Below are 139,614 nucleotides of genomic sequence, written 5' to 3'. Positions count from 1 at the left end.
GTGGGGTTTTTTTTTGTTTTTTTTTTTTATATTGACTGAAAAATGTATGTGTGCTGAGAGGTTAGCAAATACTGATGAAACCATGGGCCCTCTGTAATTCCACTAAACGTTCTCTCTGACCAGGATACTTGATGGCTTCTGCTGTCAGTCTAAAATTTACATAAGGGAGTTCATGTCTCCTTGAAATATGCGCACACGCACAATCCTTTTAAAAATAATAATAGAGCAGATCCCACAATTAAAGGTCTCTAAGAAATGTTTGCAGATTATAATCTTTCATTTAAAAAATGCTGCACCTGTCGTGGATAAATAGACTTTGGGCTTCAGCGGTCTGTAGCATTGCATCCATAGAAGCTTCAGTGGAGAAGAGAATTAAATAGTCACCAAATTCATCCACGTGTTGAAAAAGAAAAGAAAGAATAGACTGAACACTGCATGTTTAGATCAATTTGAAGTCTGGGATCTCAAAGCTCTTTATGGTCACTCTGCCGCTGTGTTTATGTTCATTTGATTCCAGGTTAGAATGCAATTGTCATGCTGCATTGACAACAAGCGTTGTCAGTCCTTTGCATGCCATGTCCTTATAGGCAGTTACTTTCAATTACTTTTCCTTGGTGTGCTCCAGAATATTTGTCAGGTCTACCCCGGTGCGTCCAGAGGGGAACTACAGGAACTGAATCATCAGTGTATGGGGTTATTCTGGCATTTGAGAAGGACCTTGCTGCAAAGTGCCTCAGCGAATCTGCATGAACATTATAGCAAAGAGAGAAGCAACGAAAGCACAGTTAGAGTTTCTCCCTACCCCCAAATAAAGTCTCATAACTGGGGCCTTACCAAATTCATGGTCCATTCTAGTCAATTTCACAGCCATAGGATTTGAAAATTAGTTAATTGCATGTTTCCAGATGTTTACATCTGAAATTTCAGGGTATTATAACTGTGGGGGTCCTGACCCAAGAGAGGGTTGGGGGGAGCGGGGGGAGGATGTCCAAAAGCTGTTGTAGAGGGGACGTGGGATCTGAAGGCAGCACCCTGGAGCATCCTGCAGCCACAGGAGGTTGCCAAAGGTGTAGGCGGGTCTGATCTCCCCCATGCTGGGAGTGCCCCAGCCAGGGTGGGTTGGGACAGGACTTGCTCTTCCCCTGCATGGCTGCTCTCTGGGGGAGATCAGACCTACCTACACCTCTGGCAGCCTCTTGGGCTGCTGCCCAGTCCCAGAGCTTCCTGTAGCTGCAGGAGGTACCTGGAGATGGGTCTGATCTCCCTCCAAGTGTGGCCATGCTGGGGAAGAGCAAGTCCTGTCCCTCCCCAGCCCAGCTGGGACTAGGAGCCCCTGTCTGGGGTGCTCCCAGCAGCATGGAGGGAAATCAGTCCCACTTCTGGCAACTTTCTGCAGTTGGGTAGGTATCCAGAGGTGGGTCTGATCTCCTCCCCAGAGTGGCTGTGCAGGGGAAGAGTAAGGCCCAGCCCAGAGGGGACTAGCAGCTGGAGCAGGGGGCACGGTAGGAGCCCTCGGTTGGCAAGCTCTCCCACTCCCCCCCCCCCGCCCCCGCAGCCCTGTCCCTCCCCTACAATAACGATTTCATGGTCCGTGACACTTTTTCCACAGATGTGAATTTGGTAGGGCCCTACTCCTAACACAGAGATTAAGAATTGCTTCATAGCGACTTTGAAACAACAGGACTGGGGCTTTTGTAGAGGGAAATCCAACTACTTCCCGTGCTGAGACTCAGCAAAACTATTCTTATGTGTACCTCTGTAAGGAAACTACCACAGAGGAAGATTGTCCTTGTATTTAAAGTACAGGACTGAAACTCAGAAGAACTGGGTTCATGTCTTTGCTGTGCCACGGGCTTCTTGTGTGACCTTGGGTGAGTTGTTTAGACCTAACATTTAAAAAAAGTGACACGTGAATTTTTGGTATCTCTTGTTTTGGGTATCCAAACCTTAAAGGAACCTAATTTTCAAAAAGGATTGACTGAGCAACCACCAAAAACTTGGACATCTGCAATCACTGATTACTTTTGAAAAATTAAGTCTTAGCCTCTCTGTGTCTCCGTTCCCATCTGTAAAACAGGGATAATGATCCTCTTGGACATGGGGGTGTTGTCTCTGTGGTAGTGCAATTACAACCTCAGTGTCAGCAAGTATTTGGTTTTCACACATGCCCACCAACAATGTCACTGTCATAGGAAGTTTACGATGTAGTTTCCTTGTTTCCTTGCTTTTTAGGATTTGAGTTGGGGGGAAATATTGCAGTTATCCCTAATAACCTTTTTTATACAAGGATTTTGTCTATGGAATCTTATATAAATGATAGAGCACTCTTCGTTTGTGTGGTTCTTTAGAGATTAAAAAGACCCCAAAAGTTTTAAAGTAACCTAGGACATGAAGATAGACAATTAACTTTCTCTCTTAGGCTGTAAGATGGGAATATTGATATTTACTTGTATTGCAGAAGTGTTGTGCAGATGAATTAATGACTACAGAACACTGAAAATATAATGTTGTCTATCAATGTTAAGTATTATGATTTAGTTTCTGTTGCTTGCTGTAACCCATTACTCTTCCTTAGTCTTCCCTAGTATTTGGTCTAAAAATAAAGTTTTGCGGTATTTTTTTTTTTTTTTCTGGGTTGCATGCCCCCAAAGAGGTTTTCAGAAGTTTGCTATCTCCTCTTAATTTGTTGCTCTTGATGGTAGAGGGATGAACCTGAAAGCATTAATGTCATGAACCAAGAGACAGTTGTCTTATGTTAAATGGGCAGGTGACTCTCTTGTTTTGAGAGAAGCTCATGTTCAAGCATTCCGAAGTCCTTAACTGCTGAGTTCAAGAGAGCTATCATAACATGCTAGCTTTTGAAAGCTGCTTCTTGTGAAGAATCATTTATCCAATGTCTACATTGTCACTTTGTGTTCAGGTGTCACTTGATGCTTGTCACTTGTCTTAAAACATACCTGCCTGACCTGCTTGTGTTCCAGACAAGGCTGGTGCATAGGGCTACCATATGTCCTGATTTCCCCAGACATGTCCGGCTTTTCGATCTATAAATAGCCGTCCGGGGGGGATTTCTAAAAATGTCCGGGATTTCCCCTCGGTCGGCTATTTATAGATCGAAAAGCGGCGCTGCTCGGCAGCCAAAGCCCCTTCTTGGTTCCCCCCATCCCCTGCAGCCTTAGTACGCCTCCGGCCCCACAGCTGTCTTCCCCCTCCTCTCGTCCCCTGAACACTCCACCCACCTGCTCCTCCCCCTCCCCTGCTTCCTGCGAATCAGATCTTCGCGGGAAGTCTGAAAAGAAGCAGGGGCAGGCGGGCAGCAGCAGGTAAGCTGGGGCCGGGGGGGACGCGAAGAGGAGGGCTCCGGGGAGGCGCAACGTAGCCCAGTCCAGCCCCAGCCGGCCCAAGCGGCTCTGGCCTGGCCCGGTTCGGGCCCTGGGGCACCGGCCCCAGTTCTGGCCGAGCGCACTGGCCCGGCCCTGGCGGCTCCGGTTCTGGCCGAGCGCACCGGCCTGGCCCTGGCGGCTCTGGTTCTGGCCGAGCGCGCCGGCCCTGGCTCCAGCCCGGCTCGGGCCCCAGGGCAGCCGGCCCGGCCCCGGCCAAGCACCTCCGGCCCGGCCGGCCCTAGCAGCTCCAGCCTGGCCCGGCTCGGCTCGGGCCCCGGGGCACCGGCCCTAGTTCTGGCCGAGCGGCGCCGGCCGAGCACCCCCGGCCCCAGCGGCTCTGGTTCCGGCCGAGCGCGCCGGCCCTGACCCCAGCGAAGCCGGCCCAGCTCGGGCCCCAGGGCGACCGGCCCGGCCCCGGCCGAGCCCCTCCGGCCTGGCCCCAAACCCCGCGACTCCGGCCGGAGCACAGTCCGATTCCTGGGCTCTTATTAAAGGTGGCCCTGGTCGGGGAACAGGGGGCGGGGGGGGTTGGATGGGGCGGGAGTTCGGGGCGGGGGCTGTCGGGGGGCAGGGGTTGGGACAGGGAGCGGGGGGGGTTAGATGGGTCGGGAGTTCTAGGGGGGCTGTCGGGGGCAGGGGTGTGGAGAGAGGTCGAGGCAGGCAGGGAGCAGAGGGGGTGGGATGAGTCAGGAGTTCTGGGGGCCCTGTCAGTGGGCAGGGAGCAGTTGGAGTCCCAGGGGTCTGTCTGGGGGTGGGGGTGTGAATATGGGGTGGGGGTGTGGATAAGGGTTGGGGCAGTCAGGGGACAGGTAGGGTCCTCGGGGGGCAGTTAGTGGCAGGGGTCCCAGGAAGGGGCAGTCAGGGGACAAGGAGCAGGGGGGAGTTGGGAGTTCTAAGGGGGGCAGTCGGGGTGGGAGGGAGTGATTGGGGGCAGGGCAGGGGTGGGGCTAGAGCGGGGCTCTCCCCCCCCCCCCGTGTCCTCTTTTTTGACTGTGCAAATATGGTAACCCTACTGGTGCATTCTCCCTGATCAAACTGGGCCTACTTAATTGTACCTCTCTCTCTCTCTCTCTTTGCCCTGTCCTACGGATACAGATGGAGGCAGCTATGACATTGTTAACGATGTGTCTAGCCCAGCAACAGGGGATTACCATTCTCAGCAAAGATCTGCTAGACACAACTGGGAAATGAACTACCAAGAGGCAGCAATCTACCTCCAGGTGAGGCCTGCTATTCAGTGTTGTGGTAGAAATATCCACCCTGTGTTTGAAATTGCTCATCAAGGGCTTGTGAACAGGGGAGTAACCCTTTGATGTGTAAATTGGTAATGTGGACTTTTAAATCATGATCATTATTAAATATAGAAAGCTGTATTTGTGAAGTTTCAAGGTTGCCGGGTTGGTTCTCTAAATGGGAGTGTCTCCTTACAGTTAGAACAAAAGATGAGGACTTGGGAGATTTAGGTTCTATTCCTAACTCTGCCAGACTCACTGTGTGATCCTGAGCAAATCATTCAATCTCATTTCAGTCTAATGTGAACTCATGTTTATATTGGAAGTTCGCTGAGTTAATACATTGTCTGTCTGATTATGGCACATACAGTAGGCTAAGCCCTTCAGATCCAAGAATTATTCTTGTTGCTGTCTTGACCAGTTGCCATATGGATGATGTCCTTGAAATGAAGTAGACATAACTTAAATAGCACTCGATTGTTTATCCAAAATAGCAGCTTCAGGCTAGAGTTTGCTATCTGAATAAGAGGGCGTAGCAGCCCAAGAATGTTCTGAATTGGTTAGTTACCAAAAGACAAAATTTGGCTCTTTTTCATTCTGCAAGTTTGTTTTGGGTCAGGCCTGGATAAGAATGCCCTGCTGATGTAAAGCTAGCTCTGTCTCTGAGTGGGAGCTTGTGTTTCAGCTGGTTTAGGGTTTTTTTGTCCTGTTTGCAATCTGGATCACCGAACTGACTGTTAACATATAAACAGTTAAACACAACATGAGCTTAAACTTAACTATTGAGAATTGGCTCTTTCCTTGTGAGATGATTTAAATAGGATGAAGCCGTTACATAAGAACGGTCATACTGGGTCAGACCAAAGGTCCATCTAGCCCAGTATCCTGTCTTCCAACATTGGCCAATGCCAAGTGCCCCAGAGGGAATGAACAGAGCAGGTAATCATCAAGTGATCCATCCCATCGCCCATTCCCAGCGTCTGGCAAACAGAGGCTAGGGACACCATCCCTGCCCATCCTGGATGCTGGACCTATCCTCCATGAGTTTATCTATTTCTGTTTTGAACCCTGTTATAGTCTTGGCCTTCACAACCTCCTCTGGCAAAGAGTTCCACAGGTTGACTGTGCATTGTGTGAAGAAATACTTCCTTTTGTTAGTTTTAAACTTGCTGCCTATTCATTTCATTTGGTGACCCCTAGTTCTTGTGTTATGAGGAGTAAATAATACTTCCTAATTTACTTCCTCCATACCAGTCATGATTGTATAGACCTCAATCATATCCCCCCTTAGTTGTCTGTTTTCAAAGCTGAAAAGTCCCAGTCTTGTTAATCTCTCCTCATATGGCAGCCGTTCCATACCCTTAATAATTTTTGTTGCCCTTTTCTGAACCTTTTCCAATTCCAATATCTTTTTTTGAGATGAGGCAACCACATCTGCACACAGTATTCAGGATGTGGGCATACCATGGATTTATATAGAGGCAATATGATATTTTCTGTCTTATTCACTATCCCTTTCTTAATGATGCCCAACATTTTGTTCGCTTTTTTGACTGCCGTTGCACATTGAGTGGATGTTTTCGTGAACTATCCACAATGACTCCAAGATCTTTCTTGAGTGGTAACAGCTAATTTAGACCCCATCATTTTATATGTATAGTTGGGATTGTTAGCTCACATTTATAGTGTGGATCACCTCTTAATGGAAAAACTGTCCTGTGGACCTGACCTCCCCTCCCACTCCGGACCACAAGTACCAACCTCCCATCCATAATTGCTTAACATCCTCATAGTAACTGCAGCAATTGCTTGCCTTACCTAGAAATGTAATTTTAGGGACGTATATAACATATATTTAACTGTCCCAGTTGGAAAAAACTAGCCAGCACCAGGTGATGACTTCAGACAAACCAGCAAGTACTCTGCAGGTCACCACTGGTCCACAGTGTGAGAAACTCTAGCTTAAACAATAGAAGTGGCTGCTTGATGGTCCTATATTGGAAGACTGAGAACTATTTAAACGTAAGCTCATTGGAACCGGAGCAGTCTTTTTCTTACGGGCTAAAGTAGTAGTAAAGCTACTGCTATAAATCGGTTGCAAGCAAACTGTTGGAGTGGCGTAACTGAACTTTGAATGTTGTTAAGATGCTGAAGCAAGAGGGAATGACACATCAACATATAGACCACTTTAATTTTTCATGGTCTCCAGCTTCCCACATTACTTTCCAGAATGTACTGGACAGTATTTGTGTTCTACGAAAGGATGTTCCTTGCACAGTCATTTTGCAAGGTCAGGATAAGAAACCATGATTGTTAACCAGCTGGCCCTGAGCTTATCTGAGTTCTCTAGAGTTCTGTCCTGGATACATTGATCAGTTTGATGTGGAAGTCACAAAGGTGGAAATAATGAAAAATAAACAAAACCCCAGAGTTTATTTGAAGTGTTAGCTAAGTTTCTTTGGCTACCCTGCAAAATGACCTGGACACTTCCTTTTCCTAAGAAACTAATAGCTTTCTAAGTGGGAAGCTCACCGCTCTTAATGTATTTTGTACTACTGAAATATACCTACAGAAAAAGTGGGGTGTGCCTCATGTATAATATATGCAATGTCACCTAATGGTTAGAGCATGGCCTTGGGACCCAAAGCTTCTGAGTTCTAGTCTTATCTCTGCCAGTTGAAGAAGACACTTAACCACTCAATGAATCAGCTTACCACTCTGTAAAATGGGAATAACACTACTTCCCTCACAGGGCAATTGTGAAACTAACTTGATGTATGTAAGATTTGTGTTCCTTGGACGGAAGGTGCTCTAGTAGTGTAAAACATTACTAATGTTGCTGCTATTATTTTCTATAGGAAGGCGAAAACAATGATAAATTCTTCACCCACCCCAAGAATGCCAAAGCACTGGCTGCCTACCTCTTTGTACACAATCACCTTTTCTACCTAATGGAGCTGATCACGGCACTGCTGCTCCTGCTGCTGTCCCTCTGCGAGGCCCCTGCTGTCCCCATTCTTCGCCTTGGCATCTATGTACGTAGTTCAGTCACAGAATGATGACGTGAGTGGATGGGCACAGAGAGAAGGCAGCAGCACCAGAAATACCATCTGGTTTGTTTAAGGGCATGGGGGGAGCAGAAGCAGTGTTGTTTTGCACTGGATATGGATAGAGCAGAACTCCTTTTCCATGAGATCAGGCTCATTCAGGTCAACGAGCAAGACAGGACATATGTATGATGTTTTTAAAGGTCACCATCATCCCAGACCATACTACCCATGATGTATTCAAACAGAATCATTAGCAGCTCTTAGAATGCAAACATTTCAGATCTTTGTCCCCTGGGATGTTTGAGAAGAGCGTCCTAATCCCAGCTCTTGCTCAGATTCCTCCTGTAATGTGGACAAGTTGTTGAAGCTCTGTGCCTCAGTTTCCCAAGGTTTATAATGGATATAAAGATATTTACTTTGCTTCTCCGTGTTTGTGAGAATTCATTTTAAAGTGCTTTGAAGCTTTATGGTTAGGTTTTTTTCAGAGGCCCAGCCTCCCTTTCGGTGGGTGTAGCGTGTCTGCAAAAATGAATTATGAGTGCAAATCAGATGACTTTGTGGCTACAGATCAGATAGTGAGAAGTGCAAGCACTCTGATTTCTGAGTGCAGCCTGCACCTGCAAACAGAGAAGCTGACCCTAACAATTAAGTGCTAAGGGTTATTACCATGGTTGTTCAGAGTGCTATTTGTGATCATAACTTTTTCATATATGCAAGCTCTTATTCCCGAACTGCATTGGGAGCTATATGCCAGACTTGGATCTTTCAAAAAAAAGCCATTTCTTAGTTACAGATGTGCAAAAAGTGTACTGAGGTAATTACATGGAAATAAATACTTATCACACATCAGTAGCTCATCAAAAATGTCAAAATAGTTTTCATTCCCTTTTTTTTTTTTTTCCCCACACATTATTTCTGGGATTACACCAAACAGAAAACATTTCAATCAAAGGTAACCCTTGTTAGAGAAAATGCTAAGTGATAGGAGGCTGGATTTTTCCAAAGTGCTCAGCAGCTGTTGTCAATGAATGCTGAACATTAATCTAACCCTTAGAAGATTAGTGCCAGGCTAACTTTAAGAATGTTTAAAAGACAGAGGACTGTTTATTCTGATGGTGCAGATGTTTTCAATATATATTCAGGTCTTCTATCTGTAGAAAAAGCCTGACTGCTACAAAGCAGAGGTTTGTTACAGAAGTCACGAGCCTCTTAAGAAGGGAGGGTAAAACTGGTTTCTGGAACCAGTGGAAATGAGAGGTAAAATTTATGGGTGGTCTGATTGCAGATCCATGCCACCCTGGAGCTCTTTGCGTTAGTGGTTGTGGTCTTTGAACTTTCTATGAAGATGAGATGGATGGGCTTCTACACCTATATCAGACACAAAAGAACCATGGTTAAGGTAAGCTGCCTGCCCCACTGCCTGTCTGCCTTCAGTATTATTTCTCCTTCAATGTCTTCTGTAACCAAAGAACCAGAAGAAATATAGGGCATTTATTGAGTTGTCTCCCAACTTCCATCTGATATTACGTGACTATTGTCCATGTCTGAATTTTGGGGTTCTTTTCACCTCCTTAAAATCTCTTTCCCTGGTTATCACGGTCACAAAACTCTGCAACACAGCTGGTATCCCTGTGTACTATCTATGAACTTTCACAACTTTTGTTTCCTCCGCTCCGCGAACGCTATTCCGTTGTCTGGCTGTTGGGAAATGGCATAAGAGTAATGCAGGCCATGCTTTCTGTGTCTGTGCCTGAACACTACAACTCTGCTCTTTTGCTTTTCTCTAGACGGGCTGTCAAACTTACAGTTCAGCCAACTTTAAGAAGATTTTTGTCTCACTAATCGGGAATGGGGAGGGAAGAAGAGGAAGTTACCTTTGTAATGCTGATCACTTCCCCTTTTTTCCCCTCCTTGCAGACCTGTGTGCTGTTAGTGCAGTTTGTAGAAGCAATAGTGGTTTTGGTACGTCAGACCTCGCACGTCCGGATAACAAGAGCTTTGCGGTGTATCTTCTTGGTGGACTGTCGCTACTGTGGAGCGGTCCGAAGGTGACTGGCTACCTGGCCGACTGGCTGATTCCTGCAGTCATGGCTGAGAAGGAGATCAAACTAAAGCTTTGTGGTTGTCCAGGCCTTTTTCATAGAGACTTCATATTTACCCTGGAGATGTGTGAGAAAGCAGAATAGTAGCAAGGCAGTCTCAGAAATGTTACTGTACCTTTGAATTCTTGTGTTTTGGCCCTATTGGGAGGCCGTATGTCTTAACCCTGCAGAAAGAAATTGACACGGTGAAACTTGTATCACATGCATTACCTAAATACTGACTGCAAAGAAACTAAATATGCCTTGGAAAATGACTAGATGTTCTGGGGACAGTGTAGCATTGTACTGCTGCATGGGAGACCTGGGTCTAGGGAATGAGTTTGAGATTGTTATTTCTCAGAGCTAACAGAACTTAACAATGTGCTAGAAATCCTGAGCATTCCATTCCCAATCATTGAAGTGAGAGATGGAAAAAGACTGACTAGATTCTCCAGTTTAACGGCTTGCCAATGTAGAATTGATCCATCCTCACTTTCTGGTGCACATGCACAGGTTGCAGTTTTAAAATATGGAGTAAATGTTTCCTCCTTTTCAGAAACCTGCGACAGATCTTCCAGTCTCTCCCTCCTTTCATTGACATCCTCCTCCTCCTCCTTTTCTTCATGGTGATTTTTGCCATCCTAGGTAAGTTGCCTTTGTGAAGAGTTAAGCTATCTGCTTTCTTGTATGGTATCTTGCAATAATTATTGTCTATGTGGCACAAAAGAGCAGGGAGGAATGTAAAGCTGAATGGACATAAGATGTCTTGACGAGCGCTTCACTTCCTTTCTGTCTGATTCATTTCATAATTAGCTGGGAGGTGAGGGCAGGTGAAGAGTTGGAAAACATAGGAATCAGGGATTTCAGCCCCGTAAGTTAACATCACAAGTGACAAGGGAAATAGGGAACTTTGCCAAAAGGAGTTCTTGTATGCTTTGTGTGCGACTTCCAAGTTCTGCTTAATCAACTTCAGTCTGCAAGTTCAATTTAAACTTCTGAAAATTACTGTCTGTACTGTGCCTTGTACAATGCCACCCTCCGAGAGTCTCAGAGAATTTGCTTTCCAGAGGGGTCATTTGAATGCATGTTGATAAGTACAAGGAGTCTACAGTATCGGAACTGGGACTGTGTAGCGTATACAATACCTTTTCACCTTCATGGTATTGGAGAGCTAAACAGTTGCGTGACTAAGTATGCCAAGGATGGTGAGCTTTTGGCACACAGTGCCTCTTCTGCAAAACAGTCACTGCCCAGCCTAAGGGTCAGCCAGTGTGACCAAGCTTTCAGTATGCCAGGTCTTCAGTCAAATCATGGGACTTTGTTAAATGAAAGAATGCTCTCTGGGTCTCTTGACCCTTTGTAGCACTAGCTGGGAAAGGATATGAGGGGATCTTCAACTATGGGGGCAGGTGCCAAATCTTTGGACTGAAGAACCTCTTGCTGTTTTGGAGAAGGAGAGAGAGTAGGGGAGAAAAGGGAATAAGAAGAGCGGGAAGGAGAGAGGAAGCAGAAGTTTGAGAAAGGGAAGAGAGAATAAAACCAATCAAGATGGAATAAAATCAGTAATGAAAGAGGAAAAAAGAGGAAAGGAATGGCAGATCAGGAAAAAAGGATTCACAAACCCAAATCCTGCTGTCTTCTGCAGAAGCATGTTAGTGCTGGTGACAAGGGCATGGGACACCTTTTTCTGTCCCTCAGCCACCTTCTCTCCTGATATCCTCGGTCTCTCATCTTCCATGCTGCTCCTTATGTTTAGAACAATGTTCCAGATTAATCTGGGATGGGGACTGTGGGCCTGATTCTCACATCTTCTTGTCCTTTACAATTATATAAAAATGTGTGTACAGTGCTACCAAATTAGGATTCCCCACTCACTTGCACCCATTTAGCATAGGTATAAATGCTGACACAAGGTGCAGTGGAGAATGAGGTCCTATATCTTCATCCTCTCTAAAGCACTGTGCACATGCATTATGCTGCATACAGATATTAAATAACAGAGTATTTAGCTGATGTTCTGGAGTTTTATAGCCACGATTTGAGGATAAGGGACTCTTTTTGTTATTTTGTTGCTTGAAATTAAATGTCCCTTTTTTTTTCTTCCCCTTCCCATTTCCTTCTTCCATTTCTCTAGGTTTTTATCTGTTTTCCTCTAACCACTCAGATCCTGTAAGTAAACAACAAATTCTTCAGACTTAGCTTTTTAAGACCCATTTGGTCATCTTGAAAACCAAATTCAAATAGTCTATATATGGGATAGATATTGTTTTTCTCCTGAATGGATTGTCTCTGGGGGTGCAGTTTTAATTGGACTTAGCAATAAGAAGGGCAGAGGGCCATGACTGACCATTTATTTTTTTTAACGTAGTTAACCAAGGATCAGACCCCAATGGGAAACAGTAAATGATGTCCCCTCAATGTCAGGAAATCCAAAAGGGGACACTACATTTGTCACCCCCTCTTCTTGATGTCTCAATCCAATCAGGGCAAGCCACATCTTCCCCTACCCGCACTGCATGACACTGTGGGCTGGCGCATGATGTGCCTTGCTGCCCTGCTATTAGTGTTTCTGCCTGGATAGGTATGTGAATATCCCCAATAAAGAGTTGTGATCCCAGCACAGCTGCTGGCAATCTCTTGTGATACACCAAAACTGGGACACTTGATCACAGGCCTAAGGAAAATAGTACCTTTCCATCCCAAGTGGGAGGCAGTTGGGTCTGCAGTGAAAGAGTGGTATAAGAAACCCTATTCTCGTCCTCCCAACCTATGGGGGCCTTACTGCTCAAAGCCACAGGTTCCAGCTGCCAAGTCTGACCACAGGGTGATGAAAGTATTGGGAGTCACCTACAGGAATGTGCAGACAAGCTTTCATTTTTTAACTCTTCACATGCCACACCTTTCTGTTTGCCTACAGAAGGGGCATGCAAGAACACGTCAAGAGCTACTAAGAGAAGTCAGGAAATTAGTTAAGGAATTATAACCTTGACCGTGTCAATGTGGGGCTGGTTTGTATTTGTTTTCTCTTTCAGTATTTCAATACCTTAGAGAACAGCCTTGTGAATCTCTTTGTTCTTCTGACCACTTCAAAGTAAGTCCATGCTTCCTTTTACTGGGACTCCCTCCCTTCCCCTCACCCCTGGAAAAAGTCTCTCACGGCAAATCTTTTATTTGTGAAACCTCTGGGTCTGCAGATGTGACCTCTTCTTCATCGCATGAGAGCAGTGTTTCCCCAGGGGGAACCTGTACTTCACTGCAGCCTAGTGTTCAATGACCTGCGTCGAAGGAACTGCTGTAGTTCACCCTTAAGTATTATGAAGCCACTAAAGGGGAAGGATGGACTCATTAAGGCACAAGTCTAAGAATACAGAGGTCTGAGTTATGCTCCTTTGTCTGCCGCTAACACACTATACAGGCATGGGGAAGTCACTTCACCTCTCTGCCTCTTTTTCCCATCTGTAAAATGGGCATAATGATGCTTGTGCATTTTCTAGGATGATTGTGAGGATTAATTAACTTGAAATCCTTGGAATAAGATCTCTGTGAAACTGCAAAATATTACTGTTGATTAAAACATAAATAAACCATAGATATTTTGTAAGTCCCTATTGCCCATCAAACTTTGGGGATGTTTAGGGATACATAATTTTCACTGCATTTCAAACTCTTGCAGCGAATGTATAGGTTCATAATGTGTATATTGTGTATAGCTACATAGTCTGCATAACCATATGAGGGTGTTGATTTCTGTATGCATATGCACAGTTCCTGTACATAATATGATCATCTAGTCAGTGTGAAACGTTGCATGAATGAGACTATTGTGGCTGCTAATAAGTTGGCTTGTATCTTTTGGGGGGCAGTTTCCCTGATGTGATGATGCCATCTTACTCCCGGAACCCCTGGTCCTGTGTCTTCTTCATAGTGTACCTCTCCATTGAGCTCTACTTCATTATGAACTTGGTACGTTTCTTACTGCAGCTGGAACTCCCCTTCCTCTCATTTGGTTATTGCAGTAGAGTTCTTCACCTGTCACAATGGTTTGGTAATAGTGCCTGTTATCTTTTGTGTTGTAATGACAGGGTCTATCTGATTAAAACCAATTAGCCCTCTTCCCCCTGTTCTCCTGAGCTTACTGTCCGGTATGAACAGGCACTATACAAACTTCTTTATGTGCCTCTCATTAATGGTAATAGGAGCTGTGTAGCCAAATACGTTTTTAAAATGGTGCATAGGTAACTGTGGGTGTGTGCTCTTGTTAATCCTTTGGTGTCCAGGTTGCTTAGAGATTCTTATTAACTCTACTATACTTTGCATTAGCACAGCACTTAGCAAAATCCATACTGCTGGCATCTATTGTGCCTCTCTGTGGTGCTTATTCATAAGTGTCCAGACGCCATGTGGCAAAAGAGGCCATATGCTGTAACCATCAAAGCCTGACTTCCGCTTTGTCTCATCTGTTTCTTTTCAGCTTCTTGCTGTGGTGTTTGACACGTTCAGTGATATTGAAAAGAGGAAGTTCAAGTCCCTGCTGCTGCACAAACGCACAGCCATACAACACGCCTACCGCCTGCTTGTCAGCAAGCAGGTAGGGGAGATTCGTATATGTGCAAGAAATACTCTTCCTGTGTCACTGGAAGCTGTCACTGACCCCCACCAGTAGCACGTCAGAAGAAATTGAGTGTTTAAAGAGGTGGTGTTCCACCAGCAGTAATTGATGACAAAGTTCAGTGTGACAAAAACCTGAAGGATTCAGTAGATACAGGACGGCTAAGTGACAGCTAAAGGGAATGTTAAGCCTAGAAATATATTTTGCAGGTTGTACACATGCAGGGAGAAGAGGGATGATTTAGCATGGTGAATTAAGGGTATAACGAAGAGTAATGGAATGAAATTGAAACAGGAAAGCGTAGGTTAAAGTATCCGGGCAGTAAGCTCGGTTAGGCTGTGGAGCAGTTTCCCAAGGGAAGTGGTGGAAGCCCTGTTGCTTGGCACTTAAACTGGACGGAACTTCAGTGCAAGATTGTTCTCTGTTCTTCCACTAACCAGGAGACCAAGCAGAGGAGCTAATCCCAGGAGACTTTTCCTCTTTCTAGGTTCTAGAGCAGTGGTTCCCAAACTGGGGTTCACGAACCCCTGGGGGTTCGCAGAACGTTATAGGGGGTTCCCCAGAAAAATTTCACTAATGGCGGACAGAGGACCCCAGGCATTGGAGACATCGGGTGGGACCCGGTTGCAGGGCAGACACCGCGAGCCCCATGGAGAGCGGGGGCCAGGCAGTTGGGGCTGGCAGCCCGAGTCCCATCGGTCAGCGGGGGAGCTGGCAGCCCAAACCCCAGCACTCCCCACGCAGGGCTGGCAGCCCGAGCCCCAGGGAGAGCCGGGCCGGGCAGTTGGGGCATCCATCACACTGAGGAAATTTAAAACTTAAATCCCTGAAAATATTCATTTTTAGGAGGGGGTTCACGAGATTTCACAATTTAGTGAAAGAGGTTCGTGAGCTGTTAAAGTTTGGGAAACACTTTTCTAGAGTAATAAGTAAGTGTGTGCCTTCTAGAGGTGGTAGTAACGGCATCTTATCCTGACATTTAAATCTTGCTTAGAAGCAGTCCTAAGAGAGAATTATATGTTCCTATATGGCCTATATGTTCCTGTGCTTCCTCCTACAGCATCATTTATGACAACTCCTTTCTGTGTTTCTAGAGACCATCTGGTATCTCCTTCAAGCAGTTTGAAGGGCTGATGCGGTTTTATAAGCCTCGGATGTGCGCCAGAGAACGTTATCTAACTTTCAAAGCACTGAATCAAAGCAATACAGCTTTAGTCAGGTAGGATGCTGCTGCTGTAACCTAGAAAAGGGGCAGCATTTTACAGGATTCATGACACTCTGGGTCCATACCATATGTCCGAGGGAATGGTGTGGCTTATCAAGGAAAATCAATCCCAGAATGCAGGCTTAGATGCAGTCTGGGGTTGGGGAACACTTCTGGGATCCTTGCCTCCTTGGGCTATTGGAGGTGAACCTGGGCTTGAAAGGGGTGTCGAAGTGATAATCCCCTGCTGCTTTATGATCTGCCGGTCAATGAGTGGCTTTCCCTTCTGCCCCGTTGGAGAGACAGTGCTGCGATGACAGCCATTAAGCAGAGGGAGATAGGTGAAAGACAGAGCTCCTTGGAAACAGAGGACCCTATTTTGGACATGAGACCCAAAGAAAGGAGAACTTCTGCACATGCAGTGCAACTTTAGCTTAACACGTTCCCAGTTAACCGGCAATTGGTTATGTCCCCTGGCATTTCACGAAAGCATCACTCTCCTGGAGTTCCAAAAACTCCGCAGAACCCTGCATTAAGAGTCGGAGTACCGTATTTTCCGGCGTATAAGACGACTGGGCGTATAAGACGACCCCCAACTTTTCCAGTTAAAATATAGAGTTTGGGATATACTCGCCGTATAAGACTACCCCTCTTCCAACGCACACCAAAAAAAAAATTAAAAAAACATCAGATTTGGTTTCAATATGGTAATTTTAATTCAAATGCTTATGACATGCAGGTACTTAGCAGGAAAACTGTCACTTATAAACATAAGGCTGTTTGTCATCAAACATGTAAACATAAAACAGTGCAAGTGGATTAAACTTTTCCTAATTCACTCTAAAGCTGAAAGGAAGGATAAGACAATAAACCCATGGGAGCTGCCATGCTGTTTGTTTTCTAAGCTGTCAACCAAACTGGAACTGATGATGATAGGAGGAAGATAACAAACAAGAGAGAGAGAGCAAGTGCCGGGCAAGTCCCTGGCGAGTTAGCAACGCCCATCATAACTGCAAGCTACGGTATTTTTACAGGTTTTGCTGGCGTGACAGTTTCCCTTTAAAAGCCTTCAAAATCCTCCTGTTCGTCATCTGATATCATAAGTACATCAATGACATCTTGTGATACATTTGTAAGGCAGTCATCGTATGGATCGAATTCCGTATCAGATGGTGTGGTCTCAGCTTCGGCTTCCTCTTCATCTTGCCACAAGTAGTCGTCCTCCATACCATCTAATGAATTTGATATGCCACACTTCTTGAAAGACTTGATTACTGTTTCTGCATCAATATCATTCCAGGCTTTTATGACAAACTTGCACAAAACATCCAACTGTGGAGCACGCATGTTTCCTCCTTTTGTGAATGACTTTTCGCCGCTAACCATCCATTCATTCCACTGTTCTTGAATGCGATCTTTAAATGGCTTGTTTAGGCACACATCCAGTGGCTGTACCAACGATGTCAATCCTGCAGGAATAACTGCCGCATCTGTGTTTAGTCTTGCACATATCCCACACCAGTAGACTACATTTTTGAATAAGTCCACCTGGTCGCCTGCTCCATACATTATCAAGCCATAGCTTTACCCCTTCTTCATCCAGCCAGCCTTTTTCATTCACATGTACAAAACAACCAACAGGGAACTTGAATTTCGGCATTGTTTTTCTTTTAAAAATAATCATTGGTCTCAGTTTGGCACCATCAGCTGTGCATCCTAGTACCACTGTAAAACTGGACTTCTCATGTCCTGTTGTTTTAATTAAAATTGTTTTTTCACCTTTTTGATGGACAGTTTTATTTCCAACCATATCAAAATTCATTGGAGTTTCATCCATATTTCCAATACTACTTAACGCATAGCCATGTTTAGTGCGCTGTTGTATTACGTATCGATGGAAACTATTTACTTTGCTATCAAGATCTGCAGGTAATTTTGGGGCGATTTTCATCTTTTGCCTCAGTACCATATTATGCCTTCCCATGAATCTAGTACACCAGGATACAGTGGCCTTAAATCTGTTGCTGTGATCTGGGTTAGATTTGGCCCACTGAAGTGCAAACAAATGTATTTTATTTCGTGTCACTACATAACCGTTTTGGCGATGCTCATTCACCATGTCTGCTACATGTTTTTCGAGTTCTGGCCAATGTGGAGTGCCTCTTCTTAATACACACTTACCCCTTGGCATACTCTTTAATGCTTTTTCATTTGCTTTCCAGTCCCGAACCATCTTTTCTGTTACTCCATATTGTCTTGCAGCAGCGCAGTTATTATGTTCCATGGCAAAGTTTACAACTTTAAGTTTGAAACTGGCTTCATATTTCTTTCTTCTTGCCGGTGGAGCCATGATGGGGTTTTGACTGTTGGACATTTGTATACTGTACTGTATGTACTGGTGCTATACTGTATGAACAGGTACAGATACTGGTGCTGTACTGTATGCGGTACCCAGTATACAACAACCACCCAATCACGGCAAGCGATGTACCTTACCGGCGATTGGCTGGTTGTTGTATACAAAGCCTGCTTGGATTGGTCAGCTCTCCCTGCCTGCCCAGCCCTCCCTGTCTCCAAGACTATCAGAGCGGTAGCGCAAACACACCTCTTTCACCCGTCTGGCCCGCCCTTGTATCCTATTACCTCCTTCTCTGCCTCTCAGATCTCGCACATGCGCGCCTGCGCCGCTTCACTGCAGTCCTCTGGAGCGAGATCTGAGAGGCAGAGAAGGAGGTACAGTAATAGGATACAAGGGCGGGCCAGACGGGTGAAAGAGGCGTGTTTTTCTGGGCACAGTGCCGCTCTATCTCTTTTTTCCATACCCCGGGCGTCCCGGACGCTTGCAGCTTGCTCCGCCCTTCACTTACACCTTCCCGGTGAGGCGCCCCCTCACCTCGTCATCGGGCGGGGATGCGGCCGCGGCCGTTTTTGAGCTCCCCCCACCATATGCAGCGACCGCAGATTCTCCAGTCCGGCTCGGAAGTTTCAGCACCCGCCCTATAAGACGACACCCGGCGTATAAGACGACCCCCGACTTCTGAGAAGATTTTCCTGGGTTAAAAAGTAGTCTTATACGCCAGAAAATACAGTAATTATTGCTGAATCATGCTGTTGGGTGGGTCCAGTTAACTCCAACCTGGATATAAAGAGATGAGTGCGTCTGTGGGCGAGAGAGACCTAGAATGATAGGACAAGGAAACCCCAAAGGGAAACTCGGGGCATAGCTAAGCTTGGAGTGGAATATTAGGGTGATGCTAATGTGGTTGTAGATAATGGTTTTCATTTCCCAATAAAACTAAACCCCCAGGAAGGGAGTGAATCTGGATGCTAGTTCAGCATCTGTGTGCTCTGTTGAGGATGGGATAGGGACCAAGAGTCAGATTGTTAAAGATGTTTAGGTGCCTAAAGGTGCAACTAGGCACCAAGTAAGATTGGTTTTTTTTTTTTTTTTTTTTTCAAATCTGCATCTTTAGGTATCTAAACACCTTTAAAAAATCTAGCCCAGGCTGATTGTCAGTCATTTTTACTTCATGTGCTTACAGGGTTCTCTCATCTCATATCTTTGCACCAGTTTTATTGTTGCTCAAAAGTTTAAAACTACCTTTTTAAAACAACCAACCAAAACCTAGCAGGAAAGGAATAGTTAATAGTAAATGAGGAATTAAGATGTGCTTCCAGGGTGGTTCAGGTCCAATTATTTGTAAATGGCATTTTACAAACCACACAATTGATCACCCAGTTATCAGCCAGGAGGCTTATGCAAACCTTAATATTGATGACATCTTACCTTATTTATTTATTTACTTGCATGCACTACATGCATATAAACACAGCCCCTAAGAGCTTACAATATAAGTGAAATCCTGGTTCCATTGAAGTCCATAGCAAAACTCTCTGAGTTCAGTGGAGCCAAGATTTCACCCTAAGACTGTATCAGTCTTTGTCAGGCTTTGCTGCAGAAATGTGGTAACCTTTACTATCTCCGAAGGCCCACTTGCGTTTAGGAAAACCTGTGACACAAACAATGGATGAGCTGAATGTTGATTTTTCATACAGTTTGAACAAAGAGTTAACGAGAAATTAAGGGAACTTCTCCTGAAAAGAAGGTCTGGCATGGAAAACATTCCCCCTCTCCCACAATCAGGTGACACAATTAGGCACTTGATACACTTAAATAGTGAAACATTTGGTACCCATGATGGCAAAATTCAAATACCACTGGGATTTGATCTGATTCACCCTTTTATCTTTCTCTCTTACAGCCTAAAGGATTTCTACCATTTCTATGAAGTTGTTGGCTTAAAATGGAAGGCAAGTGTTAAATGGAGGAGAGTGTGAGGAGAGAAGGGGATGAGGACTGGAGGGAAGTTTATGGAGAGAAGGTGGAGGAGAAATAAAGACTATGTGGAACAAGACCGAAATGACCTGGGGAGAAGATGGGTCTTGCTTCATTTTCTTATGGATGTAATTTTGACCTACTTTGATAAATCTCTGCTCATACTTCCTGCTGATCAGGTCTGTTCCACTTCCAGGCAAAACGAAACCGCGAGCACTGGTTTGATGACCTTCCACGGACAGCGTTTCTTATATTTAAAGGTAACTTGCTGTATGGCTCACTTGATGATTACCCTGTTCTGTTCATTCCCTTTGAAACATCTGGCATTGGCCACTGTCTGAAGACGGGATGCTGAGCTAGATGGACCATTGGTCTGACCCAGTCTGGCCGTTCTTACGGTCTTATGTTTTAAATTCAACATGTTTTAAATTCAAGCATGTACCTGTTCGAAAACCATCTCTTTTCAAAAAAAGAGGCCTTCTGAAAGAACACATTCTCTGTACATTACCCCAAGCATAAATACAGTAACAGTCTAAATACTCCAGATAACCTGCTGAGACGGGCACAGTTGCTAACTGCCGAGCCACTCAAAAGGCACGGTATTCTGGCCTGTTGGACGAGGGCATCTGTCACATAAATATATATTCTGTGCACTGACCTGGAAACCAACTTTATAAAATAAGCAAAGCTTCTTAGCAAATACCTTGAGCCCACCCATTGCTGGATGCGTCTTCTGGTACAGCATGCAGGGGAGTCTGATGCAGTGGTCCAGCTTGCTAGGACTGGCCGAGTGGAGGAGATCGGTTTCTCAGTATCTGAGGCTGCAGCTCTCCTCCAACAGCAGCGGGCTGTGGAGTGGATTTGCAGTCTCCGAGGGGTTGCTGGTCTTTGTAGTCTCTGGTGGATGCAGCATTTGCACAGAGCATGTGCAGCTGCTGTAAAGGAGAAAATAGAGGTTATAATGTGGCCTAGATACAGCTTTAAACGTAATATATCCTCTACATGCCACTGTTGCAAATGTCCCAGTTTTTCCTTACCCATTTGTATCCCTGGATAAGTGGGTTTTTTTTTTTTTTTTAAATATATATGTAGGTTAGTGAGGGACAACTAGCCTGAACCAAGGATAGCGCAGGCAGCTACTGGTGCAAGGTCCCTATGCAGTTGTGCTAATGCACTTTAGCCCGGAGTTAGAACGCTTCCACTGTTCCAGGACTGGGCGGTGACTGACATCTCCATTTGAACTGTGCACTAGTTTCAAGATGTGGGCAAATTTGGAACTGCAGTAGGGTGAGAACTGTCACATCACTATCACTTGAGTTCTAGGTCAGGATTTGAACTCCAGGCATAAGAGGTGAAAGACATGTAAGTGCACTATTGCCCACTGTGCTACCTAGACCCTGTGCTGAGAATGGATATGAAAAATGAGCCCAGTTAATGTCAGGGTGGTCATTAAATAGATACGGAGGAAGAAGAGGGAGTATTTGGTACACGTGTGAGTTTATTTTTAAATATTTTTTGTAACGAACATCTATTTGTTTGTAATATTTCCCTTCTTCATACAGGCATTAACATCCTGGTGAAGTCCCGAGCATTCCAGTATGCCATGTGTAAGTGTGAAAAACAAAATTGTATGATTTTACCTACTCAGCTCTCTGTTCTTCAGGGCGGGGATTCTCTCTGTGTTTGTACACTGCCTAGTGCAATGGAACCTGAGCTGTGATTGGAGCCACAATAATTCCTGTGCTTCTCTGCCATCAGAAGGAGTTCATGTGCGGGTGGGATTCTCATAAGGACTAGTTTGTACATTATTTTGAAGTGTGTTTTATGGGACTGGGTTCTTCAGAAGCTGGCTCTTCCATCCTGGTGCGTTTCAGAGGGTGCCTGGTTACACTTCACATGCTTTCAGTTTTGACACTGCAGCTGAGGATGCTGATGAAAGGACCTGACTTGACACACAATGCTCCCGTGGTTTGTTGCACTTCAGAAAGTGCAAACAGCTTAATTCCAAGGGGTATTGCTTGGAGTTTGTACTAAGCAGAGCAGCCGAATTGCTGTCCAGCTTCTCTAGAGAGGAGGGCATGTTTGACTCCTGGTCCCTCTTGTTATGCTAATCTCTCATTTTGATTGATTTTTATTCTGTAAGAGAAGTGCCCTTTTTGCTGATTATGATGGTAGGATGAAGGAAGGAGTGAAGGGGAGAGTTCCTACATCTTGGATCCTCTGTGTCCCAGTGGCTTAATGGTGGGCGCTACAAGCGGGCCTGTAGGAGCTTTGTGATGGTTCTGTATCCTTCCCGCATTGTAACTGGCCTAGGAGCTATGTACGGTCCTGGAACAATTCTGCAGAGATGGAAAGAAACTGGAATATAGAAGTAATTCTAGGGCAATGTAGGGAATAATGTACCAGGAAAAATAACTGTATGTTAGACTGAGATTCAACAATACACTTTTTTCTTCTGAGGATCTCAAAGCATTGTACATAGGTGGATAAATTATTATACTCATTTAATATACTGGGAAACTGAAGCACAGAATGTAGGGGGCTTTACCAGTGAATGGGATGTGTAACTTTGGGAGAGTTGGAAACAGACCTTGGATCTTCTGATGCCTAGTCCTGTGCCCTAACCATTAGACCACACTGCCTGCCTAAAAGTTTAGAAAATTAACATCTGATTATCCAGCAACTTTTCATTGCAGCATTGTATTTTTGTTTTCCAGATACTGTGGTAGCTGTGAATGGGATCTGGATTCTAATTCAAACCTTCATGCTGCAAGGTAGGATATACATGGTTCATTTCTTGACTTGTCGTCTTCCATAAGTTTGATCAACCCTCTGAGAAGGCGCTGTTTCTGTGCCTTGCAGGTGGGAACTTCTTCCCCAGAGATGTCCCGTGGAGTTACATCGTCTTCCTCACGAGTAAGTTGCTGCACCAGACCAGCACTGCCTTGTTCCATTACAGCTGCGGAAGGGTATATTGGGGTTTCTCAGTTGCGCATTTTTGTCATTCAAGGGCTTAAAGTATCCATTTCCTTGGAAGCCATTTTTCTCAGTGCCTGGATCTGAACAGATTTTATTGGCCTTGCTTGCTTGTAAGAAGTGCCTCTGGTAAACTTGGTGTGCTGAAGAGGGAACCTCTTGTACCCCTGCTATCTATGTAATGAGATGCATCTAAATGGGAATGTAGTTCTGACTCAGCCCCTAGTAACATTGCCCCAAAACCACACACCCATCTGGTCTTCCATTTTCACCCCCAACCATAAACTGTTGGGCATTTACTGACCCCCATCCACAACTCACGTTACTGTCAATGCAGACTGGATACGTTGCATAGCCCTCTTGGTAGAATTATCATATTGAAAGCACATCTCGAACCAAGACCCTATTTATTTCCTGCTCTGTTAATTGTTGTTTTGTGGAATCCTCTTCCCTTAATTATTTTCACCTGGAATCTCCTTCCATTTCCCTCCATGGTACTGCCACTCCCTACCTTTGAGTCTGAACAGTCCTCCTTCCATCTTGGAGGTGGTGACTCTTGAGTCTGTCAGCACTTCAGACAAATCAGAGGAGCTCTTGAGAGAGCAGTATACTGCTGCCCCCCCACAGAGGCGGACTGTACTGTCTTCTAGCACCCCGAACAGAAGAAGGCAAGAGTGAGCCTGACCTTAGATCCCTCTCTACCAGTGTGTTGCTCTGCCATGGAACTCATTACTTATCCAAGTTAGTTCATCCTCTCCTGTAAGTGACGTTTGTTTTTCACTGCTGCTGCTGAGCAATTCTACTGAAGCAGAGCTAAAGCTGTTAATAAGTAGAGCTGACCATTGCAATAAAGGTGACCTTGGGAGAATCCAAATACCTGTTTGCTAACCTCTCGCTTAACTTCATGGAGAGAGTGGCTACAATTGCCAGCAGAGGAGTTAGAGAAAATGTCCATTGTTTGTTTTATGAGGATGTGGTGACTTGTTTTTGTTTCCCCTGGGGCTGTCCTAATTAGTGACGTCACATAAAGTCAGACAACGAAATATTGACAAATTTTATAGTGCTTGTATGCTAATGCAAAAAGTCTAAATACTAACGAGTGAACTTGAGTGCCTGGTATTAAATGAGGATATTGATAGAATAGGCATCACAGAAACGTGGTGGAACAAACGATCATCAGGGGACACACAATACTAGGGTACAAAATATATAGGAATGAGCAAGTAGGTTGTGCTGGTGTGCGTGGCACTGTATGTGAAAGAAAGCATGGAGTCAAATATAGTAAAAATCTGAAATGAATCCGACAGTACCATAGAATTTTTGTGGATAGAAATTCCATGCTTGAATAATAAGAGTATACCAGTCAGAATATACTACTGACCATCTGACCAGGATGGTGACTCTGATTGTGAAATATTCAGGGAGGTTAGAGAGGCTACAGAAACAGAAAATCCAAAAATAATGGGGGATTTCATTTATCCCTATATTGACTGGGATTCATGTCACCTCAGGATTGGGTGCAGAGATAAAATTTCTAGGCATTATTAATGACTGTTTCTTGGAGCAGATAGTCCTGGGACCCACAAGGGGAGAGGCAATTCTTGATTTAGTCCTAAGTGAGCACAGCATCTGGTCCAAGAAGTGACTATAACTGAACCACTCAGTAATAATGTTCATAATGTAATTACATTTAACATCCTTGTAGGGAGGAAAATACCACAGTAGCATTTAACTTCAAAAAGGTGAACTAAACAAAAATGAGGCTAGTTAAATGGAAATTAGAAGGAACAGTCACAAGAGTGAGCTGCCTGCAAGCTGCATGGAAACTTTTTTAAAATACCGTAATAGAGGATCAAACTAAATATTTCCTCCCCCCACGCACCCCACCCTCCCCCAAAAAGAAGGTAACAGGAACAAGAAAAGCCACCATGGCTAAACAACATACCTAAAAGAGGTGGTTAGAGACAAAAAGACATCTTTTTTAAAAACTGGAAGTCAGATTCTACTGAGAAAAATAGAAAGGAGTCTAAACGCTGGCAAGTCAAGTGTAAAAGTTTAATTAGGCAGGCCAAGAAAGAACTTGAAGAGCAGCTAGCAAAACCCCCAAAACTAACCAAAAAAAAAAAAATTCTTTAAGTACATTAGAAGTAGGAAGCCTACCAACAAGGGCCATTGGATGATTGAGGGCCACTGGACTATCGAGGTGCTAAAGGAGCAGTCGAGGAAGCCAAGGACATTGCAGAGAAGCTAAATAAATTTCTTGTATCGGTCTTAGCTGGAAAGGATGTAAGGGGGATTCCTACACCTGAGCAGTTCTTTTTAGATGACAGATCTGAGGAACTGTCTCAGCTTGTGGTATCTATAGAGGACATTTTGGAAGAAATTGATAAATTAAACAGTAATAAGTCACCAGGACCAGATAGGATTCACCCAAGAGTCCTGCAATTTCACATCCGAGTTCCTTCCGAACTACTAACTGTGGTATGTAACCTATCACTTAAATCAGCCTCTGTAGCAGGTGACTGGCAGATAGCTAATGTAATGCTGATGGTCCTTTTTTTAAAGGCTCCAAAGGCAATCCTGGCAATTACAGGCCAATGAGCCTAACTTAAGTGCCAGGCAAATTGATTGAAACTATAGTAAAGAACAGAATGATCAGACACATAAATGAACGCAATATGTTGGAGAAGAGCCAACACGACTTTTGTAAAGGGAAATCGTGCCTTACCAGTCTTAGAATTCTTTGAGGGTGTCAGCAAACGTGAACAAGGGTGACCCAGTGGATGTAATATACTTGGACTTTCAGAAAGCCTTTGACAAGGTCCCTCACCAAAGGCTCTTAAGCAAAATAGGCAATAATGGGATAAGAGCTAAGGTCCTCTCATGATCATTAACTTCTTAGAATACAGGACACAAGAGTAGGAATAAATGGTCAATTTTCATAGTGGAGAGAGATAAATAATATGTTCTCCCAAGGATCTGTACTAGGACCAGTGCTGTTAAACACATTCGTAAATCCTTTGGAAAAGGGAGTGAACAGTGAGGTGGCAAAGTTTGAGATGACACACAATTATTCAGGATAGTTAAGTCCAAAACTGAGTTTCTGTATGAAGAGAGATTAAAAAGACAGGGACAGTTTATGGAGGATATGATAGAAGTCTATAAAATCATGACTGGTGTGGAGAAAGTCAATAAGGAAGTGTTTTTACCCTTTCATATAACACGTGACTCAGGATCACCCAATGAAATTAATAGGCATCAAGTTTAAAACAAACTTAAGGAAGTACTTCTTCACATAATGCACAGTCAACCTATGAAACTTGTTGCCAGGGGATGTTGTGAAAGCCAAAAGTAGAACTGGGTTCAAAAAGGAATTCAATAAGCTCATGGAGAATAGGTCTATCAATGGCTGTTAGCCAAGATGGTTAGATACACAACCCCTTGCTCTGGGTGTCCATAAACCTCTGACTGCCAGAAGCTGGAGATGGATAACTCAAAAATTGCCCTGTTTGTCCATTCCCTCTGAAGTATCTGGTCTGGCCATTGTTGGAAGACAGGATATTGGGCTAGATGGATCGTTGGTTTGACCAAATATGGCCGTTCTTATGTTTTTATTCCCAGATGTATAGAAATACTTTGATCACTGAACTGTTGCCTGATGTCATAATGTCCTACTAATTCAAGAACTTCACAGAGTGCCCTCATGGCAGTGTATGAAACAAACAGCCTTCCTCCACCCTGTTTGAAAATATCTCCCATGGTCCAATGAGCTCATAGATATGATTCTTTATTACATTCCATTGAGGTTAAATTGGGCAAATATATGGGAGTGAGTATGTGCCCTGAAGTTCCTCTGGATGACTGATTAGCCTTTCTTATAGGCACTCACTCCTGTCCAGAGATCTGAATGTTTGGCACAGTAGCTAAGGGAGAAGTTAGTGATCTAGAAGAGAGGTGGGGCCCACTTATCATCCCCTTGAGGATAAACATGAAGGAAGGGAATGGGAGCTTATTAAACCTACAGTCAACAAACCTACATGTTCAAGCTGCACATAAGGAATGGTTATGGTGTGGCTCATTTAAGGGTTGATATTAGATTCTCTTGTTTTGCAGTCTATGGGGTAGAGCTGCTCCTGAAAACCACTGGCCTGGGACCCATTGAGTATCTGTCTTCTGGATGGAATCTGTAAGTGTGCTGCTTGTGAACAGTGAATGGGGGCTGGAGGCATAACACCCAGAGCTGTTATGCTAACCGGGATTTCATCAGTGTCACTTGAGCAATCTGAATTTGAATCAGCTGAATTTGGTGGGGATCTAATGAGAGAGAACTCAGAATTGCAGGATTTGAGGGGTATGGTGATAGTTGCTGGGATATAGTTGCCTTTTTTCAAAAATGGCCTTAGGCGATAGATTAGAAAACTTTATTTCAATAGAGATTCTGCAGGAAATTCCAGTACCCCTCCACTTTTCCCTTTGTCTTCTTTTGAACTAGAGTGCCATGAGCACTCTGCCCCCTCGCAAGGCTAAACCGGGCCATTTCTGCTCTCCCTCTTCCTTTTCCAGCTTTGATTTTTCAGTCACCCTGTTTGCATTTCTGGGTCTCCTGGCGCTGGCATTTAACATGGAACCATTCTACTTCATCGTCGTCCTGCGACCCCTTCAGCTGCTCAGGTGAGACAGAAAAGGCATATGGGGAATGGGAAAATAACCAAAACAGCAGAGTATCAGGGGGTAGCCATGTTAGTTTGAATCCAGAAAAACAACAAGGAGTCCGGTGGCACCTTAAAGACTAACAGGTTATTTTGGGGCATAACCTTTTGTGGGTAAAAACCCTCACTTCTTCAGATGAACCTGAAGAAGTGAGATTTTTTTTACCCATGAAAACTTATGCCCAAATAAATCTGTTTAGTCTTTAAGGTGCCACCGGACTCCTTGTCTTCAAAGCAGCAGAGAGAGGGAGGTTTTTTTTTCCTTCAACCCAATCCAGGGCTCAGCTCACTGGCAGGACCCAACTGGGAGGATTGCATGGTTACGTGACTGTATCACAAAGGAACTGGAACCCTATATGGGTAATGAGATTATCTTGAGTTATGGGAATTAATTATGACAAACTTCAGAAGGGATATTAAAGCTCATGCTTCAGGGCTTAACCCAGCCTCTGTTCGAATCCTATGTGCAGAGCGCTGTAGCTCCCAGAAATGCCAATCACTGAGGCAAATTGTTGTCTACTGGTTAGAGCAGGTTGCATGAGTTCTCTTCCCAGTTCTGATACTTGCAGTGACACCTTGATCAAGTAATTTAACCTCTGTCCCTCAGTTAAATGGGTATATAATGTCTGCCTCACAAGGTTTTTGTAAAGATTCATTCATCTTTGTAGAATGCTTTGAGATCATCAAATGGAAGTTCCATAGAAGGGCAAAGTGTTCTTTTATTAAAGATGGACTTATATCTAGTTCTTATATAGCACTTTTCATCGGTTGATTGCAAAGTGCTTTACAGAGAAGGTCAGTATCATTGTATCATCCTCATTTTACAGATGGGCAAACTAAGGCCCAAAGAGGAGACATGGCTTGCCCAAGATCAACCAGGAAGCCTGGCAGAGCTGGGAATAGAACCTGGGTCTCCTGAGTTCCAGTCCAATTCTCTATTCACTAGGTCACACTGTCTAGGATCCCTACTTGCTAATGGAGCACACATAAGGATTTTAAAAAATGGGTTAATTACATTTTAAAATAAACCATTTTCTTCTGTACTCACCTGCCAAAGCCTGCACTCAGAAGTCTGTTTTTCTCTTGTAATGGTTGATGTGTGAGGAATGCAGCTTTCTCCCATTGATTGTTGCAGGAAAAGAACAGATAAGTGAGCTTGTGTCTTGGTAAGTGAGCTCACCTTTAAAATGTGTTCTGTAAATGCCAAGCGTACGCGTGTTAATGATGTAGGAGCTCACCATTTATAAATGTCATTATTTATGCATGATGCTTTATCGGTAAAACACTGTCCTTGTCCTAAGAAGCATAATCCTGCAAATGCTTATTCATAGACCGTGTCCTTCATCACATGAGACAGTGGGGCTTACCCACAGGAGTAAAGACTATTTGAGTAAAGATGGTCTGGATCAGGAACTGAGAGGCCTTACCTGTCCACTTTTAATGTGCCTAAAGTCTAAATATCCCAACCAAGTGAAGGGAGGCAGTTGGACCTAGTGGATAGAGAGACCTGGGTTCTGTGTCTGATTCTGTCGCTGACTTGCTGTGTGACCTGGGCAAGTCACTTCTGCCCTGTTCCTCAGTTTCCCCATATGTTAAATAGGGATAATGATACAGACCTCCTATGTGAAGTGCTTTGAGATCTACTGATGAAAAGAGCGATGATATTCTCCTGTCCCACTCCACCTCTGGGGAAATTTATTGGTGAATAATGGAAGTGCAAAATAATTCATAGATTCCAAGGCCAGAAGGGACCATTGTGATCATCTAGTCTGACCTCCTGTATTACACAGGCCATAGAAATTTCCCAAAATAATTCCTAGAGCAGATCCTTTTAAGAAAACATCCAGTCTTGATTTAAAAGTTGGTAGTGGGGGAGAATCCACCACGATCTTTGGTAAGTTGGTCCAATGATTAATTACCCTCACTGTTAAAAATTTTATGCTGTGTTTCAGATCCAAATTTGTCTAGCTTCAATTTCCAGCCATTGGATCATGTTTTATCTTTTTCTGCTATCAGTACTTCCCTGGCTAAATGCAGGTGTACAGTCCCCAGATTCTCATGTAGTAGTGTCACAGCGAGGGAAGTGCATGGTTGGTGGTCTACTTTGGTGCAGCCTCCATATGGACCCTGGCTGAACCTATATTCAAAATGCTTCTCTCGTGGCCTTGTTTTGCTTGTACATGCTGCTTGTCTTTATGGAGCTAATAACAAAACAGGAAGGAATTGTCCTCGTGTAAGTAACCACTGGCTTTTCATCCCTGCTTCAGGCTCTTTAAACTGAAGAAGCGCTACAGGAATGTCCTGGACACAATGTTTGAGTTATTCCCCAGGATGGCCAGGTATTGCACAGCCCTCCTTGGAGGGGGGGAAAAATGGACCACATCCCAAAGAAGCGTGTACTAATATGGCTCTGCCATTTCCAGAGTAATGAATACCTGGGCTGGGGTCAGAGTAGAAGCCATCACTTTTTTTTTTTTCTTTGCAGTGCAACACAAAGAAATACATAAAGAGCTCTCCAGCACACTAGGCCTAACACCTGATGCACATTAACCCCTTTGCTCCTGAGCACAAGGGCAACCCCACTGTGGCACTTGTTTGGTTTTTAAGTGATGATGGGTTTTGTGCAAAGAAGGTTTCACAAAGGAGATGTGTATATACCCAGGGTTGCCTCATGTCCTTGGTACAATAGGGGACCAGACGGGTTACAATTATTGCGAAGTGATGTGGAATGCCCATTTAATTAGTCACTGAGATAAGGAGCCATTGTCCGTGTATGACATCACAGTATCTTATTCCCCTGCTGCAGAACTAGCTAGGTGTTCAGACATGTTAACCAGCTAGGCCTATTTCTGAAGCTGTTCTGACATCACTGCTGATGGTCAAGGAAACAAAGAGGATAGAGCGATGTTGGCTTGTGCTTCATTAGAGAAACTGGGTGGTGGGGAGGGGGAATAAATATTTAATGGCTTAATGGAAAGGAGCAAGTCTGTAAGGAAAGAAGGTTCTCTTCAGGTTTCTCAGAGCTTATTTCTCACCAAGGGCGTGGTACAGACCTCCATAACTCTAGACTTTTAAAACTAGTTGAGACAAACACTGCACATGTTCCATAGGCAACAAAACAGCATTGCAGGGAGGTGGTCTAGATGTTACACTGGGGTTTACTGTCGATGGTAGAGATGGAAAACTGCTTAGAGAACAGCCAGTCTGAGTGACTTGGCTTTTTTCTCTGTCCTACCAACTGGTGAATAATAGAATTAGGCTGTCTCTACACTGTACACCTTACAACGGCGCTACAGCCGCACAACTGTAAGGCATGCAGTTTAGCCACTCTGTCACCAGGAGAGAGCTCTCCTGAAGACAAAATAAAATCACCCCAAACAAAGGGCGGTAGCTTCATTGGCCGGAGAGTGTCCCCCGCCGACAAAGCGCTGCCCACACTGGTGCTTTTCATCGTTAAAGCTTTTGTCATTCAGGGGTGGATGAGGGGTTTTTTTTTTTTTTTTTTTTTTTCATACCCTTGAGGCACAAAGGTTTTAATGATGAAGGTGCAGTGTAGACAAGGCCTTACTTTTGTTTCTCTCTCCTCCAGCCTGGGCTTAACCCTGCTTATCTTCTACTACTCCTTCGCCATTGTCGGCATGGAATTCTTCTCTGGGGTTGTCTATCCAAACTGCTGCAAGTGAGTACCCAGCAACCACCTTCCTCTGAAATGGCCATGTTAATAGCCTGGTTCAATGCCAAGCCAGGAACATTGTGTCTCATATCTGTATTTTCCTATTAAGAAAAGGCCAGTGGATGTATGTTTACTGAGAGTGGTTGGTCTGAATTGGGATTCCCAGTAAAAGGGAGACTTACCACTTCTCTCGCTGAGACTCAGGGCAATGATCTTTACTTACAGTTTGAGAAGGGAGAGGGGTAGCAATGTGCTAGTTGGTAGTGCTGAGTATTTGAATCACGCCTGAAGCAGCTGGGCTGGGATGCTTGCTGTATAATGGCACCACAGCAAAGCACCCATGTAGTATGTACGATGCTGCAGTGCCTGTCAGAGGTACCACTTTAAAGAACGGCATTCAAAATGCAGCAAGTGTTGGCAAGAAGGAAAAATAGCTTCCCTGCCCACAGGTCTCTAAGCATGCCGGTGTCTGTCAGCACCTGTAGCTTTGAACATTTTTCCAGAGCGCCTCTCATTGAATGTTTGCCCTGGCTTCTCTAATCAGCACGAGTACAGTTGCAGATGCCTATCGCTGGGTGAATCACACGGTTGGAAACAAGACAGTGGTGGAAGAAGGTTACTACTATCTGAACAACTTTGACAACATTTTGAACAGCTTTGGTAAGAGGAATATTTACATGTTGGGTCTTATCCAAGATAATTGTTGACCATACTCCTCGCATCTACTGCTGCCGAATGCAGGATGATCCTGTGTGGATTTGGTGCTTATGTAGGGGTGAGACCCTTAACATAGCTTGCATAACACCTGTCCATGCTTCCGTCTAGTCCCCAGAATTCTACCAATGCGTGTCCGTCCTGGGCCACAGTACCCCCTGCCCGCCCACATGTGGCTCTGCCAAATGACCTGCAGACCCCTGCCCTGGATCCCTAACAGAGTTCTGCTTATACTGTACACCTCAAACCTGCCGCAGCATCCCTTTCCTGTCCTGGGTTCTGCTGCTGGCTAACTGAATCCAACTGCATGGTGATCTTCCAAGGTAAACGTATCCTGGAGACCAGCATGAAACCTGCCGACTTGTTTTGACATGTGATCTGAACCAGTCTTGTATCCATGTTTCCAGAAATGAGTAAAGAGCAACTCCACTACCCTGCTGAGCCTCTAACACTGATCTTGTCATTCTCTGGGGGTTTTTTTTGTCTTCTGATTTTAAACATGAGTCAGGCCTGCAGGAGGAGGATGGTGGTGATTTATTTATTTTTTTTCTTTGTGGCTCTCTCCAGAGTCTTGCTTAGCGTGGACTGGCATGGCAGACTCTGGTTCCACTAAGAAACGTGGGCCAAACTGTGCTCTCTGTTATACCATTATAACTCTAGAGTCACTCCACTGTCATCAGTAGGGTGACTTCAGATTAACTGCAGTGTAAGTGAGAGCAGAATCTGTCTCCCGTCATCAGCACTCAAGTATTTCGTTCTCTGTCTATACTGAAATGAGGTGTCTTATGAAGAAAATGGGAGAAAGCATGTAATAGGGGAAACGGAGACATTGAAATGACTTTGAAACAGGTCAGGCTGGCTAAAGCACTTCTTGGTTTGTCCTTTCTGTCTCCATACAGTTACGCTGTTTGAGTTGACAGTTGTCAATGATTGGTACATCATCATGGTACGTAGATCTTGGGGTACTTAAATGTAGTCAGCACCAGGGCTGTGTCATCAGTTCTTCATCCCTCTGCAGGGCAAGATTCTCTTTAGCACAGATCCTTTTTCATCACTCTGCTGGAGAATGGCCAGCTTTGGCTGACATGGATGGGATAAGAGGGTGGCACTGTTAGCTGCCTGCCAGGAGCTGTCTGCCCTGGTAACATCACTCGGGTATTCTGACAGACTGGTTGCCACTGGCTGGCTCAGCGCTGTACCTTTTGGCTCTTGTACAGCATGTAACCGCTATTGTTGTCTCAGGCACCATGCTGTATATTGTTAGCGGTCTCCCAACATATCTAGCTATCTCTACACTGTTCAGTAGCACTCATCATCATTGTGTGAGTATTTACACATCAAAGTACTATATGGGGATCTGTGTTCAATCCTTTAGGGCAAGGGCTTCAGGCCCAGGGGCCAGCTGGGACTTTGAGTACGGTGGAGGCAGGCCCTGGGGTTAGATACATGAGGTGCACTACTTGTCCCTTATGTCATGAGGTACAGATTAACATTTTGGGGGGGCGTGCTGCTTTGTCTGCTCTCAAGGGGACTAATGGCAGCTTCCCTCCTCTTTGCCTGCCACTGAACTCCTGCCTCTCTTGCCCCTAGGAAGGGGTGACCTCGCAAACCTCTCACTGGAGCCGCCTCTACTTCATGATCTTCTATATCGTGACCATGGTAGGTCCTCAATGCGCTTTTGATGGAATATCTCTAAATGCCAGTGGCAGTCTTGCTACATTCTAATGGAAGAATCCATGGCCAATTAGGGAAGTTCTCCTCTTTATGAAACGTAGCTCAGAAAGAGGCATGTGTCCAAATCACTTTCACTAACTTTAGTATGGCAAAAACTACAAGTGTTGCCAGAATCGACACATTATGTACAGAAGCTCCCCGACTTATGAAAGCGTTCTATTCCGGAATGCCTTTGTAGGTAGTTTTGCGTAAGCTGGGAACGTATCTCTGACAATTACACCCCTTCTCCCCCCCCCCCCCCCCCCCCGCCGCCAAAAAAAAAAAAAGTTTATGGACCTTTTTCCGTAAGTCCGCATTTCTGTGAGTCGAGTTTGTGCAACCCAGGGAGCGTCTGTATCTGGATGGGAGTTATAGTGGTATGCAGTGGTGCCCCTATCTTGTCATACCGCCCATTCCCAATTCACTGGCAGGCAGTTACACAAACATACCACCTAGACTCATGGATTAGGATTTGTAGACTCCCTCTGCTGAAAGGAGGGGTGAGAGGAAGCAGCAAGAATTCAGGTGCAGTTCAGTTAGAACCAAATTTGGAAGGACGCTGCAGTTACAAACCTTGTGACGTGGTCTACTCATTCTGGCTCTCTTCCCAGGTGGTGATGACGATCATTGTGGCCTTTATACTGGAGGCTTTTGTGTTCCGCATGAACTACACCCGAAAGAACCAAGGTTCAGAAGGTTAGTGGCAGGCCTGGCCAGCCTGCTGGTCTGTATATCTTTACTCTAAAGTCTGGCTTGTGCATAGGAGAGAAAACAACAGAACAGGAAAGGCCTGATTTTATAACCTCCTCGCATGCACCCACAATTCTGTGGTTGCTAATAACTGCAGTTGCTGTATTTAAATATCAAGCTACCCGACTGCACCCAGCTCAGGTAGCTGGATATCCAATGGCAGCAGTTGTAACTGTGGTTATTTGCATTCCCAATTGAGTGCGCACACAAGGCTATGAGGTGTCGGCCCTTTTTTAAAAATCAGACCGTTGGCCCCAAACATCCTAGGAACTAGAAAAACCCTCCCAGTCCAACATACCTGCCATCTCCTGATTGAGCGTTCTTTTCTAACTTGTTGGTAAGATGTGGCTCCTCTTGCCAACTCCCAGTCTGAAGAGGTTGGGCCTGTGCCACTAAAGGAATACGTCCACATCTTGACTGGCCTCCTGTTTATTCCTGTACAGCCAGCTTTGGGCTGTGACGCTTCAGAAGAGTCCCAAAAGTTAAAGGATTGGGAAGCAAGCCTTGGAGTGACAGTCTCAAGGCGTTTGATCCATTTAGTGTAATAAAGAGAAGGGCAAGGGGGGGGCCTTGATGGTGGTTTATAAGTACCTACATGGGCAACAATTTGATAATGGGTTCTTCAGTCTAACAGGCAAAGATCTAACAAGATCCAGCGGATGGAAGCTGAAGCTAGACAAATTCAGACTGGAAAAAAGGAGTAAACTTTTAACAGTGAGGGTAATTGGCCATTGGAACAATTTACCAAAGATTGTGATGGATTCTTCATCATTGGCAGGTTTTAAATAAAGATTGGATGTTTTTTCTAAAAGATCTGCCCTAGTTCAAACCAGAATGAATTCAGGGAAGTTCTCTGGCCTATGCTATATGGGAGGTCAGTCTAGATGATCACAGTGGTCCCTTCTGGCCTTATAATCTCTGAAAACCCTTTGGGATTATTGCCATTGCTGATTAAAACTGTGACTTCCCAATGTCTTCTCCTTGTTTTCTTTCCCTCCCTCTAAGAAGACAATGGCATTGTCCTGGAGAAGGAGATCTCCAAGGAGGAAATGGCAAGCGTAATTGAGCTCTACAGACGGAATTATGCTGCCTCTGAAACTGCCCCGCTGCAAAAGGTCATTGCACAAATGGACAAATATGAGGTAAAGAGAGAAGCTGGGATTCAGGCCACAATCCCTGCACTTCTGTGGCGCAACATGCAGGGGCACAGCTGTGGGGTTTAAAGGAGCTCTTCTGCTATGGTGCAGAGGGAGCCCCTTTCCACATTTGCCTTTGGCTCTTGTTAGAATCTGCTCTGTTGGAGGGATTCTGGATCGGTGCCCTGCAGGTTAGCACTTAAAACACATTGCACTGAAGAAACTGCAGTTGAATTCCCAGGGCATTGGGCTGAATTCCCACTGTATTCCAGAGAGCACTGATCGAGACTTATCTCACCATACAGAATAAACATTGCTAAGAGCCATCCTGGCCAGCTGACCCCACTGGGAAGGAGCATTCTGGTTTTTGTGAGTTCCTAATACTGCAGTCACTGTCCTGTAATTCACCTGTGCTGCCCCATCTTGGTTTCTACCTGACCCACTACTGTACAGTTGTGTCCATTGTGCAATAATATAGCTCTGTCAGTTCCAAGCTTCAGGCTTACTTCTCTGTAGACAATGGCAATTACTTTTACCACTGGTATCACAAAAGGGATATTGTCAAGCCTAAAAATGAAGTGACCTTGAAAACTGTCCCAGGCTGTAGCTCTTCCCTTCAAGAGCTCTGTGCCTCATGATGTTGGGAGACTTTAAACTGATTTTTGTAATAGCTGGAATTTTCCCCTTCCATCCCACACCCCGAATTGTAGACACCTGACTCGCTGTACTAGATGACAGCACATTTGCATCAGTTGGCTTGCTGTATCTCTCATTGCTGGGGTATTGAAATGTTGAGCAATTGTACCCACAGATAAAATTCAGAACTGGACTCTTGACGGTTACATCTGCCAAAGAAAAGGCAGTTTTCAAGATATTAGGTCTAAAAATGGCTCTAACCTCAACCATGTCCATTTAAAAGAAAAGTTTAAATAACAGTTTAAATAAGAAAGTTAAACCAGTAACTGTAAGGATATTCTTAATTCTCCTCAATTATAAATAACCCAAAATGATGTCCCAGTAACTTCGGCTGTTACTCCGCTTGTGCGGGTTGAAACAAACAAGACCCATTGGGTAAGCTAGCGGGTATAGGTGAATGAGGAAAGTTTAATTAGGCACAGTCTCTCTCAGGAAGCTTGGGTTCTCATCTCACCACTGAGCTAGCTGTGACCTAGTGGGGCAGGGAGTTGTTGGAGGACCTGGATTCTTTTTCCCATTTTTATTAATATCTCTTTACTTTCGTTTTCTCAGCAAACATCGATGCTGTTTCTGGGACGGAGATCAAGGACCAAAAGTGACTTAACTATGAAAATGTACGAGGAGGAGATACAGGTAGGAAACATCGAGTTGCAAACGTCCTCATAAGTTTCTGATTAGCAGGACACTGTCCATTGGTTAGAATGTTTAATCGTTCTTTAAATGATGGGAGTCTTCCACCCAGAAGAACAAGACGGCAGGATGCTCTGCAGAATATACAGTATATAAAGGGCATCTCACAATATTCATAACCTCATACACTTATGTAGCCCCTTACAGGCCAAAGTGCTTCGCAAACTGTGCGTGCCCCTGAAATGAAGTGCTCTCCAGGGTGAAACACAGCACACATTTACCAGTGCCAGCAACACCGCCTGGCAGTTCAGGGCAGTAGGTGAAGAATAAGGTTTAGAAACATCGAAGCTATGTCTACACTACACAGCTTACAGTGGTGCAGCTGCTAGTGCAGATGCTCTAAGCCAGGGGTTCTCAAACTGGGGGTCAGGACCCCTGAGGGGGTCACGAGGTTATTACATGGGGGATTGCGAGCTGTCAGCCTCCACCCCAAACCCCGCTTTGCCGCCAGGATTTATAATGGTGTTAAATTTATAAAAATGTTTTAAATTTATAAGGGGGGGGGGTCACTCAGAGGTTTGCTACGTGAAAGGGGTCTCCAGTACAAAAGTTTGAGAACCACTGCTCTAAGCTGATGGGAGAGAGCTCTCCCATCGACTTAATTACTCCATTATGCAATTACTTAATTACCGCGAATGGCAGGAGGAGCTCTCCTGCCAACACAGCACTGTCTACACCGACGCTTAGGTTGGTATAACTTGCGTCACTCGGGGGTGGCTTATTCACACACCGGAGTGACACAAATTATACCAACATAGGCTGTAGTGTAAACGTGGACCTAGATTAACTGATGAGGCAGTTCCTGCTAATATTCTTCAACCATAGGAGGTCTCTACTGCAAAGGACAGTTGTTTTCATGCTTCCATCTTTACCAGTTTCTTTCATGTCAGTTATTAATCTTATCTACTCCATTAAATAGCACCGTGATAGGGTGCCCGTGTCCGTCTCCGATGGAGAGACCATGGTCTTAGTGGTTATGGAGGCTGAACTTCCCTCTTAACCCTGAGGTACTCCTACCATGCTAATCCTGAGCATGTTGGCGAAGAAGCCTCCGTAGTCAGTCTGTTGAGCTGTGGGCATAGACTATTGCACTGCTTGAGCAAGTGGAGGTGGCATCATCCTTCCTTCTCTTGAGCCTGCCCTCCCCTGCCCCACCCCTCCTGGGTCAGTTGGCGGGGGCTTACTAATGAACAGTGCAAACTGTGGGTGCACTCCGGCCATTTTATTTCCTTGGAGGCTTAGTGTGAAATCACCAGGGCTGACTGGAAAACAAGCTTTCCATGTGATGAAAAATTAACAGTTTGACATGGGTAACAAATGTTGAACTAAACAAAGACCTTTCGGAAATGAGAGCAAGACACTGACCAAGCGCTCCACGCTAGCTAATAGCCCAGTGGTTAGGGCATCTCCACATTCGAGACCCTGCCCTGCCTGATTGAGCAGGGACTTGCCCGGTGGTTTCGTGGGAGATCCAGGTTCAACTACTTGTTCTGAGGGTGCTTGGGCACTCGTTCTCCCCAGTGGAAGTTCAGGCGAAACCAAAACATTTCCACAAAATTTTGGTTTTAACAAAAGCCTTTTGTTGCAAAGTTGCTGACTCACTCTAAACATCAGGAGCCTTTTCAAACACTGGTAGACTCGTACACTGAGAGGAGTTCACCAGGAAAATCCCTCACTGGAGGGAAGGGGCCATTAACTCCACAGGAATTTGTCATGACTAATTTGATGATGATGGATACCAAAGGAGTTAATCTCTGCATCTTTCTGGTGTCCCTTCTGTTGCTAGCAGTGGGATGACCTGTGGCTCCTACAATGAGTGTAACCCTGGTGCTTATCTTTAGTGTTGGTGAGAATCTGCTGAGACTTTTCTAATTTATAGCGAGTGAAATGACCAGTCTGTCCTTAGCAAACGAATCTGAAACGCCTGCAAAGGAGGTATGTCACTGAAAGATTAAACGTCCTTCCCAGGATTTCCCAGTGCATCCTGCTGTTGTGAAGTGATGGGGTGATAGTTAATGCTTTGAACCCAGGAGCTGAGAGCTCAGTGCTTCCATCCTGCAAATGTTACAGCGATGCTCTAGTTAACCCTTTCCTGACAGCAGCTCCAGTTGTATCCAAACTTTGCATTGGAGGAGAAACAGATTTTTATAGAAACCTTAAAAGAGACAGTGTAACTAAGCCCTCGCTATTTACTACTGCCAAAGCATTTGAGATGTATCGCACCCCTGGGTTCTCTTGTGTTTCACAGGGAAGGGGGAGAGTGTGGCTGTTCAGGGGAGAGTAGTATGGTACGGCGAAGAGACTTTCTCATTGGGTGTGTTCTTCCCTCTGTTCAGGAGTGGTATGAAGAGCATTCCAGAAAAGAAGAATATCCGTGGCAAGATGTCTTCCCATCCGGCAACCACATGCTGTCCTCGGGCCTCAGGCAGCGCTCACAGACCGTTATCTAGGCCAAGCTAGTGCAAACCATTCTTCTATGCAATAATCCCATAGTATTATTTTATAATGTATATAGATATATTCAGTATATCAGTCAAAGTTTGGTTTTAAACATCTCTTCCCCTGGAAGACATCATGAGTTGCTTTGAATAAATGAAAAGCAAAGAACCAGAGGACTCAAAATAGGACTGCTGGAACCAAAAAAAAAATATAAAGTTATAATATAACTCTTCAGCAAGACCCCATCGCTGCAACTGTGACTGATGACCATCTAGTACAGAATACTCAGTTGTTCTTCCTGGTCTATGCTTCCCCAACACGAGCCCACGCCTAGTTTTACCAGTCAGAAACCATGGGGAGGGATATTTAATCCTTTGGAAGAAGGAAATAACACTGAACCCACCTGCTAATATTGAAGTTCTGTGCTTAAAATATAGTTTTTAACCCATTAATTCTTAAATAAAAGAATCGGGGAGCAAGTTTGTATTTCCCTCCCCATCTAGTATCCAGCAAGGTGGGGTTGGATGAGAAGTTTACCACTTCAATCTACACCCATTCTGCCTCTTTCTAACTACCTACGCTTATTGACCATTCTAGAGACACTCCCTGTTTCATTCCTGAGTAGCTCATCCAACCTCTTAAATCCGTTCTTTGGAGGACGGCTGTAGGACTGAGATCCAGTAGTTCTTTGGATCCTTACTAAAAGTGATGAGACTTGACCGAGTTCTGGATCAATGCCCTTGCTGAAGCTATCAAAGTTCTCTCTCTAGCGTTCTGTGCTATGCAGGCTGGAAGCCATTTGACAAATCCCAAAACTCTGGCGATCTGTCAGTAGGTGAGATGCAAATTCCACAGGACGGTGATGCTGAGCCTTTGCCATTCCACCCTCCAGTTTATAAGTGGAAGATCTTTGCCTGGTATGAGAATGAGACAGCACAAGGTTAGTGACTGAGCTTCAGTGGGGCTGGATTGAGAAGTGCTGGGGAGGTGTGTGTGCATGTGCCTGCACAGCATCTCTGTGCAGTCACCAACGGGGTAACGTCACCTTTGATTTCCCAGGCAGGTTGACGTGACCACAAGGGAACTTTTCTCCTTTGCCTTCTCTCTTGCGAGCTCTGGGAACCACGATTTTATGAATCAGGGCCAGTTTGGGAAGCTTTTCTAATGGGAGAACTGGACTTAGAGATGTGGAAATCAACTCTTCCATCCACCTGCCCTTCTGTATCATATATAGAGGCAGCTCTGCTCTGTTCTGTGCTCTGACTTGCTCCGGGACCATAGGCAAGGTCACTTAATCTGTGTGTGCTTCTGTTTCCCCACAATGGGAGTAACGAAACCCACTTGCGTAAAGCATGCCACGGTCTGTGTATGGAAAGTGCTAAGTATTCTAAAAGCATATAGTCATGGCACATGTGCATTGGCAGTTCAAAGGAGAGGTTGCCATGGCATCTCACCTTTGAAATTTGCTGCCTCCAGTGGGTGGGCCCCTCTAAATGAAGTGAACCTTTAGGAATCCCTTTGGCAATCTGCACTCCAAAACTATTGCATGGGAGACTGCCTCCCTCCTAAATCAGACAGCATTAATCCTAATACCCCCTCATCCTTGGAGTTCTAGACCCACTGTGAAGGACCATATCGCACTATATTGAGAAAAGGAAGGGAAAGTTTCCACAGCTGGCTGCACTGTTCATTTAGGAGTTGCTTTGTCATTCCCATTATGGCCTATGGTGAGATTTTTCAAAAGCATCTCAATGTCTTAAGAGCCCAGTTCCTGATGATTTAAGTCTCACGTGGTTTTGACAACCTCCCCCTCTATGGGTAGTGGTTCAGAGTGTTCTGATTAAGTGAATGAGATGGTAGTCACCACACCTGCACCCACTGCATGCTGCTTGTCCTCACTGCTGCATTCTGGGAATTCATTGGATACTCAAATGAAACTCTCTGCTTCCTTTTTGTGTGCAACGGACTCCAGAGTTATGACAGGACACCTGAGCCCTGCCGAGCTTCCCTCTTGAGAAATCGGGGCCGTTTTCCAAATTGTGTGTCTCACATCCAGGACACTCACTGATGGGCAACCCTGAAAAGAGCACGTCTGCTGCTACGCCTGGAATCCTAGCTCTGGCGTTCCACTCTACCCTAGTCTCTAGATGCTCAGAAGCACAACTTCTATTCGTTGCTGGCAGGATGGAAAGCACCAGGATTGTAGGGGTTAAAAACAAATGCAGCTGTTAGGGAAGTAAAAAAAGACAATTTTCAAAGCCATCATTCAGGCCTTTTTGCACTCCTGGGGGCACCGGGACTATAGAAAGGGGGTATGAACCTGCAAAACATGGAGTTTTCAAGAGAGAACTCGTGATGAAGGGTGCACAAAATTGCTGAAAGACGTGTTCCAGAGTAAAAGTGCTACTCTGCCCTTCTGTGGTTTTACTGCTGAGATTTTGATCTGGCCTGAAATGTCCACTGTGTGTATATATATATTTTTTTCAAACTGAGGAGGTTTGTAGAGGTTACTTTTTCCAAAGGACTTAACAGTCGCAAGGGAAAAAAGTTTGAGTACGGGGCATCCCCTTCCAATTGTCCTCCCCATCCCCTTCGTAGACACTGACTTACCGTAACTACAAAGACAATCATTTTGTAGGGATAAGGGAGGAAACACTGCAGGGTTTTGTATGCTGGCGGTTTGTTTATAAATAACTTTATGGACAGGTCTGTACAACAGTCTGTAGATTTTCAGGCACATTAATAAAAACACCCTCTGCTACATAAAGACAGCTGCCTCGCTCCTCTTTCCTGTGTCCGTTTCAATAACCTGGTTCGTGGGTGAGCTATTGCCAAACTGAGAGGATCCCTGTCCTTAGATTGCAGTTGCTAGGCACAGAGACCCTCCCTGTTGCCCCCCCCTCTAAAAGTTGCCGGAAACTTCTGCTGCGATACATTTAAAATGCTAAGTAACCCTAGGATTCTGTAAATTGGCTGCTTCCTTTCCAGAGTTGTCCCTTGTGGTCTGGAGTGAAATTTTCAGAAGTGCCTAGATCCCATTTTTGTATGTGACTTAGGAGCCCAGGTGTGTCTTACTTTCAGTGAGATATAAGATCCTAAGAGCCTGTCACTGTTGAAAATGGGCTTTTTTTTAATATCACTTTTAGATGGTTTTTAAATCTTGTGCAGATTTGGCACCTGAGAACAATCTCTTGGAATTGTGCAGTTCACTTTTCCGGGCATTTGACGCTGCCACAACTCCAACTCCAAATGTTCACCACTATTTCTTCTCCCCCTCATGCCGTCTCCACTCCTTGAGCTGCCTGTGTGTCGATGGATAAGTTTATTTCACCAGGCTTCTTGCCATCCCTGTTGCACAAGGCCCGATGACTAACCCTTGTGGTCACTCAATCCAAGCACAGTGCTGACCCAGGATTAAAGAAAGCCCTGACAATGCAATTTCCTAGGAAACCAAGAGGATTGTTTTCTTCTTTAATGGCAAACTAATCCACTCGTGACTGCTGTTCAGGGGTCCTTCACTATTGAAGGGAGACGATTGCTACTTCCCGTCAGCACTAGAGCAACAGAAATGTACTCCCAGCACTGCTGGGTATGGTACAAGCTTCTGCCACAGCACTGCTGCATTTGCCCTTCCTGCGTCTGTCGTTCCTGCTGCAGTGATGTATTTCCCCACTGCTCCATGGGTGGACAGATGTACTGTAATAGCTCCTGTGAGCCCCAGTCATAGGCATTGCACAAAGAGTCACTAGGCAGAAACCACTGAACGTTTTATTTTGTAACCCTTCCGTAAAGCATGTGAGCCTAACCTCGTTTTCCAGAGACTAAGAGGGTACGTAGCGAGACCACTGGAGCACTGACAAGTCTTTCCAAGTTGCACTGAAACGGTCATTTCACAGAATTGCTTTATTGTCCCATGAATAATGATCACTTGTCATATAGGGGGAAGGCTAAAAAACCTGCCCTTTCTGTGCAGCTGCAAAATGCCACTTACGGCAGCAGGGATTTAAACTGATCCCCATTTAAAATGTAATGCAAAGCCTTCCTCTGAAAACCAATCTTTCTTTAATTAACAAAACAGTCCCGGTTCTAAATCTAAATGATCCCTTTCCTTAAAATAATCAATTGGAAGTTAATACTGGCAGTGGAGTCCCAGTGACGAAGTCCCGGCAGCCCCAGGTTGACCTCTCATTTGGCTGGGTAGCCCCTGGGCCAGAGGATGTCTAAACAGTGCGGCAATGTAGCCTCACCTCCTGCCGCTCCAGTTTCCTTTCCTGGGGCGGCAGGGTCATGGGAACCTTAGTGTACAGGATCAAAAGCACGCGCCCTCCAGGTGGGAAGTTCCAATTGTCATAATGCCTTCAGCGTAGAGAAATGGATACGTGTCCAGAGCTGTGCTCGCCAGGAAGGGAGCTCCGTCTCCCTCCCCTCCTGGTGGCGTGTCCTTCAGTGATTCACTGGGAATAGAACTGGCCCAGCCAGCGAATGTGGAAAGTCTCATGCCAGTTGCTCTCCTGCATCTGACCATCCCGCTGTCGCCTGTTGGTCCAAGCCCTGCAGGCTCGTCACCCCGCTCCCACCATTCTCGCCAGAGGTGCTAAGAGACAAGATGGCGTCCGGCAGCGATGCCGTCAAGGGGCAGGGAGCTGGATCACCTTGAACTCTGTCAGCAACGCTACCGTGAGGAAGGCCAGGTAGTAGAGGAGGAGGCAGACCCCGTACCCTCGGCCCAGCTGGAAGCACTGAGCCGGCACGGATATGAAGGAAAAGACCAGACTCAGCCCCAGTGCTCCAGCCAGAATCCAGACCAGAAGACCATCCAGCTCCAGCTGAGAAGGGAAAGGGGAGAGTTAATTCTTGGTGCCACGTGGTTACTTCAGGGGCCGGTGCATCAGCACTGTGGGTTTCTATACCTCCAGCCAACCTTGTACAGCCAGGAGCCACCTGCCAGAAATAGGTGCCCTCCTGAGACTCCAAGAACAGGGGTTCCCGAAGTAAATCCTAAAAGGGCCACGATAATCCTTGTCTCCAAGCACGAGAGACAGACCTACCTTTACTGCCAGCTGGCTGCTTGTCATCTGCAGCAAACAGCCCAGTCCCACTCCCACCAGCATATCTGCGGCCAGGCTCAGGGAAAAAAAACCCTGCAGGAAATGGAACTAGCCACTAGGGGGCAAAAGTGGGCTAACGAACAGTTGGATTGTCTGGGGAGACATGGGCTTGACCAGTCTAACCTGGCGAAGGAGGGAAGGAACAGACAGCTGAGGCCTGTCCGCCCTGATTCCCTGGAGAAAGGGCTTGTTCCCCCCCAGAGTCCTACAATCCAGGGCCTGCAAATGGCTGAGACCTGGCTACCGGCCAGCCTCCCCCCAGCTCTCAGCTGCTACCAAGATGGGGGACCCTACAACTTCCTGAGAGATGAACAGAGCAGGAGTAAAAAAGGGCACCTCTAGTGCTGGGTCCAGATGGCTCCTCCTGGGGCACACGTTCCTCCCCTAGGCAAATGGGCTCTGTTCAGCCTAGTTTTCCTTTCCTAGCCAGAATCCCTGATCGCATCGTGGAAGGCTGCCAGCAAAAGCAGGTGCTGAATGGATCTCTTTCAACACAGCCGGGGGAAACCTAGGGCCTGGGTGCCAGGAACTCCTGGGGTCTAATCCTGCCCTTGGCACTAATTTGCCATGTGGCTTGGGACAAGTCACAATCTCTCTTTCCTCTTTTCCACCCCTCCCCCGCCCCATTTTCCCATCTGTGCAGTATGGCCACTGCTGCCTACCATGGATACCGCAAGGGTTAACGGTCTGCGTGGCACATGGGAAACCTGAAGTTCTAAGTCCAACTTAATCTGTGATTGACGATTGGCTCGGTTTGTGACTGTTTTACAGATGGGGAAATAGAGGCACGGAGAGTTGCCCAAAGTCACCCAGCAGGTCAGTGACAGAACTGTGAACAGAACCCGGGATTGCTGCGGCCCAGTCCAGAGCTCTATCCACTAGGCCATGCTACCAGATTTAGCAATTGCCCAAAGGAGCCCAAGCTTGAAAGGATACTGAAGATGATGCCCCCAAAGCAAGCAGAGAAGGCCATGCGGGGGTATCCGTGCCGCGCCATGGTGAGGTCCGAGAAAGTGTCTGCAAAGGAAGAACAACGAACGTCGTCTGCATGTGCCAGTGGTGCAGACAGCAACCTCTAAGCTCATGAGACCCAGCGCGAGGAAGGCTCCATCTCTAGAGCTGGGCTTCTTTTGAGGTGTCCCTAAGTGGGATTTGGATGCTGCATGGATGCTTTTGTGGTGGAGGGCTGGCTCCCTCCTCAGCCACGCAGTCCCAGCCATGCTGCACAGAGGGCGGTGTGTATCCAAACCCTGACTCTCGTGCATGAGTTGGCACAGCCTGCTGGGAATGAAGCCCTGGCACCTCCGTGGAGACAAGCGGAGGACACAGGCTAAGTGGTCTGTAGCACTGGAAGCTGCTTCCCTGCTGTAACCTCCTGCTGGAAATGCCACCACGTAGCTACCACCATCAAGAGCAGCGAGATCAATACAGTGGCAAAGTCCTGGATTTCCCAATACATGGCAGCCTTCATACCCTGCAGCATATGCGCTACGGGGAATCGGTGGCGGGACCGAAGGGGACGTGCTCTATTAAGGATGCCACGTGTGTGCAAATCAGCTGGCGGCTGCTCTTGGTGGAACGGCGGCGATGGAAGCCACAAAGATCCTGCCACTGGGAGGCATGAACTCCAAGCTTCACCCACCACGTCCTCCTGCTGGAGAACAGAGGGGCACGCATCCTCCCCCCACACCAGCTGCCAAGGTCACTGTGCCGGGGTTTGGACACAGCTGACTACACGTTGGACCCAGATTAAAGTCCCTGCTGCTTGGCCTGCCCCTGGCTCCAGGGCCGGCAAATGCCGGCCAGGACCAGCCAGCCTGCGCTGGGAAATCTGCCGCACGCCTGGATCCGCTCACCGCCGATGCTGTTCCCCCAGGCCAGCAGCGTCAGGCCCAGCACGGTGTTGCTCAGCTGGAAGACCACGCCTAAGGTCCGCAGGATGTTGACCACCTCGGTGGCGACTGCGTTAATCCACAGGGCGCTGGCCAAGAAACCCAGGAAGGCGAACACCTGCCAGGAGAGAGCAAGAGCAGGGCCACGCTGTGAGATCAGTGCCTCCAGGCTGTGTGGAAAATCCTCTGGGGCAGCTCTGTAATGTCGTCCTCACCCCAGCCCTGGGGCATAGCCTGGCTCCCTCCCTCCCTCTCTCAAGGGGCAGTTCACCAGCTAGCATTGCCTCGCAGTTAGGGTGGGGTCCCGTCCCAGCCTGGCTTTCTCCTCAGGCAGCCAGAACATGAGTCAGGCCCCAGGCACTCGATGGCCTGTGGCTCTTCCCAGACATGGGCCGGGTGGAGAGGGGCAGATGGGCCGGGGTGGGGTCCTCATGGCCACAGAGCTGAAGGGTGGGGAGGAGCCCTGTGGCCATAGACCGGAAGGGAGGGGAGGAGTCCCCCTCGGCCACAGAGCGGCAGATAGAGGCTGTGATGCCAGGGGTCCTTACGCAGTGATACTTGGGCGGCTCCTCGTTCTTTGTAGTGCAGAAGACAATAGCAGCCAGGAAAGCACCAATCAGGATTCCCAGGTCCCAGACTGGGAAGACCCCCTGGATTTTATACAGCCCATCTGCACGGGGGGTGGGGAGGGAGAGAGAAAGCCACGGTGAGGATCAGCACGTCCCGGTGCTGGGAAAGCCTGATGCCCAACTGGGCAAAGTGGGCACCAACTGCCCCTCAGACCACGGAGGGACCCACCAGGAACCCATGGAAGAAAGCGGGTCTCGGTCCTCAATGGAGCTCAAGGATGGGCTGCCCGGGGACTCCAAGCCCCCGAACCTGTGGCTGGTCAGGATCCTTCGTACAAGTTAAATTAGCCTAAGAACTTGTTCTGGCCCCTGAGGGGCAATTCTGCTGGTGAGGACTGCCAGAGCACAGTGCACGCCGCACTCACCGCCCCTCTTCCCCCAACACCGCCTGCAGGGGCGGGGGGGGTCAGAGCAGCTGCAGCAAAGCCAAATATACCAGTGTACAGCAGCTGAGGATTCCCCCCCCAGCACTGAAATGCAGCCACCTCTGGGTGGGTTGGCGGGGGGGGGACAGTGCTGATAGAAACAGTGCACAACTATTCGAGAGAGGTTTTAGCCCAAGATGTCCCCAATCATCTTGATTTTTTTTTCCCCCCTACTCCAGCAGAGCTAACAGTCTCTCTGCTCTCCTGGCAGCCCCCAGCACAATGCTCAGTTCCTCTAGCTCACAGCCGAGAGGCCGAGCGGCACCCAGCGGAAGCTGGGACTCGAGAGGTTCTGTCGCTGATCTTACCCATCTTCCTCCTGCCCGCCCCGTCCCCACAAGAGGGAAGGGAGCCCAGCGGCCTGAGGATCCGTGGAGCAATGCCTAGACTTCCTGAGTGATTGCTCCACAGCCTTGGCCCCGGCCCCAGACACGCGAGGCAGCCGCTGAGCTTGCTCCCTTCAATCCCAGTTGCAAAGCCGGGCGAGCTGCACCGCCTACGGCCGTGGGATGCCCGCCCACGGGACCAGGGCTCTGCCAAGGGGGTACTGCTGGGAGCACCCCAGGTTCTTACAGGCACCAGATTTCAGCGTGAGGATGCAGACCAAGGGGCTGGTGATCAGGTGCAGGCAGTTGAGAGGTCTCTTCCAGTTGTGGTCCTCCTGATCGGGATCCACCACAGGCACCGTGAGCAGCATCACGAACTCCACCGGCATCTGGGAAGAGACCGCCCCCAAGGAGGCAGCTTATATAGGGTTCAACTTGCAGGTGGGCTTTAGAGAGCAGCCTTCTCCACGCGGACCCCAGCCTCGCAGAACTCCCACTCTCCAAAGCCAGAGGTTTGTGGGGAGAGTTCTCGTGTGGCCCCAGCAGATCCCCACAGAAACACTGGCCAATGTTTTCAAAGGCCAATCCCTGCCGGCCTGGTGCTGGCCTGTTCTCAGAGCCCTCCCTTTTTGAAAACAGGCCATTTACGGAGGTGCCCAGCCATGGCTTTGGGCTGCGTCCCTTTACGTACCGAAGTTTCACTGTTTAGGCTGCGACTTCTGCGCTTGGCTTTCCCCTGCCTGGAGAGTTCTCTCAGCTAAGAAGTTTGAAGAGCTCAGTGCAGCCCTGGGGGACCCAGCCGCGCTCCTGGAGAGTGACCCGGACACTTCGCCGGTGGATGTGGGGTGAGGCCTTAGAAAGCGACTGGTGGATGATGGGAGCCAGGAGCCTTCACTTCTATCCCCAGTTCACATCCAGGCCAGCTCTGAGAGATTTGCCTACTGGACCAGCAACCCTACGTTCATGTCCAGCAGATACAGGGCACGCTGCTCCGAGGATGCATCGTAGCAGGCTCCTGACAGCTCAGCCAGATCGCTCGAGCGTGCAACCTTCATGAACTGCACTCTGAGAGGTTGGTCCCCAACCTGTGCTGAAGGGAGACCTAGGATGATCCTCTACCCCCATTGGGAGTGGGCTGGCAGAACGAGAGAGGGGACCTGTCTGTATCATCAGCAAGGATGTTCTGTTTCCTGGGTGTCCCATGTCTACGGCACGCCCCAGACTGCACCCCAAGCCCAGCTTCCCGCCCCACGCGCTAGAGGAGTAACAAGGGGCTGCGACCAAGGCACCTTGAAAACCTTGAGGAATCTCCAGTAGCAGGATTTCCTCCTCCACTTCCTGCGATCCAGAGGGTTCACGGACTTGGTCAGGATCTGTAGAGTCCCCTCCTCGGAGGGGAGCAGGGGCCGGTATTCCTCCTCTGCAAGAGAGGCACAAAGGCTGAGCTGGGCTGGGTTTCTTAAGCTTCACAGACTAGAAGGACCCTGCTGGAGCTACTCCCTACGTCCCTGGGAGTCTCTTCTTCTGCCCAAGGTTTGCCAAGGGGATCGGTGCGTGATCAGCCCCTTTGGGGACATGGGTGTACGTGCTCGTTCCTCAGCCCAGCTCTGGCCTGACACTCAAGGAAAATCCATTCTCCCTCTTCACCGAGCCCCAGGCTTCCCCCTGACTGAGCACAAGCACGGCTGACCAGGGAGCCACTGAAGTAGCGCAGATGCTCATGGCCCACTCGGCCTACTCATGACGATGGAGGTGGACAATGCTGAGCATGTCCCGGTTGGCCCCAGCTAGCCAGGGAAAGACCTACCGTACTCCTCACTGTGAACGCTGGAGGAGAGGGAATCCTCATCTTCCGGGTCAGACGCACGATCTGGAGGAGACGAGAGAAGGTGGAGGTGGGTATGTTGAAGAAGCTCGAGACTGTGAAGGGTTTGTGGGGACCCAAGAGGCCTGGTGGGTCCCCTGCATGGCAGCTCCCTTACCTGGCTGGCCGGAGCCGGCAGGGGACAACCCTTCCCCACGCTGCCTCCTGTGAATCCAGGTGCAGATCACGACTGTCAGAACGTAGAAGATGTACAGCCCGAGGTAGCCTGGTCAGAGAGGGGGAAATAGCTTCACACTCAGCCTCCCCCGTCCACGCCGCCCCCCTCAGCCACAGGATCTTACCCTCCGCCAGCCCCCCCTTGCGCTCCCCCTGGTGGTGATTGCAACTGGCTCCCTGCCCCGCCAGATCTGCCTGCTGCAGGCCGGTGACTTACTCAGCGCCCCCGCCAGGGTGATCCTCCGGAAGTACAGCACTGTGAAGGTCAGGAACACGGCCACCATGTAGAAGACGGCATCCCTGAGGAATGGCCTGGAGGCCACCGTGAAGGGCTTGAGCAGGGCGATCCCGCCAGCCACCACCGTGGTCACAAACACGCCCGCGCCTGTGAACGCAAACGGGGCCAAGTCCGCACCGCTGGGCAGTTGGCAGGAGACCCCCTCCCCCCGGCTCCCTGGCCCTGAGCCGCTGGCCACTTCCTGCTGCACTGGCAAGTCTGCGGGTGGGCAGCTGGAGAATGGAACACACCTGGCATCAAGCCCAGGGCCGAGGGACTGGGTTGCAAAGCCACCGCCGAGTTCCTGCTGCCTCGGGGGACCAGACCAGTCAGAACAAGGAGCTGACAGGCACTCTGCCCCTATAGCACCTCCTCCTGGCCATGCCCCGCATCAGCACCAACGATGATCTCAGAGGAGGCCACCCCGTCTACTGGAGAGTGGGGCTGGGGGGACGGAAGTCAGGACACCATGCCCAACATGTAAGGATAGTCTATGCCAAGATGCTGGGGGCGAGGGAGAGTTGGTTAGCAAGGCACCATGCCGCAGGCTGGTGCTATGAAACCATCGGGCCTGGAACGGACCCAGGGAGAAAACCCCCCAGGAAGGAAGCTGAGCCCTGGGCAGTGGAGGGAGGAGACGTGCACGGAGAGGGACTGCTGAGCTGTGGCTGGGCCCGCTGGGGGTCCTTGGGGAGGAGGAGGTGCTGTTCCATACCAAAGAGAGCGCCGATAGCCAGCCCGGCAGTCCGGGGGTCGGAGAACGCCACCACAGCACTGAAGACATCGGGCGCGCCGTTCCCAAAGGCCAGGAAGGTGACGCCATGGAGAGGAGAACGTCAAGGAAGAGCTGACGCTTCACCGTCTCTACACTGTTCCCCTCCCTCGCTCCCACCACATGCAGGCAGGCAATCCAGCCCCAGGCCTGCAGGAGCTCCGTTGCCTGCTCCAGCAATCCAGGACCTTCCCGAGGAATTCCCACTGGGGGAGCACAGCTGAGAGGCAGTCTGATCAAGTGTGCAGCACACTGGACTGGGAATCAGGAGCTCCAGGTTGCACTCCCCACACTGTCACTGGCCTACTGGGTGACCCTAGGCAAGTGACTTCTGTGCATCAGTTACCCCTTCTGTAAAATGGGGATAATGCTGCAGCCCTCCTTTGGGAAATATGTCTGGATGGAAGCTAGTGCAGGGGACTGGAGCGTGACACTGCCACAGCGATCAGAGCCGCAGGGCTCCTGGCCTGGCTCTACAATAGTGCATGAGAGTCTGGAAAGCGCTGACCTAGCTCTGCTTCCATTGAAGTCCAGGGCAAAACTCCCCCTGGCTTCACCGGGAGCAGAGTTAGTCAGACCAGCACTGAGGACTTTTGCAAAGCCCCTGCCCCCTTACGCTATCTCAGCCGTAGACCTCTGAACTCCTTGCAAAGGAGGGTGAATAGCAGCCAAGACCTCATTGCACCTGGACTCACGGAGGCTCTTTTCCACTCTTACATACCAGCTCTTGGCTCAGAGGTTTGTCCTTGGGCTAGTGGCTGGCTAGCCCAGGTAATGAAGGTTAATATTCTAATGGGCTCTCCGCAAACAATCATTTCCACAGCTTGGAAAATGTATCGAATAGCTCTTGGCTTTGGCCAGCTGGCCCCTTCCAGCACAGCCCTGGCACGAATGCCCCCCTTGCCCATAACTCAGCAGTGCCAGGGCTGGTCTCCCACTACCTCCCGCTCAGTCCATTCCCAGCACGTTTCACTTCCTCAAAAGCTTCCTCCATGGTGGTGGTGTTGCTCTGTGTTTGAAGCTGGTCCTCACTGGCTTCCCCACTCCCCCAGCCCGCAGAAAGATCAGTTCTCCCAACCTCCGTGCCCCGAGAGACAGAAGGATACTGCTACGTTGTGGGCCAGTCTCAGATTGGTGGAGATCGCAGATAAGTTGGGGCAGAAGCTGGAGAGAGAGAAGACACAAGCAGGTACAATCAAATGATTCACAAGTCCTGGAGCCAGCGTGGGGACAATCCAGTCTGCAATTAGCAGCAAGTGAATGTCAAGTCTTGGGCCAGCCAGGGGCTGGTGACCCTGGCTGGAACCAGTGAGGTGTAGACAAGGTGCTGTGGAAAGTTCCTGCACCCCACTGCATAACTTCCCCCCTACACCCCCCATCCCCACTACTCCAGTCCTAGCCTCCCTCCAGCCCCAGCTCTGTCGATGCCCCTCAGTCCTAACCTGTAGCCCCCCCTGCATCTTAAGTGCAAACCACCATCCACAAGGGTCCTCTACAGAGCCCATCAACCTCATTCGGTTTGTGACTTCTTAGAGTAGGAGCCCCCGGCTCTGTAGGTGACTCCTGAGAGAGGAATCGGACGTTGCCCGTAGAGCACAGATCTGCCATCCCTCTCTCCGGCAGATGGAGGCGCACCACGAAGGGGGCCGTGCCTGGGGAATGGGGGTTCGAGGCAGTTCTTGCTATTACGGCATCCAGGGCAGGGGTTACAGGGAATGTAACCACCTGCCGGCCACTAGAACGTGTCAGTTGCTAGCCCTGCTCGGGCTTTGGCCTTGGCTAGACAGAGAAGTGAAGCTGTCCGGGCCGGGGGAGTTCTCTGCCCGCAGCACCCCGCTCCCGCTGGGGAGAGGAACCGGGCCGAGCAGCTACTCACAACTTCTCAGCTGTCACTCCCAGGATGAGGAACAGATACAGCAGCCAGAGCACCTGCAACAAGCCAACGGCGAATTAGCAAAGGGCAGGATGGGGGACGGGGGCAAAGATGAAACCCAGGGACATCTGGGTAATTCCCCCCCCCCCCCCCCCCCAAAAAAAGAAAAAAAACAGCCGCGGGAGAAAAGGGGCAGGGAGAAGCTGCTACTGTTTGGCACTTAAATGGACCCAGCACTTTCGGAGCCTCTCCTTGTGCCTCTCCCTGCTCCCCCCGGGTGGCCATAGGGCGAGGGGCCAGGTCACACCATGGTGTGTAATGCTCTGTCTGTAACACTCGCCACCGCCTTGCCAGTCGGTGAGTCACTTCCTCCCTCCAGATCTCCCTTCACAACCGTCCCTCAATCCCGCCCTGTAGGGCCTCCCCGCCCGATGAACCTTACGTATAAGGTCACCACCAGCGGCAGCAGCCCCAAGGGGAAGACGCAGAAGACCCCGTTCAGGTAGTTGAGGAAGCCGCTGTCCATCTGGCAGTCCGGGTTGGTCTGGATGAAGTGGCACCACTTGGAGCTGTTCTGGGTCCGTACTTCCCAGCACTGCCAAGAGAGGAGGAGTCACAAGCCAAGCGCCAGCAACACGCCCTGGAAAGCCAGGGTGCAGCTACGGCCTACCCTGAAAAGCAGGCTGGCAGGCCACCTGGGCACTCTGAGCTGGTAGCTAAATGGCTGCAGGATGGTGTTTGTTGCATTACACTTAGAATCCTAGAATCTCAGGGTTGGAAGGGACCTCAGGAGGTCATCTAGTCCAACCTCCTGCTCAAAGCAGGACCAATCCGCAACTAAATCATCCCAGCCAGGGCTTTGTCAAGCCTGACCTTAAAAACCTCTAAGGAAGGAGATTCCACCACTTATTAAGAGGCAGCATGGCCTAGTGGGTAGGGCACTGGCTTGCAGCTCAGGAGACCTGGGTTCTCTTCCTGTCTCTGACTCTAACCTGCTAGGTGACTTTAGGCAAGTCACTTCCTCTTTCTGGGCCTCCGTTTCAGGCTCCAGCATTTGTCTAATGCTGGCCAGAGCACGGGGTGGAAACCCCTAATTAAAACCCCACTTCTCCTATCCTTGCTGCTGCCTGTGGAGCTGTACCTCTATGGAGAATTACAGGTCCCCTTTTTGCCCCTTTGGTTCGGCCTAGCTCCAGCGAAGGCACAGCACGTGAGAACACTTCACCGGCAGCAGGGATCGAACTGGGGATTTCTGAATCTTACCAGCAGCAGAGGCTCATTGGTTATGATTTATGATTTGTTATTTGTATTATGATAGTGCCTAGGAGCTATCCGAGTCATGGATCAGGACTCCCTTGCTCTAGGTGCTGTACAAACACAGAAAGGAAAGACAATCCCTGTAGGGGGATGGAGCACCACCCTGAGTGGGTGTTGGTCAGATACGCCAGAGAGAGGAGCCAGGTCTGTAACTAGGCGAGGGGGGCAACTGAGCTGCAGTCGGGTTCCCTGACATCATGGTATTTCTAGGGCAGACGGGTCCTGATGAGAATTTTTCACCTTCTGAGCCCTTGTCTGGGTGGAGGAATTTCTTAAATTCTTCCAGCGCTGGCTCATGGGATTATTTTACACACTCTCTCTCTGAAGGTCCGTTGTGCCAGCCAGAACACATTGAGTAACTCTGGGGCAGCCCTTTGGGCAGGGCATGTTCCCCCCTCTTCGCACATCAGTGGAGAGTGTGAGCATGGGGAATGCTGGGGTGGTTTTGCCTAGGCTGGAGCACGCAATGCCCCTTTGGGAGATGATGTGCGACTGAGGGGAAGCCAGGACTTTGGCATTGTGACATGAGTGCAGCCTGCCCTGCTGGGGTGTTAACCACTGTGCCGCCTAGAGACCTGCTGGGTTAGAAAGTCCTCAGTGGAGACAGGATCATCCAGGCACAGCTGTGCTGAGAGCCTGCATCCAGCCAGAAATTCCAGCCCAAAGATCAAGGTGACCAGGGGCGTTAACCTCCCAGCCTCGTTATTCACCATTTAAATACAATGCCGGCATCGTTAATCATCTGATCCCAACTCAGAAACACCCAGCTACAGTGCCCGGTTGGGCAGGCCCAGCACTGCCTGGCCTGACTGCATTCCCATACGCGCGGGGAGCAGCCAGTCACATCGGTTTGATTCATCTATAATTTACAGGCTTGCTGCAGTCCTGAGGAGTGAGGGCAGAAACAACGCCACCGGGTTCAGTCAGAACGGGGCAGAAGGCCTACAACTGAGTCACCACGGCACCTGGGCCTGCCCTGGCAGCCTGCTGTTAAAGGGGAACCCTTCGCTCTTACCTAGCTCCTCCCATCACTAGATCCCAAAGGTTAGTATCTTTAGCCCCACTTTACAGCTGGGAAAACTGACAGCTGGCCTCCACTAAAAAATCAGATCGACCCAGCTACATTGCTTGGGGCAGGAGGGGGTTCACACCCCTGAGTGATGTAGTTACATTGACCTAACCTTCGGTGTAAGCAGCGTTAAGTTGGCAGAAGAATTCTTTCATGGACCTAGCTACCGCCTCCAGGGGAGGTGGATTAACTCCAGCGACCGGAGCACCCCTCCCTTCTGGGCAGGGACTGTACAGGGAAGTGCTGCAGCTGTAGCCTTTCAAATTGTACACAAGCCCTGAGGCACAGAGAGGGGAACTGACTTGCCTAAGGTCACCCAGCGGGTCAGAGGCAGGAATAGAACTCAGCTCTCCCGCCTCACAGCCCTCTATCCACTCGACCACCCTGCAGCGAGGTCAACCCCGCTGGGCCTTGAACCCCTGCTTTTATAGCTTCAAACCTTACGTTGGGCCCTGTAAGCCATCCTCTGTGGCTTTATAGAGCTGCATGAAGCTTGGTGTCTTTGGTCTGAAAATGTCATCGCAGGGGGAAGTCAGGAAGACTAAAGAAAGTACAGGCCTGGTCCACTCTGCCTCAGGCCCGTCACCACAAAGGAAGAACTACACTTATTTGTGTTCAGCTGCTGCGTTAGCTGCTCTGGGGAGGGAAGGCTGCCTGCAATCAGTCAGTCCTGAGCTAGTGCTAGATGCTAACGAACTGAACCAAACGGGACAGCCCAAAGTAACTGTCCCATAAGTCTGTGGATGCTGCTGGCATCCTTTCCCAGTCCTTCCTCAGCAGAGAGGCCAGGATGAATGCACATCTCTCGCTCTGCTCCGCAAGGACAGTTTCTGCTGGGGATCTTCAAAAACCAGCCGCAGGCATCAGCTGTAAGGCTCTGGATGGGTTTCCAGCCCTGTGCTCGGCCAGCAAGGCCAAGAGTTGGTGGAGCACCATCCTGCAACAGCACAGCTTTTAGAAAAGGGCCATGGTCTTGCAAATCCGGAGAGCTAGACTTGGCTCTGTGCTTTCCGGTGGCATAAAGCATCTGTCTTGGGCCTGGCCCTGGCTTGAGATAAGAAACTTTAATCCCATCAGTCTGATTACTATCTTCCTTCCACGTTAACGCCCTAGAGATTACAGAAGTGGGTGTTCTAGGAACCCCCAGCTATAGAAACTAATGCTCCATGCCCTCCCAAAGCAGCATGTAACCCCAGCCTTTACCATTGCTTTTTACTACTTGCTAAAGGACCCCGGTTCTCCTCTCATGCTCATAGGGCTTTAGCAATTTCAGAGGATTCGCTTATGATTTATATCAGTAGATGAGTGAAGAATCATGGGTGTTAAAGTTGATACTGTCCAATGGCTCAGACCCAAGATTAGAATACAGCTCTTTAGGTTCCATAGCTAATAGCTGACTCTTGCCCTATGTCCTGCATCCACACACTATCTCACTCACTGCGTCACAGCACCTCCCACAGTGTCTTAACTGTATACAAAGTTATAAGAACCATCAAATGTTGATGTTATCGGGTTCACTTATTTCTTTCAAGCTGGCTGGATCTTTAAAGCGGGCTGGCTCAAATGAACTCAAGTTTGGCCCACTAATGCTACCCTGGATCCCACCTGAGCCAGCAATTTTCAAGACAATCCAAGTCTGCATGTGGATTTTAGCACATTTGGAAAAATCATGTGCTTGACAGAAAGCTAGTCTTAACTCCCCCGTCTGCCTGATACCGAAGGAACAGGTCCTTTCCACTTACCACCAGTTTCAGAGCAACTTCCTGACAAAAAACACATGGAAAGACTCTGTGGCAAAAGTCCGTGGTTTGCCAAACAAGCATAAAAAAATACAGGATCAGCAAATCTCTGCAACGGCTAGCCTTGGACCAGTGCGGGGGAGGACCTCCAGCTAAGGGCGGGGCTGGATACACAGCCCCTAGAGGCCTAGACTATCTGCTCCAGCACCAACCAGCCTGGGGAATTCATAACCCTGTAATTCATGGAGATGTTGTCCTACGACCAGGTCAATGATGGCTAACGCCAGAGCATTAATGTGCTGTTGGGAAGCAATTGCATTGCTCCCCCGCAGCCTGTCTCAGCCATTTCCTCTCGTTAACGCTCTACTCCATGGCATCATTTACACCACACGCTAACAAATCGGTACATGGAACTTCTGCTGGGCTGGCTGTTCCCTGGGTCTGACATCCACATGGTGACTCAGCAGATACTGGGAGTGAAGCAAGCAGGAGAGGTCAATATGTTAATGAGCTTTGACCAGAGGCAGCTCTTTCTTCCCTCCAGGCCTCTCCCGAGGGGGGCTGTGGGCAGGGGCAGGTCGCTCACCCGTCCCTTGTATCATATCACTCATTTATTTACAAGCATGAACACTGACCTCACTTCTCTTCCTAATACAGATGTGACCGGCAGTGCCCAGTCGGTATCCTGCCGGCTCGCTGGCCCATGGCGACTTGTGGGTAGGGGCCGGCACAAATGCCATCCCCCACTTTTGTCTTGGAACTGCAAATGCTGCCCTCGCTTCCAGCTAATCTCTCACCGTCTCTGCAATCCAAGTGCAGCACGGCTGCTGCTCCAGGATAATAACACCAGCTCTTCGCTAGTGCTTTCCACCTGTACATCTCAGAGCACTTTACAAATAGGTCAGGTTTTAGAGACCCAGTGAAGACCTGTAACAGTCCCACCCCTATGCTCGGCTGGGGCAATTCCCTCCTCCGGAGGAGACACATTAGGTACCACAGGGAGGGATGTATTAGCCATGCACCAGAAGTTATTCTCAGCTGATGCCAATGTAGTGCTGCTGACTTACACCAGGGAGAATCTGGCCCCAGATCTTTAACATCCTGAGGAAGTTTTCTAGCACTTTTCTAGGGCTCTGTCAATGGGAACTGTCCCTGTACCCAAAGCTCTCAGATACTTACATCTACAGGCCTGTCCTGGTGCTGGGCATACTGGATGCCATCAGCCTCATTCCCGATTTCCAGTTGGGGGGGCATTCGGCTCCCAACACCCCGTGATCCAGAGTCGGCTCCTGAAGCACCAGCCCCGCAGCTCAGCGTCCAAAGCAGCCCCAGAATGCAGCTCACAGGCGCTAGGGCCATCCTGAGGCAGTTCACGGTGTCTGGGTTCACTGCACCTCCTTCTCACCCTAAAGCCAGGCCCTTGGATTACGGCACCTCAGCTTCTCTCTGGAGCAGTCGCCTCCAACATCTGTTTCCTTGGGTGTCTAGGTTTGCTTGGTCAATTTTGCAATTTCAGCCGTTGATCGAAATAGAGAAGTAACCCATGGGCTAATGAATGTTTTTTTACCGCTGCAATGCCTGGGCTTCTGTTACACGCCGCTTCCCGGGCGGAGAGAAAAAGGCAAAGACACTAAAGTAGGCAGAGCTCCTTAACTCCACTTTCAGCATCCACGCAGGAGCCAAAGATGACCAAGTACAAGGAAGTTTTAAAAAAAGAAAAAACTACAGTGAAAGTAAAACAGGCAGAGTGTCCTCACCATCCACCCACCACTGTCCTGGCCACAGCATGGCACGAAATGCGGCTGGCTCCTGTCTGAACAGCTCCAGGCTCCTTTAAAGCGCCCCCCGGCCCATTCTGCGGTCACAGAGGCCTGGGCTGGGGTAGTGGAGTCACAGCCTGGCTTCCCTGCACTGTCCCTTGTCATTTGAAGTTGGCAGGGACTGGGCTTCGGCACCTGTGCAGCACAGGTGAGAGGTGACCGGGCTGGGGGTTTATATACAGGACGCCTCGGGGAAGCGAAGGGTTGCAAAGACAGATCTGGCCCTTCCAGCTGGGAAGGTGTCATCAAAGCCTCTGGCCTCTTCTGCCTGCCCAGGGCTTGCAAAACGCCAGCCTCAGCACGCCGGGGAGTAAACAGGGCTGGGGGGCCCGGCGGTTCTTCCAACCGTGACCCCAGGCGCCCGCACTTCAGGATAAAACCTGGACATTGCAAAAGCTGAACCGGGCCACCCCTGAGCTCACTGGCGTTGGCCCCGGGGGAGCGCGGGCGCGTTTAATCCACGCCATAAACTTTCCCAATACGAACCCCCGGGACCGGAGCGAGCCGCGCTGCCCCAGCCCTCCCCGCGAGGAACTTCGCTTTCCCCCGCAGAGGCGGCTCCAGCGCCCAGATCCGGGCTGAATGGCGATACGCGCCCGCTGGCTTCCTGCACGGGGCTGGGCCGGGCTAATGTGTGTCCGGGCTGTCGATTCCCACAGAGCAAACAGGCAGCCACCCCCCCTCCACCTCTCTCCTCGTCAGACACAGACAGGGCCAGCCTCTCTTAAAGGGACAAGCTCCTCTTTTCTCTTGGTCCCCCTCCGCGCTGCCCCCCACCCACACAGATCTCCCCAAAACTGTGAACAGAAATGGTTGGGGGGGGGTCATGCATCTGGAGTTTAATAACTTTCCTCTTTTCGCCTCCCCCTATTCCTCTTCTAATAATAATCCCCTTAGCCATCTCAGCCTGCTTTACAAAGGTCTCAACACCCTCCTCCTGTTCATGGGGAAACTGAGGCACGGAGCGGGGAACTGATGCCACAGGTAGGCAGCCAGTGACAGAGCTAGGGATGGCATTTGAGCTGACTGGAGATGGACGGGGAACGGTTTCCCCATTCAGTTACATTTTTGAGATTTTTGGACGTTTTTCCCATCCCACCGTGGGCCGAAATATCTAAATTTTGAAAATGTTCATAGGCTGAAAATCCCTCCAAAAGTTGGTTCAGGTCAATCCCAACCTTTTATTTTGATTTCAACCATGGTTGTTTGTTTGTTTGAAAGTACTATCATTAGTTTACATTTTGAATCAGAAAGTTGTTTCAAACTGGAAAACTGAAAAATGTCATGTAGAAAATGTTGAAACAGGACATTCCAATGATTTTGAAGCTTTTTATTTTTCAAACATTCTTCAAGTTGAGAAATTTGTCAGCACTGACCATTGCCTGCGAAAGGTTTTGGTTTTGGCAAACTGGCTTTGCCAATGAAAAATTCCCAACCAGTTCTAGCCCTGAGTTTGCAAATGGCCAATGGGACTGCTCATGTGAGTAGTTAGCGCACTTGCAGGATTGGGGCCTAACCTCCTATACCAGATGTCCCGATCTTATAGGGACAGTCCTGATTTTTGGAGCTTTTTCTTATATAGGCACCCCCCACCCCGTCCCGATTTTTCACATTTGCTATCTGGTCACCCTAATTTTAATGAACCCTTACAATAAACAGCACCTGCTCATAAGGGACTCATAGTGAAACTCCATTGTAAGGAAGTTAGAATAAAAACCCAGGCTTGCTTCATTGCACTACAAGGGGCATATTGCACCACTGCTTTGAGGGAAGCGGTGCGAGGAAAAGTCCTGTCAACACTGCCCCTAAGATGAGCCAGGGGGGCTTGCTTACAAGATGGTTGAAAGCTACATAGCCAAGATCAAGGTGCATTCAAACCCTCGAGAGGCCGGGCTTTATTAGCCCGATCATGGCAGTCCAGTTAGGCCCACTCTATGCTATGGCGTTTAACTACGTTGCATCCAGGATCCGTTCTTGTTGCCGTGACAGCAGAAGGGGGCCTAGGAGGACTCCACCATAGCACAGGGTAGGGCAGTTACACTGGAGCGCCTTGCCTCCGGCGTGATTGAAATCCATGAGGCCTCAGGCCATCCCAGCTCGCCCAAGCATGGTGGGTGGCTGCCTCTACATGTATATATACACCACTATATGCAGTACATCCCCCATATTAATTATTGTTTGTAGGAGTGCCAGTGCCGGACCAGGGCCCCATTGTGCTAGGTGCTGCACATAGCTATAGAGCTATACGGGGAGGGATAGCTCAGTGGTTTGAGCATTGGCCTGCTAAACCCAGGGTTGTGAGTTCAATTCTTGAGGGGGCCATTTAGGGAATTGGGGTAAAAATCTGTCTGGGGATTGGTCCTGCTTTGAGCAGGGGGTTGGACTAGATGATCTTCTGAGGTCCCTTCCAACCCTGAGACTCTATGAGATTTTGTTTACTATCACTTTTCAGCCAATAATGATATTTTTAAATAAGCGATATAACTGCTTGATAAAATTCTGTGTAGCTAAATGAAATTTGTCCTGTAATTGTGAGAATGGTTTCAGATTTTTATATCTAATAAATATTTACTGTCATTTAAACTCACTTTTGTCTATCTGGTCTATTTCTATTCCATCAAATCTGGGGCAAAAATCTGTCAGGGATGGTACTTGATCCTGCTGTGAAGGCAGGGGACTGGACTCAATGACCTTTCAAGGTCCCTTCCAGCTCTATGAGATAGGTACAAGGGGCTGCTAAGCTGTGGAGTATGCATGGTGTTCGGGAGTCACTCTGGGCGTGAGATCTTTTCTTCAGCAATGCAGTTCCCATGCCTCTGCATAACAGAACGGGGGCTTCGGCAGCACCCTTCCCCCCCCACATTTCCCGGCTGGGAAACTAAACCACCGTTCCCAAGTATGAAATAGGAAGGAAGACTTGGCGTGTCTCATTGAAATGCACTCAAGAGGCACTGGAATGCATCCCACATGAGGGTGTCTCCATGTAAAGGGCAGGCAGGGGGGAATGGGTGGGGTAATGCCAGTTGGCAGCCAAGCACGTCCATAAGCCTCACCCTTGTCATGCCAATAAAGTTATTGACACTGAAAACTGTAGACCCCTTCTGTGAGTCAGCCCCGGCTCCCATGCTGCTGACCTCTGTATTCCCCCTTGGAGCTGTACACGCCTTTCTCCCTTGGGCCAGTTTCCTGGTCTCCACAGTCCTTCAGCTTGTCGAATTTTCACTTGGCTTGCTTTGCTCTGCTCTGGTTTAAGGGCGCTCTGCTGCCTCCCTGAGCTCCAGAGGGTGGGGCTGGCCATGGCGGGACAGCCTGTCTGAACTAGAGAGAGGAGAAGGGGTTGTGATTAGGTGCTGCTGTCACCTCGTCACTAATTCATACCTCTCCCTATCCCCCTCCACCCTTCACACAATGCCCTAGTTTTCACAGGTCTGGGGGACGTTGAAAAAGCCTGGAATTACTTCAGATATAGTCTCCTGGTGCTGCAGCTCCTCACTTCTTCCTGCATCCAGGTCTGGGTTGGGCAGCCCGCAGTAAAATGCTAAATGATAAGACCTGCAAACTCTGTGACCCCTAACCTGAGCAGTCCCCTGGGGCTAGGATTCCCAGTGATTTAGGTGTACAACACTGCATGCAATCTGTGGGCACTAGTTGCTACATGCCTAATTTGCAAGCACAATTACTGTGACTGGACGTGCAAATGGGATCATTTCACAGGATTCTGATCATTTGTGCCTCCAATTTGCAAGCTGCTTAGGACACAGGGCTGGAAGGGGCCTCCCTGGGTCATCAAATCCAGTCCCCTGCTAGCGCAGGCAACCACATCATGTGCTCAGGCTTGATAGCTACACATGCAAATAAGACCCATCTCGGCAGACACGTTCTGCATCTGTGGTTCCAGACCTTCTGTGACAGGGCGTCAGTTAAGCCTTAGGGGGACAAGAAGACCCTGCATCCAGGAGGATGGTGTGAGCACAGGCTTACAAAACGGCCAAAACTGGAAGACAGGAGGTGTTAGCAGTGGGATGGAACATTGTCACTTTAAAGGTCTGGGATGAGGAGCCCTGTAGTGCAGGGTGGGAGAAGGGCTCCCCCACCTTCCAGCCAACCGGGAGAGGCTTTCAGAAGGCTCGTACCATATATGCCACCTTCCCTCTGGAAAGAGTGCCCAGGGACGGAGGAAGGACGGCTGAGCCAGGAGGCTGGGCTGCTGCCGAGCAGGAGAAGGGGCCCATGGAAGACAGGAGCGTTGGTGACGGGTGTGAACGATGGCGCTGCTATGGTGGGCTTTGCGTTTGGGACACCGAGGATTATTTTGAATTACTTTGGGCTCCTGACCTGAGAGAGAGCCCTAAGAGACGGGCAGAAGGAGGGCCCTGCGGAAACACCTCTGGCCACAAGGGGGTGCCTGGCAAATGACCATTCTGTAACGCCTACGGTTTAAAATCTGGCGGTGGATGGGGTGTCCTGGCTCCTGAGAGACAGACAGATAGTGTCACCATCTGTTAAACTTTAGCGATAGCTGGCTAGCTTGGCTCGAAGCGTGGGGGTGAGCGGAGTGGCTCTGAATCCACCAGTGCACATCGCAGCTTACAGATACTTCGCCTGTCTGCGTGAGGGTTTGTATCAGTGTCGCTACACTGGAGTGGCTATAAATGGGACGCTCCCTGGCTGATTGTGTGAACCACTGCCCCTTTGACTATCACGCAGCTAGCAATCCAAAGGCCCGCTTCCAGCTGAAACCAGGTCAGCAGCACATCCCACTCTTCCAGCATCCCCAATGCGCTTCCAACTTCAGCCCAGGTTCTGCTCTTCCAACTGCCCCAGGAACGCTGTGTCTGCAAACCTCAGGGGTGCTGAGCTGAGCCTCCAGGGGTGACAGTCACAGGCAGGATACACACACACTGGGTGCAGCCACCCGGATGGGGGCCTCCACCAATTGGTTAAACCCGCACTAGTGCCCCACTCAACCCATCATGTGTGATTCTGCCCTGAGGACAGGATGTAGAGCTTATCCACATCCTTCCAGGACAATCTGGGATGATCCCAACGTTGGCTCTGAAGTTCTTATGAATCAAGACTGACAGAGAAGCCCTCACCAAGAGAAAGCATTTCCTAGCAGTTAGAGCAGGGGCAGGAAGTCAGGACACCTGGGTTCCATTCCTACCTCTGGGGAGCAGCAGCAACCCCAAGGGATTGGAACAAAGCTTAAGGGCCTGGTGATGACAAGGGCCCATCACTGATTGTGTCTTCAGCCCCTCCAGAGAGCAAATGGGTGGAGCTGGGGCAGAGGCGCTGTTAGCTAATTGTTAATGACGATTATTGATGTCAGGCCTATAGGCCCCAGTTACATTGTGCTAGGTGCTGTACAGACACAGGACAAAAAGACAGCTCACCTGGAGAGTCACAGGTGCCTGGGAGTTCCTTACATCAGGCACTGAGACCTGATGGTGAGGTGCCTGGCAAGGTCTGCATTGCATTGGTATCCGCACAGCAGTCCCTAACGCCTTCTCCTGTCCTGCACTAGGCTCAGCATAAATCCTGGGATGATTTTGCATGAAAGGTCACAACCCAAGCCCTGTTTGCTGTTCTACTCTGCTTCATGGACTATACTCCTCCCCGGGATAGCTGAACCCCCGGAGAACATGCTATCAGGATAGTACACCTTGGGCTGCTTAGGCCATACTGAACAAACAGGAGGGCATGGGACAACGTCTGAAGAGACCTCTGCTTTAGAATGGTCCATAGCAAGTATTGGACCCAGCCATCTACCTCCTGTTCCGGGGGTGGGGGTGGCGTGTTCTTTATGAGCTGGTTCACCCCAAATGGCACCTTCTTTTTCTTCCGCATTACAAGGCAGAAGGTCTTCAGCCAAGGGCACCAGTTCACGGAACTTCCAGCAGGAGGCGCTGCAGTCATTTCTGGCCCTGCCCCTTCTTCCTTGGCAACCAAACCTAGACCATCTTGCATCTCCAGCCTGCCCTGCTCCCACCTCCCCAGGCTGGGAAGAAGATCATCCTGCATCCACAACTGATTCTGCATCCACAATTGATTCTCCTGCATTGCCAGCGTGAGGCCAAGTCATTGTGCTTGGCTTTGATTTTGTGCTTCCTGCTTCCTCCCCCTCCCAGTGCTCATGGGACAACACTGATCAGATAAGAGACCTCTCAGCCCAGCCAAGGGAGCTGATAATGGGAAAACAGAAGCCTGGCTGTTGGCGACATAAGAGCCTTAAGAGCTTAAAGGGTCAATTTCCCACCTTGTTAAATTGCCCACTAAAATCACATGCCTTTAAGGGGAAAAAAATATGCTTTTAACTGAGCAAAGAATGAACCCAGCCACCCTGGGGCACTGGGTTTGTTGTGTTCAGGAAAGTTACAAATGCCTTTGCCGTACAGATCAAGCCTCCTTGAGAACTCAGAACTGCAAAAATGTGCCCTGGTGCCCATCCGAGAGAGCTCACAGCAGGATCTCCAACCGCAGATGTGATTTCAAAGCAACACTCTTTGCTCCATGCCAAGGGCATCACAGTGCAATGTCAGGAAAGCTTTCTCCATGCTGTGCAGCTCTCACCTCGGGGAAGAGGCGCAGGTTCCGACTCACTCTTTTGTGCAATATTTCCTGCTTATGGGCAGCTGGACTGGGATTCAGGACACCTGGGTCTCTTGCCACTGACACAGGCAATTTGCCCCTCTCTGGGCCTGTCTGTTTCCCCTCCCACCCTCTGTCTGACGTGTCTCTTTAGACTGTAAGCGCTCCGGGGCAGGGACTGCCCCTCGCTGTATGCTCGCCTAGCACCAGGGGATCTCTTTTTTTTAAATGGGGCCTTTGGGAGCTTCTAGAATAGAAATAACAAATACGAATAAGGCTCATTAAAAATAGGCTAGCAGGCCTGAGGGGGCAGGATATGACCTAGGAGTCTGAGGATAACTGGAGTTGAACTAGATCAGTGATTCTCAACCAGGGGTACGCAGAGTCTGCCAGCGGTACATCAACTCATCTAGATATTTGCCTAGTTCTACAACAGGCTACAGAAAAAGCACTAGCGAAGTTAGTACAAACTAAAATTTCCTACAGACAATGGCTTGTTTATCCGGCTCTATATTGCAATGTAAGTACGATCGTTATATTTCAATGTTATAATTACTATTTGATAGTATTTCGGTGTGCTGTCCCAGCTCTGCTTGTATTAAGTTAGTAACTTCAGGCATTTTGTATTACTTTATATTAACTTTATTTTAAAACTTTGCTATGTGGTAATAAGGAAAGCCCATGTTTCAAAGATTAGTTAGTGGTTAGGATTAGAAGCAGAGTCTGCATTTTTGTTGCTTGGCAACCATATCTTTAAGAAAGTTAGGAGTAATTCCAGCTGTTGCATTTCTGAAGGGCTAAAATAATTAATTTACGGGATTTATTTAAAGTAAAGTTTTTACCTTGGTTTGTTGTTTTGTTCTGTTTTAAATTGCTTTCTATTTTGGAGGTTTTTGAAAAACAATAACTTAAGCAAAGAGAGAGAGCAGAAGTGAGGAGAGGTGAGGGAAGGGGGATGAAGAGCAACCTAGGAAGGTAGGGAGACCTGAGCCAAGAGAGATTAACTGTATTAAGGTAAGAAAAGAAATAAATGGAGATATCCCATCTCCTAGAACTGGAAGAGACCTTGAAAGGTCATTGAGTCCAGCCCCCTGCCTTCACTAGCAGGACCAAGTACTGATTTTGCCCCAGATCCCCAAGTGGCCCCTCAAGGATTGAACTCACAACCCTGGGTTTAGCAGGCCAATGCGTAAACCACTGACCTATCCCTCCCTCCTAAGGTATGTTAAAATACAGCCAGCAGCCGTGAGTTTAGCAAACTGAGACGGGATATAAAGGAAAACGTACCCGGTATGTAGAAATATTTGAGAAAGAAGGATCTATTTTTAGGTGTGAACGTGGATTCTCTGTGGGTCAAAGCAGCTTGGAACTCACACCCCGGGTTTGTATAGTAATAGTGTGGCTGTGACACTTTGATATTTTTATGTCTGACTTTGTAAGCAAGTCGTTTTTAAGTGAGGTGACGTGTGGGGGTAGGCAAGGTAAATCAGACTCCTGAAAGGGGGACAGTAGTCTACAAAGGCTGAGAGCCACTGAACTAGAAGGTTAGGAGAGCAAGGTCTTAAAGGGCCAGTGTACTTCCAAGGGACCGCCTGAGGCCAGGGAGAGGGGCTGAGCTCCAAGTGCCCTCTTTGGCTTCTCTAACAAAAGCCTGACATTTTTTGTTTTTTTTTTCTTTCTCAAGTGCCCATACCGAGGGCAGCTGCATGGGGAGAGACGCAGCTCTCAGACAACCAGGTCCCGAACGACTGAGGGCTTTAAAACCATTCCCCTTGGAAATATACTGGAACCAGTGCAGATCCCAGAGCTAAACCATGCTGGAGTGGGTGGTATTTCGTACTGAGTCCATCCAGCAGAGGGCGCTGGAAACCACATCTCAGGTGCATCTGAGTCAGAGAGCGAAGGTCACAAGTCACCAGCTGTCCTGAAGCACCAAGTGTCTCCCCTGAGTGGATACAGTCTCTGCATGTTTTTCGTTACAGCTGGCAGGGCTGGTTCAAGCAAATCTCGGGCACTCTTCAAACCCCACAATTGCACTGTCATGGCAGGAGCTGAGATCGAGCATGGGGTAAAACACCCCAATTGAAGTCAAGGGCAAAACTCCCTCTGATTTTTTAAATAGAGCCAGGATGTCATGCATTGTGCCACCCTCCCTGCCCAAATTGCGCTGCCAGGGCTGCTTGGAGTACTCGGTACATATCACCTGGACCCTCTGTGGTATTACCCCCGCCGCACAAAGCAGCTTGTCCGCCATGCCTGGTAGCACTGGAGCTAGGTAATAAAACAGCCCATTCCCTGGTGGGTGAATCTCCCATTACCTGTGGGTCTTCTTGTGGCTGACTTGGCTCTGATGCGTGTGGTTGTACTGCATCCCTGCCCAGTCTGGACCTTTCGGACCCACTCACATTCATCCTTAAACCATGCCCCTCTTACCCATTGAGATTGCAGAGTTGTCTTGCTCAGGGGCTGGGAGATTGGACTGTCTATAAACATCACAGAATCTGCAAAGAAGCCAAGAACCAACCCTGAACACAAGGAACAGCCCATCTGTGGGACAGCCTTGCCCCTCTGTCCCTGGCAACTCGACTCTGCCACTGGCTTCTCCCTGTTCGGCCTGCTCTATTGCCAACCCCAAATGTTCAAAAATCATGGGTGGGGCTCACCAACAATCATGAGATTGGCTTTAAAAGCATGAGCTTATGTAAAAAGACTAGATTTGCTGTTCTTTTTATTTCACCTCTGCTCTTTGAGCCCCTAGGGGGCACTGGGGCCCAGGGGTGGGGCATCCAATAGGCTGGGAAAGTCTGTGCCTCCCCAAACAGCCCTACATGACCCCGCCCATGGTCCTCCCCGAAGCCCCCTCCTGCTTGCCCTTTCCCCCTTGGCCCCACCCCAGGCAGGCTGCTCCTCCTCAGTGATACTGGGACTTGGGGCCGCCCAGCACTGAGGGGAGGATGGGGGCTGGGGCCATGCCTGATGGCGCTCGGGGTTGGGGCTGGAGGCACTGGGACTGGGAGAATCGGGGGGGAGCCATGCGCTGCCTGCCCTGCGCTTGGGGGCCGGGAGGACCACGTGTCACCCAGCGCTCTGGGCCGGGGGGCTGGCAAGCACAGGGCTGGGGGCTCCAGGCTCCAATGGGGGAAGGGGGCGGGGTTGCAGGGGGGGGGGGAAGGAGGCACGGCCAGACAGGGGCTAGACTCCCCCAGCCGGTGGTTCACCCACCGCCCATGCTGGGGTCACATTTTGAAGCTTTCACCATAGCCACCTGCCAGGGATGTCTAGATAATACTTAGTCCTGCCATGAGTGCAGGGGCCTGGACTAGACGACGTCTCGAGGTCCCTTCCAGTTCTGTGATTCTATGTGTCTGTCTTTTATCATTTCCCTGTGTGAGTTCATTCCAGAGCATCATGATTGTCTGGTTTCACCAACACAGTTGTTATTGGGGCACTTAGTGCCCTGGAGGGGGTGCACCACATGTTGGGATCTCTTGAAAGGTGCTGTTGATCATGGGAGCAGTGGCGAGAGGTCTGCAAGTTCTGCATCTGTTCTGGCAGGGTCTGGTGCCACTTTGAGTTGGGGTGTCCTGGTCTGATGAGGCGCTTCCGGGGGGGGGGGGGGACTCCGGAGGCCCGAGGGGGGGGGGGGGGAAGATTTCTATCGGGGGGGGGTCCCCATGGAGGATGGGGGGGGGTGCCCGTGTTTGATGACACCCGCACGGGGGCCCAGGCACTGGAAGATGCGGCCGGAGGGGGGGCAGCCAGCGCCAGCCGCACACAGCCCTGCCTGGTGCCCACCCCCTCCGGGGCCTCCGCCAGCTCCGCCGCCGCTCGCCCCAGGCGTGGCCAGGAAGGGGGCCGGGCGGCTGGAAGAGGGGCCGCCTCCAGCCGCCCCGTCACGGCTTGTGCAGCGCGGCGGGGCCGTGCACAGCCCGGGCGGAGCAGGCCGGTCCCTGAGCGGCTGGAGCTGCCTGGCCGCCGCCCCCATGGCCCTGCTGCTGCTGCTGAGTCTCCTGCCGCCCGCCCTGCCCCTCTCCGGGCCCGAGACGCGCTGCAGCTCGGTGCTGCTGGACCCCGCCTCGGGCCAGCTGCGGGTCGTCCCGCGCTGGGACCCCGCCGCCGTCGCCTGGGCCAATCTCACCGACCGGATCCGAGACACGGGGTAGGCGTGTGCGTGTGTGTGTGTGTGTGTGCAAACCCCAGGGCCCGATCCCGCGGGGCCCGATCCGGCTGATCCCAGGGACGCCGGGCGAGCTCAGACGCGGCAGCTGGGAGCGAGCGAGCCTGGGCTGGGGTCTCCATCGCTGGGGGGGGGGGGGTCGCTCCTGTGAAGGGACCCCTCGCAGCTCTCGAGGCTGGGGGGCGGTGGGGGCGAGGGTCGGGTCCTGGAGCTGCCCTGCCCGGGGGAGTTTCTGCTCCGGGGCTGTTCTAGCTGGTTTCTCTGGCCCTTTTCCATCTCCCTCCCTCCCCCCAAGGCCGTGTGCTGGTGAAAACATCTGTCAACAAGATCTAATTGTGTCTTTTCTCACCCCCTTTCGCTTCTGCTTTTCAGTGAGGCTGCAGTGCCCCTAACCAGGGGCTCATCCCATTTCTCTTGTTTTCCGCCACTTCTGCAGCATCAGGCCTGTTTGCGCCACCTTCCCGCAGTCCACGGCCCAATGGCCCCACGCGCGTTTGATTTCATTTTCCATTGCGGTTATTGCATTCCACTTGTGGCAAAGCCCCTTGCAAATCGCTAAAGGGGGAGTAATGCGGCGTGTGTAGCATCCGTGCAGTTCCACCCTTGAGATCGCTCTGGGTACGGCCACCTGGCAGCCGGGATGGTGCTTTCCAGGGCAGGGAGATAGATGCAGGCTAGCTGTGCTGGAGTGAGTGTGCTAGCAATAGCAGTGTGGCTGGAGTGGCACGGGCGGTGGCTTTGGCTAGCCGCCCAAGTACAGTGCCTGGATCCCTTGCAACCCTCGGAGTGCATACGCACTGCGCTAGGCCAAGCTGCCACCTGTACCATGCTGCTACCCGCAGTGCTCTGGCTGGAGCAGAACAAACAGTCTTGTCTGCCTGCAGTGGGAAGCTCGCTGCCAGCTGCGGTGTGGGGAAGGCCTGGCAAGCACATGCACATCTCTCTGCGTTGCTCGTGAAAGAGATGCTGTCAAGTGGCTTTTCCTCCTGGTGTTTTAGACATTATTATTCCCATTGCCCTAGCACCAAGAGGCTCCAGTTAGGATTGAGCCTGTCTTAGGCAGCAGCATAAAGCTTTATCCCCATGGTATCTGAGCGTCAACCATTTAGAGCCTGGAGCTGTGTCAGGTGCTGTACAAACACATGCTAAACGACAGCCCCTGCCCTGAAGTGTTTATGGTCTAGAATAGTGATTCTCAACCAGGGGTACGTGTACTCCAGGAGAGGCCTGCCAAGGGTACATCAACTCATCTGAGGTTTGCCTAGTTTTACAACAGGCTACCTAAAAAGCACTGGCAAAGTCAGTGCGACATAAAACTTCATACGGAGAACGACTTGTTCATACTGCTCTCTATACTATACGCTGAATGTAAGTACAATATTTATAGTCCAATTGATTTATTTTCTAATATGGTAAATATGAGACAGTCAGCAATTTCTCAGGAATCGTGTGCTGGGACACTTCTGTATTTTTATGTCTGATTTTGTAAGCACGGAGTTTTTTAATGAGGTGGAACTCAGGGCTACGCAAGACAAATCAGACTCCTGAAAGGGGGACAGTCGTCTGGAAAGGTTGAGAGCCACTGCTCCAGAATAACAATCTGCAAGGGGGTGGGGTAAAGATACATCACTGCTGTCATGAGGATTATTTTGAAACTGAAGCTGCTTCAGCTTTTCTCCTCAATTTGAAATATCTGATTACAGGAAAGAACCAGCCACCTTCTCGGTACAATCCTTGCTCTCAAAACTCTGGTTCTGCGTATGCTAGGGTCCGCCCCATGTTGCTGCGTAGTGCCCCTTATTCAGGGAACCTCTCTCGTTCCAGCACCCCATCGTCTGGCCGGTGAAATGATCTGGTTTTGCTAGCAGGCTGGGAAATGAAGTGACTTCTAACCATCAGAGGAGTGAAGTTCTGGAACAGCCTTCCAAGGGGAGCAGTGGGGGCAAAAGACATATCTGGCTTCAAGACTAAGCTTGATAAGTTTATGGAAGGGATGGTATGATGGGATAGCCTAATTCTGGCAATTAATTGATCTTTGCCTATTAGCGGTAAGTATGCCCAATGGCCTGTGATGGGATGTTAGATGGGGTGGGATCTGAGTTGCTACAGAGAATTCTTTCCTGGGTGTTTGGCTGGTGAGTCTTGCCCACATGCTCAGGGTTTAGCTGATCGCCATATTTGGGGTCGGGAAGGAATTTTCCTCCAGGGCAGATTGGCAGAGGCCCTGGGGGGTTTTTGCCTTCCTCTGCAGCGTGGGGCACAGGTCACTTGCTGGAGGATTCTCTGCACCTTGAAGTCTTTAAACCACAATTTGAGGACTGCCGTAGCTCAGACACAGGTTAGAGGTTTGATACAGGAGTGGGTGGGTGAGATTCAGTGGCCTGCGTTGTGCAGGAGGTCAAACTAGACGATCATAATGGTCCCTTCTGACCTTAAAGTCACCTTAGGACAGCCCTGACCTGACTTATCCTCTACTGATGGAGTCTGGATGCTCCAGGTTTTGGGTGAGCGTCCGTAATTAGCCACAGGTGTTTGTCTGAAATGCATTATGGGACATCAGCTAGCCGAGCAGAGTCACAGTGTAGGTCTAGCAAAGCTGCAGGCTACGGACGACAAATGCCCCTTTCTTCTGCCCTTCAATGCAATTAGCAAGGTTATTGAGGTGAGAGGCTACTTCTCGTTGTCTGGGTCAGGCTGGACGTGGTGGGCAGTCCCCTCTCCCAGGTCCAAAGCTGGCCCCGAGAGCAGTCAGTAACTGCATTTCACTAGCCCACCCCAGGGCTGTCGTATGTGGCATTTTCCTTAACCCTGTGTAGCAGAAATAGTTGTCATGCCTCACCCTGCTCATGTAAAGAGCAATCCCTCTCTACCTCAGTAGAGGTGGCTTATTTCAGATTTAAGCAAAACAATAGACCTAATCTCTTTAGATGAGAGAACAGTCCGTGTCGCTAATCCCAGGTATTCAGAAGTCATGTCAAACCCTCCAAAAATCACAAGAGCGGCGTAAAAAATCATGAGATTTAAAATAAATAAATACATGACTTTAGGGTTCTTTTTATTTGGTTTCTGGTGGCGTAGCCTTGAGGTGGTCACATTTTCAAGGTTCCTCTGCAACTGTGAGGCCTGGAAACTTACCTTTAAAAAAATAAATAAATAAAGCTGAGAGTCTCGTGATCACATGACTCCAGGAGCGTGGGCTTCACGAAAGGCACCCAGTGGCGTTGGAGTTGGCACTGCTGCATGTGTTGCTCCCTCTGGAACTGTCTCAGTGTGCAGTGGCAGCGGTCTCCCAGCAGCAGCCACTCTGCTGTGTTTAGATGTTGTGGTGATTACCTAGGTCAGCTGGAAGAAGGAAGTTTGGCTGCTGGTTCTGGCGGAGGTGTGGCATTCAGGTCTGATTTGCTGTGTGACCTTGGTCAATCTGCTTCCGTGTACCTAATACTGGAGGGGTTAAGGTGCGCCTAACACTCTGAAATACTCAGTACAATACTCATCCAGGCATTACTGGTGCTATCGAGTCACCCCTAATGGGATCCCACCGCATTAACAAATGGGATCCCATTTAGGGTTGACTCTGGCACCAGTAGGGGGAAGCTCACAGTGCCAGCGGCCCTGCCGTACCTGTCCTAGGGGCCCTCCGTCTCCAGGGCAATCGGGCTGGCACCAGCGCTGTTTCTCTTATAACTAACTAACTAAATCTCCTTCTCCGTGGGCGGTTAGCCAGCTGCAGTGGAGCAGTGCATTATCTCGGTGTGAATATCTGTCTGCCTGAGCCAATCGGAGTTGCTGGTGCCCTCCTGCGCTGGCCTTGAGTTTTGCTCACTGATCTCAGCAGGGCTGACTCTGGGGCATGAGCTCCTGGCCCTGTTCTGTAGGCCGGGGTCAGAGGCAGGAGGCTGGGAACGGCCAGTTTCTCCCGTCAAAGTGATCGAATGAGCTGGGTTGCGGGGGGGGGAGGTGCCTTCCATGCTCCAAAGTGACCCAGGAGCTCTGAACGTCCCAGGTGCTGCTGGCTGGTGGGTTTTATTTGCTGTTGGTGGCTGATTCCTCCCCTCCCCCCGTGACCTATCCAGGGGCTGCAAAGGGGTGCCTATGAGAACAGCTGCCAAAGGCCCTGCCCCCTTGTATTTCCACTGGCCCCTGTGGAGGGCCCCCCAACGTATACGCTCTGTCCACTGCTAATCCTCCACATCTCGCCTCCTAGGGATTTTGCAGGGGGGGGGATTGAATTAGTGAACGCGTGTGCAAGTGCAAAGCAGTGCTGGATGCCATGGAAATGCCAATACCCACCTAAGGGACAATGATTGTGCAGATCCTTTAAGGGAGAGCAGACGCTTGTCTGGTCCCCCATCCTCTTCCTTTTGCCCTTGATGTCCCCCTTCTGGAGGAAGACCCCGGTAAGCACCTCCCCTGGCTCCAGGGTGTCTTTAGCCCCAGCTGTGTGGTGGGAGAGTGCTTTGGGATTCTTGGGAGCAGCTCCAGACAAGGCAAACAAGAAGCAAAGCACAGAAAAGCCCAGGGAGGGGTTTGCTTTGTCTCCAACTGGAGCCTTTATCTGAAGTGTCCTTCAGATAAGGTAAGATACACACACAGCCCCCGGGGAGCCCAGTTGGAGGGAGTGCAATGGGCCACATGGAGACTTTCCATTGTGCATGATCTTTCCCTTGTTCAATCAGTGTCCTCTTTGCTTGGTGCAGGTGGTCCTTCCTGGAGTTGGCCACCAGCGAGAAGTACAATGACAGCCTGCAGGCCTATGCTGCGGGACTGGCCGAAGCCGCTGTGTCCGAGCAGGTAAATGATGGTGCATGGCAGGGGAGTCAGACCCACTGGTCTGCAGAGCCCCCTGGTGTCCCAGTCCTAGGTTCCCCCCGTCCAGTTATGCCCCTGCACCTCAGTCTAGACTCAGGCCCAGCTTAGTCCATACCTGGGCCTCTCTATCAGAGATGGCCAGTGGCGCCACAGGTTAACAGCTCACTTGTGCCCGGGAGAGGGGCGAGGCTGAGATTCTCAAGCTCGTTTCACATGTGAGCTAAGCTTGGCCAAGGCTGAATGAAGCCTGTAGAAACGCAGGGTGGCTGGATTGCCTCTCTGCACTCCTCCGCTGCCTTCTGTCCTGTTCAGCTTGTCCCTGGCTCTCCAGCCAGCCAACAGAAGATGCCTTAGCGAGGCGGGCCTGGCTTCACCCAGAGGTGATGGAGAACCAGCCCCTCACTCCAGGATGTTAAGTGGATGGAAAGGGGTGAGCAGGCCCATTGTTACACTGTGCCCCCTTCTTCCTCCAGCTCATCTACATGCACTGGATGAACACCATGGTGGGCTACTGCGGCCCCTTTAAATACCAGACTGACTACTGCGAGAAGCTGAAGACCTACATCGAGACCAACCTGGCCTGGATGGAGGAGCAGATGGAGAAAGGAGAAGATCTGGAGTACTGGTACCAGGTGGGTGTGTGCTGCTAGGGGGTGGGCAGTGCCTTGCATTTATTTGGGTGTGCCGGTCGCTATGGGAAAAGGACAGGTTCTTTGGGCCCAGGGCTGGAGTCTGAGACGCCAATTCCCACCGCTCTTCTCCAGGGGCCCCAGACCAGGCACCTGCCAGTGAAAACCTGGGTATTGCTCGACTTTAAATACAAAGGGTAGCCAGGAACTGGAAGTCACTTGGTGCCATGAGCTGTAAAACTGGACCCCTGGCCACTTATGGCCATTAGAGGCCCCCTGGCTCTTTAAGCAAGTGCAGAACTGAAGTTAACCCAGGTTTCCTGGCCAAATTCCAGCTGGGGTGAGTAGATCTGTCCTTCGTAACTCTTTCCTCTTTGCAGCGTCAGTTGGAGAAGTTCCTCCTCACTTCCCCTCCTACAGGACATTGCACGGGCAGCGTTGTCTGGGTCGTTGTGTATGTGCAGGAGGATGGATTTCGGGGGAGAGCCATAGAGAGCCTGATCCATCACTGAGTTCTCACTCGGTCCAGTGGCCTCACTTGGCCGGCAGAACCCTTGATGCTGGTGGCGGAGCGCTCCCAGCCTGGCTCTGGGGGTCTCCGGAGGTGCTGGGCTAGAGGTTCGGGGGAGATCCATCTTGCGGGCTGAGCAGCGTCCTCTGGCGTCACTGAGATGCAATTAAACACGGAGGAGCAGGATGTCTGTTTTCCAGAGTAGAACTGCCCCTCCTTCGAGATTCCCCTTTTCCGATCCTTGTTACCAGCCCCTCCCCTCCACACGTGGGGTGAGATCTCAGACCCTGGCCTGCTCGCCGGGTCTCACCGTGGGCCTGTCCCTCCCCCTACAGGTGCGCCTGGCTCTGCTGCAGCTGAAGGGCCTGGAAGACGGTTATAACGGGCGAGTGGCTTTCCCGACTGGACGATTCTCGGTCGCCCCGTTTGGCTTCCTGTAAGTCCCTTTGGGCGTGAGGCGGGAGCTGAGTGATTGGACTTAACCCTTTCGGTCCTGGCTGATGTGGGGAGCTGGAGAGATGGGGTGGAGTGAATGGGGCAGCTCCAGCGCAGTGGGGCTGGGGGAAGCAGACGGGTGTTGGCCTGGTACGTGCTCAGCAGCTGCAGTTCGCTGGTGGCTGTAGGGAGGAGCTGGGGCGGCGTCCCATAGGCATGCAGCAAAGGGAAGCTGTAGGCTTTAGGGACCCATTATTATCTGCATTTTATAGAAGGCAACTGAGGCACGGAGAGGCGCTGTAATTTGGTCATATAGTGAGTCAGCAACAGCACTGGGAGTAGACCCAGGAGCTCTGACTCCGTGCTTCTGCTCTGAGCCCTAGATGGCACCCCCACCACATGCTCTTTAAATACAGGGTCCCGGTTAGACATGGGGACTTGTTGCTGTACCCCCTGTCTCTGCAGAACCCCCCAACCCCCGCATCTACTTAGCTTACCGACCAGCCAGCGTGCCCTGGCTCTCGTCGGCCCTGCAGAGCCAAGGTCACTGAAGAAGAGCGAGGCCAGATTTGCTTCTGCCTCGCGTATCGCTTGCTGGGTTCTGAATGCAGGCCCCCTCCCGGTCAGCCTGTCTCTGTGCCTCAGTTTCCCCATCTGTAAACCAGGGAGAGGAGTTGCCTCCTCCGAGGGTGCTGAGAACTGCTTGTTAACGTTTGCATGATGCCTTGATGACTTCTTTGGGCTGACACCCCAACACGGAGAGGACTTCCCATTTTAATTAAAATATAACACAGTCCGGCAGCTTCTTTAGAGTACCTCTTAGCCCTTCCTACCCACAATGCATTTATACCCAGGCAGACCACTCCCAGATACAGATATGCTCCCAGCCTTGGGCTCCAACCGTGTACTATTGCTTCATTAGCCCCTGGGGCTGAGGCGAAGTCTGAGTCACTGAATCCGAAGGTCGGGAGTTCTGCCCCCCATGCCCTGTGTCTGCATTTACCTCAGGCTGCAGCTTTATGACCGTCACTAGGGCTTGTGGCTTATCCATGGTCAGATAAGGGAGTCCTGGCTGCAGGGAGAACCTGTGGGGACAAAGAAGGGATCGTTAGGGCCATTGCATGCAAATGGCCAGGACCAGGAGGGTGGAGTTCCCTGCTTCCTCCAACCCCGGGAGTGGGCATAGCTGGGGTAACCCATAGCAGGATTCCAGCCAAGGTGAGGGTAGGTGGCCCGAGGTTCTGCTCTGCTTTGGCCAATCCAGGGGCCTCTGTCTGTGCTGCCGGGGATTGTTATGAGCCCAGGTGTGTCTGTTCTCCCCCCCCCACCCCGCCTCCAGCTTGTTCCAGCTGGGTGGGGACCTGGAGGACCTGGAGTCGGCCTTGAACAGAACGGAAAGCGAGCACACGCTGGGCTCGGGGTCTTGCTCCGCGCTCCTCAAGCTTCTGCCGGGGAACCAGGAGCTCCTGGTCTCCCATGACACCTGGAACACTTACCAGTCCATGCTGCGCATCATCAAGAAGTACACGCTGCCCTTCCGGACCTCGGCCCACAGTGCGTAACGCGGGCAGGGGCCTGGGGGGTAGCTGCGTGGGCCGGTACCAGGACCGGAGCTCCTTGGCCCTGGGCTGGAGGAGGGAGGCAGGACGAGGGGGTGATAAGACAGCAGGAGTAAGCATGTATCTGGCTACCAGGAAACGGGATTGCTGGCTGTCCCGTGGGAAGGGTGAGAGGGGTAGCCCCAGACTGGCACTTCCAGAGCCCACAAAGATGCTGTGTAAGTTTCCCTGCTCCTTATGCGAAGAGAGAGAAGGGTCCCGCTCCCCCTGCCGCTGGATCTTGCCGCCACTCTGGGGCGGAGTTTGCTGTGGGAAGTTGGCAGGGCCCGTCTCTGGAGGTGATGGGGCGTGGCCTCTGCACCCCTGATGGCTCCCTGCCGTCTGCTCCCCCAGGTGATGACATGATCTCGGGGCACGTCCAGACATTCTCGTCCTATCCCGGCACCATCTTCTCGGGAGACGACTTCTACATCTTGAGCAGTGGCTTGGTGAGCAGCTGCTGCCTGCGCCCTCCTCCCCTGCCTCCCTCCCCCATGGTCCAGCTGTCCCTGAGTTCTGCCGGCTAGGGATTGAGCCTCCTTGCCCCATTGCTGCTTTGGGATTCAAAGCAGGGCCCTGGGTCACTGTCTACACCAGGAATCCTATCATCTCAGTGCAGAACCCAAATCTCCCTCTGCCTATGGACTGCCCTACTACTGCACTCTTCACATGGGCAATGGGGCAGATTGTCTCTCCAGCTCTGCCTGTGTCACTCCCCTGCCCCATTGCCAGGAGCCCAGGTCTGGCCTCTGTCAGATCACGCGCATCCTTGCCTGGATTCGCTTATGACTCTGTTCTGTCCCCTGCAGGTGACTTTGGAAACCACCATCGGGAACAGCAATGCTGCCTTGTGGAAGTACATCCATCCGGAAGGGAGTGTCCTGGAGTGGCTGAGAAATATAGTAGCAAACCGGCTAGCCAGGAGCGGGGCCGAGTGGGCTGCCATCTTCCAGCAGTTCAACAGTGGCACGTAAGTCGACTAGCAGTCATCCAGACCCTCCTGTCGTGTCCCCCTCTCTCCCCTCCCTTTGGCAGCGATGGGATGGGTGAGATCAGTCGAGCAGGAAGATCTAACCTGTCTCTGATGCCAGGTTATTGCACAAGGCGCTCTGTGGTGATGGCACAATATCATGGGCCATCACGTGACATGCCTTGGCCATGTGGTGCCACGTGTTAGTTAATGTGTTAAGGTTTGGCACATTGCATGATGTCAGTGGCACTGAGGCCAAGTAGCAGACTTCAGAGGCTACTAATCTGTGGCCGGTCTGTGTGTGCACCACTGCCGGCTGCTGGTGGAATTATTATTAATCGTCATTGTCGTCATGTTTATTACGCTAATGTCGAGAAACCAGCCGAAATCAGGCCCCTTGTGCCACATGCTGTACGTACACAGTAGCCGACAGTCCTTGCCACGAAGAACTTACCTGCTAAATAGCCAGGATAGATCAAGGGTAGGGGAAAGGCACGGAACACTGGAACAGTTCAGCTGTGTGTCATAGGACCTGTACTGCTAAGGGAGTCTCTCATCTTATGCAGATAAAAGGGGTTTTGAAGGAGGAGGACCTGAGTTCTGTCTCTGTTGTTGCTTTGAAACTTGGCCTCTGTGAGGTGGTCCAGGGACCACTGACCGTTCCTAGGTCTCCATGGATTTGTAATAATAAGTGAGTCCATTGCTCTGGCCAGAGGGCAGCTTCCTTGGCTCTCAGAGCCACCTGTGGTGCTGCAGGCATTGCTTATGGAACAGCTCCTTCCGATTTCTCTGCAGTTTGTTCTGAAACCAGCCCCAAACGATGTCATGACCTGACATGGCGAGGGGAGGAGAAGCGGGGGCGGATGAGTGGAAATACCAGAGTAGGAGGGAATCTCTTTGTTGGAAACCTTGACTGTGTTCAGTTTGTTCCTCACTATGGTGTCCGTTTATCCACTGCAGTCACGGGCGAGTTGCCTACACTGTAGCCACACAGGGATCCTTCAAACAGGAGCATAAAAACGGCCATTCTGGGTCAACCAACGGGCCATCTAGCCCAGTATCCTGTCCCTGACCGTGGCCAGTCCCAGGTGCTTCAGAGGGACTGAACAGAACATGGCAAGGGAGGGGAGGGATAGCTCACTGGTTCGAGGACTGGCCTGCTAAACCCAGGGTTGTGAGTTCAACCCTTGAGGTGGCCTCTTAGGGATTTGGGGCAAAAATCTGTCAGGGACAGTACTTGGTCCTGCTGTGAAGGCAGGGGACTGGACTCAACTCAATGACCTTTCAAGGTCCCCTCCAGCTCTATGAGATAGGTATAGCTCCATATAAAAAATTATTGACTCATCCCATCATCCAGTCCCCGCTTCTGGCAGCCCAAGGTTTAAGGACACCCAGAGCAAGGGGATGTGCCCTTGACCATCTTGGCTAACAGCCATTGATGGACCTATCCTCCATGAACTTCTCATTCTTTTTTGAACCCCATTATCCTTTAGAGCCTTCACAACACACCCTGGCAATGAGTTCCACGGGTTGACTGTATAAATTTATTAACAGTAAGGAAATCACACGCCGAAGAGTGTAGTTACCTTGAGTAGCCACGTGGTGACAGCATAAGTACACCAGGACTATTACGTGACATTTACTACCATGGCGTAAGGGCACTGAACGCCAAACGCTTCCCCTCTCGTCTCTTGCCCAGGTACAACAACCAGTGGATGATTGTGGATTATAACACCTTCCTGCCGGGCAAAGCTGATCTCCAGCAGGGGGTGCTCACAGTGCTGGAGCAGATCCCGTAAGTGCCTTCATTCGGAACATTCGGCTCTAATGTATCAGGGTAGCCGTGTTAGTCTGTATCCACAGAAACAACAGGGAGTCCGGTGGCACCTTAAAGACTAACAGATTTATTTGGGCATAAGCTTTCGTGGGTAAAAAAACCACTTCTTCAGATGCATGGAGTGAAAATTACAGATGCAGGCATTATTATACTGACACATGGAGAAGGAAGTTACCTCACAAGTGGAGAACCAGTGTTGACAGGGACGATTCAATCAGGATGGATGTGGTCCACTCCCAATAATTGATGAGGAGGTGTCAATTCCAGGAGAGGTAAAAGCCAGTAGGAGAACACTTTGATCTCCCTGGACATTCTGTAACAGATTTAAAAGTAACTATTCTTGAGCAAAAAAACTTCAGAAACAGACTTCAAAGAGAAACTGCAGAACTAAAATTCATTTGCAAATTTAACACCATTAATCTGGGCTTGACTAGGGACTGGGAGTGGCTGGCTCATTACAAAAGCAACTTTCCCTCTCCTGGAATTGACACCTCCTCATCTATTATTGGGAGTGGACCACATCCACCCTGATCGAATCATCCCTGTCAACACTGGTTCTCCACTTGTGAGGTAACTCCCTGCTCTCCATGTGTCAGTATAGTTATGCCTGTATCTGTACTTTTCACTCCATGTATCTGAAGAAGTGGGGTTTTACCCACAAAAGCTTATGCCCAGAGAAATCTGTTACTCTTTAAGGTGCCACCAGGCTCCCTGTTGTTTTTATCCGGCAGTAACGTTATCAAGCTCCTTGTCCCAGCCCTCCTCATGGGCTCTGGAGAGCGACAGGATGATGCCTGGTTTGTTACAGCCCCCCCGCCCCCCCCCCCCAAATGGAGTCTGTTGTCCCTGCTCTGGCTCTAGCTGTGACACTTGTGTTTACAGCACAGCCTGGACTGGCTGAGACCCCCCCTGTTGCTCTGAGACGAGGTCCCATCCCTTGTCTTTAATGCCGAGGCTGTCGCCTGGATAGAGCCGGGGGGGTTCTGATAATGGAGGTCTGGCTGGCTCCCCCGAGGCTGGCCAGCTCTCCTGCTGCCTTGCGGTTCAGTCGTTCTAGGCGCTGGTCAAACGCGGAAGCCCCTGCTGAGCCGGGGGCCTTGGGGCAGCTGCCCATTGGCGCTGGCTGGGCAGTCCTCTGGCCCCCTGATTGTCCCGGTTCTTGGTTATCCAAGATGGAGGCTGCACTCCTGCTTTCCCAGCATGCAATCTGCTTCCCATTTGTGTTCTGCTCTCTCATGCCCCATCTCGTTCTCTCTCTCAGGGGGCTGGTGGTCGTGGCTGACAAAACAGAGGAGCTGTACCAGAAGGGATACTGGGCCAGTTACAATGTGCCGTAAGGAGCGTCTCTTCTCTCTCCAGTCCAACCCCCGGCTTAGGGCATCTTACTCCAGGGAGGTGGGGGAAGGGAAGGGTCAGCTGGGAGAAGAGGCACCCAACCCCTGGTGCTGTCTCCCCCACTGCCCTCCATGGGGTGCTCTTCCAACCACACTGAAGGCCTGATCCTAACCCCGTTGGGCTTACAAGGAGCGTTTTCCTCTGCTCCCCCGCCAGCTAGGGCTGGGGGTGCTGCGCTCTCGGGGAGCTGTGCTGCCTGGTTCCAGAAGGGGGCAGCACTCAGCTGTTAAGGGGGACTCCGTCTTTAATTGCTGTCTGGCGGTTGGCATGGGGTGGGCTTGGCAGCTGGGTGACAACTGGGTGGAAATGCCCCTTTAGAAAGGGCCTTGCCCTGATAGGCTGTTCTAATAACACCTCACGGAGTGGGTCTTAAAGCACTTTACATGACCCCCCTGAGGCAGGGCAGGGCTGTTATCCTCCTTCTACCGGTGGGAAACGGAGGCACAGAGAGGCTAAGTGACTTGCCTCCGGTCACATTGCACGTCTGGGACAGAGCAGGGAGCTGAACCTCCAAGTCCTAGGCGAGTGCTCGTATTACCCAGCCATCCCTTACCTTCCCCCATCCCTTTGGCACCTGGCCTGGCCTCCCTGGGGTGGGGGTGGGATTCCTTAAGGCACATGTACAAAGGCAGGTGGGGTCCCTGCTCGATCTGTGTGTTACTCCCTCCCCCCCATCCCCAGGTACTTTGAGCAGATCTTCAACGCCAGTGGCCAGCTGGAGCTGGTGAAGAAATATGGCGACTGGTTCACCTATGACAAAAGCCCCCGGGCCCAGATCTTCAGGCGCAATCAAACGCTCGTCCAAGACCTGGACTCCATGATCCGGCTCATGAGGTGAGGGCTTCTCTGTGGGGAGCGGGAGCGTGGCGCCGTCTCGTGCCGGGAGGGCGTATCGCTCGTGGGAAGAGCGGCCCTCGAGACACAAACGCTCCATGCGCTCTGGCACCTTGGCACGGGTGTGCGGGGGGGACAGGTGCAGACTGGGAACCAAGCTGTGTGTTTGTGTGGGGACAGAGGGAGAGTGGTAAGGGCTCTATTATTGTAGGGTTGCCGCTTATCCTGATGATGACAAGGCAGCTGTGCGTGCTGGCCACGTGGAACGCTGACAATGGGTCCTGGGGCATCCTTGAAGCTGATGCGCTGTCACTGCATCTCGACAACGCCTGGTGTCACAGCAGTGATCGTGCCATGGCACAATGATGCACTATGGCTATTGTCTTGAAGGAGCCAGCCCCTCCTGTGTGTCAGGCCGGGGGACGGCTGGGGCAGGTGCAGTTACACAGAGAGATGGGCTCAAAAAGGAGCATCCTTCAGCGTGGAGATGTTCGGATCCTCAGGGTTTCCTGAGGACTGTCTCTGGTTACCTCCAGGGGCTGATCATCCCTGACCACAATCTCCACTTCCCTCTGCCCCCTAATCCAGCACGGTCTAACCTCGGCACCAGCTGAGCGAGGGCTGAGGTCAGATCCCACCTCCATAGCTCCAGGAGCCTGATCCAATGCTCACTGAAGGTGACGGGACTCTGCCCTGCCAACGTTGGCTTTCTGGGTCAGGCTCTGGGGGCAGCCGCTACAGCGATGAGCCTGGTGTAAGAACTTAGAGCAGAATCACTCCCGTTCATCCCCGGTTCAAACCCAGCCTAAGGTCTTTCCCCCTCCCTTCCAGGGCAGAGCTGCCCCAGTGGCTAATCCAGGCCTGCGCCTGGCGGGGCCCAGCTCCCCTCCCCTTGGGGCTGCCTCCATTGTACGTGTTCGTGCTGCCTCTCAGGTTCAACGACTTCCTGAAGGACCCGCTGTCCCGGTGCCAGGGCTGTGACCCGCCCCAGAACGCTGAGAACGCCGTCGCCGCCAGGTCGGACCTCAACCCCGCCAATGGGACCTACCCCTTCGCTGCGCTGCGCCAGCGGTCGCACGGGGGCACGGACATGAAGGTGAGGGCCACGGGGGGAGTCTGTGTTGGGTGAACACATACTCCTGCAGGGGGGAAGCCTACTGCAGCCTTGGCTAACAGAGCAGCTCTTCTGGCTCTGATGGTGGATCCAGAGGTCATAGGTTCAATCCCTGCTGCTGACAACTCATATATGGGTGCGCTCCGGCTTCATGGACTCAGCCCAGTTCGAGTGTTTCCGCCTGTCCTGCCCCCGAGTGGCTGGAGGCCGTCCGCAGCACCTGTGCCCAGAGATGCTCCCGCCGACTCTGCGGAAATCGTCAGACGCTTGGTTTTCTCTCCCTAGATCACGTCCTATGCGATGGCCAAGGGCTACAGCCTGGTTGCCGCCAGTGGGCCCACCTGGGACGACGTCCCCCCTTTCCAGTGGAGCACCTCTCCCTACAGCAACCTGCTTCACATGGGGCACCCCGACCTCTGGAAGTTCCCCCCCATCAAGATCTGGTGGGACTGAAGTGGAGCCTGGATCCCCTGCGCATGTGGCCGAGTGGGTTGGAGCAGGGGTGCTGAGGGTGTGTCCCGTCCCCCTGTCTGTCTTGTTATAGTCTGGACTCTGGCCTATCCGCTGTGGGGCTGCTCCACCGCGGCTGTCTTTCCCCTGCGAACGAAGGGAAGAACGTCTCTCTCTGCAGGGGGAGCACAGGGGTACCTGGGGTGGGGAGAAACGACAGAGGGGGCAGTGCAGCTACTGCATCAAATTTAGCCCTGGCGGGAGTGGCTGGAGTTTGGTGAAGCCGATGGCCATTGCACCTGCTTCTGCCAGGCCTTGGTTTGGCCCAGCTTGTCATTTTGCTGCCTTGTCTTAACTTGCAAGCTGGCTTCTTGCCCTCCGAACAAACTGCGACGCTCCCCAGAAGCCAGGGGAACCCCAGCCTCTTCTGCTGCCCCCTGGTTCCCCTCCTTCCCTGCCCCGCGGGTTGCTCGGTCACTGTCACTCCCGCCTCTGAAGACCGGAACTGCCACCAGGTTCCCCGGGGAAGGAGGAGCTGCCTGCTGGGACCCCCATGGGCTGCCAAGAAGTGGGCGGGTCCACGGTATAACCCCTGGGGGTGACCCACGGGAAGGAGCGCTAGCGTTCTCGGGAGCGGAGGCGGAGCTGTCCCTCTGAAAGTAAGGCAGAGAGGCGGGTTTGCCTCTCCATCCCCTATCCCTCAGCGCTGGGCCTTGGAGGGGGCGGGGTCCCAGCTGGTGTCTGCAGCCCCAGGAAGATGTGGTGAAATTCTCTCCAGGGGGCGGGAGGGCTGCCCCCCCCCCCTTTGCTGCGTCTCTCTGCACTGCACTCCAGTGCCTGGGGGTGACTGCTGCTGTTTCGCTCACGCTGCCTTTGAATCCTCCGCCGCTCTTTGATGCAGCTGTGGCTTGGGTGAAGGAGAAGGAGAAGCCCAGCGGGCTGCCCACAGGGCACCGCCTCCACCTGAAATCTTTCTGCTTTTGTGCCTGTTGTGCCCGCTACCTCCTTAGGCCTGGACCCACATGGCGCCACAGGCGTGGGGCTTGTGCATGTGAGGAAGCTTTTGCCCGTTAAAGGGAAATGGAGCAGGGTTCAGCAGGAGACCACCAGGGCAGACCTCACTCCCCTTGAAAAGTGACAGCAAGGAAGGCTTAAAGCCAGGCTCAGATGCTCCCTGGCCAGAGGCGTTCTCACCCCCTTGGCTTACCTGCCAGCTGGCTCCGAGTGGGGCTGCAGTGCTGGGCTTGTTCTGGGTCCCCAGTGCAAACCCAAGCGTTCTGGGATCGTCTGTAAGCAGGATTAAAAGAGCTCTTTGGCTTGGTTTTAGTACTAAAACTTGCGGAGTTGTTTCTTGCCTGGCTCTCGGGATGAGAGGAGGCGGGTTGGGGTTTCAGCTGCCGTGAAGACTCCTAGATTGGTAAGGCCCATAGGGACCGTTCTGACCATCCAGCCTGACCTTGTGTCGCACGGGCCGGAGAACTTCGCCCTGGGATTCCTGCTCCTGGCCCAGAACTTCTGGCTGAGCTCGTGTCTGGGGTGCAGAAGATCTCCCGTGAGGTCGCTTTTCCAGCTCGCAGCAAGGGCTCCTAGCTGCCATCTGCTGCTCCTTCCTCTCGCCATCACAATCCCACCAGCCCTTTCTGGCGTGAGCGTGAGGACGCTCCTGCCCCTGCATCACTCAGCCCCTCCCCTCGCCCCAAGCTCTTACTGCTCACACAGTGGGGTGCAGCCATGAAAGCAGCAATTCAGCACAACTGGGTCGGTCGGTCCATGCTGCTCAACTGCCAGAAGGTGATGGGACGGAAAAGCTGGGCAGCCGTCCCTTCCTGCCTCAGCTTCTGGGGCCAGGGGCAAGAGCTGGGGTGGGGGCCTTTTGGGACAGCCATCCAGCGAGATCTGGGAGGTGGGAGGCCTGGCTAACCCATCTCCTAGGCTCAGGTCCGTGGGGGCAGAAGCCGATTGCGGCCTGAGGGTTGTTTTGGAGCCAGGGCCAAAGCAGGGTACGGCCATGAAGTGTGTGGGGCAGCAGCTGTGTCCCAGCCTTAGTGCCGACCCTTGTCTGCCCAGCCGAGCTCCTGGGCCTGCGTTGGAGAAGAGCAAGGAATTCCCCAGGGTTAGTGCACCAGCTGGCAACTTAGAGACCTGCATTCACTTCCCTATTCCAGCACAAACCCACGGTGTGGCCTTGGGCAACTGTGCCTCAGTTTCCTCATGTCTGAGAGGGGGATAATAGCCCTGCCCTACCTCTCAGGGGTGGTATGACCTGATGGGAGACCTGAGAGAACCAGAGCTAGAGAGATGGTAACGGGGCCTGCTAGGGAGATTTCTAGTGGTCATAAAATGATTGCAAAGTCCTCTTAATCTAGGTTCCTTGATCTGCTCTGGCAGGCAGGGAGCAGTTGGGAGTGATCACTTCATTGGTTTGGGACTGATTAGCTAATGTTTATAAAGTGCATTGAAGGTTTTTATAAAGGGTTCACCAAGAGCTAAGTCCATCTGGCTCCACAGAGCGACTAGACCATAAGGGAGAGATTTCCTTTGGGAGGCTTTAAACTTTGTCTAATTAGCTGCCCCTTCTGGTTTAGATTCTTGGATTAGGGAATGGGGCAAACGAGTGGCAATGTGTTCATCATGCCCTTCAAAATCCCCCAGGGCTCAGGCAAAGCCCCTCCATAAATTCAGTCCATGCTAAAGAATCCACAGCCTCCAAATCTCTCATTATTGGCATCATCTTTCTAGACATGGGAACATACGGGAAGAAACTACTTGATTATCTTTCATTGGACTAACTTTCGTTGGTGAAAGAGACACGCTTTCTGTATCGTAGTCTCTATGCTGCTAACTGTTGAGGGAGATTCTCTATGCACAAGTGCTAGAGAATTGTCAAGTTCTGTCTTGCTGGTTTTTGCTGGAGGACTCCTTGGAGGTCTTGGGGATCAAGGCTGCGGGCCTGATTCTCCTCTTGCTTACCCTGGTGTGACTTCATTTCTCATGATAGATGTGTGGCGAGAGGAGAATCCAGCCTTGGGAGCCTTCTCAGCCCTAATCTCTTCCCCTCAGTGCGGTGGCAACAGACAGGGAGTTTTATTAATACTCTTCCCTTCTCAATTAGGGCCTGATCCAAAGCCCACTGAAGACTCCCATGGGCTTGGGTCCTTTACTTGCATGGCAACCCTTCCAACTACTCCATAACAAGTCACTTCACCCCCTGTGCCTCGGTTTCCCCATCTGTACAATGAGGCTAATGATGCTGACCTCCTTTGTAAAGTGCTGTGAGATATTATGAAAGGCACATTCTCCAGCAATACCTCTGAAAGTACAAACCCGGCTGGCCAGTAGTGAAATGTTCCAGACGTGGCTGTTTTGGGATAGTGCAGACGGCTGGAAAGGCAGCAGGCCTTCGGTCCCAGGTGCTGCTCGGCAGCTGGTTTCCTCTGGCTGGGACCAGCACTTATTGCAAGGGGGTTGGTTGATTGATGGGAAGGGGAGGAGGGTCAGGGGCTCCTTGCTTGTGTGGTATGAGCACAGAAACTCCTCCAGGCTCTGGCAGGCAGGGGGACTTATCCACCTGTTCTGAGTCCTGCCAATGTCAGGCAATGGGTTAAGGAGAGCAGGGAAGGGACAGACTCATTTGTTCAGCTGCGTTCAGATACCCCCTTCACCCAAACCTGTTCGGACTGAAGGTCAGGTTCTGCCCACCCCCAGCTCTCATCTTGTCTTTTTGGAGGGCTGGGGGGGATTCTAGGCCTCAGCAGATGGCTGGAGGTGGGGCCCAAAAGAACCCCCCACTTTCCAACCCCCCTGGATCCAGCTCAGAGCCTTGTGCGTCTCCAACTAAAGCACCAGCCTCCTACCTCGAACCCCATCAAGGCCTTAGCTGGTTTACCAGCGTCTTTCCGTGCAGCGGTTTCTGCTGCCCGCCGCCCTCAATGCTACTCCTGCAGAATAGCGGGGTGGGGTGGGGTGGGGGGCTCTTGTGTTTCAATGCACCTTCTAGTTTTTAAACAAAAACTGTTTTATTTTTTTTGACTGAATAAACATTTTTAGTGAAATATTTTCATTTTGGTAACCATTTTACAACATTTGGGTGAAAAATTCAAAACTGAATGTGGAATTTCTTTCTGTTTAGGTTTTTATGTCAAAATACCAGTTTTTCTGAAACCCAAACGTTTGTACAGAAAATTGAAATGTTTTCAGGGGTATTTTTAAAACTGAAAAATGTGCATGGGCCCGTTAAGAAAACAATGGACTTTTTTGGTGTTTTGGCAAAATAATTTGCATTTCCTGCCCTGCTTTATTTCTCACCCTTCAGTGGTCTCGCCTTGGTCAGCCCTTCAGGCTGGGTTGGATGGGTGGAGGACACCCCAGCTGAGAGGATTTGTTCGGACTCTCTGTCTGTCTATGTATCTACCTCGAGTACCTATACAGGGAAAAGAAATCTGAGAGTAGCTAGAGGACTCTTCAGTCTAGCAGACAAAGGTGTAACAAATCCAGTGGCTGGAAGTTGAAGCTAGAGAAATTCAGGCGAGAATGAGGGGCACGTTTTTAACACCGAGATTAATTCACCAGTGGAACAATTTACCGTGTGTTGTGGTGGATTCTCCATCCCTGGAGTTTTTTAAAATCAAGCTGGGATGTTTTCTAAAGAGCTGCCTTCGTTCAAACAGGAATTAATTCAGGGGCATCCTGTGCCCTGTTCTACAGGAGGTCTGACTCGCTGTTCGCAATAATCCCTTATAATCGGTGGAGCGAGGTATGGTACTTAGCATGGTGATGGGGGCCAGTTATCTGAGCACCTCACAATGTGTAATGTATTTATCTGCACAACCCCTCACTAATCTGGCACTAGAAACTCCTGGGTTTGGATTCCAAAGTCACAGGTTCAACCCCCGTGCTGCCAACCCACCCAATAGCATCAGCTTACTCTAATGCCATGAGAGTCCATTGCTGTCAACCCAAAGGGCATGTCTATGCAGTTTCCTCCTCTGGAAACCCAAAGAGACCTCTGCAGAGAGCTCCTTTAGGGGCCAGTCCATGGCAGAATGGATGCAGGGTATAGATGGGGAATCTCAGTGCCTGCTTTTAAATCCAGCAACAGCTAAGCAAGAGAACGGGGGGAGAGGTGGGGTCACAGAGAGCTCGTCAATCTCTTTCCTCCCTAGAAGGAATTTCCGCCACCCCCGATTCTCGGAAACATAGAATGAAAGGGGACAGACAATTTCGCCGTAGCCGTAAGAGCCCAGCACAGGGGTAGCACTTTCAAAGACATCACCCAGCGTTCCCAGACAGACCTCTCTGTTTGACTGAGCAAGAATGGGTTGATTTCAAGGGGATTAAAAAGGGAAAGATCATAGGGGTTTTAAAAAACCCTTCTTTACAGATCAATGTGAATCCTGGTATCAGTAATGCCATCAAATCAGCGGGATTGCTAACATGTCTTGGCACTTATTTCTGCTGTTTGTTTCCTCTCGGTGTTTCTCTCATCAAGAATCTAAGTAGATGTGTGTGTCTCGTTCACGTTTGCAGTGTGGCCAGCTCCTGAGATATCAGCTGCGCTGCTCAAAGCCCCAGCTTCTGGTCACGTGATTAGAGGAAAACCTTTGCTTTCATTTTTAAAAGATGTAAATTTCTAGTGCTCCGGGTTGCAGGAGAAAGCTTGAAGCTATGACCCTAGTAGTGCATCCTGAAGGCTAGGAAACCAGAAGACAAAATTTTAAAAAAATCCTTTTTTATTATATATTTTTTAATGTCATGATTTTTAAATCATTGTAATGATTTGTGGATGCTTGGGATTGACACCCGGACTCCTGGTGCTTTTCACTTGTAGGGGCTCATGCACTTTCACACTGCTGCAATGATTAGATTGCAAACACTGTCTGGGTGCCCAGCAACTGTACCTAACTGGCAGGAATCCTCCCAGCCCGTCAGGCCTGCGGCATTAGAAAATAGGCCACGAGGTTAGTAACTAATCATTCTGAGGAGTTGGGCAAATCTGGAGGTTTATTACTGACACCATCTTGTTTTCTGAACTTCACAGTGCCAGGCAGCTGCCATTTTATATTCAATGCACATGCTGCCTGCTAAGGAGGAGAAAAACACCCTGTGCTCTCCCCAGTGGTGATCTTGCTTGAGGCCTCTCTTGTTTTGCTCCCCTCCCACCTTAAATGCAGGCGGTTCTGGGTGAGAGAAAACAGAGCAGGGCGGTCTCTCCAGGATGGGTTTGGTCACTTACTAAACAGCACCCACATCTGTTTGTCCCTGTTAAAGGCTGGAGGGGCATGGCTGTTGTGTCACTTCCTGTGACACGTTGGCTGAGTGTGTTTTGTCTCCCTCTAGTGGCTGGGTCCACATCCAGCCGCAGTGTCCAACCTGTGGCCCTTGTGAGTTGAAGTGTGCTCCCTGAGCCATGGTCTGTGGTGCTTTTTTTTTTTTAAGCCGCAGGGTTTAAATAAGCCCTGTTGCTGCAGGGAGACAGAAGGGGGTGCTACCCATCCCCAGCCATCTCCCACTGCTGCCCCTGTAGCAGCTGCAGTGTGAGCTGGGAATGCAGTTTCTCAGTACTGCCCCCGCTGGTGGCCTGCAGCATTGCGGGGGAAGGAGGTGAGAGTGGTTCTTTCTGCCCTGCTGCTGGGCTGTGGGAGCCCAAGGGAGTGTAGGAGAGGAGGGTTACTGGCTCTGCCTGAGACAAGGGATGCTCCTTGCACATGATACCTCCTGTCTCCCACACAGGCCATCACAGGAGAGGTGAGGAAAGAGGCTTTGCCCCAAATCTGGTTTGAGCAGCCTTGGGGTTGCTCTGCCTTTCACCAAGTGGCAACAGCCTCCTAGGGATCACATGCCAGCTGGAGACAGCCAGAAACCAGCCACTCTCCCTAACACTGTAGGACTTCCAAAGAGGGAGGTAGAGGAGCCAGCTATGCTGGCTCTGAGCCAATGGGGACTGTCTTACATTGGGGTGTGGGGGGAAATCAAACTTTCCTTCCTTTTGCCCCACCTGAGCAGCACAAAAGGTGCAGATCAGGACACAAGAATTACCCCCCAAATTATAAACTCTAGCCCTTGACCTTGTGTGTCACAATACGTTCAGCCTTCAGGCTGCAAAAGTGAGAAACCACTGACTTAAAGGATGAAAACCTACTACTGCCCTGATAGCTAATGGAGCTATTCCCTTAACTCAGGTGGCAGGGGCCTGTGCTTTGGTACAAAAGTTTCTGGATTCAAACTCCTACGGAAAAGAGTTGTTACATTTTCACAGTAGAGAGGGAGGATGGTCCAAGGGTTAGGGTATCAGCTAGTGACCTGAGTTCCATTTCTTGCTCTGCCACAGACTTTCTGGATGACCTTGGGCAAGTCATTTATCTCTCTGTGCCTCAGATTTCCATGTGTACAATGGGGTAACAGCCCTGCCCTGCTTCACAGGGTGGTTATGAGGCGCTCAGGTTCTCCAAGGAGTAGAGGCAAGATAAAATCCCAAGATGGTGACACCGGGGCAGCCTCACTTAAAATGGTCGTGCAGCTCTGTCTGGAAACAAACGAGGGACGCAGCCTTATAGAAATACAGGTGGTTTTTTTTACATGCAAAAAGTTAAATAGTGGACACTATTAGAAAAGCCAGCATGTTAAGGCATGCTGAATTCTGGCTACAACATCCAATACTCATGCCTCAGACTAACCTCACGTTACACAAAACCTTCCCCGACAACTGCAGCCGGCAGCGTAGGCAGTGAAGTGAAAGAGGTAGTAGCTCCAGAGACATTGACCCGGCCTGCTCTCCGCCCCCGTGCTAAGAGGTCCAGGCTGCTAAGACAGTGATGCTAAACCAACAGGCATGAGGGACCTCCCCAGAAGGCATGGGCTGTGCAACCGCTAGGCGAGGAATTCCAATGGTATTTTACACCAGCTCAAGCTTTCATCAAGGTAAGGATCAGCCCACTGCGGCAGGCCAGATCAGACCAACCCAGTGGCTGATCTAGTTTGGTAGTGGGTCTCCTGGCTATGCCAAAACAGAGCTACCGTCCATCCAGCCCTGGGAGCTCACCTCAGAAATGGATGGCGGGATGGGACCTCGAGCCCAGCCCCCTGCTCTGAGGCAGGACCAAGTAAACCTAGCCCACCCCTGAGTGGTGTTTGTCCAACCTGTCTTTAAAAGCCTCCCTTGGAAGCATATTCCAGAGCTTAACTGTCCTTAGCGTTCGAAAGTCTTTCCTAATATCTAACCTGAATCTCTCTCCCTGCACATTAAGCCCCGTTCTTCTTGTCCTACTGCCAGTGGACACGGAGAACAGTGATCACAGCCTCTTTATAACCTATCTGAAGACTGCGATCAGGTCCCCGACTCCCCCCAAGTCTTCTTCAGACTAAACATGCCCCGGTGTTGCAGAAGGTGAGTCAGTTACCCAGCATGGCCTGGTGGTCAGGGCAGTGGAGAAGGAGCTAGGAGACCTGGGTTTATTCCTGACTCAGCCGGGTGACCTTGGGCAAAATCACTTCCTCTCTCCGGGCCTCTTTCCCGTCCTTTGTCGGGCTAGATAGACCCTGCTCCCAAAGAGCTGGCAGTCTCTCACTACGTGTCTGGGCAGTGCCTGCCACAACGGGGCCCTGATCTCCGAGCAGGCCTGGAGGGGCTCCTGGAACAGATGTCGATAATAATGCACAGCAGCGTGCGGAGGTGTGGACCTTGGGGGAGATTCCTTCCTGCTCAGGGGCTGGGGACGAACCCCTGCCTGGAAGTTGTAGGCAGGTTGGGAGCCCTAGGTTTAGCCTCCGCCCGTGTGCTCCAGCGCTCGAGGCGAGGCGACGTGACGTGACCACAAGTTAGAAACGAACATCGTTGCCAATGTGCTGACTGTTAAAACCAGCATCCCACGCTTAAAATAAGGCCCTGGATAAAACTCCAGAGCTCCCGTCCCTCCCCCGCCCCTCCCCCCCGTGTGGTGCCCTGCCAGCCTAGGCCGCCATGACGTTCTGGATGCCCAGCTGCTCCTTGAGACGCTGCAGCTGGGCCAACGTGATGTTGTTGCCCCCGCACACGATGATCACCAGGGAGCCCAGGGCACGGCCCAGTTTCCCCTCCGCTTGCAGCCTCTGCACCACGCCGCTGTAGACGGCAGCCAGCGCCGCCCCGCAGGCCGGCTCCACCAGGATCTTCTCATCGTCTGCATGGGGGGGAGAGGGAGGAGAGATGAGGGAGGGGCTAGCTGGTGCTCCCAGCAGCCTTGGGGTCACTGGCCCATCCCAGGGCAGGAGACCTCAGCTAGCAGGGGTGGGGGGTGACATGGAGCTGGCTGCCCCGGGTGGTGAGCTGCTGGCCCATGAACGGGGAGGGGGCTCACCAGCTTCAAGGCGCCGACGGGGGGGGGGGGGGGGGAAGTTGGCCTTGATCCATGACAGCTCTCGGGGGAAGGGCCAGTGGAGAGAACAAGCCACAAACGGGCTGGAAAAGCTTGTGGGGGGCTCTTCCCCTCCCAAGGGCAAAGCTAGGAGAGAATGACCTGTTTGGCCACGGTCAACGCAGCCACTGCTCTCCCCTGTAGTCAGGGCCACGCAGAAACTAACTGACCACCCCCCGGGGTAATGAGAACAGCAGGGGGCGCTCTCGCTTGCTCTGTCGGATTCCCCTCCTCCGCCCCACAGGCCGTTTCTGAGCGAGGAAGCAGGGAGGGGATAGGGTCAGCGCGTGGAGGGAGGCTTGTTAGCCTGTCAGGGACGTGGGGACAGCTGTGGCTCTAGGGAACACAGCGGGTTGCAGGAGAGGCATTCTCATTGGCAGTCACAGGATGCATTGCCCCTTTAAGAGGCAAGGGGACCAGTTCCTTTGCTGCTTCTCAGTGGGGCCAGTTTAACCCACCTGGTGCTACTTCAATTGGTGGCATCTGTCCCAGCTGGGTGGGGCCAGGCGTGCTTTCTATAAAGAGGACCCAGGCAAAGGTCTGGGTGGCAGCAGGCAGAAAGAATCTCAGAGGAAAGCCCGGGGGGTGGGGTAATTGTTTGGGGTTCAGGTTTAAAAGCCAAGGCCTGGGGAGGACTGTTTAAAAGCTTCATTTGTCAGGGTGAGTGGGAAGGGGAGAATCCAGTGCTCCTGCACATCAGGAAGGGGAGTGGCTTGAGATTTAGGAAGGATCTGGAGAAGCAGTCCCGTGTGACATTTTTGTTAAGAGTATGGTTTGGGCTGGAAGAGGAGCCCTGGCCAGGTTCTTCCGGTGGGTTTTAAAACACCCTGTCACCTGTGGGGGACACTTTTCACAAAGTGATCACTCTAGAGCGGACCCCTCAGCCCTCCTCCTCAAAGGAAACCCGCACAACCCTTTCAAAAGGTGAGCCGGGGAGCTTAAATTCATAACTTTGCTAGATACTAAAAATCATGGACTGAACAGACACTGGATTTATGGCTTATTACAGCAATCTGTAACCCACTAACAACCCCCTTCCTCCCTGCTGCCTTCTCCCCCTTCCTCCCATGCTTGGAGGGGTGTTAATGGGCCACTTTACCTTGAAAGGTCCCCTGAAATAGATGTTAACTACTTATGCTAAACAATCTGTTCCACCCTGTATTTAGCTCTGACACTTGTTCCCCAGACCTGAAGAAGAGCTCTGTCTGTCTGTGTAGCTGGAAAGCTCGTCTCTCTCACCAACAGAAGCTGGTCTAATGGAAGCTATGACCTCATCCATGTTGTCTCTCTAGTCTAGTGGGCTCTATAATGATTTGTGAGACCTGCAGGGATGTGTACCTGCCACTAGGAGGCAGCAGGAGGCCTTGACCTGTTACAGGCACAATCTGGTACTGGGGCAGCACCTGCTTGGGGATGGGCAGAAGGGTGAGGAGCCTGCAACTTGCAGGGAAATGGGCAGCCATTGTGTGGGGATGACTTGGCAAATGAATGGGACACAGACCGTCCCTGCCGTGCTGTACGACTAGAACCCCCTGGCCATGGTCAGCGGGGCTATTCACCTCTGGGGAGCAGCAATGCCCTGGAACAAAGGACCCTCCTTTGGCGTGTTGCTGTCTGGGAGGGGGGCTGTTACATACCCACAAACTTTTCGATGGCCATGACTGCCTCCTGGTCCGTGACGACCTCTGAGAAGACTGGGTGCTCTCGGGCCAGCTTCAGTGTCTCCGCTCCCACCGTCTTTGCCCCCAGGGTCTTTGCGACGCTGCAGCCAGGAGAGGAGAAGAGGAAAGAGACACCTCAGCTGGTGATGATGGAGTCCCCACAGCATACCCTTGTAAGGTCAGTGCGCTCTATCCCTGCGAGCATGCAGGCAGCCAGGTTTTTCAGGCAGGGCCCTGTGAGATCTTGGGGTGGGGCCTCACTGACCTCCCCCCCCCCACACATTCCCCTTGCCAGAGCAGGGATCCCTGCATTCATGCTGCATCTCTCTGTACAGGACGGAGTGCCCCAGCTTTAGTGCTGCTACCACATTGGGTAGCACTGAGCAATCCCTTGTCTGAGCATCTTCCCTTGGCCCCTGTCTCTGATTGGACAGACAGCCCTTTCAGTTCTCCCTTGCTGCCATTGGCTGTCCGTGGCATGCGTTACCTGCTGGTGAAGCCTGGTTCCTACCTCTCCCTAGAGCACAAAGGAGCTTAATTTTGTAGCTCTGGGCCCAAGTGCTTACCCCCATCTGCAGTGCCCAGAGAACTTTGCCCCCCGGTGGGGCAGCATTGTTGTGCTATGCACAGGAGGGGGCTGGGTGGAGGAGCCCCATGGGAGGAGTAAGTCAAACCCAAATAGCATCCAAGACATGTAGGCTGCAGAGTAGAGAACAGGGAGGGGAATCGTGAGGCTGCTGCCTCAAATGTCTCCTCCATCAGCCCCCAAGCCGTGGTTCTGCCTAGCCCACCCCAAGCCACGACTCCTCTCCCTTAACATCGGGTCACAGGCCGAGCGCTCCCGTTCGCCCTCCTCCCCTCACTCACCTGGTGATTTCTGGCAGCGTCACCAGCTGCCCAGCAGCCATGGCCGCATTCAGGCTGTGCGCCCCTTTGGTCTCCATGGCAACAATGGGCACATCCTCCCAGCCTGCCTCCCAGAGGCCCTGGACCACTCCACACAGCATCCCGCCGCCTCCCACAGACAGGGCCAGCGCCCCAGGCTTGGAGTCCAAGTCTTCCTTCAGCTCCTTCACTATGGACGTGTGGCCTTCCCTACAGGGAGATAGCAAGTGGGAGCGGGACCAAGGGAAGGGAAGGCCATGGCTAGAGATGACCCGAGATCAACAGTCCTGACCCCATTTCTCTAGAAGAGCCTGGAAAATACAGGTCTTGATTCTTCTCGGCGACACCAGTGTCATCCCCCTGAGTTCAGTGGAGTTACTCTTGGTTCACTCCAACATCAGAGAAGCTGGGTCTCCCCCCAGTCTGGGATACTTTGGTTTAGCAGCCTGAGATCATTTCAGCTTTGAAAGAGTCACGCGGCTCAGGCTGCATCTCACTGCCTATGGGGATGAGTGACACCTCAGAACAGGCCCAGGCGTGAGAACTAGAAGGCCAGGGATTGTGTGGACAAGCAGGCTGAGGTCCTGTGGTGGGAGGATCCCTGTAAGTCTTCCCAGCTATAGGACTTTCTAAGGCACTTGTCCCAATGGTACTGAGATGCAGCTGTTGTTTTTAGGGCAGGGGTGGGGCGTATCAGTGCCGGGGAAGCCCAGATCTGAACGAACATGGAAATGGGCGTGGATTCCCTTTCTTACGTCCTTTAGCTCCCAACCCAGGTTCAATGCACAGCTATCCAGCCTTGGCTGGTGGCACCAGCTTCTGTGGATGCGCTGACTTTAGAGATTCACCATGTGGTGCGTGGGGCACAACAGTGGGTGGTCAATGGACATGCACTCTCTCTCCATGCTGGATCCCACGCCTGGTGCGCCAAGAGATGGTGGCCACACCATCGCAGTCCAACCAGAGGGTGAAAGCTGATGCCCAGATAAATTTGTTAGTCTCTAAGGTGCCACAAGGACTCCTCGTTCTTTTTGCTGATACAGACTAACAAGGCTACCGCTCTGAACTCTGCTTAGATAGTCCACCCCCTTGTGTGCAACACAGAATGACCTTGTTGGGGCTGCATGCAGCCGGATTTAATCTCGGCCCACGGTGACTCAGGCTAGCAGGGATGTTAATAGGCAGCAATGGCTAAAACGAAGCCTTCCAGCCTCTGGTGTCCACCCCTCCCTCAGGCCACGTACCAGATGAGGGGATCATCGAAAGGGGGCACATAGACCCAGCCAGGGTTGTTCTTCACCAGCTCCTTGGCTTGTTCTATGGTCTCATCCAGCATCTGCAGAGAAGAGACGTTTTATTAGCCACTCACAGAGGCTTATAGACAGAACCATGAACCTCACAGCCAGTGGGGCAGCTCCCTCTGCAGATCTGTCCCAGTCCTGGCTCTGGGGCATGGTGGGGGGAGATATTGAGGTTCTCACCCCAGGCAGGCAGTCTGCTGTCTCTCATATACCCCCTCACCCAGCCATGCACATACCTACCTCTCCCACAATGCAGACAGTGGCCCCCTCATCCTTCAGCCGCTCGATGGTGAAAGCTGGCGTGGACGTGGGCACAAGGATGGTGGCTGGGATGCCCAGTTTCCTGGCAGAGTAGGCAGCTGCCAGGCCAGCATTGCCACCTAAAAGCAACCACATTGGGCCTCATGGTTTCCTGCATCCCACCGTGCAGTAGAGGTCACAGTGCTGCCTCTGGTGCCTCCCAAAGCAGTGTGTCCCTCTGCCCTCTTCTCCTTTGGCCCTCCCCACGCCTGGCGGCTGCCCAGGAGTTTCAGGAGGGGTGGGAATCTTGCAGCACCCCAACAGGAAGACAGTGTCAGGGTGTGGCGGGGAGGATTGTAACCTCCCAGGAACTCAACATTGCATTTCCCATGTGACCAAAGATGTCTAAAGCCCTGTTGCCACCCTCGCATGACCCACACCAATACCATCACTGGGGCTTCTCTTCTTTTGGCAATTGTCCCACCAATAGCAGCACCAGCCAGCAGGAGGCAGCCTGGATTTGGATTCCTGGGCATCCTTGTGGGCATTATTTACATCCAGGCCCAAGGAGAGGAGCTAGCACCTGTGAGTTTCTGGGGCAGTATGGGCTTGGGCGTGACACAGCCACCCGCCCCCTCAGGGAGCCAGGCCCTGGGTTGGTGTATCTCACCTGAGGAGCATACGAAGCGCTCGCAGCCTCTCTCCGCCCACTGTGGAGACAAAGCAAGAGGAAGGAGTGAGTGGGAGTGAACGTGGCCTCCGCTGGTGACTGCACAAGAGCTGCTCCTCTCTCTGCAGTCTAACCCCTCCAACCCCTTGGATACTTCAGGTCATTCTCCTTTTATGCCTCTCGTCAGCCCCTTCCGTAGAGTCTCTGCATCACCATCAAAGCCACCATGACCACGCCAGGCCAGGCAGCAGCCTCCCTTCTGCTCCCGCAGCCCCAATAATGTGGAGTCTCAGCAATTTCCACCCTCCTCTTCCAGTCTGAGAGCAGATGGTTCGGTGGGCGCCCGCCCAGGATCAGGTGTCTGCTATGGGACTGCTGGCGTCTGCTGCTCAAAGGCAGCCAGTTGGAGAGATGTAGGGAGCATAGCTAGTGTCCACTCCAGGTGGGCACAGGAACCCAGGCCAGGTTCTTCCCCTCCTAGGGGTGGCACCAGAGTCCATTCCAGGTGGGCACAGGAATCCAGGCCAGGTTATCCTTAGTCACCCCTAGTTCGAGGTCAGGCTTCATGGGCTAATGCTCCCTACAGTATATGGGATTGCTGCAGGGAATGCCCAAACTGGATTGCTGTGTCTGCTGCAAATGGATCCCAGATTCCCAGCTACCCGCCATCTCTCCACCCCCACCCCCCTGGCCAGCGATGGCACAATCCAGCTTGGCTCTGCAATCTTCTTTCCCCACCAATCGAACATTGTGCCCCTGGCAGTGCCGCTCAGAGTCTGTACCGTTTTACAGAGGTGGCCGATGCCCCGGATTTTAAAGGAGCCTGTGGGCTGAGCATTGTCCAGCTTCAGGTAGACGTTGGTGCCAGCCACCTTGGAGAGCGGGACGCTGTCCCTCAGGGGCGTGTTCACATGCAAGCTCCTGGCAGAAGTCATGCTGGGCTCTGAGGGAATAAGGGAAATAAGACCCATCATCAGCACCCAGGATATTCTGTGGGTTTACCATGGAACCCAGTTCTTGCTATGGATTTATGCTCCGGGGTCTCAGTTCCCATTTTATAGAGGTGTGAGCTGCCCATTAATTTCAATGAACTGTTGACACTGAAGCCTAATAATGGCTCAAGTGTAAGGATGGTTAACTGTTTCACTGCTGATCATTTCAGCTAATTTATTTAGGCCTCACCTCCAAATTACCTCTTCCCTAGGCATAAATAGCCCCAACTCCCCCTACCCAGCTGTTCCAGCTTCTCCCTTCTCCCACGTGGACAATGCAAAAAAATCTGTGTCCCAATGAAAGTGTGGAACCAACATCAAATAACCAGGGGATCTTGTTGCAGAATCGACACCCAATTTGCCCTGGGGTACATGGGTCCCTGCCCAAAATGTCACCCTCCCAAGGCTCTCTCTGGCCACCTCTATCCAACCACCGTGACCTCAGGTCCATCCACTCCCTCTTCTCAGCTCTTGGTGTAGATCTGGTCCCCTCTGTGCTCCCCAGTTGCAGGCCATGCTGGACTGTGTCTGCCGGATTTGTCCGAGTCCCATTCTCTCTGTAGATTTTCACATTAAAATCTTCCTTTGCCCCTTAGCTTATGGCTCCCTTTGGCTAAGCACTTTGTATCCCTGTGTGTGACAGATGTCATTCAGGATGAACTGCACTGGGGGGAATGGGATATGGAGCCTTTCAGCTTGAGGGGCCAAATCCAGACCTGGCTTGAATGCCACTCCCATGTGACCCCAGGTCAGTCAGTAGATTGTATCCCAAGCTCCATCGTCCATTTGTGTCTTTCTTCCACTCCTGTCCTGTCTTCCACGTGGCCTGCTAGGCGTGGGCACAGTCTGCCATGTTCCTGCCCTCACTCACCCTTCGATAATCTTCTCAAAACACGGCGAGGTCTATAAACCCACCTTTTCCCCTCGATGACGGGGAGTAAATGACACGCGCAAAACAGACCATGGAGCTAGTAAGATGCCTGTGTAACATCCCCACCACAGGCCATCAGCAGGATTGCAAATTGGGGCCTCCAGGGTCCTCCTTGCTGCTGCCACTTGAGTTACAGTAGCTTAACAGCAGTAGTGGGCTTTTATCCTCTACATGGACCAGCCACTAGAGGGGGACATAAGACACTTGGCTAGCATGGTTAACCTGGCACACTCAATCACTGCCCCCCATCCCTTGTCTATCGGTATGTCTGGAAGGTAGGTTCTTTGGGGGTCAAAGACCTCCCTTCATTTTTGTCTATAATCTCCTTAGAATGCACTGAATTGATACTTCAGTGGAGCTGGTCAAAAAACGCAAAGTTTTTTTTCTTCCATGAGAAACTTGAAATTGTTTTCATTTTGTGCTAATTTTTTCCACCGAATTTTAGGGATTTTTATACCTATATAAAAATGCTTTTTGGTTTTTTGCCCCCTTTTTTCCCTCTCACTGCATCCAAAAGAAACACACATGAATGTTTCTCAGTTTTCTTTGAAAAATTTCAGCCAAACAAAATTTTTTGATTTGGTCAAAAAGCCATTGTTTGTTGTGGGATTGGGAGGTGGAGGGGGGGGGGGTTGTGATTTTGTTGTTGTTGTTGTTACCCCAGCTCCATGAATCAGTAATTATTAGTAAAGAGTAGATCTGGCCAGCAGTATGGTTTTCTTGGTCCATGAAAACTTTTGCGATATCAAAAAATGTTCCCTTCCCGAATCAGGACAAAATGTCAAACTTGAAAATTCCCACAAATTAAAAATCTGACACAAATTTTGGTTCTGGTCAATTTACATGTTTTGTTCCAATTTTGATCATTATTTTTTTTACTTATAATTAGCTTAAAAGTTGAAACAAAGTTATTTTGAATTGGCAAACTGGACTTTTTTTATTTAGAACATGGCAAAATGAAACATTTTGGCAATTTTGAAACTTTGTTAAAAAAAATTTTCAGTCGAAACATTTCTCAAGACTGACCTTTTCCTAGGAAAAGTTTCGTTTTTGACAAATCAGCATTTTCGGATGGAAAGATGTTTTGGTGAAAAATTCCCAACCAGCTGTGGAGATCAGGGCCTCCTGTGTAGCATTCCCACCTAGCTCTGTGTGGAGTGACTTAGGGGTTTCAATCCCGTTCCGTCACCGCAGTCCACCCCCCTAAGTGGGCCTAGTTAGCATCTAGGCAGAGGACTGACCATACCATGGTTCTGAACTCCTATCTCATCCCAGAAGTGGAGACAGAGGCACAATGTTGGGGCATGTGTGTGTGAAACTAACCCTGCTACTGCCCGTACTGCATCTGTCTTCAGACATGAGTCCAATCAGGGGATTTCATTCTGTAGACATGCACAAGGCAAAGATGCTGCTGCTAACTCAGGGACAGCCTATTTGCAGGGGGGACACGGTCTCGGAGCTGAAAGAGATCCCCCCGCTGCAATGCTGCTGTAAACCCTTCTCTTAGCTCTGGGCCTTACCTCAGTGCCATCCCATTTACAGCTGATCCCCCTGGAGGATCATTTGCCAGGGGAAATACACAAACAGACCATCCCTGTGAAGGCAAGTCGCTTGGCATGTGGGGCTGGGTCAGAGGGTGTGGAAGGAGGAGAGGAGAAGGCTACACCATTGCCCCACAGCATCTGCTCTGGCCATCCGGCTGCCTGTGGCTCCAAAGTGAGTCCTTCTTGGTTAGACAGGCACTGGCAGAAGTGCAGGGACTTGGGAGTTAAAAGCTGGAAAAGGAAGGGAGGAATGGGGGAGAGGTCCCCAGAGATCCAGCAGGGAGACAGAGGCATGGGGCAGCCTGTGTGTGAGGGAGAGACAGCGAAGCAACCTCCTTTGGAATCCTGCTTATTACTGTTAAAAGTGTGCAGAGCCCCGTAGCGCTGCCTGACTCCGCATAGGTTTGAGCAGCTGCCTAGCCCGTCACAGAAACCCGATCAGTCATTACTGGACTTGCACTGGACAAAGCAGTTGAGGGACAGTTTTGTGAACAAGTGGCCACTTATTCTGGCCTAAAAGAAATCTCAGGTCAGGCACCAAAGAAACCGAGACAATCAAAAAATCAGGGGCCAGTTTTGAAAATGACTGTCCTTCCTCTTCAAAGATCTTCAGCTGCTACGGTGATGAAAGCACAATAGGTAAGTAGGAGCACTTCTGAAACCTTCCCTAATTCAGCTCACCAAACCTCTCTTCTGAAGCTTGAATCCAGCCACCCAACAGCCCTCTCAGCCAGGGAAATGCTGTTATCATCAATGCATAGAGGGGGAAACTGAGGCACGGAATGATGCAGTCACTTGCCCACGACCCTAGAAGGAGTCAGTGTCAGAGCTGGGATTAGAACACAAGTGCTTCCAGCCCTGTGCACTGACCACACCTTCCTATGTATGTATTAGTAACAGATGATAATCTCACTGTGTGCTGGGAAAGGAAGAAAGTGAAGGCACTTACCGGTTAGCGTTAGAGCAGAGCGGCAGGGCCTTTAGCTAATGTGTGCCCTGATGGCTTAGAGGCTGCAGCTGTTCAGTGCAGGAGTGAGCAAGGCTGCCGGTCTCCTGTGGTCCCTTCTCGGCAGCTAGGGTAATCTGTGGAGCCACGGTCTCATTGGAGGATGCTAGTCCCTTGGCAAGTTTTATAGGCCCATGGTTTGTGCTTGGTGGCCAATTGGGGAATGGGGCACCCCCCCACACCCCCTTGCCTCTGATGTCATTCCCCTCCCCTGCTCAGCAGAGAGATTCCAGCTAAAGGGAAACCAGCAGCAACCATACCAAAAGGGAAGAGGTCAGGGAGGGGGAATTCTTCAGGCTCTGTGCAAAAGGAAAAGAGCCTATTTCAGGCACTCCCCTGCCAAAAGGAGGGTGACGCACGCTGGGGAGGGACATTGCTCAGACAAAGGTTCCTTGCATCAGATGTTTCTGAGCCGGCTCAAACCAGGTTGAAGAGCTAGGTCTGGAATTATGATTAGGGGGAAAGGCAGGGGGGCCCTTTTGCTTTCACAAGGCCAGCCAGTCCCCTTGCTGGCTCAGAGAAATGCACGCAAGGGACTGGAACAGACGAAGGAGTTCATAACCCGGAGCTCACCGCTTCTCCAAACCTGGCTTATTTGTATTCTCTCTCCTACCCCACATCTTTCTCTCACTCCCGCTTCGCCTCCAGACTTTGGAACGTTTGCATCTCTATAGTTAGTTACTTTTTAAGAGGCAGTGTCATGAAATGATTAAATGGGGCAGGACTTCAGGGTTCTATTTGCTCTTGATTTTGTGTGATCACAAGTCAGTTAGCTTTGCTGGGCCTCCTGCCTCCATCTACCGGCACCTCCCAACTATTTCAAATGAGAAATAACAATACTAATCTCCGTTCATTCCCAGCCTGTAGAAGCAAATGCTGGATTGGTTTGGTATTCTCTTTGGGGAGGGAGGTGAGCTAGAGAGTGCGGGTGTGTTGAGTAGGGAAAGCTAAGTCAGAGAGAGTTTTTTGAATTTAGTTCTGAAAATGGTGAGCCTGGGAACTCTTGTGGCAGGGAGTTCCAAAGTCTACGTTCCAGTTGGTCTGAAAGTTCTGTCTCCTGCTCTCTGAGCCTCCCCATATACATTCATAGTTATGTAGTTCTGGGGGGGAGCTTAGCTGTTCTGTGTGGTTGTGATGGTGGCGTCACTGCGGTAGCCTGGGCCAGTCACAGGGAGGGTGCTGAGTGTGAGGACAGAAACCTTGCCCTGGACTTGCTATTCAGTGGGGACATGGTACAGAGAGCAGATACCGGGGTGGGTAGGGGGATGGAGGCACATGATGACCTAGCGAGGGGCTGCTGTATTTTGTCCCAGTTGGTGCTTTTTCAGGGAGTGTTGTAGACATAGAGGGCCGGAGTCTCATCTCACTTACCCCACTCTGAGGCCAGTGTAACACCACTGACTTCCATGAAGATTCACTCCTGATTGACAGTGGTGTAGGGACGAGACTCTGGTCCAGTGAGTTGCACTACACATGCCTACATGTCACCAGTGTATGGCTTGCCGTGGGCAGGTCTCTGACCAATGGGTTGGGATGCAGTCCATGGGTCAGTGGCAGCTGGAAGTGGGTGTTTTGGGCGCTCTTTGAGCAGCTAACAGCACTGGCAAGTCCAAACAGATCGTAAGGCTGCAGAAGGATTTGGCAGTGTGAGGTCAGGTGCCCTCGATCGTGGAGAATGTTGCAGGCTATTATTATTTGCATTACCACGGACCAGGACCTCACTGTGCCAGGCGCTGTACAGGCACAGAACAGAAAAGTGATCCCTGCTCCGAGGAGGCGGCAAGTTCTTCAAAGCACTTCTCTCTTCCTACCGACCTCCCATCGGTCTCACCTGCATTCGGCCTTAGCCAGCTGCTCTTTATCCAGGGGCTGAATTTGGCTGAGCAAGTGGGGAGATGGGGCCGTCGATAGCCAGGAGTGTGGCATACTGCCTCCTGCTGGCACTGCTGCCCTGAGCATCTCCCCAGCTCCTCCCACGGCCTCCTGCAGGTGGCGACTGGCAATGGGGGTGGGATTGGAGCCCTACAGCTGAGGGCTGTGCAGGTGGAGCCGTTGATGGGCCCTTCCGCTCACTGTTATGGCTTTTTTGGGGTCAGGAATATCCAGTGGTTGGCAGAATCAAATGCAAACATTATTTAACTGGATCAACCTTCTTCACCCTGAATTCTGTACACCTTAACGTGTCCCATTGTGTCATTGCCCGGGCTTGAGCAGTAACAACCCCCCAGGGGAACTGCCCCCTCACACAGCCGAACCCCCTTGGACATAGTGAAATGCCGGGAATAGAACGAGAGCCCCCCATTGCTCCTGGGCTCGGGGATCCGGGCCGCGGCTCCACTTCAGAGTTGCGTTAGGCCTCTGCTGACTGGGGCCCTGAACTGCATTACAGACGGCCTCCGCTGTATCCCGCGGTGAGCAGGAGAACGGGGTCTGCCAACCAAGCTGCTCCCCCAGCTCGTGCCTGTTGGTTATCCCCATGCCGGTGCCCTGTCGGCTGACGCTGCTTTGCTCCGGGTTTGCTGGGCTCGAGCTGTTGTGGAGTTTGTGGTTCTCAAAGATCGCCCAGGTGCTTTGCTTTCCCCGCCCAAAGCCGCTGCGAATCAACCTGCAGCAGAAGAGCTGTATTATCCCCAAGGGGAGGGGAATACACAGCTTGAGCCAACAGACAAGAGGGGTGAGGTGACTTGCCCAGGGGCACCTGATATCTGTGGCAGACAGAGGCAAAGAATCTGGACGTCCCGATGCCCAGCTCTGTGCTTTAACCACAAGACAATGCTTCCTCCCCTACTGTGCTCCCGCACCCCCACCTACAGTAGCTCTGCCAATCTCCCTCAGCCCCCAGCCCCCCTGCTGCTCTCCCTGTCCTGGGTCCCCCAATGCTGATCCACCTCACGCCCAGACTCTGCCGCAACTCCTGTGGCTTCAGTCCTAGAACCCCCAGAGCAGGATGAGAGTGCAGGTCTCCAGGACTGAGACACTCATGCCCTGGGACCCCCAAGTCTTTAATACCCCGGCCCCAATTCTCAGGGCATGAATGGACAGAGAGCAGGGCACCTGGAAGACTGTTCCAGTGAACAGGCCTTACTTGTGCTGTAGCTTTAAACTATCGGGGAAGGCAGGGGATCCCCCGAGCGGCTGCAATGCAAGAGTAGAGTGAAACGTCGCCCGTTCCATCAGACACAGGGCACCTGCCACCGGCGGCTGCCCAGGGTGAGTGTCTGGCTCTGCTACCAGGGGCAGCTGGCACTCTCAAGCCAGATCCTTCCTGCTGATCTGTTCAGCCGGGAGAAGGCGATTACTGGGGTCTGCAGGGGCTGGAATGTGAGGAGGGGACTGAGGAGTTAGGAGGCAAAGGAAAGAAAAGGCGGTGGGGACATTGGACGGACAAATGGGGATGTTTCATTTCTAATTCGTCCCTCAACCCCAAGGAGTAGCACACACCCTCCTCCCCCCGCCAACCCCAGGCCGGCTCAGACAGGCTGCCCTGGGGAAGTCCGGGGTTCTCACCCAGCTGAAGGAGTGTCAGAATTCTGCTCACGCGCCATGGGGCAGAGTGTGAGCAGCATACTGCTGACTGGGGGCCCCCCTAAGGACTCGGGTGTCTCCCCCTTTATTGCAGTTCTCCCCAGCTTTCTGTTTAACAGTCAACCTCCATCTCCTCTCTTCCCCTGCTTCCACACCCAACTTCTCCTCCGCTCTCTCCTCTCCCTGCAGGACTGACCCCCACCCCAGCTAGCATGGCAGAGCTGTTGAATGCCAGGTGCTGCCCTCTGACCATTGTGCCTCACAGCTGGAGGGGGGTGGAGGGGAAGCAGGGGCTGCTGGAGTTGCTTGTGCCAGCCTCACTCTCCCTTGGCAACTGGGCTAAGAGAAGAAAAGCTCGGCAGGAAACCTGCCCTGAGCCAGGGGCTGAGAGCGTGGAGCCCCCTCCTTCTGCCGGGAGATGCCGGCCCAGGCCAGCAAAGAAGGAGACAAGCGATGTCATTTCCTAAGGGACCCTGCACTAAATGGCTTAGATAAATATTTGTCCCTGGCCCTGGGCTGGTCCAAAGGTTTTCCCTCGGACTTCAGCAGGAGCAGGTTGGGAGTCAGTTCTCTGAGCTGTCACACACTTTTGACCTCTTAGTCCCTAGGGATCTGTCCAAGCTCTGTGGGCGGGGAGGGGAAGTTAAGGTAGTCTGTGCCTCACGGAGAAATAAACCAGACAGTGGGAAGCGGCTGTGAACTTTAATGGTGATGTTTAGTGTATGATCAGGGAAACTAAGCATTTTTTAATGCGGGCAAAACAACATATTTGCCCCTAGCGTCACGGGCAGAAATGACTGATCTGTTTTAGCTGAAACTTAAAAAAAATCAGCTTGTGGCAAACACCTGGTGTGGAAAATGTCATTAAAGTTTGGCGAGTTGTAAGCAACTGAAAACAGGGGCTTACAATGGAACGTGTTGGGCAACCTTAACTATAGGTGGTGTTGTGCTGCCTATGATGATAATGCGCAAGCGTTGACGAAGGACGTTAATGATTGTGGGGGTGATAGGTGCTTACTTTTATTTTTCCTTGGGGGTGCTCCGCCCCCTCCCCAAGGCCCTGCCCTCGCTCCGCCCTCCAAGGCCCTGCCCTCATTCCACCTCTTCCTGCCACCGCTCAGCCCCCTCCCTGAGACCCCCGCCTGTCCCCCGCTCGCTGCTCTCCACCCTTCCCAAGCTTCTCCCCCAGCCACCGAACACTTGGGGCTGGTGGATGCCGTTATTTTCTTCCATGGGTGCTTCAGCCCCAGAGCACCCACGGAGTCGGCACCTATGGTGGGTGGTATTCCTGCCTGAGAGGTGGAGGAGCATGGCTGATTGTAGTGCTATCCACAGTGACAAATGTAAAAGCAAAACAAAGCCCCAATAAGGGTATCTCAGAGGCAACAGAAAGTCATTGCTGGCCTGAGCAGAGAGACAGTGTGAATAAGATGGAATGGCCCATCTACATCAGAGTAGTTTGGGTTTCTTGGATTTCTCTTTCTTGCCGTAATGTGGCTTGGTATCCGGGTATCGGCTCATGGGTTCTCCCGGGGAGGGGGGGGGCTCGTGCCCAGGGCGGTAATGCTGCAGGGGAGCAGTAACTCTTTGTTGTCCATGATGGTGGAAGTTAAAACTCCGATGGATCTCTTCAGAAAGACAAGGGCATAACCCCTGTCATCTGGCCTGATCCAGTGAACAGGGTTCAGGCCTCACGCTGCACAGCATGGTGGCAGTGTTTGAGTGCACAGGCATGGTCCCACCTCTGTCTACCTCATGGCTTTGAGACACCTTGGGTGCTCATACCCCGAAAGAAGATAGTCTTGTGGTTTAGGCGCAGGGCTCGATGCCAGAAAATGTGGTCCCAGCTCTGCCCTACAGTTCTAGAGCCGTCTCGGGCAAGTTGTGATACCGCATGGTGCCTCAGTTTCCCTATTTGTTACATGGCGATAATGATACTCTGGAGTCTCACTGGAGTTGTTGTGAGACTTCACTTATTAATGGCTGCAAAGTGTTTTGAGTTCCTCCCACAGGAATTGCTAAGTGTGAGCAATAAAACCACTGGCATCAACTCCAGGGAGGCCTTGCGGCTTGAACCCCTAGAAAAAACAGGGGGAAAGGCTTAGCTGTAATACAACATATAATACTTGCTGGTTGAGGCCCCCTCAGCAGCACTGTCCAACTGTCTCTTTACCTGGGGACCATCTCTGGCTCAGGGTTGGGTGGCTCACAGAGACCTTTGGCAACAAAAATGATTAGGGGGCTGGAGCACATGACTTATGAGGAGAGACTGAGGGAACTGGGATTGTTTAGTCTGCAGAAGAGAAGAATGAGAGGGGATTTGATAGCTGTTTTCAACTACTTGAAAGGGGGTTCCAAACAGGATGGATCTAGACTGTTTTCAGTGGTACCAGATGACAGAACAAGGAGTAATGGTCTCAAGTTGCAGTGGGGGAGGTTTAGGTTGGATATTAGGAAAAACTATTTCACTAGGAGGCTCGTGAAGCACTGGAATGGGTTACCTAGGGAGGTGATGGAATCTCCTTCCTTGGAGGATTTAAAGTCAGGCCTGACGAAGCCCTGGCTGGGATGATTTAATTGGGGATTGGTCCTGCTTTGAGCAGGGGTTGGACTAGATAATCTCCTGAGGTCCCTTCCAATCCTGATATTCTATGATTCTATTTGTGGGCAGGGGGAAGATCTCCTCAGAGTCCACGGTCACCTGGATGCCTTCCAAACTAGCCACAATGTAGTGGGGTGTAGTGGCCTCCCTGGCAAAAAATCCGGTGCCCTGTAGTAAGCAAATGTCCTGGGAGGTCTCATTTTGTCTCTAGTGTTTTTATAATTCTGCCTCAACTCCCCGGCTGTGGCCTGGCACAGGGTCCGTCCCTGCATTTGTGCTTGTAGCTGCTCGTAGAGCGTGGCATTTCGGTGACTCCTGTTCAGATGTAACCGTGCAGAAGCACAGGGCACGGTCACTATCATGTACTCTGGGTATGGGAACCAGCCAGGAGCTGGAATCTCAAAGGTGTGTGCCAGGATTTAAACAAGGAGGTGACCTCTGGTCAAGATGAGCAGAGGAGGCACCCGGGTAAAGGGAGAGGCTGTTTCAGGTGTGAAGCAATGCAGTATGGGATAGCAGGGGGAGGCCTGCCTGAAGCTGTATAGTTTATCCAAAATAGGGGTGGGTTCACAGGAACCGTAGCCCGGTACAACTCATTCTGAAATAGCATTCTGCTGCCTTTCAAAGCAGATTGATTAAAGCGGGCCAAGACTCCAGATAAATTGAAAACAGCACTTTGTGTGTGGCTGCGAGGCAGTTTATGCTGAGTAAACTAAAGTTACCATGGAAAAACTTCCCCGCATAGACAAGCCCCTACACAACACTTGATTTGTCACACATACATGAACACGGGTGCTGACACACATGTATTTGCACATATTAACATACATGTGCGGACATACACATGCATACTCATCCATGCACAAATGATCACACATATATGTATCCACACACATGCACATGGGCCCTCATGTGCTTGCAAACATAAACACATACACAGTCATGTAAATATGTATGCACACAAATTTACACATACATACATGTACACACACAGAGGATGGTATAAATATATGTATACACACACGAACAAAAGGCGCATTCATGCGTATGCACACATACAACCACCAGCTTGCACTCTGTGGATGCCCACACATGCACTACCTACCTATACACATGCACACACATGTGCACACAAGTAACATATATGCACACGCACATGTATGCACACAATGCACAAGCATCTTTTACTTTATAAGAAGATGGACGGTTCGTGTGCATGTCTGATCAGTCTGAAAATCTTAACGTTCTGTTTGAAGTATGTGACGACGACAGGCCAAAACCATGAGTACTCTGGCTGCAAAGATAATGACCACTCCCGTCCTTTGCAGCTCAGGAAATCAGGATGCACCCAGCCTGATGCACTGGGCCTGATTATAAAATGTAGCTCTTGTAGAGTCCAAGTACACTTGTGTGTATAGTGCAGACTGAAGCATTATTGTGCAAACAACTAACCTGCACCTAGACCCTAGTTATACTGTATATCATCCCTCCCTCCCTGCTTCAGCCCTGCCCCTCCAACTGTCAGTCAGACCCTGCTGCCGCGCTGAGCTTGTGTGATGCTCTTGTTTTTTTCACGCTTCCCAAAGCAGAGCAGGGTCTGTGTCTTTGGCTGCTGAGCTGACGCCCTCAACTTGCCCATTGTTGGGAATGCCCGCAGCTGGGGGCCTGGAAGTGGATTTAGGGACCCTGTAGCTTGGCAGCATTCAGAGCTAAATTTCCAAACCTCAGTCCTTAAGCGGCACCAGCAAATGATGCATCTGCTTGTGCATTTTGCCGAGCAACTCTATGTTAGCTGGCATGACTACGTGTAGCTTTTGCATGTAAGTTTGCACGTGTGCGTGCGTGCACAAGCGTTTCCCTGCATTTTGCATGTGCACACATATGCAGGTTTTGCGCACCAAGTTCTCTGGCATGCGCACGTCTGTGGGGTTTGCACACGTGGCTCTCTCTTTGCCCTCGTGAATGCACGTGCACCACACCCCGGTTATGGATTTTAGTTTATTTATGTTCAGCCAAACATTCCAGAGATATCTGATGGGAGGCACCTGCTCCGTTCCTGAACATATTGGGAAGTGCATCCCACTATCTAAATAGTCCCATGGTATGTTAATAGAACAACAGCTGGACAGCAGGAAGGATGGAGACCCAGCCGTGAAGGGGTTAAAGTTCCTAGAATTGTTGAGGAAATTCTTTGGAGCTGCATGGCTGTTTGGTGCATGCCTGGCAAAGCAGCTAGGCTCACAGGGGCATGAGGACTGGAAAATACTGTGATGCCCTGACAGGGAATGCCATCTATTTATTAATGGAGCAAAATAATCCGGTTGCAATTGTCTGTCACTGCAGCGCGATGCCATGATGTTTGCTTACTCATATGGCGATTTTGCATCATGATGCTGTGAAGATGAATCCTAGTTTAGTGTCACAAGCTCCAAACTAAACCCAGAGTTTTATGAACTTTCTGACAATGCCTGGCTTGCAGGAATTAGGCCAGACTGTGGAAATCAGGAGTGGCCCTTGGATTGCAGGGGGACAGTTACATGGACCACACATGGCTGCCGAGGGATTGTCAAACTGAAATCTGGTTAATTTCACAAAATGAGTTCAAAGTAGTTTCTGGTGCTACATCTGCCCCCAAAGCATCCCTTCCTCTGTGCTAATTTATAGCCATATTTTTCTGTGGTTTCCCTCTCCCTTGCTGCTGCAGGAAAGACCCAAACAGGAGGAGAAACAGAGGGTGATATTTTTCAAAAGCACCTAAGCAACTTAGGAGATGAAATCCCATTTTCAAAAATGACTTGGGCATCTGTTTTTATAATGTATTACTTGCAATGATAGGATCCTAAGTCTCCCTGAAAGTCCTGAGGGCCAGATTTTTAGGTATTTAGGCACCAAAAAATCCAGATCAGTGCCTAGTGGATAGTCCAAAGCAGCTGGTGCCAAACTCCCATTGATTTCAATGCTTTAAAAAAACTCCCTTAGGTGCCTATCTGCATCTTTAGGTGCCTGGTGACGCTGTACGGAATATGTACAACACATTATGATATTATTAGTACCAATATTATAAAACTGCAATGAATCGTGCTAGATATGCCATGTAAGGTATCTATAAAGATGTTATGATTTGCCAAGTATGATCATCTTGTTTGTATCACCTTTGTTATAGCTATGTAGGGTATATCTGTATTTCCAAACTTGTGCTGTGTTTCTGGGTGACACCCCCAGACAGATTGGCATCAGCACTGCCTAGCCTGTTCGATGGCCCATCAAGGGTCATCAACTATACAATTGATCCTGTGACATTACGCCCCATATTGTTCATAGAAATACTGTTATGATATGAATATGGCATGACTAAGAAACGTTTTGTGCAAGATGGGTCATGTGAGGTATCATTGGAAAGGTTATGATTTACTGGATATGATTATCCTATTTGTATACATGTATCATTTCTGTATCTGAAGTTAGGAATATGGACTATGTAGCAATTACAAAAGTGCTTGCACCTGGGGAACGCTCACTGGATAGTAGACAATCAGCCTGGGTGGGCCATTAGGAAGGACAATAGGACTTTGAAGATACTAATCTCCCACCTTCCTGGGATGCTGCTTTGACACTGCAGGGTCATGTGATCATGTCACCTAGTCCAGGAAGCCATCTTGATCTGCTGGTATTTTTCCACTGGAAGGGGGTGAGTGTCAAACTGGGAAACAAAGGATTCCCACCATATGTAACTCCTATTTAAGGCTGGGGAGTGAGTTAATCTTGGGTCTTCTCCACTGCCTCCCCGCCCAAGAAGAAAGACTGATGAAAACACTTGACGAAACAAAGGAACTAAGCTGGGGGTGGCAGGGGCTGAGCCCAGGCGAGAAAGGTCTTGTCTGTGAAAGGAATTTCTGGAGAGTTAAGCTGCAGACAGTGCAGTTTACCGTCAAGAAACTCTGCAACCTGCACAGAACAACACTTAAGGTGAGAATTTGCTTCTATTAACCAGTTAATTTAGTGTATTAAGCTTAAGTTGTGTGTTTGTTTTATTTGCTCCGTGATCTGCTTTGATCTGTTGCTATCCCTTATAATCACTTGAAATTTATCCTTTGTAGTTAATAAACTTGTTTGTTTTCTAAAACCCAGTTTGTGGCAAAAAGCTGTGAGTATCTTCCTCCACATTGAGGGGGAGGGAGCCAATTTCACGAGCTGACGCTGTATAGATCGCTACACAGCGCCAGACAATATCATTTTGGGTTTGCATTCCAGAGAGTGTGTGTACTTGAGTGCAGGGCAATCCCTGAGCTGAGTCTTCCTACACAGAGCTGATTGCGGACTCTGTGGTTCTACAGCTGGGTGTGTCCCTCGTGTGGGTGTGGATGTGGGCAGCAGGACATGGTGAGGGAGCCCGGCTGGTGGAACCCCAGTACAGCAGGTAGCAAAGACCCATTGAGAGAAGGCAAGGCGTGGAGGGGCAGGCCTATGGACAGCACGCTAAGGCTTTTCCATGCCATGTGCTGTGAAGCTTGTGTTTGGGAGGACACAGGAAGTACAAGCCACATTGGCAAAGGATATAAAAAGGCGGCTGCATCATCTCCATTTTGTCTTCATTCCTGCTTCTTACCTCTGGAGGAACTTTTCTACAAACTGAAGCTCTGAACAAAGGACTGCATGACCCATCCCAGCTGTGGATGTGTTCAGAGAGACTTTCAAGCCAGCAAACTCGATACTGCTAAGAGCCTGATCTATGCTCTTTGTAGTCTCTGTATGTATCTAAGTGCTTTGTCATTTAACAGCTCTTTTCTTGTTCTTTCTTCTCTAGACCCTAAAGGATTGGCTGGCAGTGTGGTATTTTGGGTAAGATCCAACCTAATATTGACGGCCCTTTGGGGTTCAGAAGAACACTTTGTATTCAAATAACTTCTCACTGTACTGGACCTAGGTGCTGACTGGGAACCAGAGAACTGGAATGCAATAAAGGGGCTGTGTGGTTTCTTTTTCCTTTTTTTTTTTTTTTTGCTTCTTGATAACCAGCATGGGGGGATCAGAACCACAATTGGTTGGTGAGTTTAACTTCAGTGTTAACCACCAGTTTTGGGAGAATCTGCTCTCCTTTTCACAGCCTGCCCTGACCTTGGCGTTTTCAGTGAGGGCTGCCCCACGCACACCGGGTTATACACCTAATAACATGGAAAATGTGGTCCCTAATCACTTGTGGAAATGGGGCTTTGGCAGCTTAGTCACTTAGGTGCTTTGGAAAATGTTACCCTGACTAAACAGTGAAACTGACAGCATGCAAAACACCAAGTAAATAGACTGGAGAAGAGAGTGTAATCTGTTGTTCTTCTCTAATCTTGTCCAGTTCTGTCTTTTTCGGTGATGTTTGCAACAAGAGCCCATGAAACATTGTCTGGACAGAAGTGGGCTCGTCAAGATGACAGGGTCTCTTTAATGTAACTCTCATTCCCTCTGTTTCCCCGCCTCCATTTCTTAAACTTTGCTCTGCCGGTTGCAGTTTGGAATCACTGGCTCCTCCCCATCTGCATGCGTGGGGAAGGGCATCGCCTTTCGGGCCTGTGGCAAGGAGGCAAGAGATCCCAGCCAGAATCAAGGTAAGTATTCCAAATACGAAGCAGATGGCAGGCCTGTCACTGCAACCCAACTGACAGGCAAAGCTGCTGAGGACATCGCTAAGAGGGCTGGGGAGAGTTGAGGCCCGGGAGCCAATCCTATCCTTGCATGCAGGGGGTGTGTCTCACTCGAAAGGGATTTGCTAAGGACATAGCCTTGTTCTTTTAGGGAGATAATATTTTCAGTTTAGGCCGAGATTATCTGTTTATACCCGTTAACCCTTGAATGAGTCTGACGCACTTCCCTAGGTGCATGTAGGCCGTGCATATGTGCCGGGATCACACTCCGCGTCAGTAAATAATAAATGAGTGAGTGAACTCTGTCCTCTTTCTTCAGCCCTCGGGCTGGTCAAGCCTTTGACAACTGGTCAAAGGTTCTGATCTCAAGACTTCCCCGTTTCTGACCGCAGCTGCCCTCGATCCCTGGGTGATGTCAGCTGAAGCCGTGCGGCTAGCAATGGCCATCTTTTAGCTTTCACAGGAGTGTGCGCTCTGAAGCAAACTGCCTGGGGACTATGAATGGGTTAGGAGAAGGGATCCAGCGTGGATTCAGACAGGCCCAGAGCCTCACAGAGATTTAGGCGTCTACCTACCTTTGAGGATTGGGGCCCAAGAATCTTCAAAAGGAAATGGCAGGGACAGAGGGGTGGGGAGTTGGTGCCTTGTTCCGCAGCAGTGCTGTCACCCTCAGCAACGTGTTTAATAACTGCGGTGACGGGCTAGATAGCCAGACAGATTTCTGATTCTCAAGGTGCATCGGAGGGGTTTGCTTGGGGTCCGACTCTCCATTATAATAATGCCCCCGGTGCCCTCTTGGCAGCATAAGAGGGCAAGGAATGAAACACCCCCTTGTGCAGAGGTTCTCCTGCGTTGATGTGGAACTAGCGTGAGAGCTCTGCAATGACCCTACTTCCAGTTCCTGCCATAGAGGGCATGTTAGGGACCGAAAGGGAGCATGGCTGACGTGCACTGTACTATTCTCTGCTCCCGCAGGGGGCAAATCCTAAATCAGAGCAGCTCTGAGGTGGCTCTAACTTACACCAGCGACTGGACAGGGTCCGGCAGAACCCCCAGAAACATGGATGGTTAAAGGATCCACAAAGATGGTTAAAATCTCTTTCCTCCCCGCCCCATTCCTGCTCGCAGAGTAGGCACGGACTGACTGAGCTTCAGGCCCCCAGTGTCTAACAGAGAGCAGCTGGCTAGCGATGAACCAGATGAAGGTGCCAGGAGAACTTGCAGAGATTGTAGCAGCGCCCATGGTTGACAGGGTGTGTCTATCACTTGTCTCCGCGGTTTGGCACTTTGTTCCATCCCCAGCTGCTGCTGGATTCCCAGTTTGCGGCTGCCGAGATGCATGTTTCCTATTATCTGCACTTCGCCCAGAGGTTGAGTCCTTTCCTTCGGCCGGGGGAGCTCGCCACGCTTAGTCATCCCTAGGTTTTGTTCCTTCCTGTCGCCATCATTGCCAGGGGTTCTTTGCGAGGCTGCACATCAGGACCACTGGGAAATTGCTGCTAGCACAGAACACAGTAGCTGCGGTTAGCAGGGCCTAGTACAGGGAGCCCACGACACCCACCCTCTGAGATCTGCTGAGTGATTTCTGGGGCAAGCCTAAAGTACTAGGTCTGATCCTTAAGGCCCTAAATGCCCCAGCTGTTGGAGAGATCTCCCTGGCCGGTAATGAGGCAGTTTGTATCAGTGGAAGTGAGCTGGGCACCTGGGTGTGCTCTGTGCAGGATGCTTGGATCTGGAAAGAACACAGGCCTGATCCTCTGCTGGCGTAAGCAGCGTAGCACAATGGAAGTCAATGGAGCTCTGCTGATTTATAATAGCCAAATGTCTGGTCCCACGTGGGTAAAGAAAGCCAAGAAAGAACTTATTGACTATTGATGTCAATGCAGTTATCCAGAGTAACTGCAATAAATAATTATTAAATGTTCTTTTTTCCCCCAAAAGAGAAGAATTTTATTTTACATTTTACATGGTAATAAGCAGACTAGTGTCCAGGTGTCACCACTGTCCTCTACTGCATGATATCAAAATTTTTGCGTAACTGTGTGTCATATGTCCTATACTGCTTTTGCTAAAGAAGAGTCTCCTTGAATTTTAGCTCAAGTGGGAAGAGGTTTTGCTTCTGGAGCAAGAATAGCTGGGTTCTGTTAATTACTAGGCAAATGGCAGACAATTTCTTAAGCAGTTTGTTCATGACATTTTCCACAATGTATTGATTTCATCCGTTTTTGTGGTGGTGCTGTCCTTTGTTGCTTTCAAAAAAAAAAAAAAAAATTACCAGCAAAAGCCATGCAAAATCACCAAAGGCCATGTTGTTACAGTGATAGCAATTTGGCTCAAGTACAGAGTCTCTTTTTCACTCAAAATAGCTCACTCTTGGCCTTTTTGGAAAAAAAAAGGAGGGGGGGGATTTCAACTTGGCAATGAACTGCAAAAATGTTCCAATTTCAGCCATTCAGATGTCCTTGCAAATAGCTTGCAAGGCATATCCTTCCCTTGGCGCCAGATCCTGCAACTCTAACCCATGCAAAGAGACCCTCTCATCGGCCTTGACTTTTACTTTTCCCTGGGGGTGCTCCGAGACCCTGCCCCCACTGCACCCCTTCCTCGAAGGCCCTGCCCTTGCTCCACCTCTTCCCGCCCCCTCCCCTCAGGCCCCCGCCCGCTGCTCACTGTCTACACCCTCCCCCAAGCACCTCCTGCCAGCCACCAAACAGCTGATTGGCGGCCCTGCCGAACAACTGTGACTGGTGGGTGCTGAGCACCCACTGTTTTTTTTTTCCGTGGGTGCTTGAGCCCCGGAGCACCCATGGAGTCGGCACCTATGGACCCTCTGAAGAATGGAACAACACCTCTGTGCAAGGACAAAGCCCTTGTATTGTGGTAATAGTCATTTTGCACCTACCTACTTGGTTCCCTGGGCAGAAAAAGCAGATTTTGACCTCTTAGGTTTTCCCTGCACCCTTATGCATGCGTGGCATGAAAGGCTGGATTCCTTCACTACGCCAGTGCAAATCCAGGGTAGTTCCAGGGCCGTCCTTACCCATACGCAAACTACGCAGCTGCATAGGGCACTAGGAAATTTGGGGCATCAATTTGCAACTGCGTGCTGCTCCAGCGGCCAGCCCGATCCCCTGGCCGGCTGAGCTGGCCAGGAAAGCTGCCCCCCCACCCTGCTCTGCCCCGCTCTTCCCCTGAGCTATGTCCCGGGGGATTGCAGCAGGGGTCGGGCCCGACCCTGCACTCATCGGGCAGTGGGAAGTGGAGTGACCCAGCCCCAGCCGGCTTCGCTCCACCGGCTCCCAGCTGCGCCGCCGGTGAGTGCTGGGGGCGGTTCCCCCTGCCCCCCAAGTCCCACAGCTGGGAGCCAGGGAAGCAGAGCGGAGTGGGCTGGAACTGGGTCACTCCACTTCCCGCCACACTGTGAGTGCGGGGTCGGGCCCACCCTGCACTCACCAGGTGGCGGGAAGTGGAGCGAGCCGGCCCCAACCCGCTCCACTCTCCCAGTTCGTGCTGGGGGGCAGTTTCCCCCCTGCCCCCCAAGCCTGCTCCTACCCCCCACAGACCTTGGGTGCAGCCCCCCTCCCCCCGCGGAGGCCTGGGGCCATCCCCTCTCCCACGGAGGCCTGGGGCCAGCCTGCTTTCACGAGGGGGGGAGGGGGGGGGGCTGCATAGGGCACCACAATGTCTAGGGCTGGCCCATCCATTAACTTCCAATCAGTGGAAATGCTCCAGATATAACTGAGAGTAGGATTTGGCCTCTGGTATCTCTTGCCTTGTCTCATTGCCTTGGGACATGCCTTGTCTGTACTTTAGGTGTTTCCTTTGACACGGATGGCAGCCCTGTTGGACAGAGATGGGAGAGGGTTCCACATCCTCACTCCTGTGCTGGAAAGCACGGCCCTGTCCAAGGCTGCAGGCACCAGGGTCTACATGAAACTGGAGAACGTCCAACCTACCGGCTCGTTCAAGATTCGGGGGATTGGCTACTTCTGTCAGGAGGTGAGCCCAGCATTGGGACGTTAGCCCTTGCTCTTCTGATGTTTTGAGGCGCTTGGTGACTGACACAATGTGCCGTGAGTATGCCCAGAAGACGGCTGTGTGCATTTTTGTGTGTGGGTAGGGTGGTGCAAAATGCATTGGTGTGTGCCTAGCGGTGCAGAATGCACTAGTGTGTGTGTGGGGGGGGTTGCAAAACACACTTGTATGTGCTTGCAAAATGGTGCAGAAACATTAGTGTGTATGTGTGTGCAGTATGGGTGCAATATACACTGCTGTGTGTATGTGGTGGTGCAGACAACGTGTGTGTACATGGCACAGAATGCATTCGGGTGTGGGTGTGTGGTCCAAATTGTATTCCTGACATTGCAGTATTATAGCTGTAATTGTATCGCTAATTTTACCTCCGAACTGTGTTGGCTGATGTACAGGCCCAGCCCTGAGAAGTGAGTTACGTGAATTCCAAGCTCTACTTTCTCTTTCAGGCTGCCAAGAAGGGCTGCAAACATTTTGTTTGTTCGACAGGTAAATTTACTTCGAACTATTTCTTCTGCCTTGGGATATTTAGCAAGACAGGGCTGTTCTGCTCCATCACCTGATCCCTGGGGAGGTGACCCAGGCGTTCCCTGGAGTACCGGTGCAGATTTCTTTAAAGCACAGGGGAAGTGGGACATCAGCTCTCACCCTGCCAAGGCCCAGGTGAGGGCATCCGGCCTTTCAAATCCAGGCCAGAAGACACATTTGGGACTCAGCCAGGAACCCAAGGAGATGGAAGCGGTGTGAAATGATGCAGTAGATCATTTCTGGGCATAATGTTTGTGTCTTGACGTAGTCTCATGACTCAGCGTTTCTAGCCTCAGCAGTAAACCGAGAGCAGCCGGTCTGGGGTTACAGAGGGACAGAGAAACGACTAGTCATCTGAAGGGTGGAAAGCCGGACGTTCACCCTCTCAGCCGCGCTAGCCACCACGCTCCCTGCACTCGAGTTCAGTCTGACTGCAGGATAATTTGGTGGGGGGGGCATGGGGGCTTGGCCTGTATCGGTCGGTCCGTATTACACTGCGCCTGGCATGAGCTTGCTCGTTCCAAAGTCCAGTGAGTCTGTAAATCCACGAGGGGAAATAGCCCCAAAGAGGCTGCGGGTTATTCTATGCTGTGTGTCGGCGAACAGATCTTACAATCCTGTTCTCCCTTTGACTGCCGGCCAGGGAGAGCGGGTACCTGTCACTGAAGAGGGCTGGGGATTAGAACCCACTCCAGGTTGACACATCAAAGCTCTTTTATTTGAATCGCTTGGTCCAGATTCTGTCGCAGGCTGGAGCCAATGCGCTGGTGCCGCTCACTGCGTGTTTCTGTACCCGCCTGGGGTGCCTGTCCCCACACGCCCGCTTCCAGCTCTGCCCCTGAAGCCAGCAGGGGGCAGCGATTGATGCTGTGATCTTTGTGTCAAGGGAGCAGCATGGGTTCTCATGCTGTGATTTAGGGTTCCCTACCTGGTAGGGGGGAGCTTGACTCCAAATAGCCCTCATCCATGCGTGGACCCAGATGTGGAGACCTGGGTCTGTTTCTGATTCATCGAGTAGGGCCCGAATCCAGAGCCCACTGGATCATTGTTCCGTTGCCACGCTGGGGGGTCCCCAAGCCCCCACTGTTCTTCACTGACCCCTGTCTCCTTGTCCCTACAGGGGGGAATGCTGGCTTCGCCACGGCCTACGCTGCCAGGAAGCTGGGGGTCCCTGCCACCATCATAGTGCCAACGAGCACCCCCCGGGCCACAGTGCAGAAGTTGGAAGAGCAGGGGGCGGAGGTGGAGGTCTTTGGGAAGGTATCTGTTGTCACGGATGCCCAGGGTCTGGTCTGTGCCCCAGCCTGTAACCAGTCCCTTGGGAGTGACCCCTGTAGCAGGACGGACCCCAAGGACCACAGGGCAGGTCCATGGAGTCAATGACACCGAAACTGGGCCTTGGGGCACCAGCAATCTCTGTCTCTCTCCGTGGCTCCCTGCAGCCAGTGCAGCTGAGCCAGACCTGGCGGGAGGCTTGTATCGGCCCCTTTGGGGCGCCCTGCTCCCAGGGAGTATTTGCAGCGACAGCCTTTCCCAGACCCGGTAACAATGTCTTAGTCCCACGGCCTCCATTGATTTGGGTTGGTTCTAGCCAGTCCTCAGCGACCTCGTCGCGTCATCCCAGAGAGACCACGTGATGCTAACCCACAGGTGGGCAAACTACGGCCCGCGGGACTGTCCTGCTTGGCCCTTGAGCTCATGGTCGGGGCGGCTAGCCCCCAGCCCCTCCTCTGCTGTCCCCCCTCCCCCACAGCCTTTGGCCTGCCGCTCCTGCCGCTCTGAGCCTCATGGTAAGGGAGTGGGGGGGTTGGATAAGGGGCAGAGGGCTCTGGGGGGGCAGTCAGGGGACAGGGAGCAGGGGGCGGTTGGATGGGGCGGGGCTGTCAGGGGACGGGGCATGGGGGGGTGTTGGATAGGTGTGAGGTCCCGGGGGGCCTGTCAGGGGGCGGGGGTGTGGATAGGGGTCGGGGCAATCGGGAACAGGGAGCGGGTGGATGTCCCAGGGAGCAGTTAGGGGCAGGGGGTCCCGGGAGGGGGCAGTCAGGGGACAAGGAGCGGGGGGGTTGGATAGGGGTGGGGTCCCCGGGGGGCAGTTAGGGGCAGGGGGTACCGGGAGGGGGCAGTCAGGGACAAGGAGTGGGGGGATTGGATGGGTCGGGAGTTCTGAGGGGGGCAGTAAGTGGGTGGAAAGTGGGAGGGGGCAGATGGGGGCGGGGAACAGGGGAGGTTGGATAGGCGTGGGAGTCCCGGGGGGCCTGTCAGGGGGCGGGAGTGAGGATAGGTGTCAGGGGACAGGGACCGGGGGGGTTGGATAGGGGGTGGAGTCCCAGGGGGCAGTTAGGGTGGGGTGGTCCCAGAAAGGGGCAGTCAGGGGACAAGGAGCAGGGGGGTTGGATGGGTCAGGGGTTCTGAGGGGGGCAGTCAGGGGGCAGGAAGTGGGAGGGTTGGATGGGGGCGGGGGCCAGGATGTTTGGGGAGGCACAGCCTTCCCTACCCGGCCCTCCATACAGTTTTTCAATCCCAATGTGGTCCTCGGGCCAAAAAATTTGCCCACCCCTGCCCTAATCCCTCGTGTCTCCCGGTCTGCCCACCAGCAGCGTCTGAACCCCTCTGCACTCACTGCCTAGCAATCCCAAAGTGACGGGGAGAGTCATATGGATAGTTCATAAAAACAGGACAGAAAAGTCCCACACTGGTCACGCCTGTGCCCTGGGAACGGGGGAAAACAGCGCCCGGCAAACCCCTGCAGAATGGCAGTGGGTATAAAACTGTGCACCAGTGGGGTTCTGGGATAGCGCTGTCTGGCGCAGAACCTCCCCAAGGGTCCAGCTCCGTGTTTTTACTCTGCCAGGCGTTTAACTTGCCGTACGTTGCTAATGGGTAGCTGGGAGCCGGGTGAATTCCATTTATCTGAATGACCTGGCGGGGATCTGACACCCTTGGATAACAGGGTGTTCGGACCAACAGAAGCCCGCAACTCTCTCCTGCGGCTGCTCCCCCTCTCCCTGCTTCCTGCGTCCCTGCTGGGTTGTGGGGAGGACACAGGCCATTAGAAGAATTGAAATTCAGATAAACAGACGTTACCCGTGTACTGAGGTGACAAAAGGGGCTGAATTCCAGCCTCGTTCACCCGCGGGCACCCAACCCAGTGCAATCACGGGGAACAGGGCTGAATGCCAGACCTGGCCGGGTGTGTCATTTCCTGTCGCATGCCCACAAACGTGCCCACAGAGCTGCAGGCCTGATTCTCCTCGCACACACAGGCACAACCAAACACACAGAGGCACCCGCTAAAGTCACTGGGCCCGCTTCTCTTCTTCCCCCAGTTTTCCATCAGTGTAACTCCATTGCACTGGACAGGACCTGCCAGGAGAGGTTAACCAGGACCTGGTGCATAGCCTCCCCTGACCAGCCAGGCCCCGTTGTGCTTGGCGCTGCACATACATATCAAGGAAAGACAGTCTCTGCCCCACACAGCACGCAGTCGTGGTGGGCAGGCCGTTCCTAGCCAGCCAGGGGAGCGAGGGCTGGCTGCAGCTGGCAGCGGCAGGTAGGTCATGGGTCCTTCCCTGCATCATTGTGTCGGCAGGTCTGGGACGATGCCCACGTCCAAGCCCTGGCATTAGCGGAGACCGAAGGCTGGGTCAGCGTCCATCCCTTCGACCATCCTTTGATCTGGTGAGAGGTTGGGGCTTTGGCCCTTATACCGTTCCTTGCTCTTCAGGCCTGGGGCCTTGCCACACCCACCCCTGCCCCCGCTCCCTGGGGCCTCGCCAGCATCCTCCCCCCATCCCCCCGACTCACACCTGGGGCCTTGCCACCCCCCCCACCCTCAATTTCTGTGTCTTCCTCTTTCTTCCTTTTACAAAGCAAATGCCCTGCTCACGGTTGGGGCTGCTGTTAGTGTAATCAGGCTGTAGAGGGTTTGCCCTGTGTTGCTTTGGGGCTTGTGTGTCTCCTCTCCCACTGCCCGGTTTCTCCATCAGCTCCCAGGGGGTTCTTGCCGATCGGCCCCAGTGTGACTGACCTCGGGCTGCGGTGGGATCCACGTGGTGAGATGAGCCAGGCAGGGTGCACAAGAGGTGGCGCAGGAGGGAGAGAACTACAGGAGGTTGCCGGGTTCTCCACATCCCAGCTGCTCCCGGTGGACTCTGTGTGCAGTGGGCGTGTGGGTGGGTCAAGCCCTTTAGACTGAGCTGGCAAGGGATGGTCACAGCCCAGCTCCGGAGCAAAGAGCGGCCCATCAGACCAGATCTCCGTGCGCTGGGGCAGCTGTCGGGTCAGGAGTGTTGTCTTTGAATGCTGCCATCTGGGAGTTTCCAAGGGGAATTTGCTGGGCCTGTCCTGCCCGTCGTTCCAGTGTCTCTCTGCGCCTGAGCAGTGGGAGAAAGTGACCCGTGACCCGGTAGGTCCTGATTGAGGAAGATGCTGAAGTAGGTGTGCAACTTCAGCACGAGTTGAGGGGCTAGCGTGGGGGAACGGGGCTCAAGGGGCTTCCCTGTTCCGAGCACCCACCCTGCCTCTGACAGCCTTTGGGGAGGCGAGAGTCCCCCCCAAAATCACTCCAGCAGCCTTGTCCGCAAACAACCAGTCCGAGTGCCCCTCCGGCCTCAGTCACTAGCCCAGGTGCCCCTTGCCCTTGGGCTCTGGCCCATTCCTGCAGGGCTGTGCACGCTCCTAATGGTCACACGCAGCCAGGCTGGTCTCCCTGTCCTCAGTTCAGACCCTGGGGCAGCGCCGCGTGGTCTCGTCTCCGATGCCACCCAATCCAGGAGGAGGGCAGGAGCAGGAAGCCGGGGCGGGGGTTTCCTGCCAGCTCGGGGGCAGAGAGCAGGCCACGCGAAGCTGGCATGGCAGAGCGGAGGCAGGCAGCGCTGTAGCGATGTCAGACTTGATAGGTAGGGTGTGGCTAAGCCCTGAAATCCTGCCACTGATCTGAGGGGGAGCCTCAGGAGAGGAGACATTTGGGGAACCCCTCGACCCCCCGGGTTGTGCTTGTGCATCTATCCATCCCTCCTCTCATGGTCCCAAGCCCCCTTCTCACCTCTCCTGACTTCTGCTACCTCCAAGATTCTTGCTGCAGCATGTGCCCTGACCAGCTCCGTGGGGAACTGCAGCTATGTCTGCCTGGGACTAGGGGGCTGCCCAGCCATTGTCCAAGCCCGGCACGGCAGGGACGCGTCACACCGAAGTGCCGTTGGTTGGTGTCTCACAGCCGGTTTGCTGTCTCCACCCCTGTTCCCATAGGCAAGGCCATGCCAGCATGGTCAGGGAGCTGAAGGATTTGCTAGGCCACAAGCCGGGAGCCATCGTCCTGGCGGTGGGCGGTGGAGGGCTGCTGGCTGGAGTGGTGGCCGGCCTGCAGGATGTGGGCTGGCAGGATGTACCCATCGTTGCTGTGGAAACCAAAGGAGCTGACAGTTTCAATGCAGCGCTCAGGGCTGGGAGATTGGTCACCCTGCCGGAGATAACCAGGTGAGTGCGGAGACAGGAGGGCATTGATTGCAAAGGGGGCTCTGCAGGGGGTGGCGGCGGGGGGAGGGACTCAGAGGGGGTGCGGGCAGGGGATGGGGGATCTGCAGGGGGTGCTGGGAGGGGAGGTGGGATCTGAGGATATTATTATTATTATTTTATTTTATTGCCTTGCAACAGCATGTTGAGGCCTTGGCTGTTGCGCTAGGGGCTGTACAAACTCGTTACAATGACAGGGAAGGGAAATGGCAGGTGCATGCAATGTACAAGCGGGTGGGTGGGGAAGGGAGCAAGTGGGACCAATAATAGCCGAGCTAGTGCTTCAGAAGAGGCGCGGCCCTTACCCAATGTGGTGGGGGAGGGGCTGTCACCTCAATTCCCCCCCCCACCCCGCACCTGTTGGCTGATGCCCCTCACTCACTCTCCTGTGGGGAGTTTGCAGCTGGTATCAGCTGCCAGACTGACAGCTCTGGAGGCTGGAATCCTCTGCTTGGCTTTCAAATAGGAAATTCAAGGGCAGGCTTCCCTTTTCCACACCCCTGCTTTGCTGAATCACAGGCCTGGTTTCGTTGGGAACCTGCCTGGTTCCCTGCCAACTTGCCTGGCTGGATGCTGCGGTGCTCCGCCATGCAGGCTGCCCTGGGACTGGAGACACCCTGGGATTCCAGGGTCTGCAGCTCTGGGGCAGCCCTGCCATGCTAGGTGAGCCTAGAGCCACCCTCCCTCTGTGAATGATATTCCCACCCTGAACTCCCTTGATTTATGAACGCCAGCAGCCAGCCAGGGACCTGCGCTCCTTGTCTGGCAGTCCAAGACAGAAAAAGCCAGAAATCAGGACAGATCCGATCTCTGTCCAGGGCCCAACTTAAGAATCATAGACTCCTAGAATCTCAGGGTTGGAAGGGACCTCAGGAGGTATCTAGTCCAACTCCCTACTCAAAGCAGGACCAATCCCCAAATAAATCATCCCAGCCAGGGCTTCATCAGGCCTGACCTTAATAACCTCTAAGGAAGGAGATTCCACCACCTCCCTAGGTAACCCATTCCAGTGCTTCACCGCCCTCCTAGTGAAAAAGTTTTTCCTAATATCCAACCTAAACCTCCCCCATTGCAACTTGAGACCATTACTCCCTGTTCTGTCATCAGGTATCACTGAGAACAGTCTAGATCCATCTTCTTTGGAACCCCCTTTCAGGTAGTTGAAAGCAAATCCCCCCTCATTCTTCTCTTCTGCAGACTAAACAATCCCAGGTCCCTCAGCCTCTCCTCATAAGTCATGTGCTCCAGCCCCCTAATCATTTTTGTTACCCTCCGCTGGACTCTTTCCAATTTTTCCACATCCTTCTTGTAGTGTGGGGCCCAAAACTGGACACAGTACTCCAGATGAGGCCTCACCAATGTCGAATAGAGGGGAATGATCACGTCCCTCGATCTGCTGGCAATGCCCCTACTTATACAGTCCAAAAGCCGTTAGCCTTCTTGGCAACAAGGGCACACTGTCGACTCATATCCAGCTTCTCTCCACGGTAACCCCTAGGTCCTTTTCTGCAGAACTGCTGCCTAGTCACTCAGTCCCTAGTCTGTAGCAGTGCATGGGATTCTTCCGTCCTAAGTGCAGGACTCTGCACTTGTTCTTGTTGAACCTCATCAGATTTCTTTTGGCCCAATCCTCTAATTATTGATAATTCCAATTCACTTCAAAGAGAATCTCAGAGATGTCCCTGGACTATATTCCCTGGCTTGTACACAGATCAGTGTGTTGTACATGTCAAAACTTTAAGGAGGTGCTAGGATAGACACTTAAAACCACAACCCACAATGTTCCCTTGCTTTTTAAAAGTGGCCAGTAGTAGATAAGAAGTCCTCACTCTCTGGGCCTGGTGTGGCCTCTCAGGTACTGATTTGGCCAGAAACCCGCTAAGATGATTTGGAAGCAGGGTGTTTTCCCAGGGATCTGAAGCCGAAATGAGCAAAGGGGATACTGGGGCTGTTTCCTGAACTCCTGTAAGAGTTTATCTGCCATGAATTTTGTCCATGAGCATCCGATCGAACTGGCCAGTCAGACAGTCATCTGAGCCTTCCTTCTTAGGGCTGGGGTTTCCAGAGCAGTGTGAGCCTGTTAGGAGAGGAAGGCTGGGCCAGTGGTTTGGGTGTAGCCTCAGGCTGGGGAGACAGAGGGTCTGTTCCCTCCTTTGCTGTAGACTTTGTGTGACCACGAGCAAGTCTCTTAGCCTCCGTGTGCCTCAGTTCCCCACCTGGACAATGGGGATAAGAGTATTGCCCAGGGCTGGTGTGAAGACAGATCCATTGAAGCTCATGAGGTGCTCGGACACTACAATGGAGAGACTGTGGAAATAGCTTTGATAGCTAAGAGCCCAATTCTGCAGGCTCCTTTGGGAATCCCAGCCTTGGACTTCAAAGGCCACCTGTGAGTCACCATCCCTTGCTCTGGATGAAATGAGTGGACAGTGCTCTGGTTTGCTGCAGTCAGGGCGATACAGTCAGGTCCTGTCTAGGGTGCAACTTGTAACAAGCTCTGGAGAACACCACATTGAAAGGTTTTTATAGGTGGGACATAGATTGGGCTGCTGGTCATGCTCTGGGTCTGCAGCAGGATGCAAATATTGCAGAGCTCCAGGGCCTTCCACCTCTAGGGGCACTGGGTTCAGATCCAGCCTGAGTCAGTAATGACTGCGAGTTCTTACTCTATCTGTTGACCCTTTGGTGGCCCTTGTGTGCAATGATTGGCAGGCCTCAATCCAGGGCTCCACATCACCAAAACCCAGCAACACTGTTGGCCACCTTGGGGGCAATCCCAGCAGAGAGGCAAAAGGCTGGATGGGCCATGGAGACCAAACTCCCGCCTTGTGATGGTTTCCTCCTACTCAAGGCTGAGGCTCATTGGTGGGGCTCACAGCTGTCCCGTGCTGTGTCTGGTCAATGGCATTCCTCAAGGGCTGCCAGCCTAGAACCCTGCACCATCACAAAGTCCTAGCTGCGGAGATGAAGGGGTGAATTTCTCCCCACCCTCTGGCCTGGGCTGGATTTCCCAGCTTGGAGCGCTAATGGGGGCTCTCTCTTTCGCTATCCATTTCCCAGCGTGGCCAAATGCTTAGGAGCCAAGATGGTGTCTGCCCGGGCACTGGAGTGTGCCAGCGAATGCCAGGTCATCTCCCAGCTAGTGAAGGACGTGGAAGCAGTTCAAGCCGTAGAGCTGTTCCTGGGTAAGTCCTACAGACGCTGGGTGCTGATGCTGTTCTCTGGCTGACTACAGCGAGCCAACAGCACCACCTAATGCCTATCAGAGGTGCTTCATGCTCCGAGTTCTCCCTTTTGGGTAAGGAAATTGTTGACCCTTGATTCTGCCAATTCTCTGTGGAATAGGAACGTAGGTTTAGTTACCATTTTTCTGCAAACGGGGACTGGGGAAATCGGCTCCAGGGATCAGAGACACTGGCAGACCCATCTATGTTACAGTTACGGCTGTGCCATGCAATTATGGCCCAGCTGTGACCCAAATGAATCCTAATAGTGTATATTTGGTTTCACCCGAGTAGAGGGGTCCAACTGTGCTACAGCCAATAAAGGACTTGTGCCATAGGCCTGAAGAAAGTAAGCGCAGAGACGGGCTTCCTCAGCTGGCCTGGAGCACAATGTAATGGTAGGGAATTTGAACATTAGTGGACAGATCAAGCGTGTCGCATATGCAGTATAGTATATATAGTCTCCAACCAGTGCCAATGGTCATTCCTCCCTCTAGTGGCTTCCCCCTGTGAGGATAACAGCCTACTGCCAGTGTATAGCGGAGTTCCTCCTTTATGGGGGGAGAGATAGCTCAGTGGTTTGAGCATTGACCTGCTTAAACCCAGGGTTGTGAGTTCAATCCTTGAGGGGGCCATTTGGGGATCTGGGGCAAAAATCTGTCTGGGGATTGGTCCTGCTTTGAGCTGGGGGTTGGACTAGATGACCTCCTGAGGTCCCTCCCACCCCTGATATTCTGTGATTCTTTCTCCTTCTTGCCGGCATTGCCCAGATGATGAGCGGATGCTGGTCCAGCCTGCCTGTGGAGCCCCTCTGGCCTTACTCTACACGGGTCGTGTTCAACAGCTGCAGCGGGAAGGGCACTTGAACCCAGACCTGGACTCCATTGTCATCATCGTGTGCGGAGGAAGCAGCATCCAAATGGCTGGGCTCCAGGCTCTGAAAACCCAGCTGGGCATGAAATGACTGCAGACACCGACCCCAGGACGGCTCACGGGGCAGGGGCGCATGGGATCCCATGCAGACACGAATAAATCATATCGTGGGGTTATTGTAAGTGGAATCTAATGGAATTCAAACCAGTTTATAGAATAAATACCAAGCTACTCTGGGATCTTGAGCTCACTACTGCTGGGTGTGGGTGTGGCTGCTTGCTCTGCGCGTCCTGGGTAGGAATGAAGGAGGAGTCCGCTGACCAACGTTGGCTCTCTATGAGCTGTGGCAGTCGGTGCCATTTGGGAAGGTACTTCAGGGCACTCACTGGAGCTTGGCAAGTTGTGGATTGTGACTATCCATCACTGTGGTTTTAACCCATCTTTCTCAGTGTGAATCGTTCACAGCTGACCCTGTTATCTGTTATTCACAGGGGTTTATTTGCTGAATAATTCTCAGACAGTGGGGCAAAATGTTCATGTCAGCTCTTTGTTATTTGTGATTGGTCACCAGTCATAATAGAGTTGTTTCTGCTTCCTGCTTGGATGACTGAAACTTGTCTAGCTAGCAAATAAAGGAAAGTGAATGATGGATTCTGCATAGCCCTATTCACAGGCCAAACGCTCCGATGAATAAATATTTGTGCTAAAAATCTGTGAAACCCCTCTGGCTTCATGATCATTTTCATGAATACTCAACAGTTGCCTGCACACTAGGGAGAAAGGAAGTCTTTGTTAAAGATCTAACATCTCTGCCTGCTCAACTAAGGTGTCAGATCTGACAATACCCATCTCTGAGACCATCCAAGGAGTCCTCCAGCAAAACGGGCCTGGCTATTCCAGATACTGTTGCCCATTCTGATGATTTTATTGTAAGTCTCATGATATTTTGTGCTTTTCTTTAGGGCTGTTGATTAATCGCAGTTAACTCACGTGATTAACTCAAAAATATTAATCGCAATTTTAAAAATCGCACTTTTAATTGCACCATTAAACAATAGAATACAAATTGAAATTTATTAAATATTTTTGGATGCTTTTCTACATTTTCAAATATATTGATTTCAACTGCAACACAGAATACAGTGTACAGTGCTCACTTTATAGTATTGTTTTTTATTACAAATATTTGCACTGTAAAAATGATAAAAAAAAAGAAATCGTGTTTTTCAGTTCACCTCATGCAAGCACCATAATGCAAATACCTTTATCATGAAAGTGCAACTTACAAATTTGGAGTTTGCAGCACTGCTTATATTTCTAAGCTAGAAAAAAATATTGAAAAACAAAAGCCTTTCAGGGCTGAGAAAGGAGCCAGACTCAAATTTAAACAGAATCCTTTGTTGGTCTCCTGTATTATTAAATCCACCAAAACTTTGGCATGTCCCCTAGACACGTCATCTTCTTCCACCAAACTCCCCTAAATGGCCTTCCCTCTTAAGCCACACCCACTCTGTATCCTCCAAGGTACTCCTTGATCTTCCCTTCCCTGCTACTGTTCCCTCAACCCGCCTCATAGACGCCCAGGGCCTGATTTTTCAGAGGCGCTTGGCGTTTGCGGCTCCCACTGTCTTTAACTAGAGGAGTGGGAGCTCAGCATCTCTGAAAATCAGACCTGTAGGGTTTTCCCACTGCCTCACTGCTACATTAGGTCCCCTCAGATTGCTGGGCCCAGATCCCAAGAAACCTGCCTTATACACTCCCCTGAAGTCACAGCAGGTACTGGAGAGAAGAAACAAGCATCGGATGCAAGGAAATTATACGATTTCAGTCCACAAGGGGGCAGCAGAGTCTCTCCCACCTGGAAGGTCCTTACCTGCAGCGCACACAGCTGAGTTCCGCTCACAGAGCAAAGAGCACAAATTTGCCCCAAATATGAAAAAGTAAATGAGGAAATTAAGGGTTTCTGTTTTTCAGCAACTAGGGAGGATGGCCAATTCAGATCCAGTTTTTATATTTGTCTTGGGACTAATTCGAGAGACAAGGCGGGTGCGGCAACATCTCTTCTTGAGCCAGTTTCTGTTTGAGCTTGTCTCTTGTCCCAACAGAATTTGGTCCAATAAATTACCTCGCCCACCTTGTCTCTACATCCTGGGACCGACATGGCTACAACCCCACTGCAAACAATTGGGAATAATCAGACACTCTTTTAACAGATTTCAGGCCCATTTTAATTTCCAGACTCAATCATAATAATAATGCTTTGCGGCTTTTGCACCAACGTCGCAAACACTGATTAAGACATGCAGCCGTCTGCTAGGTGGGCAAGTCTCACTGTCCCTTTTGAAAGAGGAAATGGAGGCACAGTGGGGATACAGGAAGTCTGTGGTAGAGTCAAGAATCGGCCCCAAGAGTCCTGACTCCCGGGGTATGTGTACACAACTTGAGCCTAACCCCCCTTGAGGCCACGCACCAATTGTGTTAACGTAGCGCTCAAACCAGGGCCCTGAGGGGATAGAGGATCCAGGCCTGTGTTAAAGTGGGACCTAGAGTCCAAGCCCTGTTGCTTTCCTATATGCACGTTGTGACGGGTTGGATCACAGAAACCCCCTTGAGAGCTGCCACCCAATGTGCAAAGACTACCCCTGCTTCTGTTTTCCCTGCCAGCTCAGGACTCCAGCACCCTGTCTTGCTGAGCCAGACACTCCCGTCTGGCTCCAGACACAGACCCAGGGTCTGAATCACTTGTCCCAAAGCTGCAAGTTTACCTGAAAACAGCTCGCAGTAGCGTGCTTGTCTATAGCACTCAGATGCCCAACTCCCAATGGGGTCTAAACCCAGATAAATCTGTTTTACCCTGCATAAAGCTTATGCAGGGCAAACTCATAAATTGTTCGCCCTTTATAACACTGATAGAGAGATATGCACAGTTGTTTGCTCCCCCAGGTATTAATACATACTCTGAGTGAATTACTAAATAGAAAGTGATTTTATTAAATACAGACAGTAGGATTTAAGTGGTTCAAAGTAGTAACAGACAGAACAAAGTAAGTCACCAAGCAAAATAAAATAAAATGCGCAAATCTATGCCTAATCAAACTAAATACAGATAATCTCACCCTCAGAGATGTTTCAGTAAGTTTTTCTCAGACTGGACACCTTCCAGGCCTGGGCACAATTCTTTCCCCTGGTACAGCTCTTGTTGCAGCTCAGGTGGTAGCTAGGGGATTCTTCATGATGGCTTCTCTCTCTCTCTGTTCTCTTCCCCCCTTTATATATCTTTTGCATAAGGCGGGAACTCTTTGTCTCTCTGGGTTTCCACCCCCCCTCACTGGAAAAGCACCAGGTTAAAGATGGATTCCAGTTCAGGTGACATGATCACATGTCACTGCAAGACTTCATTACTCACTTGCCAGCACACACATATACAGGAAGACTCACAGGTAAATACAGCCATCTGCAGACAATGGGAGTCATCAAGATTCCAAACCATCATTAATGGTCCACACTTTACACAATTACAATAGGCCCTCAGAGTTACATTTTATATTTCTAGTTTTAGATACAAGAGTGGTACATTTATACAAATCAGATGATCACACTCAGTAGATTATAAGCTTTGTAATGATACCTTACAAGAGACCTTTTGCATGAGGCATATCCCAGTTACTTACATTCACTTATTACCGTATTTTCTCTAAAACTGTCTCAGTTACATTATATTGACTTATCAAGTTTTTATAAAACCATACAGACTGCACAACGTCACACACGTGGTCTCAGCTTGACTTGGGTCCCACCAGTCCTCCGGATGTATCCCAGAGTTCCTTGGGGGGCAATTTCCTTAGTCCTCTCTATGCCAACAATCCGGGGTGCAGTTTCTTGCACTCCATTGCAGATGGCAGCAGCTCCGATCAGCGTTAACCACCTACTGTCTGCTGAACACCAGGCTGCAGGCACGTTACCTGCTGGGTTTGCAATGGAGACTGATCAGAGACTCTTTGCAAAGACAGCTGCTTCCTGGTCACAAGAGCACGGCCAGATTTTGGTGCACACGGCCTGGGGAAGTGGAGTGGGGACCAAGCAGCTGCCCTGTTGGGAGCAGGCGGCTGAGCTCCCAGCTCAGCATGGATGGGGGAGCTGAACCCCAACACCCCAGCCACTCCCCATCCCTGGGACTGCGTGTGCAGGGGTGCTGGGGCAGCATGCACTGTCAGGGCGAAGAGTGGGAGTCAGCCCCAAAACTTCCCAGCAGCCTCCACGGGACCAGCTGCTGCTGTGCAGCGCTTGCCCAGAGCAGGGAGCAAAGCTGACAGGCGGGAGGTGGCGCCTGGCGCCAGGATGTTGGGGGACAGCTGGGAGCTCTGCTGCTCTCTCTCTCTGCAGGGCAGCCAGTTGGTCCTGCTACACCCCCTGTCCCCTGCTCCTGGCCCCCCCATGCTCCCTGGGGCTGTGTGTGCTGAGGCAGCGTGCACTGTCAGGCTGGTGAGTGGGTGCCAGCCCCCAAACTCTCCCACAGCCTCCCGGGGATCCCTTAGCCCTGCCTCTCAGGCTGTGGTGGGGGCAGGGAGAAGGGATCCTGGGGTGGGGCTGGAGCACACTGCACCCCAACCCCTGGGGATGCACTTCACCGCTCCGCGGCTGGCAGCAGCCAGCCTGTGTTTTTCCTCTGAAACCTGCATTTTATGGCAAACTTCAAAACAAACGGACAAAAATAAATTAAAAAAAACCAAAACCCAACCACCCAAGCCCCCTTCACTGACCAGCCCGCTCTAAAATTCAGAACTGCACGGTTCATTTGACTAGTTTCCCAGCCCGGGTGCCTGATGTGCTAATGATCCTCAGGACAGGCACACCTGGGCATTTTCCAGCCAGCATGACGCCACCTAGGGGTGCAGAGCCCAGTTCTCAGGTTAGATGGTAGGTCAGTACAAAGCCTTCTCACGACTGCCACAGCCATCAAAGGAGTTCATGATGTGCTGTATGGACTCCTGGGCTCCTAAGGGGGTACCCATGTCCCATCAATAGCAGCACCGCAGTTAGCAAACCGGGGAGCAGTAGAGTTTTCCCACAGTGCAACACATTCATAGGGCTAGAGTGTCAATGCTAGGGGCGGGGGCGCTAGGCACTCGGGGGTAGGATTACTTTGACTCAGATCTATGCACTGCAGTGTGGATGCCAGAGCCTTAGATTTGAGCATGGATTAGAATATCTTTAACCCAGGGTTAAAATGCAGTGTAGACGCTCAAACCCAGGGTTCCCTGACACAGGTCAGCTGACTTGACTCCTACTAACTCTAGGCTACTAACTGCTGTGTAGACATACCCCCCCCATCTTCCCTAATGGCTAACCCACGCTTTCAAAAATGTTGATACAGGTATATCTACCTCTCTAGTATAGAGACCATCTCAAATGATCATGCCTGTGCTGGATCAAGCGAAGCCTGCTGTGATATTGACCTCCCGGTGAAGTGCGTTGAGACCAGCTGATGAAAAGCACTATACAAGAGCTAGGCGCTAGTATTGATTTTATGATATGACACTTATTTCATCTCGTCATCTCTAGAAGCAGCATTGAAAACATGAGCCCTAGATCGACAGCGTGAACAAGACAGGTTCGAGATAGTGCCGTGCTGACGCCTCCAAACAACTCAACATGACACCATGGGTAAAATGACAGCAGCTGCCCGACTGCTTTCAACCCTAGCCCGTCCTCCAGGTGGGGAAATGTACCAGTGGTGAGAAAGTTTAGGATGAAAAGGCAAGTGGGAGGAAGGCTGGGTCAGCGGTCAGGGGATTAAACTCAGACTGAGGAGAGCTGGGATCATTTCTCTGCCGTTCTACAGCCTTCCTCTGTGACCTTGGGCAAGTAACTTAGTGTATGGCTACACAGCCAAAAAACCCTCCAAAAAACAGAGCCTGGGTCAACTGATTCGGGCTTGTGGGGCTCGCAGAGGAGGGTAAAAATAGCAGTGTAGAGATAGTCCCTTGGCAGACCGTGGGCCAAATCTGGACCACCAGACGCTTTTGAATGGACCGTATATTATTGTTTTTATTTTTGTATTGTTTTCTCTGGAGTCTAGCCCTTGACTGTACATTGACCAAGAAATGTGGACCTGGACAAGCAATAATTGCTTACCCCTGGGCGGATGTTCCGGCCAGGGCTCTGAGTCCCACCTCCCGCGCCGGGTTTGAGAGCTCAGGCTCCAGACGGAGCAGGAATGTCTGCACGGCTAGTCAGTTGAGCTGGGCTCTGAGACGTGCTGCTTTGGGGTTGTTTTTTTGCAGCATAGATGTACCCAAAGTCTCTCTATGCCTGAAAGCCCTGCCTTATGACGCACGGGGTGGTGAGGATAAATACACTGAAGCTGAGGAGGTGTTCAGAGATTCTGGCAGTGTAGACAAGGAAGCAGAGGTTTTCCTTCCACAGAAGAGTTGAGCCATGTCGGGGATGGGGACAAGCCTATGCAGCTGTTTTCCCTGGACTCTCTTTGCTAGAGGCCTTCAGGCCTGTCAATAGGTGTTGGGTTCAAATCCCGACTAGGCCTCGTACAGCATTTAAATTCTATTGCTCCTTTGATTTAACCCCTTCTAGTTTCCTCATTTTGACCCTCTGATCTGCACCGGTTAGAGTGACCAGATGTCCCAATTTTATAGGAATAGTCCCGATTTTTGGCTCTTTTTCTTATATAGGCTTCTATTACCTCCCACCCCCTGTCCCGATTTTTCACGCTTGCTGTCTGGTCACCCTAGCACCGGTTCCTGTTTGTTCATTCCTCCCCACCTGATACTCAGTTGAGTTCTGTGCCCCCCCCTTCTGTAGCTTCAGTGTGCCCCACCCACCATTCCTAGTCACCAAGTCGGCTGGTACTTGCCACCCGCACTAGTGGCTTTGGGGCCTGGTCGGTCCACTAGGAGCCCACAGAGGCTGCTAAACAGAGCTGGAGGTTTGGCCGGCATCCCGTGACTTGGGCTAAGCACGGGCGAGACAAAAGGGCCTGGCGCTCACAAACCACCCAGCTCCCCTTCCACAACTGACTTTAAAGCCAACTCTGATTTCTGAGGAAATAGGCCAGCATAGCAGAGCCAACCCCCTGGTTAAATTGTAGCTGGCACCATGGGCAAAACTGGCACGTGTCCGTCTGAGTGTCACACAGTTAGCGGCTCGTGCCAGGACGGCTCGTTGTTCCAAGGTATAAAAATAACTCAGCCCTGCTCCCCTCTGCGAGTTCCCGTCTCCCGGATCTTTGTCTTTCCTGGATGAGTCACGCTGCAGCTCCTCTCACCTGTTTGCTAGGCCTCCGCTCCCCCATTGTTTGCTGTGTGAAACCCTGGGCCCTGCAACAGCTGTTCTCAGCTGTCTCCTGTTCATGGAGCTCACGTACAGGATCACGGGGAGCCCCGTCTTTATTGCCTCTCCCATCCACCTGAGACAACAGATGCCGTTTTCACACGACAGAACGAGCGGGGGAGCGGGGCATGGGGCTGCTGGAGGAGGTAGGCTGGTGGGAGACCAACTCTCCCATTCTCGGGCGGGGGTGGTGAATCAGCAAAGCTCTGCAGAGGGCGGATTCTTGAAAACAGGGCCAGTGCAAGAGGCTTGTGGGGGATGCTGGCTCATCCTTCCCAGCATCCTTTGCCTTCTCCCGAAGAACTTGGCCTATTGGTTTGTTCTAGCCATCATCTCTCTCATGTTTTAACTGGCATTTCTACTGGTAATTTTCATTGGCTGCCAGTAATTACCAAGGATCCAGCGCTGCATAACTAGTGAGTGGTGTGGGAGCCGGTTGTCTAGAAATAGGGGAGATTTTCAGATGCCTGCTAAACCTCTCCCTTAAAACTCACATAGAGATACGTGAATAATTAGCAAGGCCAATTTTCCTCAGTAACTTTCCTCAGCTCGGCTTGTCCTCCCCCATTCACCTATCGGTCTTTAAGATCATGGAGGACGTTCATGTGTCCAGGTGTCTCTTGGTAAGTGAGAAATATACAGGGACACACGCTTACCTGGTGTAAACTGGCATCACGCCACTGGCTTCAGTGAGTCTGTTGACAGCGGCTCTGGCGCGTTGTTGGGTGAATTAATATGATGTTATGGTTACACATTTCATCCAAGTGTATCCCGCACACGTTATGGCTTTGATGCACCATATAACTTGTTAATTAGCACATGGGCTAGGGGTTAGAATTGGAGACCGGGGTTCCATTCCTCACTCGGCCACTGACCCACTGTGTCATTTCCGAGCTCAGCCTTTCTCTATCTTGTCTATTTTGACTGTGAGGTCTTTGAGGTCAACAGTGTGCTCTTGTTGCCAAGAAGGCTAACGGCATTTTGGGCTGTGTAAGTATGGACATTGCCAGCAGATCGAGGAACGTGATCGTTCCCCTTTATTCGACATTGGTGAGGCCTCATCTGGAGTACTGTGTCCAGTTTTGGGCCCCACACTACAAGAAGGATGTGGAAAAATTGGAAAGAGTCCAGCAGAGGGCAACAAAAATGATTAGGGCACATGACTTATGAGGAGAGGTTGAGGGAACTGGGATTGTTTAGTCTCCAGAAGAGAAGAATGAGGAGGGATTTGATAGCTGCTTTCAACTACCTGAAGGGGGTTCCAAAGAGGATGGAGCTCGGCTGTTCTCAGAGGTGGCAGATGACAGAACAAGGAGCAACGGTCTGAAGTTGCAGTGGGGTAGGTCTAGGTTGGATATTAGGAAACACTATTTCACTAGGAGGGTGGTGAAGCACTGGAATGCGTTACCTAGGGAGGTGGTGGAATCTCCTTCCTTGGAGGTTTTTAAGGCCCGGCTTGACAAAGCCCTGGCTGGGATGATTTAGTTGGGAATTGGTCCTACTTTGAGCAGGGGGTTGGACTAGATGACCTCCTGAGGTCCCTTCCAACCCTGATATTCTATGATTCTATGAGGCATGGACTGTCTCGTGATGTGTATGTACAGCTCCTAGCACAGCGGGGCACTGATCTCAGCTGGAGGCCTCTAAGCACTACCCTCATATAAATGCTATGTTTTACAGTTTGTTTGTCTAGCTAACTATTGTATATGCTTATTTATCATAGAATCATAGGCCTGGAAGGAACCTTGAGAGGTCATCTAGTCCAGCCCCTTTGCACTCATGGCGGGGCTAAGTATTATCTAGACCATTCCTTTGTTTATGCCTTTGTTCTATGCATAGCTCACTGGGCCGCCCACTGAAAAGCAGCTACCTCTGGGGTGGATGGTATCAGCTGTTTAATAGCACAACACAATGGATACGCAACTGTTTAGGACAAGAACAACATTTCACACCTGTCAGTGAGTGAAGCCTCCCATTAGCTTGTTGAACAAAGTAAGTATTATTAGTCTCATTTTAGAGATGGGGAAACTGAGGCATGGGAAGACGTGACTTTTGCCCATGATCACACTGCCAGTCAGTGGTGCAGTCAAGAGTGGGACTCAGCTCTCCTGGGAGTTAACCAAACACCTCCACCCCAGCTGCTGACTTCCCATGGTAGAAACAGTCAACGCACTGGCTTGACCGACCTGGGATTTTCCATTGAGTCTGACTCCCATTGGCAGATGTATCTGGGCACCTTTCGGAGCTATCAGGTCTCCAGCCCTCGCATAATCCCAACTGAATCCAACTCTCCAGCCTAACCTGGACCTGTGGCAGGGGAGACCTTTCGGCGGTATTTCTACGCTGCAGCTGGAAGTGTGATTTCCAGCTCGCACAGCCATACAGGCGCTAGCTGAATCAAGCCAGGGTGCTAAAAATAGCACCGTGGCTGTGGCATGGACGGTGGCTCAGGCTAGTTGCCCAAATATCATCCCAGCCCAGATCCTTGTGTGGGCGGCTAGCCTGTGCCATGTTGACCATATGCGAGCTTGACCAGCACTAGCATGTGTCCGTCCACCCAAGCTGGGAATTACACCTCCCAGCTACCGTGTAGATGTACCGGGGGAGAGGCCTGCAGCCCTTTATAGACAGAGTGCTCTGCGGCATAGCAAAGACCCCAAGGCAGGCTCTTAGAGGCTTGTTTGTGCCTTCAAATCATCACTCTGCCTCCCCAGGTCCCCATCAAGCCCCACTGAACTCAGTGGAGTTCCCAGTAGAGCACACCAGGCAGAGCTATGCTGCGGGGAGGGATAGCTCAGTGGTTTAAGCATTGGCCTGTTAAACTCAGCATTGTGAGTTCAATTCTTGAGGGGGTCACTTAGGGATCTGGGCAAAATCAGTGCTTGGTCCTGCTACTGAAGGCAGGGGACTGGACTCAATGACCTATGCGGGTCCCTTCCAGCTCTATGAGATAGGTAGATCTCTGTATATTATCATCCCATGTACAGCCAGTGACTGTGATGCTGGCTTGTGAGCCACTGAGTATTATTGTTTCCTACTCTTAGTATTTCTCCTCAGTCAGGTTGTTTAGACTGCAGCTCCCTGCATTCATTAGCCAGCGCTGCAGCTTAGTTTAATTACTTTGCTACTGTCTTTCTGCATTTTTATTATAATTATTATTCATTATTACACTCTTCTCCCATTCCCACTGTGCAGTCTCTGGTCAGAAGAGAACAACACACAGAGACCTGCTTGTTACAATGATTTATTGGTTGAGTTCATGAGCAGTATTTAAAATACGGCCATATTTTAAACACACCCATAATCTCCCCCCACACACACACAGACACCCACCTGTCACCGTGCAGCAGACGCTCATACCCCCCTGACCATATGCACACCAACACATACTCTGTAATCACACGTGTGCGTGCATGCGCATACACACACACACACACTCTTTTCTCTCTCATCATGAAGACACACAAACATACAGCCAACCCTCTATCCATATTTGCACATACAGATTCACAGACATGCAGTACAAACTATGCATACACACACAGAGACATGCCCATTTGCTATGTGGGTGTGCACATACACACCCTCTCTAACCAGGCACACAAGCAGCAAAACATTCTAAACACACACACGCACCTCCTCTGATCACACACACATATTGACACACCTTCTAACCATGCACACAGGCATACATACA

The 139,614-nt window shown here is 50.8% G+C and overlaps 5 protein-coding genes across 10 annotated transcripts in view; 3 read left to right on the top strand and 2 right to left on the bottom strand.

Annotated features, from left to right (window-relative positions):
- Positions 1–42,158, top strand: part of TPCN1 (two pore segment channel 1) — a 67,118-nt gene extending 24,960 nt beyond the window's left edge. The window contains exons 2-28 of one of the 5 annotated variants that reach the window (XR_004648294.1): positions 4,479–4,603; positions 7,474–7,650; positions 8,951–9,064; positions 9,583–9,713; positions 10,303–10,391; positions 11,881–11,915; positions 12,779–12,837; positions 13,610–13,709; positions 14,218–14,334; positions 15,450–15,574; positions 19,822–19,870; positions 20,092–20,155; positions 21,458–21,502; positions 22,613–22,669; positions 22,758–22,811; positions 26,985–27,057; positions 27,435–27,542; positions 29,848–29,919; positions 31,170–31,259; positions 31,798–31,913; positions 32,867–32,913; positions 33,558–33,626; positions 34,292–34,376; positions 35,436–35,572; positions 36,815–36,895; positions 39,289–40,331; positions 41,364–42,158. Coding sequence is in view for 3 of the 5 variants with exons in the window: in XM_034791531.1 (XP_034647422.1) it covers positions 4,479–4,603; positions 7,474–7,650; positions 8,951–9,064; positions 9,583–9,713; positions 10,303–10,391; positions 11,881–11,915; positions 12,779–12,837; positions 13,610–13,709; positions 14,218–14,334; positions 15,450–15,574; positions 19,822–19,870; positions 20,092–20,155; positions 21,458–21,502; positions 22,613–22,669; positions 22,758–22,811; positions 26,985–27,057; positions 27,435–27,542; positions 29,848–29,919; positions 31,170–31,259; positions 31,798–31,913; positions 32,867–32,913; positions 33,558–33,626; positions 34,292–34,376; positions 35,436–35,572; positions 36,815–36,895; positions 39,289–39,402 (2,333 nt within the window). In the remaining 2 variants the exon portion in view is untranslated. Of the gene's footprint in view, positions 1–4,478; positions 4,604–7,473; positions 7,651–8,950; positions 9,065–9,582; positions 9,714–10,302; positions 10,392–11,880; positions 11,916–12,778; positions 12,838–13,609; positions 13,710–14,217; positions 14,335–15,449; positions 15,575–19,821; positions 19,871–20,091; positions 20,156–21,457; positions 21,503–22,612; positions 22,670–22,757; positions 22,812–26,984; positions 27,058–27,434; positions 27,543–29,847; positions 29,920–31,169; positions 31,260–31,797; positions 31,914–32,866; positions 32,914–33,557; positions 33,627–34,291; positions 34,377–35,435; positions 35,573–36,814; positions 36,896–39,288 lie in introns of all 5 variants that reach the window. The other 4 variants (XR_004648293.1, XM_034791532.1, XM_034791531.1 and 1 more) reach the window with 4 other exon arrangements.
- SLC8B1 (solute carrier family 8 member B1) lies at positions 39,890–59,357 on the bottom strand. Its single transcript, XM_034791534.1, has 15 exons — positions 58,039–59,357; positions 53,177–53,329; positions 52,738–52,790; positions 51,968–52,025; positions 50,805–50,910; positions 50,030–50,197; positions 49,754–49,861; positions 49,579–49,641; positions 49,061–49,191; positions 48,019–48,160; positions 46,940–47,061; positions 46,356–46,509; positions 45,436–45,516; positions 44,440–44,504; positions 39,890–44,217 (listed from the first exon to the last, which is right to left on the bottom strand). The coding sequence occupies exons 1-15, from the start codon at positions 58,216–58,218 to the stop codon at positions 44,020–44,022; spliced, it is 1,782 nt and encodes a 593-aa protein (XP_034647425.1). The 5' UTR covers positions 58,219–59,357; the 3' UTR covers positions 39,890–44,019.
- Positions 59,358–69,145: 9,788 nt separating this feature from the next.
- Positions 69,146–85,361, top strand: PLBD2 (phospholipase B domain containing 2). 2 transcript variants are annotated; one of them, XM_034791022.1, is made up of 12 exons: positions 69,146–69,426; positions 74,142–74,235; positions 74,727–74,885; positions 75,729–75,829; positions 77,168–77,382; positions 77,781–77,875; positions 78,236–78,396; positions 80,096–80,191; positions 81,495–81,566; positions 82,310–82,462; positions 83,294–83,558; positions 83,862–85,361. In XM_034791022.1, the coding sequence occupies exons 1-12, from the start codon at positions 69,251–69,253 to the stop codon at positions 84,027–84,029; spliced, it is 1,755 nt and encodes a 584-aa protein (XP_034646913.1). In that variant the 5' UTR covers positions 69,146–69,250; the 3' UTR covers positions 84,030–85,361. The 2 variants fall into 2 exon arrangements, with proteins under 2 accessions (XP_034646913.1, XP_034646915.1); XM_034791024.1 differs by having other exon boundaries at positions 69,148–69,426; positions 83,396–83,558.
- A 6,806-nt stretch (positions 85,362–92,167) lies between these two features.
- On the bottom strand, positions 92,168–102,941 carry LOC117888329 (L-serine dehydratase/L-threonine deaminase-like). The gene is made up of 8 exons (XM_034791612.1): positions 102,589–102,941; positions 98,955–99,115; positions 98,173–98,212; positions 97,503–97,642; positions 97,206–97,297; positions 95,944–96,171; positions 95,053–95,177; positions 92,168–93,181 (listed from the first exon to the last, which is right to left on the bottom strand). The coding sequence occupies exons 2-8, from the start codon at positions 99,105–99,107 to the stop codon at positions 92,973–92,975; spliced, it is 987 nt and encodes a 328-aa protein (XP_034647503.1). The 5' UTR covers positions 99,108–99,115; positions 102,589–102,941; the 3' UTR covers positions 92,168–92,972.
- Positions 102,942–114,214: 11,273 nt separating this feature from the next.
- Positions 114,215–129,280, top strand: SDSL (serine dehydratase like). The gene is made up of 8 exons (XM_034791540.1): positions 114,215–114,366; positions 118,216–118,401; positions 118,884–118,923; positions 120,083–120,222; positions 122,552–122,640; positions 124,210–124,437; positions 127,534–127,658; positions 128,468–129,280. The coding sequence occupies exons 2-8, from the start codon at positions 118,234–118,236 to the stop codon at positions 128,659–128,661; spliced, it is 984 nt and encodes a 327-aa protein (XP_034647431.1). The 5' UTR covers positions 114,215–114,366; positions 118,216–118,233; the 3' UTR covers positions 128,662–129,280.
- The last annotated feature ends 10,334 nt before the right edge of the window (positions 129,281–139,614 follow it).

Source organism: Trachemys scripta, chromosome 15 (genome assembly GCF_013100865.1).
Source record: "Trachemys scripta elegans isolate TJP31775 chromosome 15, CAS_Tse_1.0, whole genome shotgun sequence".
Lineage (NCBI taxonomy): Eukaryota > Metazoa > Chordata > Testudines > Emydidae > Trachemys > Trachemys scripta.
This window is presented reverse-complemented; position numbering and strand designations above follow the sequence as displayed.

Bases quoted from the DNA above. Each gene is read 5' to 3' on its own strand.
- SDSL (XM_034791540.1), top strand. From the start codon at position 118,234: ATGGCAGCCCTGTTGGACAGAGATGGGAGAGGGTTCCACATCCTCACT. The intron at 120,223-122,551 runs GTATCTGTTGTC...TTGTGTCGGCAG, and splicing joins AGGTGGAGGTCTTTGGGAAG to GTCTGGGACGATGCCCACGT. The intron at 124,438-127,533 runs GTGAGTGCGGAG...TCCATTTCCCAG, and splicing joins ACCCTGCCGGAGATAACCAG to CGTGGCCAAATGCTTAGGAG.
- LOC117888329 (XM_034791612.1), bottom strand. From the start codon at position 99,107: ATGACTTCTGCCAGGAGCTTGCATGTGAACACGCCCCTGAGGGACAGC. The intron at 97,643-98,172 runs GTGAGATACACC...GGTTGCTTTTAG, and splicing joins GCGCTTCGTATGCTCCTCAG to GTGGCAATGCTGGCCTGGCA. The intron at 93,182-95,052 runs GTATGTAACAGC...CCCCCCATGCAG, and splicing joins GGCCATCGAAAAGTTTGTGG to ACGATGAGAAGATCCTGGTG.
- PLBD2 (XM_034791022.1), top strand. From the start codon at position 69,251: ATGGCCCTGCTGCTGCTGCTGAGTCTCCTGCCGCCCGCCCTGCCCCTC. The intron at 75,830-77,167 runs GTAAGTCCCTTT...CCCCGCCTCCAG, and splicing joins GTCGCCCCGTTTGGCTTCCT to CTTGTTCCAGCTGGGTGGGG. The intron at 82,463-83,293 runs GTGAGGGCTTCT...CCTCCCTTCCAG, and splicing joins TCCATGATCCGGCTCATGAG to GGCAGAGCTGCCCCAGTGGC.
- SLC8B1 (XM_034791534.1), bottom strand. From the start codon at position 58,218: ATGGCCCTAGCGCCTGTGAGCTGCATTCTGGGGCTGCTTTGGACGCTG. The intron at 50,911-51,967 runs GTATCCTTCTGT...TCTCCTCTCCAT, and splicing joins GACTGGCCCACAACGTAGCA to GGCGTCACCTTCCTGGCCTT. The intron at 49,862-50,029 runs GTAAGTCACCGG...CTCTCTGACCAG, and splicing joins CACCCTGGCGGGGGCGCTGA to GCTACCTCGGGCTGTACATC.